The 144,179-nt window shown below is 44.8% G+C and overlaps 1 protein-coding gene across 4 annotated transcripts; it reads left to right on the forward strand.

Annotated features, from left to right (window-relative positions):
- Nucleotides 1-29,528: 29,528 nt before the first annotated feature.
- Nucleotides 29,529-88,691, forward strand: TSC22D2 (TSC22 domain family member 2). 4 transcript variants are annotated; one of them, XM_044289662.1, is made up of 4 exons: nucleotides 29,529-31,481; nucleotides 46,712-46,780; nucleotides 79,997-80,048; nucleotides 86,234-88,691. In XM_044289662.1, the coding sequence occupies exons 1-4, from the start codon at nucleotides 29,920-29,922 to the stop codon at nucleotides 86,498-86,500; spliced, it is 1,950 nt and encodes a 649-aa protein (XP_044145597.1). In that variant the 5' UTR covers nucleotides 29,529-29,919; the 3' UTR covers nucleotides 86,501-88,691. The 4 variants fall into 4 exon arrangements, 3 of the variants coding, with proteins under 3 accessions (XP_044145597.1, XP_044145598.1, XP_044145599.1); XR_006388652.1 differs by lacking the exons at nucleotides 46,712-46,780; nucleotides 86,234-88,691 and adding an exon at nucleotides 48,513-48,686 and having other exon boundaries at nucleotides 29,530-31,481; nucleotides 79,997-80,024; XM_044289663.1 differs by lacking the exon at nucleotides 46,712-46,780 and having other exon boundaries at nucleotides 29,530-31,481.
- The last annotated feature ends 55,488 nt before the right edge of the window (nucleotides 88,692-144,179 follow it).

The raw sequence follows: 144,179 nt of genomic DNA on the forward strand, positions 1-144,179 counted from the left end.
GTAGGCCTGCTGAAATGTGGCCCCAAAGTGATCGATGACAGGCCGTATCTTATACAGCCGGTCATAGGCAGGATCACCTCGGGGTGGACATGCTGCATTATCGGAATAATGCAGACATTTCCGGATGGCCTCAAACCGGGAGCGTGTCATGACCATACTGTACAGTGGGGTCTGGTACAGGACGTCCCCACTCCAGTATTGCCTGACACTGGGTTTTTGGACTAGACCCATATGCAGCACGAGGCCCCAAAATGTCCTCATTTCGGCTGCACTGACCGGCGTCCAGCCACCGGGTCTAGCCAAAACTGAGCCTGGGTTTTGAGCGACGAACTGTTGGGCGTACAGATTCGTCTGCTCCACCATCAAATTCACCAGTGGGTTACTGAAAAAAAAACTAAAATAGTCAATTTCAGTAAACCCCACTGTGGGAATCTGGATTCCAGGATTGCCAGCGAAATCCGGAATCTCAGGCTCAAAGTCCACTGGGGGACACCAGCTAAGTTCATCGGCAGGGGTCTCCGGTGAACTTATTTGGTGGGCCGGGAAACCAGTACGAACCCCAGGGCGGCTCGTACTAGGGTGGGCCACAGGATCCCTAGCATGTGCGGCCCCTGGCTCCGCCTGGCGGCGTCTCCGCCGCCTTGGTGGCTCATCGTCATCCGATGATGATGAGGAGGATGCTGATGATAAGAGGAATGTGGGGTCATCCTCATCCTCACTGGGGCTCTCGGAGTCGGAGGCAATCTGGGCATATGCCTCCTCGGCCGAGAACACCCGGCGGGCCATGGGTGTGTGTGCGTGTAGGTGTGCGTGTGTGTAAAACTTTATTATATGTGCGTGTGTGTGGGGGCAACGGGTGTTCGCGTACTAAAAAAAGGAAAAAAGGGCAAGTGTTAGGAAAAAAAAAAAGTTGCTGATTAGCGGTACAACGCTGATCAGCGGTGGGGCAGGCGATGCGCTAACAGTGGACGGACGCTAAAAAGTGCCGACCAGTCAGCGAACGCAGAAAAAAAAGTGGTGGTGAGGGGGCTAGTGGTGGTGGTGGGGGGATGGGGGGGGTTGGGGGGAGTGGTGGGGGGGTGGGTGGGGGGGCTGGTGGTGGTGGGGGGCTGGTAGGGGGGGGCAAGTGGCAGGGGGGGGTCTGGGGTCTGATGGATCAAAAAAAGATTTGTGTAAAAGTTAAAAGTTTTTTTTTTTTTTTTTTTCCTAACTAACTTTTCCCTTCTTTCCCTGCCTAACGATGCCTCTCCCTCACTGACCCTAACCTACCTGGGTGGCGATGGGTGCAGGAGGGTGATGGATGGCGATTAGGGGGACACAGGAGCTGGTGCTGGACGATGCTGCCGGGTGCTCGTGCAGAACAGGAAGAGGAGGGGAGAGAGGAGCGCAGGAAGTTTGAATCTCGCGCCTCTCTCCCCTGCACCAATCAGCACCCTGGACAGCAGTGTTCAGCACCAGGGCCAGCACCGCCTCCTCAAATCCTCGGACTGCGATTGGTGGTGTATAATTACGCCACCGATCGCAGTCTTTTTCCGGTTCATCGGGTCACCGGACACCCGAATGGACCGGAAACGCAGAAAACCGCAGGTCTGAATTGACCTGCGGTTTTCTGCGATCGCCGATACGGGGGGGTCAAATGACCCCCCCCTGCGTTGTTACGGGATGCCGGCTGAATGATTTCAGCCGAAATCCCGTTCCGATTAACCCCCGCGGCGCCGGAATGCCGATTTTAAGTCAGGACGTACCGGTACGCCCTTGGTCCTTAAGGACTCGGGAAATAGGGCGTACCGGTACGCCCTGTGTCCTTAAGGGGTTAAAGGTTTTTATTAAAAAAATTTTTTACAAGAAATAAAAAGTTATAGAAACTATGTAAATTTGGCTTTATCGTAGTTAAACAGACCCAGGGAATGGTGGGTCAGTGAACACTGTAAGCACAAAACCCCCTAAAAAATTGCTGAATTTTCTATTTCACCCCACAAAGCCAATTCTGCACCTGGGCTTAACTTTACATCCAGGTGCGGTCTTTTGTAGCTTTAAACAGCAGACACCTGGAGGCAATGTCCGCAACTGACGATAACGCCAATTGTAACATCCCAGAGTTATGTTACTAAACTCTTTCACCCCACTACAACCTGTTAAGTGTATCTGCATTGTCATCCTGTGTAATTTAACATCACATCCTCACTAATGTGCATTGAAACCCTTGTTAAATGTATTTGCTGTAAGTTTCATGTTCACCAGCAGGTGGCAGCAATTTTTAGCAGGGCCTTGGTAACAGTTTAGCATATCTAGACTGGAATAGTACATTCCAGTTTTGCCCCCCCCCCCCTCTTTGAGGAGGTGTGGAATGTTCCCACATCCTGCCTCATGGGTGGGGAAGGAAGTTAGAGTTAGTGTGCCAGCCACCCCTGCTAGGGAAAGGCTGTGCTGGTAGGAGCTCCCAGTTCTAGGGATCCCAGGATCTCGTCTCGGCTGAGACCAAAGATCATCATTCCCAGTCTGAGCCTTTCAGCCTCAGCTGGTGACAAGCAAGCAGACACCTCCAGAACTCAAGGAAGAACCATACCCTGTGAGCTGATTGTGAGTACCGTCCAGAGACCAGGAGAAGCCATACACAGCAGAAGATAGACAGAGCAGAAGATATAGATTCCTGCCACATTACAGAGCCACAAGCAGACGACTTATCCTGCGAGAGCTCCAGGCACATGATAGAAGCAGAAGAGACAGATTCCTGCCATACATTGCCAATACCTGCTGGGACCCAAGACTATTGCTGTATCTCAGATGGATTACTGATGCATCAAGTAATGACTAGTGATGAGCGGCAGGTGCCATATTCGATTTCGACTAAATTCGCGAATATTCGATAGAATATTCGTTTTATATTCGTCGAAATCGAATATTCGTCATTATGCTAGTTATCGCGAATAATATGCGATTTAAAAAAATCGCATATGCGATTTTTTTAATTTTTTTTTTTTTTTTTTTTTTTTTTTTTTTTTTAAACTTAAAGGCTACTCTCCTATTGAAATCGCAAATGCGATTAATATAACACGAAATAATCGCATTTGCGATTTCAACGTAATTCTCAAATCCGACAGTACATTCTAGTATATGGAGACGTTACCATGGTGATGGGGACGCTCCATGAGCATGGCATATAGCAGGGATCAGCAACCTTCGGCACTCCAGCTGTGGTGCAACTACAACTCCCAGCATGCACACCTCCATGGCTGTTCTCAGGACTCCCAAAGAAGTGAATGGAGCATGCTGGGAGTCGTAGTTTGACAACAGCTGGAGTGCCGGAGGTTGCTGATCCCTGGAATATAGCATTACTAAGTAAAAATCGCAAATGCGATTATTTCGTGTTATATTAATCGCATTTGCGATTTTTTTTTTTTTTTTTTTTTACTATGGTTGGCTTCAATGGTAGAATTAGCGAATATGACGAATATATTCGTTATATTCCACAAAACGAATATACGAATGTATTCGTCATATTCCACAAAACGAAGATAACGAAGTATTCTGCATCTCAGTTATATCTACCTATTCATCAACTTCGCTAATTCTAGCAATCATATAGGACAGTTTACTATAGAGACAGCTAAGTATAATTCGCTATGCGATTATATGACTGCTTTTTTTTTATATAAATAGAATAATTATAATACCTGATAATTATTATAATCTATTTATATAAAAAAGCAAAGTAATATAATCGCATAGCGAATTATACTTAGCTGTCTCTATAGTAAACTGTCCTATATGATTGCTAGAATTAGCGAAGTTGATGAATAGGTAGATATAACTGAGATGCAGAATACTTCGTTATCTTTGTTTTGTGGAATATAACGAATATATTCGTATATTCGTTTTGTGGAATATAACGAATATATTCGTCATATTCGCTAATTCTACCATTGAAGCCAACCATAGTAAAAAAATAAAAATAAAAAAAAATCGCAAATGCGATTAATATAACACGAAATAATCGCATTTGCGATTTTAACTTAGTAATGCTATATTCCATGCTCATGGGAACGTCTCCATATACTAGAATGTACTGTCGGATTTGAGAATTACGTTGAAATCGCAAATGCGATTATTTCGTGTTATATTAATCGCAATTGCGATTTCAACGTAATTCTCAAATCCGACAGTACATTCTAGTATATGGAGACGTTCCCATGGAGATGGGGACGCTCCATGAGCACGGAAGGCGGCAGAAGCGGCAACGGGCACTGACTGGAGCAGCCAGGAAGCCAGGAATCCAAAGGACAGGTAAGAACAACTTTAGGGAAGTGGGAAAGGAAAAAATATAACAATAAAAAAAAAAAAAAAAAAAAAAAACATTCGAAATTGCGAATTTATAGCACTATATTCGAAATATTCGCGAATTAGCGAAGTGCCGATATTCGCGAAAAAAATTCGCGATTTGAATATTCGCGCTCAACACTAGTAATGACCAGTTTGAATTATATTCCAAGTCTGGATCTCATTCATTGCTACCAAGTTCCTCAATTACTCCTACTAGCAACACTCATTTTATTGCAAGTGAGCCAGGATCTAGGTGTCCAGCCGTACCACGGTAGGAGACACTGTTGACACTATACCCACTACTATACAGAGACATTACACCATTCCTAACCTGGTACAAGAGTCGCAACATCTTAAAGGGCCCTGAGAACAAAAACTATTAACTATGATTTATACCTGGCCCAGTCATTGCATATTATAGCGTCAGTGTGCATTATTCCAATCCGGCTTACTGCATTACTGTAACAGGCGGATTACTGGAACAGGATAGAGCTGTGTGCCAACAGAACCGGATCCAGTTGTGTGCTTAACTGGATCAAATTGCATGTTTCACAGTACTGCAAGACCTACAGATTGTGCAAAAACCCTGAAAATTTACTTTATTGCCTTGTTGATGTGCCAGAAAGCGATAAAACGTGCGCTCCAGCACTCCAAGGGTTAATTCACCATATTCACAAAATGGCGCTGCTTCTTCATGCCCAGAAGCGGGAAAACTCAGGAACACCTTCTCAAGAGTGCGAAGATGCCGAATACGCCCCTCTAGAAGCGGGAAAACTTAAGCCTGCCCACCAAGAACTTTGCAATGTGAGCCAAGGGAGTGCAGACTCCTCCCTCTGGGCTCCACCCTCACATCCTGAAAGCACCCCAACAGTGGAGCCAAGGAAGATGGTGCTCCCTCCTCCAAAATGGGATCAGATGGCGATCCAGGGAGAGCTTGTCTATGAGACCATCATACCTGAGATCCGGGTCTCTCAGCTTGTCAAGAGAGCTGGCCCCTGCACGCTTAGAGCGCCCCCAGCGCCGGCACATGCCACCACCAGAGAAGAAGACGTGACTCCAATCAAGTCCTCGGAGGCAGTGGATCCCTCCGCTACTTCTGCTGACAGCGTCGAAGGTGAGATGTCCCCCAAGATGGCTGCCGATGCTAAGCCTGCTCCCACGGAGAACGCCGCTGACGTAGCTGCCCAGGCTTCGGACCAGCCTGCACAGCAGACGGAGATTGGACCCCGGGATGACCACCAGGAGGCACCGGAACCGGCCATCAGGTAGGAGCAGACGCGCTCCCTGAGGCCCAGGCCCGGTCCGTAGCTGCCCCTGCACTGCTTCCTGCGGGTCCCGATACCTCTAACAGGCCTAGGCCTGCTCCACCAAAGACACTTACTGGTGCGGCGGAGGCGGCCGGAGCTTCCACTCCGCCGCCCAGTACGACTACTGCTAAACCGGGATGTCTTAACCCTGAAGTCCCTTCGGAGATCACCGCATATGTCCAGACCCCATGGGATTACAAGCCCAATATAGAAGAGTGGGTCAAACAGGTTTTAGACGACCCCCAGCCTGGCGACCCGAAACTCACCAGATGGACAGGGACAGTCCTCTGGTTTTCTGTTCAGCGCGGAGTGGGATTCCTGCAGGACAATTATTCAGGAACAGAAATGTTTGTGGGGCGCCGCTTTGTGAAGCGCCCCTATTTGCCGCAGGCCCGCCCCAGTTTGTATGTGGGCGACCAGGTGGAGTACACCCCTATGCGCTCCGTCCAAGGCCCCTTTGCTGCCGGTGTGACTCTGCTGGACAAACAGTTAACCCCTGCAGTCACCCCAGAGACCTGGCGGAAGACCCAGGCTCTGCAGGGAAGGTCAGATCCTTACAAGAGACCCCAGACGGCAGGTTGCATTTCAGAGAGCAACCCCAGCCAGAACCTGCACCACTTATCCCTGACCCGGCTGCACCACCAACACTGCGGGTGGGCCAGATAAATAATTCTGTTTTAACGTTTAACCCCAGGGTGCAACCTTATGTCCTTCCTTGGAAGCTGCCCCAAGCACCTGCAAGTAGCCTTCCAGAACCCCTTCAGCCGGAGGTTTTGAACACCTCTGCACCGGCTAGGGATCCCGGCTTGCAGCAGGTCACAGCTGCATTCTCCAGGCTGTCTGCACAGCCAACTCCAAAAGCCGCCACTAGAGGGCAGTGGCGCACTACCACTGCTGCAACCATGAGCTACCAGAGGCAAGAGCGCCCCCTGATGCGCTTTAGTAGTTCCAGCAGCGAGGAGGACATGGATGTCCTTCTCTAAATGCATCCTTCAACAAAATAAGGAACTATATGGGAGCCACGTCGTAGACTATTCCTGACGGGTGAGGACCCGTTGGCATTGTGTTTTAACGTTTTTTATTTTCAGGTTGCCCTATTTTGTCCTCACCCTGATGGTCATGAGCTGTAAGGACTCCCCCAATCAGCATTTAACCCCTCATGTCCAAGTTCATTGTTTTATCCCCTTTTTCAGGTTACTTGATAACCTTGTGGAACTATGGTTCTTAAGCTGCTATTTTATACCTCCTTTGAATTACAATTAACTTTTATCCCTGTGGATTACAATTTACTTTTTACCTGTTTCCAGAGGATTCAACGTCAAGCACTTCAAGTCAAAGGACTCAAGTTATTTTTGAGCCTACTCTTGCATTAATAAAATTGCACTGTTTTATTGCAACGTAAAAAGCTTGCACTTAAAGAAAAGACTCAAACGATTACCTGAGCTCTTTGTGATTTCATACTGTAATATTTTTGCACTAATTTTACCAGTTTACCTGTTATGCAACGTTTAAAATAACATGCCCATTGTGTGTATTCTCTCCTAGGTGCCGCAATGTGATTCCTGCACTATTTGTGATGATTGCACTTAATTTTTTTTTAGCAACTTACTCTAGTATGCCTTATTTTACAGCTCATGTTCTCTCCTCTCTTTATACGGACAGCCTTTATGCGGATGCTTAATACTAATGGCCTTCATCTGGAGTTATATATCCTAAGTACCCAGGTAGGACCAAGTGGTAAGTCCCGGCAGGTCTAGTAACTACACGGGTAACCCCACTGCTTCGGGAATGGTTAGTAGTCATAGACCCTTCCTTCCCGTTTGTTATATGTTCAGGATTGCTCCCATCCTGGGGTGTTTTACTTCCAGGAGTGCATGGAGACATTGCCAGAAGTGCATGGAGTCTCTAAATACCTCCCCTTCTGAGCCTTTGCCTAAGGTATGGTGCCTCAAACCTTAGAGCCACACAACTTAGCTACCCCTTAGTCACCATAGTGATCGTGCTATAAGCCAAATTTCTCAGGCTTTGGTGCAGGAAAGGGAATACAGGATAAAGCCACCCTTTCATTTGCGGGCATTCCATTACATAATGGTGGGATTACGGAGTAAAGACACCCCCATGCTTTCTTTGGTGTTTTAGGGCCAGAACACTTCAAAGTCAGTCAGTAATGTTTGCTTAGTGCAGTATTTGGTTCACTGGTTATACCGAGAGAGGAAAACTGTGTGTTGGACACCCTACTTATGCGGGCAGGAACCTGGGGATAGCTGTTTTATGTTTGTCTTTGTATGTCATATGTGTAAAACATGCAGCACTTTGTATTTATTGGGTACCCCAGAGCTGGTTCTTTCTCTCCCTCCTAAGCATAAGCCGAGGGCGGCTTAACTCGAAGTAAGGGGGAATGTAACATCCCAGAGTTATGTTACTAAACTCTTTCACCCTGCTACAACCTGTTAAGTGTATCTGCATTGTCATCCTGTGTAATTTAACATCACATCCTCACTAATGTGCATTGAAACCCTTGTTAAATGTATTTTCTGTCATTTTCATGTTCACCAGCAGGTGGCAGCAATGTTTAGCAGGGCCTTAGTAACAGTTTAGCATCTCTAGACTGGAATAGTACATTCCAATTTAGCTCGCCCCTCTTTGAGGAGGTGTGGAGTGTATATAAATGTAGTATATCTGTAATCACTGTAACCTGCAAAATATAGGTAACATGTTAGTCTTATCGCTCCTCTACAGGAGCATCAAATACAACAGAGCAGCACTGTTTTCTTGTAGTGGCAATTTTTTCAAAAGTGATAGGAAGTCCACCCATACTGGTTGTCAATTTTGAATTAGCTTCTTAGAACAGATTACCCCCTTTTTATTGAGTGCCTATTTTGCTATAGTGACATTTTGTTATCAGACTGTGACAACCAATATGGCCACACTGCCTGCCCTTTACTAAGTAGAAACATGCCAGTATCTCTGCAACATCTGATTTACTAATACAGTGGGGAATATAAGTATTTGATACACTGGCGACTTTGCATGTTTTTCCACCTACAAAGAATGGAGAGGTCTGTAATTTTTATCGTACGCACACTTTAACTTTGAGAGACAGAATCTAAAAAAAATCCTGAAAATCACACTGTATAATTTTTAAATAATTATTTTGCACTTTATTGCATGAAATAAGTATTTGATCACCTACCAACCAGCAGGAATTCTGGCTCTCACAGACTTGTTAGTTTATCTTTAGAAAGCCCTCCTACTCTGCACTCATTACCTGTATTAATTGCACCTGTTTGAACTCGTCACCTGTATAAAAGACACTTGTCCGCACAATCAATCACACCCCAACCTCTCCACCATTGCCAAGACCAAAGAGCTGTCTAAGGGCACCAGTGACAAAATTGTAGACCTGCACAAGTCTGAGATGGGCTACAGAACAATAGGCAAGCAGCTTGGTGAGAAGGCAATAACTGTTGGCACAATTATTGGAAAATGGAAGAAACACAAAATGACTGTCAATCTTCCTCGGTCTGGGGCTCCATGCAAGATCTTGCCTAGTGGGGTAAGGATAATTCTGACAAAGGTCAGGATTCAGCCCAGAACTACACGGGAAGACCTGGTCAATGAACACAGTCTCAAAGATAACCATTAGTAACACACTACACCGTCATGGAATAAAATCCTGCAGGGCACACAAGGTCCCCCTGCTGACGCCAGCACATGTCTAGGCCTGTTTGAAGTTAGCCAATGACCATCAGGATGATCCAGAGGAGGCATGGGAGAAGGAGGAACAAGAAGGATGAGTACAACCCCAAGAACACGACCCAAACATGAAGCATGGGGGTGGAAACATCATACTATGGGAGTGCTTTTCTGCAAAGGGGACAGGATGACCGCACCAATTTGAAGGGAGGATGGATGGGGTCATGTATCTCAAGATTTTGACCAACAACCTCCTTCCCTCAGTAAGAGCATTGAAGATGGGTCGTGGCTGGGTCTTCGAGTATGACAATGACCTACATATGACAATGACCTATACCTACATGATATATGCCATTTGCTGAAGCAAGATAACCCCTTTAAGCCCTTATCTACAGTAAGGGGCCAAGCTATGGTCTTCTAAATAAGTGGAAACAATACGGCAAAATACCATAGCTCTCTCCCTCAAACCATGTTTGGGCCAGATAAGCATCCTGGTAAGACCCTGAGGAATCACAGTGAAAGCTCCAGATAAGTATGTGAACACGGCCTTAAAGGAGTTGTCCCATTAAGATAAGTTAGCCCTTATTCACAGGAAAAGGCATAAGTGTCTGATTGGCGGGGTCTGACCACTGGGGCCCCGCCAGTCATGAGAATGGGGGAACATGCTTCCTGTTATACGGAGTAGCGGCAGATACACATGCAGGCTGCCCCAGCAGTTGGACTCTGCCAATCAGACACTTATGCCCTATCCTGTTAATAGAGAATAAGTTGTTTTAATGGGACCACCCAATTAAACAAATTTGATTTAAATAATAATAAAAAAGTTATATGAATGAGCTAAAACCTACATTTATCACAAGAGTCCTTACATGTAGAAAGCTGTGTATATTTGTAGTTTGAGAATACTTCAGTTATATAAAAAATGTAAAAATGAGTTTGGAAATGTTCCAGTCACTAGTTTAGGGAAGGAAAATGTAAAAAAATAAAAATACAAAAAGGGACATGAGCTGTTCACAGGCGCTTACAATCAGTTCCTAAAATTATGTGTCACTTAAATCTTTAGAAAAAAAAACTAAACATGTCACTCAACTTTTGGATATTACTGTGAATAAAAATTGGCTCCGCCTGTATGAATGGGCTTTTATAAAGTCCTGTGGAATTACAGAACCGCCCACCCCATTTCATGCAACACCAGCGACAGAATGATCCATGAACTGGGACTGTAACAAATGGTCACAATCATATTTTCCTCTTGTAAAAAGACTTTTGTGTGCATTTGAATTACTGTATCCAGACCGTTACGATTACTCCATCTTCTGATTATATAACACTGTAGTGAAAACAAAATGGTTAAATAGTTTACATAACTGGTTGTGGCGTGAGAATGGTTTGATGGTTAAAGGGGTTTCCCAGGGATGAAATATTGAAGACCTCTTCTCAGGATAGGTCATCAATATCAGATTGGTGGTGGTCCAACTTTTGGATCCCCTGCCAATCAGTTGTTTGAAGTGGGCCATGAATGCCGCAGCCTTTTCACAGTCTACCAAGCACAGCACCACGTGTTGGATAGTGCAGCCCACACACATTCACTAGGCCGCGACTGATAAACAGGACAGTGGCGGCAGCGCTCACCGAACGCCTAATGTAACAACACTGCACAACCCTTTCATTCTTATCACTGCACAGGAAGGACATATCAATAAACCAAGTGACTGACAGCAGAGAATGGACCCTTTTATATTGGTCGATTCACAGGCAAGTATCGGGAAACAAGTGAAAATTCCCGATAAATGCCTGAACATTGATCCATAGGGAAAGCTGCGTTTACATTCAGCCATCATCCCCGCTAATAAAAATCAGAAAAAGCCAACTCCCTCTTGTTAGGGGTGCATGTGCCGATCGCAATCGTTACTGTTTGACCAGCGCTCCAAGATAAAATCCAACTCCTCCTGCTCTACAACATGATTTCTGCGGATTGGACTGCATTATTGTGACAGGTTCTCTTTAATAACTGTATTGTACTATACTGTGCCCTGTAAATGATCCTTGGGAAACACAGTCCTCACCCCTGACCACCAGGCCCAGCTTGTGCGCTCAGTACATGGCGGCCTCCCCTCTCCGCCCCGCTGTGTACTGCTGCTTTTTCTGGCACTAAGGCTGGGTTCACATCACATTTTTGCCATCCGTTAAATATATACAAAAAAACTAAACATATATTAACCCCTTAGTGACCAAGCCTGTTTGGGCCTTAATGACCAAGCCAGATTTTGGAAATCTGACATGTGTCACTTTAGCAGAAAATAACTTCGTAAAGGATTTGCACATCAAAGTTACTCCGACATTGTTTTCTCGTCACATATTGTACTTTACTTAGGTGGTAAAATTTTACCGATAAAATATGTGTATCTTTATTAAAAACTTAAAAGTCTATGAAAATGTGTCAAAATTGGCACATTTTCCTATTTTCAACTGCAATATTTCACATACTGTACATACATAAATACTATTCAATATTTTTATCAGGAATATATTTCCACATCTTTACTTTATTTTGGATGCACTTACAAAAAACTTTTACTTTTTTATTTTTATTTAGGAGACTTTTTAACATAAAAAAGTACATATTTTTTCCTGCAACAAGCCAAGTTTGCAGAGGCTTATAAGTGTCAGAATAATAGAACCCCCCAAAAGTGATCCCATTTTGAAAACTAGACCCCTTAACATATTCATCTATGGGTGTAATGAGTTTTTTTGCTAAGAAGGTGTAAATAAATTAAATTTTTTAAACAAAAGTGTAAATTTAAATACAAAGCACAAGAAAATGAAGAAGTACACCCCAAAATGTATCACCCCATTTCTCCTGTCTTCAGAAATACCCCCATTGTGGCCCTAATCTTGTGTCTTGACACACGGCAGGGCCCAAACATAAAGGAGCACCCAGCAGCTTTCAGAACACAAAATTTGCTTGAAAATATTTTAGGCCCCATTGCACACTTGTAATGGCGTTGAGCTGCCAAAATTATAGAAACCCCCATAAATGACCCCATTTTGAAAATGAGACCCTCTAAGGTATTCATCACCATATTGAGAGGCAGAGGAGTGAGACAGGGGCCCGGGGCCCTGGATGGGATGGGTGGACACAGCAAGTAGGTGGAAGGGGCTCTGAGCGGGATTCATACAAGAAGTAGTGGCAGGTCTGTGCAGGGCAGCAATAGGAGATAGGAGGGTGGAACAGGAGCTCTGGATACATGAGGGAGGAAAGGAGACAGCAGGGGCTCCATGAGGATGAGATAGGACAGGATATGGGGGGCAGGTGTCATGGAGGCAAACTGCTTAATGAGGCAGTAAAACAACTAAATAGCAAGAAGCTGCTGGTCTACAGCATCCAGCAGCAGCTTGAAGAGTTCCCTGACCCCCCACCCCTCCTGTCCCACAGAGAAGAGACAGTCACAGGGCAGCAGACTCCCTTCTACATTTTCCCTGCACAGTAGGCTCCTGGCCACATGGCCCTGCTCACTGGGGCCACACTGAAGTCCCTTGCACAAGGTCCTGTGGTCAACTGGATACGTGATACAAATCAAAGGCTATAAGAACATAGGATACTACAGGTGAAAACGGCTTTTTTCCTTCAGTATTAACTATTAGAAAATACATAGGGGTAAGTACACCTGATAGGTTTGAAGGGGTATTCCAGTTGTAGTTAGTTATCTCCTATGTACAGGATAGGGAAACACTATAGCCTCCTGCACCTGAAATGAATGGAGGGGGCATGTCAAGCATGCACACTGCAGCTCCATTCATCTCTATGTTTCAGGAATAGCTGAGTACAGTGGTCCATTCATTTGAAGGGGGGCCCCACAGGGTATGTGGTCCCCAGCGATAGTAAGGCTGCTGCGTTCATTTAGAGGCCCTGCGGGGCACAAGGTCCCAGTGACCCCCGGCAATCTAATAGTTATCCCCTATCCTGTGGACAGGGGGTAACTTTCTATAACCTGAATACTTTTTTTAAATTTTTTTGTTCTTTATTAGTATCATAGACATATCATGCTCCTAACCATATAATACATATATATATATATATATATATATATGATATACTGTATCGTAACAATATTATCGAGTACTCCCTCCGCCAAACAAAAATAAAAGATACTAAAATAATTTCCTCAAACAGAAAGGTGCTGTGCGATTTGCTGAAAAATATGTGAACGCATTAGAATGGTACCATGTATAATAATTCTAAAGGATTTCAGACAAAACACACTGACTGAAGTCACTTCACTGTGCCAATTCAGCGGTGGGTTCTTTACTACACGGTTGTCAACTAATTGAATGCGATGTTGTAATTATGCAATGATATATTATTCATTCAAATACTTTTGATGTAATTAAATGTTTTATGGGAATTGGCACCCAACGGATGTCTGCAGAATAAGTTGATATAAAAATGATCCATCTTTCAGTAAGAACATGTCTAAGTTGGAACAACCAGAATATAAACCTTGGATTTTTAAGCTGATATTAGCATACCCATGTATCAATAAACAGCAATATAACCGTAAGTAGACCTGGACGATAAGTAAAAAAAAAATAAAAAAAATACTAAACTGAAATGCAGCTAATCTGGCCCATGTCAATTATTTGAATTATTCTGGTTACAGCTGGCGCTGCTCTACTTTAATGCTCTCCCCTCCCCTATTCTCTAGAGGTTTGTGTCAGGCTCCGCCTCTTACTCCCACCAGTCCAACTGTTGATGCTACAAGGGCAAAAAAATAATAATAGTCATTAATCAGATTTGAGGTAAAATGTTCAATTAATCACGATTGTGATCATAATCGATCACCCCTAACCCTAAGGGCGGTTTCACACGAGCGAGTCCATTACGGGAAACAGGCTCCGTGTGCGAGCGTGATCCTCCGTTCTGGACTTGCAGGAGCGCACAGAATTATCATGATTTATACTGCTGTGCGTCTCTACATGACCTTACTTCTACAGAATCATACTGACATAAAGCTGTCAGTATGATTCTGTAGAAATAAGGTCAAGCAGAGGCACATAGCATTATAAATCATGATAATACTGTGGGCTCCTGCAAGTCCAGAACGGAGGATCACACTCACACACAGAGCGTGATTCCCGCAAATGACTTGCTTGTGTGAAACAGCCCTAAATAATCATAGAACTAAAACTTCAATCTTATTGTATTAACTAGTGTTGATCGAATCAAAGCATTTAAAGCAGAATTCGGTCCGAAGTTTAGGAAAACTTAGATTCTAAACAAATCCAAATTTTCTCACGCTTCATGGTAACAAATTAGGTTTTCTAAAAATGGCAGCTGCACATGTTACAAAGCGAAATTAAGTGCAGACAAGGCCAGGAACATGACATCACCCATAATGCCGTGCAGGGAGCCAATCAGCAGATAGACAACCCCTGTCATGTGACAGCCCTATAAAACCGATGCCAGCATGCCAACCCATACCACCCACTCTGCACCCCTCCGGGGGGCCAGTTCTCAATGACGACCATCCTCTTTTTTGCTGGCTTTACTTTTTCCAAATCATCCTTCTTGGTCCCATGTCCTAGAAAAGTCAGCAAGATACAGAGGGAGGAGGAGCTGGATGTTCCTGATGACATATTCTCATTCATATTAGATGATGTGGAAAAGGAGGAAAAGCAGATGACAGAAGAAGCGCTCCCACCTGTCAGAGCTGATTAATATTCCGTGTTTACTGTCAAATAACCTGCAGGAGATTGCAGGCCAGAACAGCAATAATATGCATATTGTGCCCCCACCTAATCAGCCAAACCCCATACCAGCAACAGGCCCTGTTCAAAGGTGTTCCATGGCCATTACGAATGAAGAGCTGCGGTCTTCATTATTAAATGAAAGGCAGCTGTGGGCAAGTTGGCCATGCGGCTCTTCACCACAGCATGGCTGCAACCCACCGACAGCACAAGCGCTCCGTGTGGCCATACCCTAAGGCAGAGTGGTGTGGGTAGACCTGATTTATAGCAATCCATAACAAATTAATTCGGAACAAACTGAATTACTTGGCGCACTACAGTCAAAGTTGCCGAATCAAATTTTTTAAAACTTTGCTCATCTCTAGTATTAACACCACTGACAAGCCGCAATGTAATAATATATTGTAGGCTGCAGTCTGTACAGGACCTATGACAATTATCTGATCAAGTGGGCACTGTGAACAGGAGTGTGGCTGTAAAAACAGGTGTAGGTAGGCACCTCAGGGTCCTATGAAGGACCCTCAAGCTGTCTAATCTTACAATATTATCTAAAATCATAAACAAAAATCTTATTATGGGATTACATTTTTTTTAATAAAAGTTAATAAAAATGTATGTGAATAAAGGGAAAAAAATATATACAAATTATATATATATATATATATATATATATATATATATACTACCTGAAGGACCAGGCTTTGCTCGGGTATATTTAATCTATTTAATTTAATGTTTGTGTGTGTTGTTAAAAGATATCAACACTATCCACTATAACAGTGACATCTACAGCCCCCGGCCCCCAAAACAGTGACCTCCACAGCCCCCCACTCCTTAACACTGACCCTCCCCACAGTGCCCCGTCCCTTAAAATTGAACCTCCACAGTAGCCCACCCCCTTAACTTTGACCTTTACAGCAGACTTCCCCTTTAACAATGATTTTTACTGCATACCATCCCATTGACAGTGACCTCTACAGGGGCCCGCTCCCTTAACAGTGGCCTTTACTGGATTGGGGGGGGGGGGTCCTTTTGAACAGCTCACTCTAAGACAGCAGCACTGTGCTGTCTGAGTATGAGCTGCAGGGAGAAAGTCACCCTCCCCCACCTCTGCAGTTGACAGAAGTAGATTGTTACCTTAATTTTTTAAATCCCTGTCTGCTCAGGAGTGGGAGTGTCCTAACCAGATATGGGCGTGGCTTATTGGGACCTAGAATTTGATTTTTAACTTCATTTTTTCAATCTCAGTCGGCTGAGGAGTGGGAGGGGGCATGGCCTAATCAGATCAGGGGAGTGTCTTTTTTGAACAGCTCACTAAGGCAGCAGCACTGTGCTGTCTGAGTGTAAGCAGCAGGGAGAAAGTCACCCTCCCCCCACCTCTGCAGCTGACAGAAGTTGATTTTTACCTTCATTTTTTTTTATCCCTGTCGGCTCAGGAGTGGGAGTGGTCTAACCAGATAAGGGGTGTGGCTTAGCTGGACCTGGGGGTGGGGTTTTAAGTCTTTTGAGGGTAGACACATTGTGGCAGGGGGCGTGTATGTGCCCCTCTGGGCACCTTACTGGCTCATTTGAATACCAAAAACTGGATTTTCAGAGGATAAAAACATCTATTTCAGTCTGTAAAACTACTGAATACAGACACTTAGCACAATGGCAGACATTTAATAATGTGGAAGCTCCTGAATTCTAATGTAATTTGAACCAAAATTTGAAGCATTTTTGGCACAATTTGGGGTATCTCATTTTAATCATATTTATGTAGATTGTAGGCCATTAAGAATAATCCAATGCGCTTAAGAATAGCCATTTTGGCACAAAATTCTGTTGCAATGTAATCAACCAATAGGTGGTATAAAGTTCGATAAAACCCGTGCACCAAATTTATCATTCGGTTGGAGCCACTGTGATATAGACTCTTAAGGAGGATTTTATCAAACCCTGCAGTCCAGGAATCTAGCATCAAAAAGTTGCAAATACGGGCTTTTGGGAGTCATTTGCTCATAAAATTTTGTGACTTTTTGAGTACTGGCCCTTTCAACACCATCAACAGTTGTGATTTGGTCAGGATTTCAGAGAAGATTACTTTTGTGTCACATTTATAAAGTGCAACTCCACAGTAGGCATCCCCCAGATGTACTTTCACTGAAATATGCGCAACTACATTGCACTTGCTCCAGATCTATTATCACCGTGCACAATTTCCAGAAATCTGGTGAAAGTGAGCATAGCAACTTCAATCTAAAAACTATCCTCAAATACACCTGGGATGATAAATCCCCCGCTTAGTATTCGACATCTATATTTTAGACATGGTTATTAAATCTGTCCTGATATTTTTACATAAAATACATTTATTATATAACAGCGACAAAGCAAGAAATAACCACCATAACCGTAACAACCTGTTCTTTCCTTATCCTCAGCAGCATAAATACATATGGGGTTGGTGCTGCCTCTGACTTTACCAGCAAAGAAGATAGCACAGTATAAAGAGGACCTGTCACCTCTCCTGACATGCCTGTTTTACTAACTACGGTATATACATTCCCCATGTAATAACTATTCTGGGGCATCTATTCCTATAACTCTGTGTTGTGCCATTCCTGTATTATTCCTGCTAGAAGTGTAAACATTAAATTGCCAGCAGTCTACAGTAAAGGTACTGCTGGGTGTTACCAGTAGTGGGTGTGTCTGACCCTGTCCTATCAGTGCTGCTGTTGTCACACTGTGCAGGGACACCCCCAACTGGTAACACCTATCTGTACCTTTACTGCATAACTTCTCATAGAAATAATACAGGAACGGCACATAATACAGTCATAAGAATAGTTATTACATGGGGAATGCAAGCAGTTACTACAACAGACATGTCCGTTCAAGCCATTTCTAGTGTGTTGAGCCTGAGAAGAGGAAGTGGAGAGGAGCGAGGACCACTGCAGAGGCCGAACACCAGCAACGGGGGATCGCAGTCTGTTATTAGTCTAGGACCCCATTTTTAAAGAAGGCACCAGAATACCCCTCTGCACTCTGGTGGGGGTGGGGTATAAAACTGGGTGATGATTGAGAAATGGGCAAGCCTTTTATGTGCTCGCTTATCATTATCGTTACCCTCTGAGCACCACAAAATCAGTGCATAACCGGCATCAGTCCTCCATGTCACAGCTGTCGCTACCTGTCTACACTGACAGGTAGTAGATATGTGAGGACTGCAGGCAGTGTGGGTGACCCCTCTCTGGTTTAGCTGCAGTTTACTTTTGGCAAGCAAAAAGGTCAAATCTTCAATAAACTGGAAAATGATCAATCAAGGCATTACAAAGGAAGGGGATTTGTCATAGAAGGATTTATTAAATGAGGTCTTCGATGAATTAGATGAGGCTGCTATTCCACCCAGTGTACATCTCCCTGAACTCCTATACTTATCAGCATTTTCCGCCTGGCCGATAAGCTTAGAGGGATGACACTGCCTGCCCCACGACTTGTGATCCCTTATTATTAGTTAGGACACCATTCTTAGGGCGACTGTATATGGTGCGGTCTGGCTGTCGGATTCACATGCAGATTGACACTAATTACTAGGCCATACCAGTACTTGCCATTTGAAACAATGGATCCCAGGTGCTCTTACCAAACCCCCTTCTCTCGACCGAGCTGTTAGACAACTTGCCTGACAGATTTCATGCTACACGGAACTGAGCAGCCTGCAATGTATGAGAATACATGCAGGCTGGCAGAGGATAAGCGGAGCAAAATTGTTATAAAAAAAAACTACTACTACAAACATGCTTGATTCTATAATGTAGCCAAAGCAATTAAAAATATAAAGTAGCAGCAACTGCTGCGATAAAGCTGCAGCAGAAAGGACGCGCCCCCTGAGCTGCCAGCCTCTAGATCAATGTGAGGTACAGGGCTGGTTCTAATTTTATAATAAAAGTTGTTTTTTTAACAAGCAGTTTGAGGGGAATTATATTTGGACTACTGAATGTAGTCAGTTAGGGGATGGGATAATACAGTAAAAGATTCTTCCCTTCTTGGGTGTAAAACCTAGAGCACCAATGAATATTTAACTTTAATGTGATGTAGTGCATACAGAAAGTTGGCAAAGTGAGTATACAGTGAGGTATAGTGAGGGGGTAGAAGGGTCATTTTAATGTCTCAATCCAGTTGGAAAACACTGTTAAATAGTAACACTTCCACCTCCTCTATTTGTCCACAGATTGATACAACATAACAAAGCGTATTTCCTACACCATAAGGCATTTTGTGGAATAGAATTGCGGACCTATTCATTTCTATGGGGCCGCACTATGTGCTGCCCGGATCCGGAATTACGGACCCGCACTTCCGGGTCCGCAATTCCGTTCCCGAAAAAAATAGAACATGTCCTATTCTTGTCCGCAATTGCGGACAAGATTAGGCATTTTCTATTACGTGCCGGCGATGTGCAGTCCACAAAATGCAGAACGCACATTGCTAGTCTCCGTGTTTTGCGGATCCATGGATCCGCAAAACACTTACGGACGTGTGAATGGACCCTAAGATGCATTTAGGGTTTCAGAAGAGCAATATAACAAAAATATTTTTTATTAGACCACAGATCAGACTGCCAAAACAGACCCCCTAGCTTCATCACACCCCTAATTTTCATCAGACCAGGGGCATCGCTAGGCATGTAGATTCAGGGCTTGGACCCCAGACTACAAGCACATTACCCCAAATCTCTGGCTGTATTTTTCACTGCACTGGCAGCTTCTTTTCATGGTTATATTGAGCCACCAGTGAGGGTCTGCAGTGGGGCCCCAAATGGCATCAGCCAGGCGCACATTAAACCTGTAAGGAGTGGCTCCATTGTGCGCCCGGCTGAAGTGCAGTGAGATGGCCAGCAGCCCCTAACTGGTGTCTCAGGTAGGCTTCATTCACACGTCCGCAAGTGTGGTCCGCATCTGTTCCCGAACTTCTGGTCCACAGCTCCACAACTTCTCTATTTAGTGCCGGCCATGTGCGGCCCGGAGTATTGCGGATCCACAATACACCACGGACGTGTGAATGGATATCAGAGCAGTAGCAGGGCTTGTGTTTAGTCAGCCCTCACTCAGGCCTGGCAGGAGAGGACCAGACCCAGTCCTGCAGGAGATTCAGACAGGACAAGCAGATTCCAGAGCTACTGCTGTCTGTCCTGCTCCAGCTGTCCAGGTCACCACTGCTGGAAAGGTCTTATGAAAAATGGCCTCACCCAGCCCAGCAGCAACCACTACCAACCTGTCAATATGGAACAGCAGAGAGGTATGTTACCACTACAGGACAGCTTCATGTAAGTTAACCACCATGCATGTATAGGACAGTGTGCTTATGGGACCTGTATCTTTGTTAAATAGTATGTATAAAAAAAAAACTATACTTATGCTGCTAGGGGAGCCTATGTATATACTGCTAGGAGAGGCTGTGTATATACTGCTAGGGGAGCCAATGTATATACTGCTAGGAGAGGCTGTGTATATACTGTGAGCGGAGGAGATTCTGTGTATATACTGTGAGCGGAGTTGATGCTGTGTATATATTGTGAGAGGAGGAGATGCTGTGTATATAATGTGAGTGGAGGAGATGCTGTGTATATACTGTGAGCGGAGGAGATGCTGTGTATATACTGTGAGTGGAGGAGATGCTGTGTATATATTGTGAGCGGAGGAGATACTGTGTATATATTGTAAGCGGAGGAGATGCTGAGTATATACTGTGAGCGGAGAAGATGCTGTGTATATACTGTGAGCGGAGGAGATGCTGTGTATATACTGTGAGCGGAGGAGATGCTGTGTATATACTGTGAGTGGAGGAGATGCTGTGTATATACTGTGAGCGGAGGAGATGCTGTGTATATACTGTGAGCGGAGGAGATGCTGTGTATATACTGTGAGCGGAGGAGATGCTGTGTATATACTGGGAGCGGAGGAGATGCTGTGTATATACTGTGAGCGGAGGAGCTGTGCATGCAATATATACTGCGAGCAGAGGAGATGCTGTGTATATACTGTGAGCGGAGGAGATGCTGTGTATATACTGTGAGCGGAGGAGATGCTGTGTATAAACTGTGAGTGGAGGATCTGTGTATATACTGTGAGCGGCGGAGCTGTTCATGCAGTATATACTGTGAATGAAGGAGCTGTGTATGTTCTGTGTGTATTATAGGGGGAACTGTAATGTGGCTGTAGTGGTTTAATTTATGCTGCATTCTGTCATTTGGTAGTGGTGGTGTTAGTATTATGTGCTATAGGGAGGTCTTGGTGCTTGAAGGAAAAAAAAAAATTATATATACATATATATATATATATATATATATATACACAGTATATTACAATTGTTTTCCTTGGGTAGGCATGTGCCTTGGGGCTTGTGCCCCTGATCTTTTAAGACCCTAGCAACGCCCCTGCATCAGACCTCAGATGAGACCCCCAATCATCATCAGACCCCCAATCTTCACCAGACTTCAGATCAGATAGCCAAAACAGACTCCCAATCTTCATCACACCCCCAATCTTCATCAGACCTCAGATAAGTCAAACCCTCAATCTTCATTACACCCCCCAATATTCATCAGACCTAAAATCAGACCCTTGGTCATCATAACCTCAATTGTCATCAGACCTCAGATCAGACCCCCAATCATCAGAACCTCAATCTTCATCAGACCTCAGAACCTCAATCTTCATCAGACCTCCGATCAGACCCCCCAATCTTTATCAGACAAAAAAATAATAAAATAACTTACCCCTCCTGCTCCAGACAGCGGCACCACTCGGGAGATCCAGCGTGCCCTTCCTGCAGTGCTGCACTATGACCTGACCCCGCACAATGTCAGGTCATAGTGTGTGCTTACACGCATAACATCCTAATGCTATACGCTGTCAGGACACAGCTACAGCACCCAACTGGAGAAGAAGACCAGGGAGGGGTGAGTAAAGCAAATCTCCACAGTATTCACTGCTCCCTAGTCCTACTGTACTAATAAGTGCTTCGATAATGGATGAGCTCATTAGTATTTGCATTATAAGACGCACCGCCATTCCCCCCTTTACCACTTTTGGGGGAAAAGTGTATCTTATAGTGCAGAAAAAATGGCATATGATTAAAATGTCTAAAAGTTCCTTTTTTTTTTTAAATGAGTAAGTATGCAACAGTTAAAGGGAAGCTGTCAGGTTGCACATGCAAGTCCTAAAAACTGAGCAGATTTACATACATTTGTCGGAAAAGATTTAGAAAAATGGTATGAGTTCCAGGAGTTTTATATATATATATATCGTGCAACACTAAGAAGTTCAAGAACCCCAATCTCACTTGCCTTGAGATTGAGGCTATTGAACAGTTGAGAAATGACCCCCTCCTTACTGTGAAACCCGCAGATAAGGGGGGAGGGATTGTAGTTCTTGATACCGCCAAATACATGGCGGAGATCAGACACCAGCTGGGCGATACTGAAGTGCATCTAGCACTTCAGACTGATCCAAAATTTGAGATTGCTAGAGCTATCCAAAAATGTCTAAACAATGCAGTTATAGCTGGCATCATTGACAGTGATCTCGCGGAGTTCTGTACTGTTAATAATCCTGTTACACCAGTACTTTATGTACTTCCTAAGGTGCATAAATCATTGGTCGACCCTCCAGGTCGTCTAATAGTATCGGGTTCAGACTCTATTTTTAGCAACATCTCAATTTTTTTTGACAAACTCCTACATAACTATGCCAGTGGGGCGGAGTCCTATATTCAGGACACTACTGATTTCTTGTGTAAATTAAGGGATGTTGAATGTGGTGTTACAGGGAACATCATTCTGGCGTCATTTAATGTGACATCCTTATATACATCAATCGATCATGATCTTGGTATCGGGTCGGTTAGGCGTATGTTGGATTTATCATCCCTTACTGCTGATACATGTGATTTTGTGATTGACCTTTTGAATATTATCCTTAGACAGAATTATTTCCTGTTCCAGGATATATCCTACAAACAAATCAGGGGTGTGGCGATGGGGTCCCATGTGGCCCCCACGTACGCCAATATTTTTATGAGGTGTTTTGAGGAAGATGTCGTCCATGTGTCCCACCACAGCAAAAATATTTTGAGGTGGTGGAGATACATCGACGACATCTTCCTCATATGGACTGGTGACTGCTCTGAGTTATTAGAGTTCCAAAGCTATTTGAATGGCATTAATGAAGAGTTACAATTCACTCTTATATACTCCAATACTGAAATCCAATTCCTGGATACTACTGTCATGTATCATGAAGGTCGGTTACAAACTAGGCTATTTACTAAACCTACTGACAAAAACACCCTTTTGCACTTTTAGAGTAGCCATCCGCGGAACATGGTAAAGCACCTCCCCTTTTCCCAGTTCCTCAGGGCCAAAAGGATTATCTCTTACCCTGGTGTATTGGAAAAATCACTGGAAACTATGGTGAAAAAATTCAGACATAGAGGCTAGCCTCCCGAGTTGCTATCATCCCAAGTGGACCGTGTCCAAAATTTGGATAGAGATGACACACTAAAAAGAAGGGAAAGACAGGGTCCCCACAATAGGATCCCCTTCATTACGAAATACACGGAACATAGTGGTATGATTAATTGTATCATTATTAAACATTGGGGTATCGATCGGGCTCTTATCGCACGCCCACTGTAGGGATACCATGACCCCTTGACAGGGTTGCGTGGATCCCTCGTTTTGCCTTCAGTTAGCCACATAGTATATGTATTAATTAATGATGGGCAATCTGTCCAGTATCAAATATGGCGTGTCTGCGGTCACAGTATTGTGAGCATGCGCATTGGAAAGTAATGGAGACTCTGTACTCCGTGGAGCAGGTAGTGACGTGGGACGCCGCAATTAGGCGTAGTATGACGCGAACCTGCCGGGACGGACCTCGGCGCCTGCGCTTTCTATCAGGTTAGACGCCAACTGTGGCCATTGTGGACATGTGGATACACGCTGACCCTGTGGTAGGTCACCATCGATCCTTCTTACTCCTCCTTGTTTTTATTTAATGGGATTAAAGATATTTGAAGCAGCTTATATATATTGGTGCCACTTATATTTATATTTTGTATTAAATTAGTTTACATTATCTTGTTGCAGATTGCGAATATAACAATGTATCACTGGATCTGTCTTTACATATTGTCACTTTTGTAATTATTATGTATGCATCTATTCATTGATTTATACACTAATAGTGATTTTTACAATTATGTACACCTATTTATAATGTGCACTTCCACTTGTGTTTTGTAAGCAGTGAATTCCCTGGACATAGCACCCGCTTATATGGTGTGAATTGGTGCTGCCAAACGTTTCTTTATATAAATATATATATATATATATATATATATATATACATGCTAGCAAAAGGACCAGGTATATTTCATCTATTTCATTTAATGTTTGTGTGTGTCGTTAAAAGATATCAACAGTACCCCCCTTAACAGTGACCTCCACAGCCTCCCACCCCTTAACACTGACCCCCCACAGTGCCCCGCCTCCTTAAAATGGGACCTTCACAGCAACCCACCGCCTTAACTTTGACCTCCACAGGGGCTCGCCCCCTTAACAGTAACCTCTATAACACTGACCATAGGTTACAGTCCCCTTAACTGTGATCTCCACCAGTGATGACCAGTTCGCATTGTTTGCCCGCGAACATATGCGGGCTGACATCTTTTTTCACAAGTCCGGCGAGGCACAGGTAAGTCCTTACCTGTGCTTGGGCCGCGAGCCGGACTGAAAACAAATGCGGTCACCGGGAACAGTTCTCGGAACTGCCTGCTCCCGCTGACCGCACTTGTTTTCAGACCGGCTTGCGCACAGGCACAGGTAAGGGCTTACCCGTGCCTCGCCGGACTTGTGAAAAAAGATGGCAGCCCGCATATTTTCGCGGGCGAACAATGCGAACTGGCCATCACTGATCTCCACCATTCCCGGCCCTCTTAACAGAGACCTCCACAGTGACTGCCCCTTTAACAGTGACTGCCACATTACTCCGCTCCCTTAACAGTGTCTCCTTAACAGTGATTTCCATAATAACCCAACCCCTTAACAGTGACCTCCACAGCAACTTCCCCTTCAATAGTGACCTCCACAGTCCTCTGTCCCCTTAACAGTAACCTCCACAGCGCCTTCCCCTTTAACAGTGACCTCCAAAGAGGCCGGCCCTTTATTTGTGACCTCCAAAGTACCCTGTCTCGTTAACAGTGATTTCCACAATAACCCGCCCCCTTAACAGTGACCTCCACAGAGTTCCGTTCCCTTATAATGTGACCTCCACAACACCTCGCCCCCTTAACAGTGACCTCTTCAGCGCGCCGCCCCTTAACATTGACCTCCATAGCGGACAGTCCCCTTAACTGTGACCTCCACCTTTGCCTGCCCCTTTAACAGAGACCTTTCCAGCGCCTGCCCCTTTAACAGTGACCTCCACAGCATCCCGCCCCCTTAACAGTGACTAACACAGCGGCCTGCCCATTTAACAGTGACCTCCACAGCGGCCGCCCCTTTATTAGTGACCTCCACAGTACCTGATCTCCTTAACAGTGATTTCCACAACACCCCACCCCCTTAACAGTGGCCTCTACAGCAATCTGCCCCTTAACACTGACCTCCATAGCAGACCATCCCCTTAAAGGGATTGTGCGGGTTCAGAGCTGAACCTGGACATACCCATAATTTCACCCAGGAAGCCCCCGCCCTTGACATGAGCATTGGAGCAGTTCATCCTCCGATGCTCTCCCTTGCCCTGCGCAGGATCGCGCAGGGCAAGGGCTCTTTTATTTACTATAACACACTGCCGGGCAGAGGCTTCCGCCCAGCAGTGTGTTCGGTGACATCACCAGCTCTGATGGGCAGGCTTTAAGGCTGCCCTAGCCGTTTTACAGGCTAGGGCAGCCCTAAAGCCCACCCATCAGTGCCAGTGACGCCACCGGGCTCACTGCTAGGCAGAAGCCTGGCAGCCCGAAGGAGAGCCCGGTTCGTCACCGGAACGCCACAAAATGCCCTTGCCCTGTGCGATTCAGCGCAGGGCAAAGGAGAGCATTGGAGCATGAACTGCTCCAATGCTCTTGTCAGGGGGGCTGCCTGGGTGAAATTATGGGTATGTCCAGGTTCAGGAAAAAAGTAGTTGTGATGGCACACTCTCATCTGGTATAAACTGAAATAGGTTGTTATGTTTAATAACGTATTTATTTATACTTTTGGTATAAAAACAATTTGATAGACTGTACGTGTCACTCCACAGTACTCTGCTCCCTGAACAGTGTCATCCACAGCACCCTGTCCCTTTAAAGCTGACCTACAGCAGTGAAGAAAAATGGCTTGGTTGTTATGGAAACCTGGAGTAAAACTGTGTGTATGTGGAGACTAAGGGCCTGCGAGCTTCTATTGGCTGATAAGGGTCACGTGACCATGTGTATGGCAGTTGAGGTATGAGTGAAAGACCTGTAGGCTTCTATTGGCTAATGTAGGTCATGTGATGGTGTCATATTTGCATTTTTGGGGAAATATCTCAGGAACAGTACGTGCTAGAGAGCTGAGACCCTGTCTAAAACCTTCCCGGATACCTGATGTACCTGTGTGCCAAATAGGGATGAAACGATTAGGCTACTTTCACACTAGCGTTCGGGCGGATCCGTTCTGAACGGATCCGCCCATAATAATGCAGACGGAGGCTCCGTTCAGAACGGATCCGTCTGCATTATATTAGCTAAAAAAAGCTAAGTGTGAAAATAGCCTGGGACGGATCCGTCCAGACTTTCAATGTAAAGTCAATGGGGGACGGATCCGCTTGAAGATTGAGCCACATTGTGGCATCTTCAAACGGATCCGTCCCCATTGACTTACATTGTAAGTCTGGACGGATCCGCACGCCTCCGCACGGCCAGGCGGACACCCGAACGCTGCAAGCAGCGTTCAGCTGTCCGCCTGTCCGTGCGGAGGCGAGCGGAGCGGAGGCTGAACGCCGCCAGACTGATGCAGTCTGAGCGGATCCGCCTCCATTCAGACTGCATCAGGGCTGGACGGCTGCGTTCGGGTCCGCTCGTGAGCCCCTTCAAACGGAGCTCACGAGCGGAAACCCGAACGCTAGTGTGAAAGCAGCCTTACTCGATTGAATCGACCACGGAGCGGGAGTGAAGCGCTTGTTAAACTCACCGCTCCGTGGTCACCTGCCGGTCCATACCTTGCTGCATTCCGCTGAGGGAAACTTTGTGCACATCCAGCTGCCATGCCGGTCGGCAGTCTGCTGCCTTTCAGTGTGAGGTGTTCTTCCAGCAGCCTCCTCCGCAGCACAACCCCTTTGGTCCTGGGCTGTAGGATGAAGAGGATGGGGGTCGCCTCGCCCCCCCCCCCCCCCCCCCCGTCCAGATCCGGGAGGAACAGGAGCCAAGGGAGTGGGGCTGGTGTAACAGAGGATGCCAGCCACTGCTGGTACCATGTGCTGGCACTGGAGGATGACATGACTGGTGCAGAGGAGGGGGCGAGACTTACAGCCTAGGTGGCACTTTATGTCCTGGATTCCTGTTATACATGTGGGATCAGGACACAGTGCCAGTTTACAGCGGTATGCGGGTTGTGCAGCTTATTGTGGTAGCTGGCATCTACCAGGCATGATGCTGCTCCACATCTTATGCCTTGATGGCTCTGGGGGCAAGCTGGTGGCACTGGGGGGCAAGCTGGTGGCACTGGGGGATAGTGAAGCTGATGGCACTGGGGGATAGTGAAGCTGATGGCACTAGGGCTGAACGCACAGGAGGAACGAAGGGTTTTGGGGACTGATGGCAGGGGGCCTGATGAATTTTTATAAAGGAAAACAGTCTATTAATTTATTTTTTCTTATTAGAGTACTCGATTAATTGTAAAACATAATCTGTAGGATACTTGATTACTAATATAATCGTTTACTGCAGCCCTAGTGCCAAATTTTGTGATTGTAAATGTGATGGGTGGATTCCTTTAGCAGACATACTGGCACACACATATATATAATATATATACACTCATCTTTATATATTAGATATATATAGATGATCTATGCTCAGTACAGGAACTCAATATGAGTTTGACTCCCAGAACCTACACCGATGAGGCCTCTGCACGCTGCGCTGTGGCTTCTTCCTCAGCCTCTGATGTCACATGGCCTATGTGCAGCTTAGTCCTATTCAAGTGAATGCGAGTGAGCTGCAGTACCAAGCATGGCCACTATACAATACACGGCACTGTGCTTGATATAGTAGGAAGAGACAACAGCGCTAATCAGTGTGGGTCCCAGAAGTTGGATTCCATGGACCTAATATTGATGGGCTATCCTGAGGATATATCCAGAAAACCCCTTTAATTCATGCTCATGCAATACTTATTAGTTCAGTCAGGGGTGCACCACCAATGAGGCCAGGTGAGATGATCGCCTCAGGCAGCACCAGGTAGGGGCGAGAGGTGGGCAGGGGGGTGGCGCGGTTTCAGTTTTCGCCGCAGGCAGCAGAAAGGCTAGGTGCACCCAAGTCCAGTGGGTGGTTACCTATAGCTATATCTATAGGGAAGGCTGTCATTCACTTAATGGGACCGCCCACTGGACTCCTAAGCCAAATTAAATGAATAAATTACTAGTGGTGCAAGCGTGTGCTTTTAGGGCCAGGCATCTGAACAGTGGAGGTGTCAATCCGACCATGAGGGGTAGGTGAAGCGGTGCTCAGAGGGGCTAGGCCTGCCCCTCATTTACATGAAGATATAAGTAATGATCAGGGTGATCCATGCCAGCTTTAGTAGGGCTGATGACAGTTGGCACACTCCACCCCCTGCCAGTAGTGGGATCCTTCAGGATAACAATGTGCGTCACATTTACAGAATGCCACCCTTTGTAATCTGGGTCATCGTCAGTCATGTGATACGTGTCACTCCTCCGCTAAGTTTCAACTCATGCGCCACTTTCTAGAAGAGCTGAGACATTTTTGCATAGCTCAGTCCACATGAGTAACAGTTTCATGTGTGACTCACATCCCTGGCACATGCCCACAACCAGTCATCACCAGTCCCTGAAAGAGTTAAAAATACCAGCTCACTAAACTAACTGAACACAAGCCGCTCACAGTGCAAGCAGCAGCAGAGAGCTGGGACATACCATTCGCACCACCACCCCTCCTCCGCCCCCCCACAGCAATGCCCAAGGGAATGGTTTCTCCTGCCTTTCATTCCCCCCTCCTCCTCCACCTCTCCTGGCTTCCCGCCCCTTCTCATGACGCAGCAGGGGCAGCCAATGGCACGGATTTATGAATGACTGCAGCCCCGCCCTGCTTTTTGTACAGTGCCCCTGGCGGCCATCTTGTGTACGGTGATGACAGCGGTTTAAATTTGAGAGTGTGAGGCAGCAGAGGGAGATGGGGGCGGGTCGGGGGCGTGGCTCGGAGCCTCCGTCACTAACAGACATTTATCCCTTGTACTTTGCAGCCTCCTCAGCAGCTCTCACTTCCTCTCAGTGATTCGGGCACAGGACAGCGCCACATCCTAATCGTGACATGTCTGTCGCACTGGAGTGCAGGTAGGGGGGAGCCGCGGCCTGCCCCCCTCTCCTCCCGCTTCAGGCTTCCCACCTAGGCTGAAGCCGGTAGCGCCATCTGGAAGAGCGAGCGGCCTGTGTGGTGACAGAGGAGGCCGGGCCTGCGGAGGGCCTTCATCGTTACCGGCGGGGCCGCAGAGATGTGTACGCTGCGCTAGACGTTGACAGCGGTGATTCTTCCCCTCCCCCTGACCCGGAGCGGGACCGCCGCTTCCTGCCTCCCCGGGGGACGTGTCTCGGCTCTGCCCCTCATCATGTCCAAGATGCCGGCTAAGAAGAAGAGCTGCTTCCAGATCACCAGCGTGACCACGGCGCAGGCGGCCAGCAGCATCACGGAGGACACCGAGAGCCTGGACGACCCCGACGAGTCCCGCACCGAGGACGTCTCCTCCGAGATCTTTGACGTGTCCCGGGCCACGGACTACGGGCCGGAGGATGTGGTGGAGAGGAGCTCGTCCGAGGAGACGCTGAGCAATGTGGTGGAGGCCGAGACCCCCGGCACCACGTCCCCCAATGTGCCGCAGGAGGCTACACCCACCAGCGTGGCCCCGGCCGCCTCCCCCTCTCCCGCTGCCAGCACGGCCGCCTGCAGCTCACGTTTCCGAGTGATCAAGCTGGACCACGGCTCCGGAGAGCCGTACAGGCGGGGCCGCTGGACGTGCACGGAGTTCTATGACCGGGACTCTGACGGCACTGTCATCACCAGGACTGCGGACTCCCTCCGGCACTACGAGCACGCCACCGAGCGGGACAGCGGCCTGGGGGCCACGGGGGGCTCCGTGCACGCGGCCCACGGGCCGGACTCCATCGCTGACACTTCCCTTACTGCTGTGTCACAGCTGCTGCACCCGGACAAGATGACCCAGTGCTCCCGGCAGCAGCCTGTAGGGGGAGCAGTGCCCCAAGGTACCGCTCAGCCCCAGTATCCTGGTGCCCCAGGCCAGTCCTACATCCATGCACAGAGTGGGCTCAATGGCATGGGCCCGGCACCTCAGAATGTAGCTGCAGCCCAGACCAATGCTCCTGGAAGCCAACAGTTCACCTACTCCCAGCAGGCCCAGATGCAGCCTGGGCATATGATGGGCACCCAGGTCTCTAGCCAGGCTGACTATGTGCAACATCTATCCAGTCAACTAGCGGCAGGTTCCGGGGCCCCGTCCAGTCTTCCGGGCCAGCATTTGCAAGCAGGTGGAGCTCAAGTTATGGGCCTTCAGTCGAAGCCTGGTGACTCGGTGAGCCCGGGGTCAGGACTTGTGCACAGTGCATCAGCTCCCCAGAGCCATCCAGTTCATATGCAACAAGCGGGAGGTGTGACGTCTGTTGGGGGGGCGCAACAGAAGCCTATGACAGGAAGTAGTCAGATCTCAAACATTCCTGGTGGACACCATGCCGCGACCCCTGGCTTGCACAGCGCGCCCACTTCTGGGGTTTCTGGAATAGCAAGTAGTGTGCCTAGTGTCTCGGCTACCCCTGTTACTATGCCAATCGCTCCTTCGACTTTTGTACAGTCTCCATTGAGTAGCCATACTTCTGTCAGTAGGAGTAACAGCTTGATCCCAACAGTTGGGCTTCCATTTCTGCAAGGTACAAGCAATGTACATACCAGTATGCCACAGTCCACCGTTAGTCAATTTCAGAGCCAGCCCATGGCTGGTCAAATCGATGACCGAAGAAAGTCGGAACCCCTACCTCATCCGTCAATCCCTTTGATTTCTGAGAAGTCTTTTGTGAAAGTTCCCATCATGGACCCTCTAACAAACCCTCTTCACTTACCCGTATTTGGTTTATCTCTCCCTGTTGATGGTGAGGATGACAGGTATGGAGCATTTCACATTTGTCTTACTGCTATACATGCCTTTCTTTCCAGGAACTTGCATACATCGCCGTCTGATTTGACACTAAATGACGCACTTGACCAACAGGTTCCTAAAGTGATAGGACTGGCTTTACCCTTTCAGCACAAGTGCAAACTTTGTGATTGAATAAGTGACTTGTGTCCATTGTAGCTGCTCTTAGAGGGTAGCATCAATGTCTGGTACTTTGTGTGCAGATAATCCATATAATCTTCTCGTAGTACATGGCCCAGGAGGTGTAGCACCATGTCTGTGGGTGGCACCTGGCACTGAGCTCTAGATGATGCAGGTAGTGAGACTGCTACTGTTGCATCTCTTGTTAATGTCTATGGCTAGCTATAGAGAACAATCTGCCTTCTCGTAGGTGACCCCAACCTGGTGACATTTCTGAGTACACCAGATTGTTATTTTTTTGCCAACCTGCAGCGTAAGTGAGGTCATATAAAGTATTGGCTGATGAGGGCTTGAGATCTGGTGATGGCCATCAAGGAATGGCTGAAAGAAAGTCTGGTCCATTCATCATCTAGAAGTTTTTCTTGGTCATATCTGGAGTAAGGTTTCCATAAGGTTTTAGTCTTGACAACTGGCTGAGGAGTGCTTATTATATATGTACTGTATCTTCAGCTCTCTTCAAAACGCATCTTGTGTATGCGTTGTACAAGGACTTGTACACCTCCATGCAGAAGTTACATATTTAGCCAACGATGGGGGCTAAATATGACTGTCTGTGAGAACCTGGTACATAATTCAGAGAACAGTCTGGGAATCAGTGTTGGTGAGGTCTCGAGCACTTCCGTCAGTATTGTATAAAAGTTTCCTATGTTTTGGAACATCTAATCCTCTGGGCTCCTCTGTGATGGTGGCACTGTTGGTACAGCTCGCTGTTTTGCAGGCTGTTGGTGTGTGAGGCTTTTGTCCAGCTGGACTATAGCATCTTATGTAGGTCTAATGGTAACTGGTCAGCTGGCACAGTCTGCGATCATGGATGATAGTAGAATGGTGCACATAGTCCACCTCTGGCTTCTACTCTCTGGAAACAAAACCCAGTTTCTATGTCTTCTTTGGCTTTCATATTTTCTGATGTGTCCCTTTTGACATGTTGGGAACTAATAGAGGTGAGAGGCCTGGTTGCTAGAAACCGTACAGGATCCAATTGGCGCATTTTGACCCCTTACTAGGCCACTTCCATGGTTCAGGAAGGTTGAGACTATTGCTGTCATGGTCTCTGAACTTGGAACTGTTTTGTGGGTTTATTTAAGTTTTCTCTCTTCAGTATATTTAATAGGACTTTTGTGTGACGACCCAAAGGATCGATAAGGGATCCAGTTGCTGACCATGAATGGACAATGGTGCTGGCCGGTCCGCTAAGCTGTCCGTGTGTGTGTGATGTGCTGAAGAGTCAGACACTTCAGAGTGTCAGACTACATTTGGTTTTGTTCCCGTGTTAAGTACCATAGCTGTAATTCACTGTGGGCAAAAGATGCTTTCCGTGACTTTTTTTATTTTCTTTGGTTTGTCTTTAGTTTTGTTCTTTTTCCTACTTTCTCGTGATTTTCAGGCTTCCCAGGCACACAAACTTCTTTCCATGTTGTAGTCTAACCCTCTGGTGCTTTTGTGTCTTTAACTTAAAAGAAATGTATAGAAAATGTGCCAATATGGTTTTCCATGGAGGTCTTGGGAGCAGTTCCTGCAACAGCTTTGGTGGAAGACATTGCTAGTCTTAGCAGGTCCACGCTGCCCTGTTATCTTGATGTTCCAGATCCTGCCTTCTCTACATACGTGACCCCACAATATCCCCTGATGGCAGTATATGTTTTTACTCTTACCGAGTGACCCAGTTGCTAAGGCACATGTTGTCTGGCTTCCATGACTTTTAGAGTGGGGGTCTTTCTGTAATAATGGGACACTAGATTGTAAGCTCCTCTGGGGCAGGGAGTGACGTGAATGAACATAGTGATATGCTGCTTCTATGTGAATAAAGGATAAAAATAAAATAAATTTAACCTATGTTTTAATATTGCTGTCACAGTATAGTCCTGTGTGAACATATAACAGTCTGAGGTGCCTTTTGAAATGTATTTTATTACCTGAGGTGAAAATTTCCTTCCCGCTATCAGTTTTGGCTGGAAATCTAGAGCTGCACACAGGTTTTGCTTGGCTCCCCCCTTGAAGATCAGAAGTGGCAGGTATGTACTGGTATGTGCAATTTCCAGTATGAGGTAAAAGTTCTGGGCTGTATATGTGCAGTAGACCCCCTGCCTTCTCAAGCATAATTTACATTGTCAGCAGGCAAGATTTGGGGGCTGCGGTCTCCCCTATACAGCCATTTACAAAATGAAGAGCTTATAGCTTTTTAGTGATCTCTCAGGTGTGTTACACACTCAGCCTAAATAAAATAGGTGCCTATTTTGCCCAGAACCTCTACATAGCTCTCAGATTAGGCCTCATGCACACGACTGTAGTTGTGGTCCGCAGTTTTTGCAGCTTGGATGCGGACCCATTCACTTCAATGGGGCCGCAAAAGATGTGGCCAGCACTCCGTGTACTGTCCGCATCCGTGTCTCCGCTCCATGGTCCGCCCAAAAAATATAACCTGTCTTATTCTTGTCCGTTTTGCAGACGAGAATATTCCCTTTCACCAAGTGAAACCTGTGCACAGCTCTGTTCCCAGCCATGACCTGTGATGGCTAACCTCCGCACTCCAGCTGTGGTAAAACTACAACCCCCCCCCCCCCCCCCCCCCCCAAGATGCACACTTGCTTGGCTGTTCCCAGAACTCCACAGAAATGAAAGGAGCATGCTGAGAGTTGTAGTTTCACCACAGCTGGAGTGCTGGAGGTTAGCTGACTGTGCACACTGGCGCCATGGCTGCTTGCTGTCCTATTTCTGTTACCTCTGTGAGGTGTAGTCTGATGTACTATAATACCTGAATAAGAAAATATTAGAGGTATTCCAAGACTTTACAGTTTATAATTTTACCTCAGGATAGGCCATCACGGTCTGATTGGCGGGAGTCTGTTACCCCACACCCCTGCTGACTGTACAGCTCCGTCTGTTGTGTAGTGGCCATAGCTGGTTACTGCAGCCCTGCTGCCATGAACTTGACTGGGAACAATGCTGCAGTAACCAGCACAGTGGACAGAGCTTAGTAGTTCCAGTGCCAAAGCTATTTCAGAAGAGTTGATTGGGGGGGGGGGGGGTGCATTGTGTCAGACCCAGACCTGCCTATTATAAGGATAGGTGGTCAATCCTGGAATACTCCATTAAATCTGACAGCACCATGAGTCAAGCAGTTATTTAAAAACTGAAGCTGTGCTGCCAGTGTGAAAGGGGCCTTATTTTGACTCGCGTGATGGTTTCTTAGCTCTGGGGGGAGGAGAAGCACTTGATATTGATAAAGCAGTCATTTCTGGGGGAAAAAAAGGTAGCCTACATCAATTTCCGATAAGATGGACTTGTATGACACATTGATGCATGTCCAGTCAGGTGCTGCAGAGTCTGGAGAAGGGCCACTGGCATCTTACATCAGAGTGACATGGCAGGTAGGCTCTGTTCACACTAACATGGTTCACCATGACCCTGTGATGTCTCCTCTGTACCACAGGTCTAAATGGTGACCTCCCAGTGGGTGGACTTATGGGGATTGTGAGGGTCCCATCAATATTTGCCAAGTGCTGCTTGCTGTGGCTCCTCAGCGCTAATGTGATAGAAGTCTTGGTAGAGCGAACTTCGGCTTGTGGCGGAGCGTTAGGCAGGCTCCTGTTTTTGTTTTCACAGGCCATAGTCGGCCACCTCGGTAAGGCTAGGGTTACATGGCAATGCCTGTCTCAGCCAACATTACTAGGTAACGGTCATCCCAAAGAAATGAATGATACATTTTTTTTTTTTTCACTGAATTTCAAAACTTCCCTCTCTTGAAGTCTACTCTGTTGTAGACATTTTTAAAGGGGTTGACCACATGATGGTAAAATTTGTAATGGGTCAGAAACGTTTTTTTGTTTTACGCAATCTTAATATTGTAGCGCTTACCCCAACTCTTTATGTCAAGGCCTCCTGATGCCCATATAAACGTTGAATGCATCACTCTTCGTGACCATAGTAAAAAGATGGTTGTGGTCATATGAATTTCCCATGTGGCCACTTACCTGTGTACCTACCAGCTCCTTCCACTGAAAATGTTTAGTACATACAGCTACAGGCAGCCAAACTTCCTGAGGAGGGGGCAGATGGGGACGCATTTAATGTTTTCACGGATAGCAAGGGGGCTTGAAATACAGAGCTTTAGGCCCCTTTCACACGGGTGAGTATTCCACGCAGATGCGATGCGTGAGTTGAACGCATTGCACCCGCACTGAATCCCGACCCATTCATTTCTATGGGGCTGTTCACATGAGCAGTGATTTTCACGCATCACTTGTGCGTTGAGTGAAAATCGCAGCATGCTCTATATTGTGCGTTTTTCACGTAACGCAAGCCCCATAGAAATGAATGAGGTTGCGTGAAAATCGCAAGCAAGTGCGATTTTCATGCACGGTTGCTAGGAGACAATCGGGATGGAGACCCGATCATTATTATTTTCCCTTATATCATGGTTATAAGGGAAAATAATAGCATTCGGAATACAGAATGCATAGTTAAAATAGCGCTGGAGGGGTTAAAAAAAAAATATTAAAAATAATTTAACTCTCCTTAATCCACTTGATCGCGCAGCCGGCATCTCCTTCTGTCTTCATCTTAGCTGTGTGCAGTAACAGGACCTGTGGTGACGTCACTCCGGTCATCACATGGTCCATCACACGATCCATCACCATGGTAACAGATCACGTGATGACCGGAGTGACGTCACCACAGGTCCTGTTACTGCACACAGCTAAGATGAAGACAGAAGGAGATGCCGGCTGCGCGATCAAGTGGATTAAGGTGAGTTAAATTATTTTATTTTATTTTTTTAACCCCTCCAGCGCTATTTTACTATGCATTCTGTATTCAGAATGTATTATTTTCCCTTATAACATGGTTATAAGGGAAAATAATAGCAATCTACAGAACACCGATCCCAAGCCCAAACTTCTGTGAAGAAGTTCGGGTACCAAACATGTGCGATTTTTCTCACGCGAGTGCAAAACGCATTGCAATGTCTTGGACTCGCTCTGAAAAATCGCGCGTGTTCCCGCAACGCACCCGCACACTTTTCCGCAACGCCCATGTGAAACCAGCCTTAGGATAAGGCCACTTTTACATGGTCAGCGTTTGATCAGTGATTCTGGGCCAAAACCTGGAGTGGAGATAAGGTGTAATGGAAAGATTCGTACCTATTCTGTGGCTTTCACCCGCACCAGCTTTTTGGCTCAGTCACTGATATAAATCATTGATCAAACACTGATGTGTGAAAGGAGACTAAGGGTAGCATTGACTTTCCTAGCGTCAAGCACATTTGTATATGGAATGTTACAGGTTTCACTAGAGAAAAGGTTTATAAAACACATTTTCAGATATCCTGGTATTGTCCCTCAGAATCCTCCGATATCTTGTGCGGAGAGCGGTTACATAGCATTTCTTGCTCTGGAGGCCTCTGCACATCCGGGCATTTCAGGGCACCATGTAATGTCTAATTTCCCCTGTGCTGGTGCTGTAGTAATACTGAACGTTTAGGGTCCATTCACATGTCTGCAAAATGGGTCCGCATCCATTCCGCAATTTTGCTGAACAGGTACGGACCCATTCATTTTCAATGGGACCGAAAATAGAACATGTCCTATTCTTGTCCGCAATTGCGGACAAGAAAAGGCATTTTCTATGAGAGTGTCGGCGGTGTGCAGTCGCAAAATGTGGAACGCACATTGCCGGTGTCTGTTTTGTGGATTCCCAAAACACATATAGACGTGTTTACTCTGAGGTTACCCTCCAAATTATTGATGAGTGCTGAGCGTGTGATCAGCTTATTGTCACAGGGGCTACCTGAAAGCAAAAATTGGGTTGTCTAGAGCAGACCTCCTCTATGATGAAGCTTTCTATTTCGTCCAGGCATGTTTGTATACATTTCAAGCGGCAATAATTTTTAAGGGGTTGTCTCAATTCAGTGGCATGTATCGTGTAGAGAAAGTTATTACCAGGCACTTACTAATGTACTTTGTATGAACATATTGCCTCCTTTGCTGGCTTAATTTAATTTTCTATCGCATTGTACACCGCTTGTTTCCATGGTTACGACCACCCGGCAATCCAGCTTTCATACTATGCTACACACGTGTAGCATCTCCCGTCTAGGCCACCATTGTCTGTGCTGTAGCGGTGGCCGTTATCCCTGGAAAAAGGCAGTGTATAATGTGATGGAAAAGTGATAACAGCCAGTAAAGGAGACAATATGGACAATCGCAATACATTGGTAAGTGCCTTTTATTAACTTTCTCTACATGATATCACTTAACCCCCCCCCCCCCCCCCATTTAAACTTTTTTAATTTTATAGTAAACGCCTAATTTGTCAAGACTTGCTGTTCTTTGGCATTTAGATGTTCTTCACAGGTGGTGCATGGTCCATATACACAGTGGATAGAGCTGACATTCTATGAGACCTGTGCAAAGTCAATATACAAGGATAGAGGGATCAGATAAGCTGTGATATCACCTATTTTGAATGGTGGATTTTGATCTATATAAAACTGTTTTATTGTAATCCTGTCTGATGATAATGAGATGACTGCTAAAAAGTTATCTCCACAGATCAGGAAAAATAGTGACATGGAAAACATAAAAATAACCAATAAAATTCTTAAAAGAATTTAAGCATTACATGGTCTCCAATTAAATAAATGGGCTGCCCATGTAATTAATGGATGTCCTGAGTGAGCTATGTTTGCCAATTCTGGCTGATGGATGAGGTTCCTAAACGGTTCCTAAACTGTTCTATTATCTCAGAAGTCCCTACTAAGTTTAGTCGCTCTCCCTTGTACTTTTTTCCAGCTCCAGGGCATCCTTTCCATGAACTGGTGCCCAGATCAGAGCTGCATATTCCAGATGAGGCTACACCAAAGTGGTAATATTACATCCCTGTCCAGTGACATGACACTATCCTGCTAGCCTTAGAAGCAGCTGATTGACATTGTATGCTGGTATTTAGTCTATGAGCTACAACTACACCCAGATCATCTTATCTCTTTGTAGCCTTCACTCCTGGTTTTGGCTCATGATCCCTGATGGAAATCGCTGATCAAAAACGGACAGTGAGAAAGTAGCCTTAGAGAAGATGTCCACAGTATCCGTGTTTTCCGTATTTACTTTTTAGTCTCTTCTGCCCTGCACCCGTCGCTCTTCTGTGGGACACAGTGGTGTGCCTTGCTGTATACTGCTACCATGGGAGCAAAACCTAAAGGTGGTCATGCACACAAAGCTCTGCTCACATCTCAGTTGGTCATTTCCATGGTTCTGCTCCATACTAGAAGCAGCTGAAATAAAAAAAAAAGTGAGAGTTGGGACGCTGACATGATGGCTGCCAACGTGGTGCTTTACTGGAAAAAAATGGCATTGGGGCAGTAATTTTAGTCTAAAGATCTACCTAGTTTATCACAGGCGGATGATGAACTTGATGCATGGTTAGCTTGTTTATCTATGCCGTTTATTGAGATGCTTACTTTGTGAGTTTTGTGCCAAAGTTTTCATACAAATTTGTTGCACCTTAGACTGTGCCACATTTTGCAAGTTTTTGGTGCATTCATATTGGTAAATGTGGCCCACTTTATTCTTATCTGGATCTTTCTTTTCACTCGGCTTACAGACAGGAGTCTTAGAGACAGTTCTCCAGATATGTGGTGGCCCTGTCCTCTGCTGTAGATATCGCATTACTATTTAAATAGAAAAAGGGAAAAAAAAGGGGTTGTCTCCCTTCATCCAATGACCTTTCTCATATAGAGAAAGTTAATACAAGGCACTTACTAATGTACTGTGATTGTCCATATTGCTTCCTTTACTGCTTGATTCATTTTTCCATCACATTATACACTGCTCGTTTCCAGGGGTTATGACCACCTTGCAATCCATCAGTGGTGGTCGTGCTTGTATACTATAGGAAAAAGTGCCAGGCCAGCCTATACACACACTCCCAAGATCGCAGCCACCAGAGAAGCCACTGCTGGATTATAGCGTGGTCGTAACCCCTGGAAAAAATGATTCAAGGAAGAAATATGGATAATCACAATACATTAGTAACTGCCTTGTATTAACTTACTTTCTCTATGTAATGCATGCCAATTGCTGAAGTGAGACAACCCATTTAAGCTAATCCCTTTAAAACGAATGTCAGCTGCAAATTACCTCTTTAAAGGGAACCTGTCACCGGGATTTTGTGTATAGAGCTGAGGACATGGGTTGCTAGATGGCCGCTAGCACGTCCGCAATACCCAGTCCCCTTAGCTCTGTGTGCTTTTATTGTGTCAAAAAATCGATTTGATACGTATGCAAATTAACCTGAGATGAGTCTTGTCCCTGACTCATCTCACATACAGGACTCATTTCAGGGTAATTTGCATATGTATCAAATCGATTTTTTTATTTTTTTTTACACAATAAAAGCACACAGAGATATGGGGACTGGGTATTGCGGATGTGCTAGGGGTGATCTTGCAACCCATGTCCTCAGCTCTATACACAAAATCCCGGTGACAGGTTCCCTTTAAATCACATTTTCACGTTTAAATTATTTTATTTTTTTTAAAGAATTTGTTTTATCTTTCCATGTCGCTGTCTACATAATAAAAAAAACTAAACTAAAATCATGCAGTTTTGCACTGGCCAGTAGGCCTAATATGTTGACTTTCTTTTCTGTATAGGTAACTTTAGGCAGCCGTCACATGTTTATCACAGGCAGGATTACAATGACAGCTGACACCTTTAGTATAGATAACACGGGATCCACCTTCACATAGGTGATATCCCAGCTTACCTACTCCCTCCTGACCTCTGCACAGGTCCCATGCCAAGAAAACTCCCACAGAAGTCAATGAGGTCCCCTCCAGTCTATTGTGCTTGTGGGCCCATGCGGCCCATCTCAAAGAACAGGAAGTTTTGCCATGTTTTAGGCCTAGTGTGAAAACTGCAGGATTTTAGAATAAAAATAAAAAACTGGTCGTTTTCTGATGACACATCCCCTTTAAGCGCTTGTAGCAAGCAGCTATGTGGCTCCTAGGCCCACAAGTATGAGCTTTTCTACTGGTGGCAGTGTGGGAAGCAGGACCACGGCCTAGAATACACAGTGGCTGTTAGGTGTTTGGCATGACTAGTGGTCTATTATTCAGGGTCAGTGTCTTGATTTGTACTGGGTTGTCGCCACAACCAGCTGGACCACGCTGTGATATACATAGATGTTCTACTTCGGGTTTTGGTTTCTATGTTCCCATATGAACTAAGGAGATGTTTTTGTGATGCTGCATCTGGGCATAGTGGTTGCACAGAAATGAGAACATTCCTTGAAAAGTCCTCCACGTTTGGAACACAAGTAAAATATGACGGTCTTGGAATAAGAACAGAGTACAGATCATTTTCCATAGATAGCTGACTAGTATGAACTGCTTCGGCTGTATTCCAGGAACGCTAATGAATGGACGGGATTGTGGACTGTCAGCTCCAACAGCTAGGTAGCTAAAAACCTGTTTGTGAGCCTCTCGGTTTTTTGGGTGAATTTTTTTTATTTTCTTTTTTTGCCTCATTTTCTCAAATGCTTACTCGTACCATTATTGTATGTGACCTCTAAAATACTTGTTTCATGCAAAGAAGCAGTGTGACTTTAAGAAGTACCTTGGTGTCTATGTGAAAGGGGTTGCCCAAGCATAAAAAAAAATATTTTTTATATAGCCTACAACTGCCATTTAATCTTTGAATCATTTTGCGACGCCTCATGACCTTTTATGGTTCTATTATGGAATCGCCTGGTGTTCCAAAGTGTACAGTATAGCCATGTGTGCATCAGCCTAGTGCTGGCGGTCATGCATGGCTACTCCCTCTCCTCACAGCCAGGTCTATTCACTGCAGAGCAGCCAATAGAAATGGCTTTCTGGTCAGGAGGCGAACAGAGCCTCTGCAGTAGCATGGCAGAACAGCATGAAGATTAATTCTACAGGGGAAATAATATGGGACTATGTTATCAGCTGCCAGATGGGGAAGGAGAGTGATTCTTTCCCGCGACATCCCCCGCAGCACAGATATTGCATAGAAGCAATGATGAAAAGGTTATTAAAAGCGGTTTTATAGTAGTCTGTGGCAATTCTACTGTGATTGATAACCTTTTCAAGACTTTGTTTAAAAACTCATGGGATAACTACTTTAAAGGGATTCTGCAGAGGAGCAGCGAGATCCTGTTTTATCATCCTCCTGAGATGCCAGCTGTCTGTAAACGCTTACCGTTTAGTTACACGTGTATGGACTTCCATTCATTTCTTTCACTGGGCAGTTGAAAAAGGGTAAACCCAATTAACAGCACTTGTCTTAAAGGGAACCTGTGCTGCCCATACTAACGGCAGAATAAAGTAGACAGGTGAGTTGATTTCAGCGGTTGGTCATTTATAAGTTAAAAGTAATTGGTTGCTGAGAACCAACATCAGTCATTCAGACTGGGCCTGGAAGAGAGTCACGGCTACCTGAGAAGAGTCCTGGTTATTCCTAATCTCCTGCTCTTCCCTCCCGCCCACCTGCTGATGACTGACAGGCTTCTACCTAGTTTTCTCCCTTTCTCTCTAGGAGAGAACTGCCAATCATCAGCAGGTGGGCAGGAGATTAGGAATAACCATGCCTCTTCTCAGGTAGATGTGACTCTTTTCAAGGTCTGGGCTGCAATGATTATGATGCTGGTTCTCAGCAACCACTTACTTTTAGCGCACGAGTGACACACCGCTGACATCAGCATTTCTGTCAGCATTTTATGCTGCTCTCAGTGAGGTCAGCATAACGTTGATGACAGGTTCCCTTTAAATACCCACCACCCAGCAGAGTCGTCAACTAAGACATATTACCTGTTCCCTGATGCTTAATTCTGGCGCTCTGGGTTCCAGCCTGTCTTTGCGGTGCTTTGGTCCTCACGTGTAAACATCCAGCATGGACGTGGCTCAGCAGGGACGTGGCTCTTGAGGACACGTCATTGCGGCCAGTCATCAGCTGCGGCAGCACAGGTGACCCCATCCATACCAGTAGTTTACATGTGGCGAGAAAAGAGCAATGAAGAGAGCGGTGCACTAATTGGGGAGCAGGTAGTGGTGAGGTATTCAAAAACTATATGAAGTTGGACAGCTTATTAACGCATCCAATTTTAATTGTTTAACCCTTGACCCTCATGATTGTTTTCATCGTCATTATTATTTTTTACCATTTAGGGAATTTTTCTCTAAGATAGATGGTCTATATTAAAGGAAGCTTGTCACCGTAAAATGCAGTGTAATCTGCAGGCAGCAGCTTATAGAGCAGGAGGAGCTGAGCAGATTGGTATATAGTTTTATGGGGAAGGTGTCTGTATAACTTTTCATTTATTCATTAAAATCTCTGCTCTTTCTGTGCTTAGAAGTCATTTGGATGGTTCTAATCGGTGATTCAATGGAAACTCTGCATGACCAAGCATACACAGATGGCGTTCAGTAAGTAGGACCTCCCACATGACTACTAAGCATAGAGCAGACATTTTTTATGACTATAAAATAAAGTTTTAATCATTTTCCATAAAAACCATATTAATCTACTCAGCTCCTCCTGCTCTGTAGCCTGCAGATTGCACAGCTTTTTTATGGTAACAGGTTCCCTTTAAAATGCTGCAATGAATAATCCCTCTGGTCTGACCTCCTAAATGTCCCTTTACAGGAACAGATTCTTCAGGTAGTTATTGGGAACAGATGACATTCCCAATAATTGCCTGTTCTTCAGCGGAGAAGAGATCATTTACATGCAGCCATCGCCTCCACTGTATGGGGACAAGTGATCACTAGTCTCCATAGAAAATCTTTGTTCCCGGGCAGCAAATCCCATTTTTGTACAGCATGACCTGCCGCGGAGGGAAAGATGACTTCAGATGGTGGCACAACATCAGGATCACCGTATGAACTAGTGTTTCTACAAACTCATTCCTAATAATTGCTCTGATTATCGATTCATGTGAAATGACCTTAAAGGGGTTGTCATCTCATACATTGGGGGCATATGCTGGCATGCGCAGTCCCCTCGCCTTCTCTTCGAGAGCTCCGTTTTAGAGATGGGTGTGGGACATTGAGGGTGCATCCTAGCGATATGTCCTCAATGTATGAGATGACACAACCCCGTTAAGTCCTGAAGTGCACAGGGCAGCACATCTAATGGGCCGGGTCCTGGTCCTGCTGTATTGACCGCTTTGGAGTTATTAGGGCTTCTAATCGTTTAATGTCATTGTCCTAATTTTCCATTTTGGAATGATTTTATACAATAAGAGGGCTGTAAATGTCAGTACACTAAGAAGATTTTACCAGATGCTGTCTCATAATGTCCTTCAGAACCAAACCTGCAGACTATAGGCTGCTGCCTATTTGTTTCACCACCTGCTGGGGACTTCATGTGGCGTGCACGTGTCTGTTCTGTGGCCTGAGGCCCAGGGGAGGGAAGCCATAGAGAGAGGCACTGAGAGGTCTGAAAAACTTGCAAAAAAAACAAGCACAGGTCTTGGCAGCGGGAAGTAGTTTTTTTCCTATTTTCCTCTGCTGGGCTTTAATCCCTGTTTGGCACGAAGTATATGGAGCGGAAAACAGACTATATATAAATATGTATTAAAAGAAGCCCTGTACTTCTGTGCATATCTCTTTTTATAGTCAATGGCCGGCGTACAGGTCGGTATTGAACTGGTTCTGACTGGTGGGACCCTTGCTGACCCAGTGATCCGCAGGTGAAATGCTGGAGGACATCAGTCTCTTGCTTAGGGCGTTTAGCAGTGAGCTCAGAGGTCCGACCCCTACAGAGTGTCACATTACAGGATGAGAATAACCCTTTGTGAACTTCCCTAATCTTATAAATGGGTGTCAGCAGAATGTGTGATGGAGGTTGGTAGGGCCTAAGAGTTCCTATGTGGTAGTCCTGCACATCATTCACTGGAATCTGGTGGAAGGGGCTTGGGCTACATCTTGGAACCAATGATGAGCAATTGACATGTATGATCTTCTGAGGAAACCTTGACAAGCAGGTGGTGAAGTGACTGTACAGAATACAAAAGAGGAAGAGGAACCAGCGCTGAGCAAAGCTGTGATCGCTTACAGGAAAAGTGGTGCTGCAGCTTCCTCGCTGGCACAAGTTTAGCACTTAGGTTACTATTTTAAGTCTGGGTTTCAGTTACAGTCATTGAGACGTTTGTGTCTTTGGGCTATATGTATTAAAGATGGGGTGTTATTGCTGGCAAGCCTTACCTTCAGGTGGATTAGGATGGAGAAACGTCCTCCTGATATATACCTCTAACATGCACTGATTTTCTGCCATCTGGCACTATATCGGCATACATCACCCATAGGCTAACTGTTGCCTTTACCACATGAAGTCGGTGGACCTGGATGGACATGGCACTGAGTAGAATGCAGAAGGCGTTTGATCCGGCTTATCAGTATGGGTCTCCGTACTGTGGTCCCAACAGAACCTGTGTTTTTAAATTTTTTATTACTTGGCGGTGTACTGGTGAAATAGTTTTTAAAAAGCAACTCGTATAGAAAGTCACTTATGCCTCAGCAGTTCAGGAGCCAATGAAACCCACTCAAAGGCTATGGATACTCTTTTTGTAGCATTTTTTTTAATTACAGTATTTACAAGTACTTGTGTTTTTAGTAATTGGGTTATGTCATAAGTATTGACATCTGGAGCCTATATGTATTCTCACACATTGCAGGCTACACCGTCCCTGTCAGTGTGAAATCGGTCAGACGAGCTGTCTAAAGGTGCCATTACCCTGCCTGATGTAGGGCAGTGCGAGCACGATGGACGAGAACCTATCCATCGGCGCCTGATCACACAGGCCGCTGAATGCAGGGGGATGATTGCTCCCACACTCGTTCCTCCCTCATTCTTTTCTGTTCGTTGCAGGCTGCACTGTCCCAGTTAGTGTGCAGGTTCGGTTCCATTTTAGAGCTACCGCAGTCACTCTCTTCTGTTCGCTATCGCCAGCACATCCCTGATTACACAAGGAGATTTGCTGCCAATAATCGGCAATCATTCATCCTGCTGAAAGTTGCCCACCTGCCAATGAACGAGTGTCTGCTCATTCATCGACTACTGGATCATACGAGCCAACTATTACAAATGAGCGTCCCTATGAACACTCGCTGCCGATAATAGACCCTTAATGGTTCAGTCTTTATCTCTGCTCTCCTGAACACACCTCTAAGCCGACTGATCTCTGTTTATTTTATTTGGTGGTAAAGAATAAGTTCACTTTCTAAAAACCTTGTGATGTGTTATAGTGACATCAGTGGGGGTTAGGCTACTTTCACACTGGCGTTTTGGATTTCAATTTGTGATCCGTTCAGGGCTCTCACAAGCGGTCCAAAACGGATCAGTTTTGCCCTAATGCATTCTGAATGGAAAAGACACCGCTGCCTGCAGTGTTTGGCTGTCCGCCTGACGAAACTGAACCAAACGGATCCGTCCTGGCACAATGTAAGTCAATGGGGACGGATCCGTTTTCTCTGACACAATCTGGCACAATAGAAAACGAATCCGTCCCCCATTGACTTTCAATAGCGTTCATGACTGATTCGTCTTGGCTTTGTTACAGATAATACAAGCAGATGCGTTCATGACGGATGCATGCGGTTGTATTATTGTAATGGATCCGTTTTTGCAGATCCATGACTGATCAGCAAAAAACACTAGTGTGAAAGTAGCCTTAGGGAGCGGAGACCCCCCCCCCCCCCCACAATTGCTAAACCAAGGAGAAAGTGCAAAACTGAGCGCTTCTTTTTTTCCTTGCTCCTAAGGGCTTTCGCAATACAAGGTCTGATTGTCAATACAATGTTTTGCCAAAAATACTTGTATTTCAGTAAAAAATGCCCTCAAAGGTGTCTAGCAATTAAAGCTTGAGAGTAAGTAGTCTTTAGAAGTAGAGTTTTAGCTTTCTCATCAGCTGATGTTGGCTCCTTCTCTTGTCTGTTTTTTCCCTTTCTTCATCACACAAATGTTTTCAACTTTTTTTTTCATTTGATTCTTGGGTCTCGCAGGAATCCTTCCTCCGCTTTCTATGAGGCGTTTCAAGTGAAGTTCCGTGGGTCAAAGAGACTGGGTGATAGGTATGACCACTGTTTGGGCATGTGCAGGAGTCTGCATGAACAGCTTGCCATAAAGCTTGAGTATTGAATTAACCAGTGGGAACGGTGCTATGAAATTGAAGGAGCTTTTGCAGGCTGGTGGAGCGATCTGGTGTCTGCACGTTGTGATTCCAATGAGTGTGGTTGTGAAATAACCATTGTTTTCTTCAGGTTTTACCTGCTCTCTTCAATGCTCAAATCCAGTTCTTGTCTTCCGGTTATTATTTATTCCCCTCCCATCCTCTCTTATTTTATTTTTTTATTTTTATTTTTTTTTCTTTTGAAATTTTAAGTTGTTTTTAAACCATGTTGTGCAACATTGGTGCTCTTCCCTCCTTTTATTTTTTATTTTTACTGTGATCGAAAACCTGTCCCAGATTTCCATTCCTGTCTATGGCCTCATGCACACGACCATTGTTCTAGACCTCATCCGAGCCACAGTATTTGCGGCTTGGATACGGACCCATTCACTTCAGTGGGGCTGCAAAAGATGCGGACAGCGCTCCGTGTGCTTTCCACATCTGTTGCTCCATTCCGCGGTCCGCAAAATAAACATAGCCTGTCCTATTCTTGTCCGCTTTGCGGACAAGAATAGGCAGATATATTAATGGCTGGCTGTGCCGTTCCACAAATTGCAGAACGCACACGGACGCCATGTGTGTTTTGCAGATCCACAATTTGCGGACCGCAAAACACATGATGGTCGTGTGCATGAGGCCTAAGCCACATTTTAACAGACCTCTTTTCAATGCCCTCAGTATGAGGAGTGAGCTCCTTGTTTTTGAGATCTTTGAGGACATGCAGCTTCGAGAAGATACCGCTGTAGGTCAGTGATTTAGTGGAGGGGTTTTTGTTCCTTTCATCCCACCACATCAACATGACTGGTTATCCCATCCATTAGGGCTATAAGTTTTGTAGTAAAGGTCAGAAAGTGTTGAAAGATGATGGCAAACCTTTCATATGCCTTCCTATATTATATATTGATCTGAATTTTAATTCCCCCGGCAGGGTTATTTTTACCATAATTCTATAGACTCTACTTTTAAAAGGATCTGGTGGTCAAATCCTAATGTTTCTTCAATAAAAACACCATGACAATCATTGGTCCCTTTGTGTATCTCACATGATGGTAGTACCTATACGATCAGTAAGTACCATACGTAGACGGCCTAATTGTATTACTGCAAGCTAATATTGAGGCTTGAAGTTACAATAACCCTGCATAGGTCCTCTAATAACCAACAACATGATAATTTATGGAGTAAGTGCAGTAGTTGAGGTCATTGAGCCACCCGGAAGCAGATGGTGCACCGTTACAAAGGACTTCATTCTCAATCATGCCTAGTAGATGTTGGTAGCACTTCTAGGAGCCTCTTGTGAGGTCCATCACTGGTATTTTTTTCATATGTTCCTACTGTACCGTATAGCATGTGAATCCACAGCACATACTTCATATGTAGAACACGACAATATATTCTATGCTGGACATCACACACAGACTTGACAATGTCTTATGATGACATCATTTGTGATGTACTTCTTACATTCATGACCACCTATCTCCTGGAGGGTTGACCTCTGGTATGGCACCCTAGCAAACCATTGACAATTCCATCTTTTTGCTCCAGAAACTTCAGTTCCCAAGTCCTGTGATCCTTGGTACATGTGGAGGGAGATATATAATCTAATTGTGTACAACTTTTTTTCCCTTTAGTCTTTTTAGATCCACAGTATTTCTATTTTGCTTTGGAGGACCTTGGAACTGGATTAGAGCAGTCAAGGGAGCAGGGAATACCGTAAAAGAAAAATAAGTGGGATTAACAGTATGAACACCGACTGATTTAGCAACTTTTTCTAAGTCTCAAACAGAAAACCAGAAATGGAAAAGGTAAGTTTAATTTCCCATATTGAAAGGGGTGCACAGAGTCCATTAGTAAATACAGGATTTAAATTTTGGGGTACTGGAGTATTGGGTGATCTGAGAGACGTCTGCAGCATACCTGTACTAGGGCATGAAGTTCCTATGTGTGGTATTGAGTGATCTGGGAATGTATTTAATTCTGTGAAATTTGCACTCTACTAATCTGTGGTGGGCTTGTAACCCTTAAGCAATGGCGCTTCTATAAGACGTTCGCTTGTGTCCTGCATTGTGTGATCTGTTTGTGCTCGTAATCACAACGCCGCTCTGACTTGTTGCATTTGCAATCATTATATATTTTTTCGTAGTGTCATTTTATGTTGTATGGGTGCATCTACAAGACAGTGTATCACGAGTGGTCTACAGGTGTGATGACCTAGCCCAGAGTGCGACACCGGCTGAATGCTTCCCGCTACATACACTGGCTATTCTCCGTCGCTGCTTTCCTCTGGGAAGTGGTATTTTGAGCCTCGCCGTTAAGGTTGCTATGTGACTTGTCCCTGGAGTTCAGAGAGAGAGAGAAAAACCAGTTCATCAACAGGAATTAACCATTCGGGCCTTATTTATTTAGTGGGTGTATTACAGACCTGACAATGTGAGAAAACGCAATTGTATCTCTGCAGAGGCGCGCCAGATAAACATGACACCTGATCGCGCTACAGTCCGTAAATGTCATGTTCACAGCAGTGCATTCGCCTCATGTACTGCACATGGTTATTTTAGGTAAGACTCCTGCCCTGCATGCTGATGGTCTTCAGTCCTCAGATGGGTAATGTACTTTGTGCACTCTAGTTCAGTATACTGTCCGCTATAAAAAGTGCCATCTAAAAGTATAGTTTTACCGAGCACAGTATGCCCACTATATTTTTTGTGAAGCTGGGTCCCCGTTCTCATGATTGGTTGACCCCCTTCAGACGCTTACTCCCACAGGATAGCTGATGGGACAGCCCCTTTTAAAGCTTTCCGGACACGGACTATTTTTCGTTTTAGTTTTTCCCTGCCTTCCAAAAGCCATAATTCAGTTGTGTTTTAGTTTTCTGCTCACATAGCTGTATGAGCGGTTTTTTTTGTAGGGCAAGTTGTATTTGTTTATGAGAATGTTTAATTTGCTGTAGCTCATTGGTAAACAAGAAAAAACATTCTTTGTACGGTAACACTGGGGAGAAAAAATGTCAATTTCAAGTTTTACAATCTAATGAAGCTGCACCCAAGTGTCAGATATCCAGCTGTGAGCACCACGCTTTTGGGAAGCTCCACCCACTCTACATGAAAAATTATATATGATGTAACAGCTGGGCACTCACTGACATTTGGGCCAATAGTAAAAGCAATTTATTGAATAAATGGATAAAAGAATGAACAAATGGAAATGCAAGCTGTGCAAAAAAAAATGATGCCTGAGATGGACAAACAATTGTAGCGATCCCATAATGTATATAGCCCCCCAACAATGAATGAAAGCGGTCCTCAAATAATAACAAAAGCGCACAGTCTTTCACTTTATATGTGGTCGTACATAAAAGGGTAATTCATGCCAGACCCATACAGTCGCTTAAAACAATAGTTGTGGTAAAAACTGTTCCGTAGCAAGTGAGCAATTCTCTTCCACTTTTTATTGTAATTTTTAGCCCCTTTAAGGGACTTAAATTGTTGCGGCCATGTTTTCATTAAAATTTTTTATTTTTTTTAGCAAATGTTACTGTTCCTGCATCATTATGCATAAAGCTATCTTTGGTTTCTTCACATACCACAGTTTTCCTTGAGTTTTTCCTCTTGGTTACGGCTGTTTTCACCTCTAAAATATAAGGATCTTCTGAGGATGGCTCCTCTGCCAGCTCTCTGAGGCCAAAACTGCCTTCCATCACTTCATACACACTTGCTGTAGCCAGCATCTCCCTGCCAGCCAATCCTCACTCTGTCTTCTTTTTAGGCCGAATGCACACGGCCGTGTTCCGCGGCCGAGTGCGGGCCGTGAAAACCCTGCCAGAATTCCTGCTGACTGCTGGAGCGCACGGCGTCATGGGTTGCTATGACTCTGTGCGCTTCATGCAGCCACTGCTGGACAGTAATACACTAGTATAGTGTATTACTGTACAGGAGCGGCTGCATGAAGCGCACGGCATCATAGCAACCCATGACGCCGTGCGCTCCAGCAGTCAGCAGGAATCCCGGCAGGGTTTTCTCGGCCGCAAACACGGCCGTGTGCATTCGGCCTTATACTAAAAGGAAGACTTACAATCCATAGCAACGATTTTTATTTTACCTTTTTAGGGTCCCATGGAAAGGGACAGGGGACAATTAAAGCTGTTATTAGAAGGTATTTACAGATCTTTTGTACCATTGCCAGACTAACTCGGGTATACATGCCTAGCTCTAATAAATTGGCAAATAAAAAAAAGACACTTTAATGTGTTATGTTCTCATTGCTTGTACCACAGCCTGCAATAGTATACATTTGCAGTTTACATGGTTTTAACAGACTGCCTGTCAGGCCATGCCTCTGGTTTTGCAGGGAGCTTTCACAAGGGTGTTATAGAAAGCAGTGGAAGCCAGGCAATTTTACCGCAGGGGGTTCTATCAGAGGACAGAGGGAGCACCCTTCCTCTGTCTAACCCCTCAGACTCCATGGTTGCTATTGGCATCTGTGGGGTTTAAATTCCCCTGGCCATGGCGCCGGGATGCCGGCTGTATGACACATGTATGTAGTGGGATCAAGATGTGAGCCCACTCCATACAGTGAGTGCACCAATGCCATACAGAGTCAGTCCTGTGCTCTTTTCGTTATTTACGAATGAGAACTTTAATCTATTGCTTCCAGCAGCCATTTCCCTAATATATTCTGGGAGAATAACGTCTTTAAAATATTGAGGGTGCATTTACACGGGCCAATACTTGAGGCACTGATCTGGAAACCAACCAACCAACCAATCTTTCCCAATCATTACCCACTGTTTGAAAGGGTTATGCACCTTTTGGGTTGGTTTTTGGCAGACCTGTGAATGGAAGCCTACTTACGGTACCTCATTCCCAGAACTGGCTCCCCACTCCTTCTCTCTTCGGCCTTGGCAGCTCCACATAGCTCCCAGATGTCAACTTCCATTTTTGACGCCGCCACAGATGCAACCACCTCCCCTTTTGCGTCATGTGACCATTTGACCTAATGCAAGGGGAACAGGTCACTGCTGCCGCCAGCGATTGGCTGCAGCAGCGTAAAAACGGAAGTTGACATCCTGGGAGTGCAGCCAAAAACCTGCCCAAAATGCACAACCGCCTTTTTTTTTTTTTTTTTTTTTTTAAAGCTGCTTCTACATGCAGCAATGATTTCATCCGTATGGGTGGGATGAATGATCACTATACTGTGATTGTTCATCCCCATCCATTCACTCTTTGCTGACTGCACATATCTACTTGCTCAGGAGAACGTGTTATCCACAGTGATTTTTATGTGCCACATAAACGTCGGGTCACACAGCAAATGAGTGTTTTCGTCTTTTCATTGATCAACAGGCCAGTTACCGGGAATGGGCATGCTAAAGTTCGCTTCTGATGATTGGCCTGGTAATCTACCTGGGCCCTTAGGGAACAGATGGAAATGTTTTCATTTTTCTCAGTTTGGCCAGCTTTGTGCTTAGTTTCTCTGCTGTTTGTGTATAGCTATGGATACAACCTGAGGTGCTATCACAGGTTATTCTTCTCTGCTGCCCATAAGCCTTGGTGTTAGAGGGATCTGCCAAGAATCTTGGACTTGCAGCATTGAGGATTCTATTTTTGGCTGGTCATGCCATCTAGTGGACAGAAGGCAGCATTGCGTCTCCTTTTCAAAGACTAGGTGCAAACATGCGTTGTTTAGATGGAATGCAAATAAGGTTGGGTATTATGCATGTATTAATATTAAGTAGTCCTTAAGCAATCGCCAGCGTTTGACAGCATTCAACACTGGTGTCCACTTTATTTGAGCAAAATTATTACTTCACTTGTGCCATGTTTTTACTGGCCAAAGGAATGCATTTATGAGTGGAATAAGGTTTTCCTTTTATTACAGTACATTTTGTTACTAAAGTAAGACAACACTCATTGATATCCTTATGTTATAACAGCATACAGTTTAACTTTTCCAACACCACTTGTGCAAACATGTTTGCGCAGATGGTTTTTCTTTGCAACTTTCCGAAAAGAGGACGTGGGGAGGGAGGGGGTGAGGCCAGGGACCCCGCTACATTTCTCTTTTCTAGAGTAGAAGACGACTGAAATCTACTCCAGCCAGGCGCTGGTGTGGATTTCCATTCAGGTACATGGACTTCATGTACAAAAATCACCAAAAAGTTATGAATAAAACTACACATCACCCTGCAAAAAAATGTTCCTTGACATGGCAACATAGACATGAATATACAAAAGTTATGGGAGTCAGAATAAGGTAACGCAAAGGGGAAAAAAAGTAAGATTTGATTTGTGTGCTATCACTGTAATCATACTGACCCATAGAATAGAGGTAACAGCATGGGGAATACCGTAAAAATGAAAAGCATAATGGTGGAGGAATTGCTTTTGTTTTCTATTCCTCCCCCCCCCCCCCCCCCTTGATTTCATCACATCATCACATTTGGAATTTATTTCCAGCATCCCACTACATTGTATTAAAGCTGTCTTTGGTGAGGCAGTGAGTAAAAATAAGAAATTAAAGGGGTGGTCCAATCCTTTGGTGGCATATCCTCAGTAAGCAAGTCAAGGGATAGCTCTGTGCCATTCTGGAGCTACTACATAACTGCTGGGTGTCGCACCTAGGCTATCAGCTCTTTGGGTTGTGACCGGTCCTTGCAGAGCTTCTGGTCCCAGAATGTATACTTCCTGGATCACATGCTGAGGGCATTGGCTGCAGTGGTACACGTGACCCTGTCTGGGCAGGAAGTTCATAGATGAGGACTGGCGGTCCTCTGAAGACAGGTTGGGACCCACAAACCTGGAAAATTGGATAACGCATAACTGTAGGCCCTTGCAGGAGACGCCATTTATTTATTTGTTTTACGTGTTTGGGAAATTATCTGAAATTGAACATTTTCAGTTTGTGGGGTGATTATTGCTAGATGCAAAAACTTACAAATCTAAACACAACCTAAATCATTACACCAACCTATACAAGCCGCATGACTCTACAGCTGCACCCTGTTACATTATACTGGGTATTAATATTCCTTTGTCAGCAGTCCATTTATCAGGAGTACAGTACTGTGTGGGGTTCATCTTCAGGTCTATGTAGCTTTGGTATGTATGTGCCTGTAAAATTGGTGAAGCTACTTTCACACTTGTAGTGGTTTTCCATTTCCGTTTTTAGTCCTCATGCATTCTGAATGGAAAGAGATCCATTCAGGATGTCTTCCATTCCGGTAGGATTCCGTTTTGTGACTGGACGCAAAACCGCTACAAGTTGCGGCTTTGTGTCCTGTCAAAAAAACTGATCCAGCACTGAAAACAATGCAAGTCAATTGTGACGGATCTCAATACTGTACTGTGTGTGTGTGTGTGTGTGTGTGTGTATATACATTTTTCACATAACCGAACAGATTTCATTAGTACTGTAGCCTAGGATTGTATTCTGCACTGTTATCTAGTCCCTTGGATTGTTTTTAATAAAACTGGTGACTCGTTTTTTGCTGATTTTGAGATGAAGCAACAGAAATATGTGAAGGCAAAAACTGATCTGTCAAGAGACTGAAGGTTAGCACAGGATTGTGTACCACCCTGCATGTATATTCTATGTATACTGCTATTTGCACTGCTGATTATAGCAGTATACGAGGTATATACATTGCACATTGACAGTATTAATACCCTCTGCAGAAAGAAAGGTTGACTTCTTTCTCCCATCTTACAGAAACCTACTGATGGAAACTTGCTTCTCTCATTATGATTACTTTCTGGTGTTTTGGAATTATTTCTTTATTTTTAACTTTGGGTCGTAGCTCGCAGCTGTAGTTTTATATTGGTAAAAAACAACTACCAATATGGGTGCCTATGGTTTCATTAGCCTAATGAGATGTGTTGGCCGGTCCTCAGTGCCTCATCAGTTGTGATCGGCTGTGCGCACAGAGCAGTGCTCAGCGGAGCGGTTCTGCGCCTGCTTTCAGCAGTGTCTGGGCTCCAACACACAGACCCCACTATAAGTATGTCAGAAGTACTGGGATTTATCTGGGACAGGTGAGACCTTTAGTGAGTGATATTCTAGCAGTGCTTTAAAAATAACAAAAACTGTGTTGCTCAAAGCCACCAAAGGTCTTTCATTTTGGTGTAGATTAGGGAATAAAGGGTGGTTAAAAAAAAACTTTATGAAAAATTGCTGCACTTTTTAACATGAAGCGCCGTCTCAGCAGCATCAGTAATGTGTCTGAGACTAGGCAAAGCCGTAGTGCCACAGCTCCTTGACGTGTGCAGGTGGCCATGAAGAGCCTTCACACCGCACGGGGGAAGAATGATTGGTACAAGATTGTTCATCCCATATGCAGTTTGTCAGCAGCGCATGGCTGCCAAGCAGTCAACAAACAGTTTGCTTTTTGTTGGCTAAATGCTGCTAACCGATTGGGAAACCGCGTTCTTAAAGAGGACCTGTCGCCTCTCCTGGCATGCCTATTTTAATAGCTTAATGTATTCCCCATGTACTCACAATTCTGGGGCATCTATTCTTATGGCTCTATGTTGTGCCATTCCTGTATTATTCCTACTAGAAGTTATGAATGAATTGCTATTAGCCTTTAGTAAGGGCACAGAGGGGAGGTAACCAGTTGGGGGTGTACCTGCAGTCTGAAAAAATGGCAGCACTGATTGGATAGTCAGTCTGTGCAGGTACACCCCCAACTGGTTACCTCCCCTCTGTACCCTTACTGAAGGCTAATAGCAATTCATTCATAACTTCTAGTAGAAATGATAAAGGAATGGCACATAGAGCTACACGAGTAGATGCCCCAGAATTGTGAGCACATGGGGAATACATTAAGCTATTAAAATAGGCATGGCAGGAGCGGTGACAGGTCCTCTTTAACAACATGTATCTACTCCATCATTGGCCCATGTTAAGTGGTCTTCAGTCTGTTAAGTCTAGCCCTAAATGAGAAATTGGCTTGTAGTCTTATACTACTTTCACACTGGCGTTTTGGCTTTCCGTTTGATCCGTTCAGGGCTCTCACAAGTGGTCCAAAACGGATCAGTTTTGCCCTAATGCATTCTAAAAAGGATCTCAGAATGCTTCAGTTTGCCTCCGTTCCGTCTTAATTCCGCTATGGAGGCGGACACGTTTTGGTGTCCGCCTGACGATGCGGAGGCAAACTGATCCGTCCTGGCACACAATGTAAGTCAATGGGGACGAATCTGTTTTCACTGACACAATCTGGCACAATAGAAAACTGATCCGTCCCCCATTGACTTTCAAAGGTGTTCATGACGGATCTGTTTTGACTACGTTACAGATAATACAAATGGAGCCATTCAGAACGGATGCAGACGGTTGTATTATCTGAACTGAAGCGTTTGTGCAGATCCATGACGGATCCACACCAAACGCGAGTGTGAAAGTGGCCTTAGTTATAACGTAGATAAGGTTTCTCAGTAATATGGGTCCTTTTATTCCCAGTTCGGAGAACGTCTTAGCGAAGTCCTTTCCAGATAAGATTTTTTTTTTTTTTTTTTTTTTTTTTATGTACAAACGTAATCAGGAGGTTAACCAGCTAAAAAATACCTAATTGGCCCTTGAAATACAAAGAGAGCTTACATTTACCATTCCATTAACTATTTGTGACAAGGTTGTAGATGTATCTGTAGGTGCTTCCTTCTCACAGCACATTTTGAACCCACATTTGATGTATATGCCCAGAAAAGCTCCCAGCCATATGTATCCATAGAACTTCATAATCTCCATTCACTCCCTTTGGTCTCCATCAGCCATACAACTGCATACAGTACAAAAAATGCATAATATAATACAGTTTTTGTTTCTAATTTGAAGGCATTAGCCATGTATCCTCCTGTAGTGCAATCCGTTGTCTTCTGTCTGAAGATGAGCCTGGAAAAAAATGAATACTGGCAACGTCTTATCTGGACTGGCTTGTCTGCAAAATAAAAAAATGATTATGGTTAAAATGTCAGGTCTTTAATTTTATTAAAGGTATCATATCCCTAATATTTCAACAGAATTGCTTCATTAAGAAGGTTGAGCAAGAAGGGGGGAAAAAAAAGGCTACCCAATTCTCCCAGTAACCACACCGCTCCTGTCCATGTCTGGTATAGCCGGTCAACCTTTTATTTACTTGAAGGGGTTCTCTGGGTATGATTTTTAAAATGGCGGCTGCCACCAACCTGTCCTAGAAGGTGAGCAGGACTGGGCCTTACTACACATTACTCTCTGGCACTTGCGTATACTACATATTAGTGTGTGTTCCTGTAAGGCTACTCAGCCATGATGGCACATCATTACCATCTATTGTAGACCTATGTAGTGAGGCCCTGCCCCATCACCCTTCTAGGCAGCTCTGCAAGTAGTGGCGACCAATCCTGCTTCTATTCTAGTACAAGATGCTGGCGGACGATTTAAACCATTCCCAGAGAACCCCTTAAAAGAAGGCCTGAGCTGTAATGGTGTACACAGCCCCATGCCCACCCGCAGCAGCTAATGACCTTGTCATTTTGTGTTAAAATAAGAGTTCTGGCGTCTAAAGGGTACATCCACACACAGGCAGATTTTTACGCAGCAAGTGGATGAATCTTCTCCATATCGCTGGTACTGTACAATGCCACGGATTTGCCACACCAATATCTGCAACAGGAAATCCTTAACATTTCCCTCACTTGTGGACATAACCTAGATTGTCTCATTTGTTAGTAGATCACAAGCTCCTGTTTCTCGGACTGTAGTCTATGGATGGACTCCGTGCCTGGCTGTACAAGAGTTTGTCATCTCTCCTGCAGCCATGAGGGCTCGCTTGGCTTAGTTCAGCAATTCTTACTTTTGGGCTGTAAAATATCGGCTTCTATCCAGTCTTCATGTAAGGCATGCACACATCTGCTTTAAAGGACATTTTCAGTCCTTGCTGATCACGTTTTCAACAAAGACCAGACAACTCGCTTGATTAGGTCATTTATCTTCCTTAGGGCTCATGCGCACAAATGTATTTTCTTTCTGTGTCCATTCAATTTTTTTTTTTATTTTTTTTGCGGACCGTATATGGAACCATTCCATTCAATGGGTCCGCAAAAAAAAAAATGAAGTTACTGTGTGTTCATTCCATTTCCATATGTCCATATTTCCGTTCCGCAAAAAACGGAAATATCGGAATTACAGACAAGATCAGGACTGTTCTATGAAGGGCCAGTTGTTCCGTTACGCAAAATACGGAATGCACACAGATGTCATCCGTATTTTTTGCGGACTGCAAAATACATAGTCATGTGCATGAGCCCTTAAACTATAAGTAAACTCCAGGATGGCGTTGTGATTGGATGAGTCAATAGAAATGTACAAATCTGGGTTGGAGGAGTCAGGCTTTCTAGGTCAGGACCATTGTTGAGTGACTCATGCAATTGTTCAGAAGTCTTGTGACACACTCCTGTAAATATTACCTCAGCCTTAGATTAGGATAGCAACCTTAAGAAAAGGTTATTTACATTTCATGTCACTTAACCCATTGAGGAACCTGACACGTTTCACCTTCTTGACCCTGGCTTTTTTTTGCAAATCTGACATGTCACCTTATTTAGTAATAACTATGGAATTCTGGTACTTATTCAAGTGATTCTGAGATTTTCTCGTGACACGATGTACTTCATGTCAGTGGCAAATTTAGGTCGATATATTTCTAATTGGCATTTTTCTAGATTTAAATTTCTCTGCTTTTAAGACAGTGATGCTTTATGAAATGGTTATTAAAATTCACCATATGTCTACTTTATGCTGGCAACCTTTTGTAAATGTAATTTTTCTAAAAACCAACTTTTTTTATTTATTTTTTTCTCATTAAGACCAATTCAGTTCTGAAGTGATTTTGAGGGGCTTATTTTAAAATATGTGGTTGTAAACTGCTGTATGGGTGCAACACAGGACTCAGCTGGGAAGGGGCGCCATATAGCTTTTGGAGGGCAGATTTTGCTGGAATGATTTTCGGGCACTATGTTGCATTTGAAGAGACCCTGAGGTACCTTTGCAGTGGAAATCCCCCAAAAGTGACCCCATTTTGGAACTACACTTGTCAAAGAATTTATTGAAGGGTGTAGTTTGACATTTGACTTCACAGGCTTTTCAAAGAATTTAGAAACCCTTGACAGTGAAAAAAAATAATTGCCGTACATTTTTTACAATAAAACATTGCTTTAGGCCCAGATTTTTTATTTTTAAAGGGGATATCCAAGGTCAGAGCTGAACCTGGACATATCCCCCATGTTAACCCCTCCAGCCCCCTGACATGAGCATCTGAGTTTTTAATGCTCCAATGCTCTTCCTTGCCCTGCGCTGGATTGCGCGTGGGAAAGTTTATTTATAAATTTTTTTTTTGTTTGTTTGTTTGCTAGGCGGAGACTTCCTCGTGAGATTGCCGGTTCTGGTGGGCTGGCTTTAGTGCTGCCCTAGCAGTTTTACAGGCTAGGGCAGCGCTAAAGCCCATCCATTAGTGTCTGTGATGTCACCGGGCTCACTGCTAGGCAGAACCCTCCGCCTAGCTTTCCTGATGGAGAGCCTGGTACGTCACCGGATCTCCAGAAAATGCCTTGAAATGCTCTGATGCTCATATCAGGGAGGCTGAGTAGGGGAAGAAGGGGATATGTCCAGGTTCCGTTCTGAACCTGGACAACCCTTTTAACTTGAGAGAAAGCTGCCCACAATTTGATACCCATTTTCTCCTGAATATGGTAACAGCTGATGTGTGGTCATAAACTGCTGTATGAGCACACTGCAGGGTTCAGAAGAGAGAACACCATATGTATTTGAAGCCTAGTTTGGTGATTTATACAGCACTGGTCGGGGGCCCTGAGGTTAAATTAAAATTTATTTAAAAAATAAAACGGTGTGTGAAAAGCAAGCCCTCTTATTATGCCGTGCTGCGTGGTTTTATACACCCTGTGACCCTAATCTTTTGCCTCAGGAGTAAAGAGCACCATGCGCTTTTGATACCCGATGTGGTGATTTTACACCACTTGTTCTGACAACTGTAGTGTCTCTGAGGGTGTTTTGCAAAAATTTGTGTACGGCATTAGCTGCACAGTGCTCCAGACTAAGAAAAAATACCTAGGAGCCATTGGCTCCTAAAGTGAAACATTTAAGAGCAAAATTTGCAATGCGTATAATTACTTGGAGGAGGTGAGGCAGCTCTACTTGCAGCATACTGCCAGCCAGCACTAGGAAACATATAGGAGAATACAGCAGCACACATCTTGCATGCAGTTATATCTCCTGTCATGTAGACTCTCTTCTCCATTTGACCCAGACTGCCATGGCCAATTATTTCAGCTACATCCTGGCTGACAACCATGACAACGTTCCCATCCTGGTGTCTCAACAATGTCATCCTGCTGTCACTCCCAATCCTGTGCTCCCTAATGCCCCCAAATACTATTCTGCTGAACAATTGGTGACCACATTAGAAAGTGTCCCTATGGTGCCTCCAGCAACTAGAGTGCCTATCCAGTAATAAAACCCTATATTGGGCTCCCAGTAATAAGGGTGCCTTTTTGGGTTGTGTAATTGTGGCATACGCCGTGCAGGAATAATGTTATCTTTTTTGTGAGTGATTATTTTTGTAGAGCTGGTCCTTCTGGTACCTAATGATAGTGCTACCTAATGATAAAGTGATAAGTGATGTAATTTCCACAGAAGTGAAAGGAGGATTCTGGGAGTTATAGTTTCAGACAAGCTAGTGTGCTCAAGGTTGCTGATCCCTGTGATGGACCAAACGCAGAGTAGCAAGTATGTGTGAAGTGTAAATAAATACCCTAACATATGCCTTCAGAAGTCACCTAATTAGTAAATAGAGTCCACCTGTGTGTAATTTATTCTTAGTATAACTACAGCTCTTCTGTGAAGGCCTCAGAGGTTATGGAAGAATGGCAAAAAGAAAGCCATAAGTCCTGTTGGCAGTTTACCACAAGCCATGTATGGGGCACAGCAAACATGTGGAAGAAAGTGGTCTGGTCAGATGAGACCACAGTTGAACTTTTTGCCCAAAATGCTATGTGTGGTGGAAACTAACACTGCACATCACTATGAGCACACCGTTCCCACCGTGAAACATGGTGCTGTCAGCCTCATGTTGTTGGGGTGCTTTTCTTCAGCAGGGACAGGGAAAAGTTTGTGAAGATGGATGGAGATACAGGGCAATCCTGGAGGAAAACCTGGTAGAGGCTGCGAAAGACTTGAGACTGAGGAGGAGGTTCACTCTACAGCAGGACAATGACCCTACAGTAAACATACAGCCAGAGCTACAATGGAATGGTTTAGATCAAAGCATGTGTTACAATGACAGTCAAAGTCCAGACCAAAATCCTATTGAGAATCTGTCAAGTCTTGAAAATTGCTGTTCAGACGCTTTCCATCCAATCTGACGGAGCTTCAGCCTCTTTACAAAGAATGGATAAAAATGTCACCCTCTAGATGTGCAAAGCTGATCCCTCTTCCATTTTTACATTGGAACTGTTTCATATTGATATTTTGCCCTCGAGACCCAGCCTGGGGGCTAGGCCTCATAGGCTTCTGTAGCTAGCCTTTGTAAGGCTTCAGGCTGCCATAGCAGGTCGCTTTGCAAGGAACCAATGGGGTCAGAGAGGGAGCTTCCCTCTGTATAAGGCAGGTTGTTTTTCTGTATATAACACAGACAAGAAATGTTGCTAGGTGTCATTTACAGGGGTTATGCCTTGATTGATGTATAAAATTAAAATCGGACATCATATAGTCCATAACACCCTCTTTCAAACAAAGCTAGAACCAGCCCTGCACCTCACCTGGCTCCAGAGATCTTCAAAGTGACTGCTCCAATTGCTCCTCTTGATATCTTCAGCCTGGCAGCTCAGGGGGCATGCCCTTGCTGCTGCAGCTCTCTGCCTGTAACTGCCACAGCTTCTAACAGAACATGTGGCAGTTGAAGATTTAAACTGAGCGCGTTCGACCGGCTTAGCTTGATGGACAAAAAATAAGGAAAAGAACAAACTGCAGGTGGCGCTATACAGATACATTTTATTGACTAACTGGCTCTACAGAATTTTTTGTCTTGCATACAATTACAGAAGTATTCAGATCCAGGTGCTGGTTTGAAAACTGTAGAATGATTCATGAGACAAACCCTTTAGCATTTATTAGAACACATTTCATGCCTTGATAGCTGCAACGTGTTACTGGGGTTTTCTGTGTTACCAAACATAATCCCCTCTTTCTGCAAATGTGTTTAGCGTATTTTATTTTTAAAGGGGTTATCCAACTTTTCAAACAACTCCCCCATGTGCTGGGTCACACACAGGGAATATACTTACCCTGCTCCTAGTGTCCCCCATGTACAGGGAGAAGCGGCGGTGCGGTGACCATTAGATAGGGTTAGTATATTACCTGTGGGGGGGAAGGGGGTTGTTCAAGTTGGATAACCCCTTTTAAGTATGCTTTTTCACGTCTCCACAGTTTTCATGGTTCCCTGTCAGTTCTGTTACCGTTACTCTACCCATGCCGTTCTGCCCGCTCAGTACAGTAATAGACATGTCTGTCTATACACCGCTGACACTGTCTCACTAGCGCCTGCATTAAACAGCAGAGGTATCTAATGAGGGGGATCCAGAGGGTAGACTGGAGAGCGGGGACCAGGCCTGTGCAGTCGCTGTAGAGAGGATGCTCACACCCTGTCCCCATTTGGAATATCTAGTGACGTATACTGTACTATGCCTAGCCCATGAAATTGGTAGTGATGTCCACACTTATGAAAGAGCTACACCCGCCCCATCCACATCATCATGGTGACATTCCATATACTAAGCTGGGAAGAACTGGGACCAGCCAGTGAGATTGGTGTATGGAATTTTACTAGACGCTGAGGTCATGTGGCTTGGCAGGGAGTGAGGGAAACCAAGCAAAATGATTCATGTAAGCCAATTGCAAGTGCTTTCAATCAGGCTCACAACGGCCCACAGGGAACAGGGGAGTACTCCGCCAATTCTGGAAGTGGCACAGTGGGTTGACTGCATGACATACAGATGGGCAGCATCCAGCACGTCACCCAGCTCATGCGTCCATATGAAAAGCTGGGTAGATTACTCAACAAAGTACCTAGGGGTACATTTATGAAGACCGGCTATTTAGATGCCGATCTTCATCCCTCCTGCCCGGCGGTTCATGTAAAGGTGCCGGCCTCCAACGTACCCTTTAGGTGGTTTTTACACTTGATTTAAATCAACGCCAGTCCCCTTGCCTTTTCTCTGGCCATTTCACAACCACTTTTTTAGACTTGTCGTGACTCGTAAGTGATGGAAAAGGGGGGAATAATCTCAGATTCCGACGCAAATAAACTTTGCACCGTAATCTGTGACAGAAGTAAGTTACCCAGGTCATATACCCGGCATCGGGTGGCAGAGATGACCCCAACATACAGAGGCACACCAGCCAGCATCCTCTTTGATCAGGGACCACCTTCTTGAAGTAACTGCAGGGACCCCCATCAATCATCTGGTAGCGTTCTGCTGCCACTGTGTGAGCAGGTAATATTTGCATGTAGCTGTACAGTGGGCCCCCAGAATGAATGTTACTACTAGGCTCCCGATGAATTAAACATAAGATTAATAATTAAAGGGGTTTGTCACCTCAGCATGTGGCATTTATCATGTAGATAAAGTTGCTACAAGCCACTTACTAATGTATTGTTATTCATATTGCTTCCTTTTTTAGCGTGTTTTCGTTTTTCCATCGCATTATACACTGCTCGTTTCCATGGTTACGAGCACCAGGCAATCCATCAGTGGTGCCTGTTCTTGAACACTATAGGGAAAAAATGACAGCCTCTCTAGTGGCTAGGACCGTGGGAGCGCACATGGGCCTGTGCTTTTTCCAGCAGAGTGCAAGCACGGTCACCGCTGATGGATTGCAGGGTGGTCGTATCCATGGAAATGAGCCGTGTATAATGTGATGGAAAAATGAATCCAGCCAGCAAAGGAAGCAATATGGATAATAAGAATACATTAGTGCCTGCTATTAACTTTCTCTACCTGATAAATGCTATTTGCTGAAGTGACAACCCCTTTAAATAAGAATGATCCAGGACAACCCCTCTATAATAAAGGTCCTTCTGCATAGGCCTCTTGCACACGACCGTATGGCTTTTTTTTTTTTTTTTTTTTGTATTTTGCAGAACTGAACAGCTGGCCCTGATAGAACAGTCCTATCCTTGTCTGTTATGCGGAAAATAATGGGACATGTTCTATGTTTGAACGGAATGGAAATACGGAAATGAAAGGCATACAGAGTTGTTTATAATTTTTTTTTTTTTTTTTTTTTTTTTTTTTTTTGCGGATCCATTGAACTGAATGGGTCTATATACAGAACGCAAAAAAAACTGAACGTAAACGGGAAAAGAAAAAAAAAAGTTAGTGTGCCAAGAGGCCATAGACTGATGATCAGGCAGATTACCGGGCATGCATATTTACATAAATACTAATTTCCGAAAATTGACCTGGATAAAATACTCGTTCATCAGGTGACCACGTGGTTCTGTCAGAACCACAAATCGTTCCTGCGCAACAGATTGTGCTGTCTAAACTAGGGATCGACCGATTATCGGATTTGCCGATATTCAGGATTTTGAACGCTATCGGTATCTGCATTTATTTTGCCGATATTCCGACAGCGTATGGGGAACACAGATCGCGCTGCTGACAGCGCTCTCCATGTTCCCTCAGCAGCAGCACAGGGGAGAAGGAGCAGTGTCTCCTCCCCCTGTGCTGCTGCCGCCAATGAAAGGACAGGGGACAAGAGGAGGGGAGGAGCTATGGCCACTGCGCCACCAATGAGGCTTAATCTCTCATTTATTCATATACAGGAGGCGGGAGCTGGCTGCAGGATCACATAGCCGGCTCCCGACCTCTATCAGCTGTAGCTGCGATCTGCGGCACCTGAGGAGTTAACTACCGCAGATCGCAGCTACAGCTGATAGAGGTCGGGAGCCGGCTATGTGATCCTGCAGCCAGCTCCCGCCTCCTGTATATGAATAAATGAGAGATTAAGCTTCATTGGTGGCGCAGTGCGCCCCCCCACAGGATCCCCTCTCCCCTGCTCCTCCGATCGGAGCCCCAGCAGTGTAATGCTGGGGCTCCGATCGGTTACCATGGCAGCCAGGACGCTATTGAAGCCCTGGCTGCCATGATAAGCTCCATGCTGCTGTGTGCACAAAGCACACAGCAGCAGGGACAGTGTGAGCTCCTATTCACCCTGATAGAGCTCTATCCGGGTGAATAGGACAAGGGTTCTAGTCCCTAAGGGGGGCTAAAAGTTAGTTAAAAAAAAATAAAAATTACAAAAATAAAAATAACAAAATATTAAATATAAATGGAAAAAGAAAGATTTACAAAAAAACTAAAAAATAATACACATTAACAATAAACATTAATTTTCAGCAGATTTGTGGGAATTTTATTTTTTTTTCTCGAAAATGAAAATTCCCAGAATATCGGTATAAATTATCGGCTATCGGCCTGAAAGTTCACAAATTATCGGTATCGGCCCTAAAAAATCAATATCGGTCGATCCCTAGTCTAAACAGAAACCATGATTTTCTATGGGGACAGGCAATCGCTGCTCGGTCCCATACAGCTCTCCTCTCCGCGATGCCGATAATTGCCTAACACATTGCTCCATGTGAAAGGACCTCTTGCTGCCAGTTGTGGTGATGGCATCAGTGCTATCGTTGGAGCGGTCTGCGTAATAACCTGGGCATCACATTTCTTTCATGCTTTGTTGCATTTTCAGTAGCTAAACTCGTGTCTGGTACATTACATCTGATCATCTTAACCTAATGAAATTAGGATGATCAGAGGATCAGGATGTGCTGCCGCTGGAGGCTGTCCCCCACCCCCTTGTGTATATGGATCATTTATCAGGAGGAATGGCAGGTAGCTCCACACCCAGTGCTGATAAAGCTTTGCTCCTCAGTCCTGGTGACACACGTCTTGCACAAGTCCACACAACTCTGTACGTGCAGAGGGAAAGGTTGGAAGGCATTGCATTGCTCTGGTTATTTCCTTTATGAAGTATTATAACGAGCTAAATGCAGAAGACAAAATGGCATGTAGACGCTCCTACATGGGCTCCTCGTTTCCACACTCTCCGTCACGGGTGCGCTCCTATTGGTGAGTTTTTTAATCTCCTTTCATTTCTGCTTTTGACAGCTGTCTACCAAACAAGCTATGGGTTTTCCATTTACTGTAATAAGTGGATTTATATGCATGTACTAATTAGAGTTGAATACTGTACATTAGATATATTCTATTTTGCGCTCTTGAATTAGGACATTGTATAATGTTAACAAGGATCATCCAGTTTTCTGCATATTACGGTAGATGAAGGAAGCGCTCTGTATGCTGCTACCTTGTGCTATACTTTGGAGAGAAGATAACATTAGGATGGTGTATGAAGCGTCCTCGGATCTCATTCAAAACGTCTCGGTAAAAAAAAAAATCCCCATTCACAAAACTGTATTTTTGTTACACATCCAGTCTGCATTTTTATACAGATCGAATGCGGACCCGTTCATTTCAATGAGGCCGCAAAAGATCCAGACCGCACACAGTGAGGGACCTGTGGAAGGTGGGAATACAGGATGCACACGGCCGGTAGGAGCTGGCGTTTCATCTAACCAGAATCCTGTTAGTGTAACTGCTGCACCAATATTGGGATAAAAACGTCAAAAATATCTCAAACCATGGATTTTCTATTCAGATTTTAAAAGTGAAAATTGCAAATAAATGTTGTGGGAACGTTGTTAGTTCCGCTCTCTGTACAAGCACTTTGTCTAGTGGCTCTTGAGTTGTAGTGGTCGCCATCAGCATGGCACATCAAAGTGCCCATAGTTATTGTGGTGTCGATCTGGCACGCCGCCTTGATTCTTACTAGGACAGGATAAGGAGGAAGGCATACCAATGTGGTGGACTATTCTATGTCATCCAGCTACTCAAATCTAGCGTATGGTCTTTCTCCAGGGCCCTGGTGTGCCTTTGTAATTACAGGTTTCAACATATTTCTGTATAATTAGAAGAGGCTAGAATCTTTTTGAGACTTCTAGTGTCCTGTTGGCTGGTGTATTTTTATATACCCTGTTCAACTGTACACGATGGTTCTATATCATATGCCCGTACCTACACTCTTAGCATATGTTGGAGGCATCATTTGGGGGGGGGGTGTGTATCAACAGAAAGTACAGTGTGAATAGTTGTTAATATCATTTGTTCCAGTTCCTTGCCTCTAAGGGTACTTTTCACACTAGCGTTATTCTTTTCTGATATTGAGTTTCGTCCTAGGGGCTCAATTCCGGGGGGGGGGGGGGGAATGATCAGTTTTATCCTAATACATACTGAACGGATTACTCTACTCTCCATTCAGGATGTCTTTAGTTCAGTCACTGTCGGGGTGGATTTGATTGAAATCACAATTTAGTCAGTAAGGCTTGATTTAAATCATGGTTTTCTACATAAAGACTAATTCTTGCTGGTATAATATGCAAGTAGATGAAGATTTTTAGAATAACAACTTTTCATATTACCGTATTTTTCGCCGTATAAGACGCACTTTTTCTTCCCCCAAAATGGGGGGAAAATGCCCCTGCGTCTTATACGGCGAATGCAGTCAGTTTTACATCGCTGGCAGCGATGTAAAACTGACTGGCAGCGATGTAAAGCGAGCGGGGACTCGGGGAGGGACTGGGAGGAGGAGCTGGGGCCGGCAATAGCGGCGGGGCGGTGCAGTCACTGTACTAAAGGCCCGCCCCGCCGCTCCGGTGTACTAATAAAATATGTCATATTCAATTAATGGTTATTAAATATGCCGCTTTATGCCTAATAGTACCTTAAATCCTAAGCGCATCCGTACAATGCAGGCCGGGCGGGCGGCAGCGTAACTCCCTGATGTCACGTGCCTGCGCCGCCTACTTTATGAATGAAGCAGGCGGCGCAGGCAAGTGACGTCAGTGAGTGACGCGCCGCGCCGGCTGCCCGGCCTGCCGGCATTGTACTAAAGCGCTTAGGATTTAAGGTACTATTAGGAATAAAGAGGCATATTTAATAACTATTAATTGAATAAGACATATTATATTAGTATACTGGAGCGGCGGGGGATCTGTGGATGGCACAGTTATGGGCTGGGAGGGTCTGTGGATGACACATGTATAACAGTGCCATCCACAGATCCCCCCCCCCCCCCTGTAACAGTGCAAGCCACAGATCCCCCCATAACAGTGTCTGTCATCCACAGATCCCCCCATAACAGTGTCTGTCATCCACAGATCCCCCCATAACAGTGTCCGTCATCCACAGATCCCCCCCATAACAGTGTCCGTCATCCACAGATCCCCCCCATAACAGTGTCCGTCATCCACAGATCCCCCCCATAACAGTGTCCGTCATCCACAGATCCCCCCCATAACAGTGTCCGTCATCCACAGATCCCCCCATAACAGTGTCCGTCATCCACAGATCCCCCCATAACAGTGTCCGTCATCCACAGATCCCCCCATAACAGTGTCCGTCATCCACAGATCCCCCCATAACAGTGTCCGTCATCCACAGATCCCCCCATAACAGTGTCCGTCATCCACAGATCCCCCCATAACAGTGTCCGTCATCCACAGATCCCCCCATAACAGTGTCCGTCATCCACAGATCCCCCCATAACAGTGTCCGTCATCCACAGATCCCCCCATAACAGTGTCCGTCATCCACAGATCCCCCCATAACAGTGTCCGTCATCCACAGATCCCCCCATAACAGTGTCCGTCATCTACAGATCCCCCCATAACAGTGTCCGTCATCTACAGATCCCCAGTAATAGTGCCATCCACAGACCACCTAGTTCCAAACCCACCAAACGCACAGCACACCTTTTGGTTAAAAATATTTTTTTTCTTATTTTCCTCCCCAAAAACCTAGGTGCGTCTTATACGCCGGTGCGTCTTATACGGCGAAAAATACGGTAGTTTGATTCTGCTCATAGGTTTGTAGAAGTTAGGATTAAGGTCTTTTTCTCAACTCTGCTCATGTTATAAAATTTTTGCTGTGAAGAAGAGGCATGTGATCTCTGCTGAGTCAAATTCAGGTTTGAGAACTGCAAAAGTAAACCAAGCATCTGTGATAATATCTTGTAGGCAGAGAAACTGCCCAATCTTCCAGAGGTTTTTGTAAGAGCATGACATTGTGAACAGTGATGGATAGTTCGCATTGTTTGCCCGCGAACACATGCGGGCTGCCATCTTTTTTTCACAAGTCTGGCGATGCACAGGTAAGGGCTTACCTGTGCGTGAGCCGGTCTGAAATGAAATGCGGTCACCGAGAGCAGGCAGTTCTGAGAACAGCCCGATGAAGGCCCCCGGCGGCTGTTCTCGGAACTGCCTGCTCTCGGTGACCGCATTTGATTTCAGACCGGCTCACGCACAGGCACAGGTAAGGGCTTACCTGTGCATCGCCAGACTTTAAAAAAAAGATGGCAGCCATCACTGGTAAAAAAAAATCCATTAATCCATTCACAAAGTGTTCCAACAAAACTGATCTGGTTTTCCAGTCTGCGCACGCGCAGACCTTTTTAAGAAATGCAAAAAAAAAAATATATATATACCCTAAGCCATTGACCACAAACCAAGACTAAAAACCCACAGTAATTCAGTTTGTGTACAAACCAAAGAAGGTTTGTTTTGTACACAAACATAGAAGAGGATTCTTTACGGTAAGAGCAGTGAGAATATGGAACTCTCTGCCTGAGGAGGTGGTGATGGTGAGTACAATAAAGGAATTCAAGAGGGGCCTGGACGTATTTCTGGAGCGTAATAATATTACAGGCTATAGCTACTAGAGAGGGGTCTTCCTCTGGATCAACTTGCGGGATAACAGGCCGAACTGGATGGACAAATGTCTTTTTTCGGCCTTATGTACTATGTTACTATGTTAGTTCACTTCAATTGAAGTGGTCCTCAGAACTACTCAGTATGGACTCTCAACGCTGGCTGTGAACGTTAGGTGGAAGTAGGTTGACGTTGAACAAACCTTGAATGAATAATTCTGGTGGACACTCCTGTCACAGATGCAGCAATATACTTGAATCAGGGACAGGACTCATCTCAGGTTAATTTGCATATGCATCAAATCTTTTTTTTTTTTATCTTGCCACTTTAGAAAAAAGAAAAGTGGTGAGAAAAGGGGGCATGGCTTAGCGGGAGAGGCTTCCTGCAGCCCATAGCTGCTTTATATCGGAGTTCCTTTACAAGCTAAAAACTAACACGTAAAGGGAAATTCCATACCATTGTGGTTGTCCGGTGTATGTCCTTCCAGGGCCTGCTCTGGTCTCTGGAACAGTCCAATTATTGCACTGCTGGGAATGGAGACATGGCCGCTCTCTCATTTCACTTCTTTGGGACTTCCAAAAATAGCTGGCTGCGCATATTCTGCTATTTTCAGATGGAACAACTTTTTTAATGTACGTTTTTGGAAATTCTTGGTTTCTTTTTAGCAGCCAGAAAATACCACAATAAAGAAGGTTCAGTGGTTCTGTAAATGGTATGGTTAATGAGTAACCAGGCCCTATGTATCTGCTTCACATTACCTTTGTGCAGCTGTTCTATACATACAAGTTGTAAAGATGTATGGAAGTGGAATTTTCCATGATGGCCAAACTGTTAATATTCAAGGTTCTTGAGTGTTCGGCTAGTTTCAGGTGAGCGTCTGGGAAATGAAACACTCCATGTGTGAATGTTTTTCCCAGCCTGAACAGTGCTCTTGTGACACGGACTCATTATTATAATCACTCCAGCGGGCATAAAAAAAAAAAAAAAACAGGCGTAACATCTCTAGACATATACGTTAGGTCTTTAAACATGTTGCCCACTCAGCAGCTGAGCAGTTGCCACACCAATCATGTTTCTGCTGTTTTAGGCTACTTTCACATTAGCGGTTTTTGCAGATCTATCATGGATCGGCAAAAAACACTTCCGTTACCTTAATACAACTGCATGCATCCGTCATGAAAGGATCCGGTTGTATTAGGTCTTCTATAGCCATGACGGATCCGTTATGAACACCACTGAAAGTCTATGGGGGAAGGATCCGTTTTCTATTGTGGCAGAGAAAACAGATCCGTCCCTATTGACTTACATTGTGTGTCAATCCGTTTGGCACCGCTTCACATAGTGGACAGAAAAAACGCTACAGGCAGAGTTTTGGCGTCCGTCTCCAGAGCAGAATGGAGACTGATCGGAGACAAACTGAGAGGATCCTTTTCTATTCAGAATGCCTTAGGGCAAAACTGATCCGTTTGGACTGCTTGTGAGAGTCCTGAACGGATCACAAACAGAAAGCCAAAACGCTAGTGTGAAAGTAGCCTTAAACAGACACCCAGAGATAATGTCTGGTTACGTGTCTGTGACTGATGTTATCACCAATCATATGCTGCGGTCAGTTGTTGACCTCTGCATCTGTGAGCCTTTTCCCAGGAGCTCTGCGATCGAGGTTGGAGACGTTCATCCATTGTCTGCCTCGAATCGGCTCATGGCAGATAATGAAACTCTTCTAGGCTGCAATTGGAGTTCATTGCAGTCTATAGGACAAGCCATCTAACAATGGCTTGTTCAAGTCCTCTATAGGAACCCAAGTATAAAAATTAAGGTCACCTGCTTTTCTCATAATAAAAATAAAAAAATAATTTCCACTGCCGCATCACAAAACCACTACATACTATTAAAATGTAAACCTAATTATCCCACGGTGAATATTGTAATGGCTGATTAACTCTTTCATTGTTTCAACTCTGCAAAAAATTGAAAAAAGTGGTGAAAAAGTCTACAGATCGCCCCACTCTGTAAAGGTAACTTATTTTTTTTATTTCGGTATTAAAACCCAAGAAAAACTATATAAATATGGTATCCCTGGAATTGGTCTCACCCAAGGAATTAAGGCAACAGGTCAGTTTTACCGTATAGGGAATGCTGAAACTGAAACCCATAAAACTGCGCCATTAAAAGTACAACTTTGTCCTGCAAAAAATAAGCCCTCAAACGGCTATGTGAATATTTAAAATAAAGTTATGGCTCTGGGAAGGCAGGGAGTAAAAACCAAAAACGTCTTGAGGGGTTGTCTGACATTTTGATAGTAATGGCCCCTCCTCTAAGTCACATGAGCACTGCAGCTTCCTCACAGCTTACAAAGCACAGTGCCATACATAGGTTAGTGGCTGTGCTTAGTATTGCAGCTTAATCCCATTCATGTCACTGGCCTAGGAAGAGGCTGCATTGCCTACTGGAGCACTGTGACCTTTTTAACCACTTCAGCCCCGCTAGGTGAAACCCCCTTCATGACCAGAGCACTTTTTACACTTCGGCACTACACTCCTTTCATCGTTTATCGCTCGGTCATGCAACTTACCACCCAAATGAATTTTACCTCCTTTTCTTCTCACTAATGGAGCTTTCATTTGGTGGTATTTTATTGCTGCTGACATTTTAACTTTTTTTGTTATTAATCAAAATGTAACTTTTTTTGCAAAAAAATGACTTTTCACTTTCAGCTCTAAAATTTTGCAAAAAAAACGACATCCATATATAAATTTTTCGCCAAATTTATTGTTCTACATGTCTTTGATAAAAAAAAAAAATGTTTGGGCAAAAAAAAAATGGTTTGGGTAAAAGTTATAGCGTTTACAAACTATGGTACAAAAATGTGAATTTCCGCTTTTTGAAACAGCTCTGATTTTCTGAGCACCTGTCATGATTCCTGAGGTTCTGCAATGCCCAAACAGTAGAAAAACCCCACAAATGACCCCATTTTGGAAAGTAGACACCCTAAGGTATTCGCTGATGGGCATAGTGAGTTCATAGAGCTTTTTATTTTTTGTCACAAGTTAGCGGAAAATGATGATTTTTTTTTTTTTTTCTCTTTTTTCCTTACAAAGTCTCATATTCCACTAACTTGCGACAAAAAATAAAAAATTCTAGGAACTCGCCATGCCCCTCACGGAATACCTTGGGGTGTCTTCTTTCCAAAATGGGGTCACTTGTGGCGTAGTTATACTGCCCTGGCAATTTAGGGGCCCATATGTGTGAGAAGTACTTTGCAATAAAAATGTGTAAAAAAAATGGCCTGCAAAATCCGAAAGGTGCACTTTGGAATATGTGCCCCTTTGCCCACCTTGGCATCAAAAAAGTGTCACACATCTGATATCACCGTACTCAGGAGAAGTTGGGGAATGTGTTTTGGGGTGCCATTTTACATATACCCATGCTGGGTGAGAGAAATATCTTGGCAAAAGACAACTTTTCCCATTTTTTTTATACAAAGTTGGCATTTGACCAAGATATTTATCTCACCCAGCATGGGTATATGTAAAATGACACCCCGAAACACATTCCCCAACTTCTCCTGAGTACGACGATACCAGATGTGTCACACTTTTTTGCAGCCTAGATGCGCAAAGGTGCCCAAATTCCTTTTAGGAGGGCATTTTTAGACATTTGGATTCCAGACTTCTTCTCACGCTTTAGGGCCCCTAAAAAGCCAGGGCAGTATAAATACCCCACATGTGACCCCACTTTGGAAAGAAGACACCCCAAGGTATCCAATGAGGGGCCTGGCAAGTTCATAGAAATTTATTTTTTTTCGCAAAAGTTAGCGGAAATTGATTTTTTTTTTTTTTTTTTTTCTCACAAAGTCTCACTTTCCGCTAAATTAGGACAAAAATTTCAATCTTTCATGGACTCAATATGCCCCTCAGCAAATACCTTGGGGTGTCTTCTTTCCAAAATGGGGTCAGTTGTGGGGTAGTTATACTGCCCTGGCATTTGAGGGTCTCCGCAATCATTACATGTATGGCCAGCATTAGGAGTTTCTGCTATTCTCCTTATATTGAGCATACAGGTAATGAGATTTTTTTTTCCGTTCAGCCTCTGGGCTGAAAGAAAAAAATGAACGGCACAGATTTCTTCATTCGCATCGATCAATGTGGATGAAAAAATCTCTGCCCAAAAAAAAAAATGGAGGGGAAAGGCGTCTGCCAGGACATAGGAGCTCCGCCCTACATCCATACCCACTTAGCTCGTATGCCCTGGCAAACCAGATTTCTCCATTCGCATCAATCGATGTGGATGAATAAATCATTGCCGGGATTTTTTATTTTTTATATATATATATATATATATATATATATATATATATATATATATATATATATATATATATATATATATATATATATATATAAAATTATACAAAGTGTTTGCCAAAGCATAGGAACGCCGCCTCCTCCTCAGCTCGTATGCCTTGGCAAACGTATCTGTCACTGCAGAGGAGAAAATCCCGTCTTGCAGCGCCGCATACACCGACTTGCGTGTAATCTGACAGCAGCGCAGTGCTTCTGTCAGAATGCACATCGGTGCTGCAGCTAGTAGATCGGTTGGTCCACCTGGAAGGTAAAAAGACAAAAAAAAAAAGAAAAAACCAGGCCACAACGCAATAATTTTATTAACTTTGGAACAGAACATGTAACTTTAACTTTTTGAACTAAACATTTTTTATTTATTTTTTTTTTTTTTACCTTTTATAGAACAAACCTCTCCTTCCCCATGGGTCAATGTGCAAAGCGCAAATCGCCCAAAGATGTGGCGAAGTGCGTTATGCACTTTGTCCCATGTGAAAGGAGACGTTTGCAGCAGCTGTGAGTGAATGGGCCCTAATAGCCCTGTGTGCCTATCCTGGTGAGATGATCCCTATGCTAGGTGTACCTGTGTGTGGTACTTTCGGAAACACTCCCCTAAGCATAGGGCAGGGTGGTCAGGACAGTCAGGACAGAAATAGCGGGTGTCACGCCTTATTCCACTCCTGCTACAGACACGACATCTTTTTCGGGGTGACGGGTGGGTTGAGGTACCGGCAACGACATTGGGGAAATGTCGCTCGTGTAGACGGCTAACTACACTGGTGGATGGGGCCACGGAACCTCCTGGATACAGGAGGTTCTCGATGATCTCTTCCTGAAATTTGAGGAAGGATCCAGTTCTCCCAGCCTTACTGTAGAGAACAAAACTATTGTACAGAGCCAATTGAATTAAATATACAGACACCTTCTTATACCAGCGTCTGGTTCTGCGGGAAACTAAATACAGAGACAACATCTGGTCATTGAAGTCCACCCCTCCCATGTGGAGGTTATAGTCGTGGACTGAGAGGGGCTTTTCAATGACACGGGTTGCTCGCTCAATTTGTATTGTCGTGTCTGCGTGAATGGAGGAGAGCATGTAAACGTCACGCTTGTCTCTCCATTTCACCGCGAGCAGTTCTTCGTTACACAGTGCGGCCCTCTGCCCCCTTGCAAGACGGGTGCTAAGCGTGGGAAGCCGCGACTAGCTCGCGCGGTACCACAGGCGCCAATCCGTTCTAGAAACAAATGCCTAAAGAGGGCCACACTTGTGTAAAAATTGTCCACATAAAGATGGTACCCCTTGCCGAATAAGGGTGACACCAAGTCCCAGACTATCTTCCCACTGCTCCCCAGGTAGTCAGGGCAACCGACCGGCTCCAGGGTCTGATCTTTTCCCTCATAGACACGAAATTTGTGTGTATAGCCTGTGGCCCTTTCACAGAGCTTATACAATTTGACCCCATACCGGGCGCGCTTGCTTGGGATGTATTGTTTGAAGCCAAGGCGCCCGGTAAAATGTATAAGGGCCTCGTCTACGCAGATGTTTTGCTCAGGGGTATACAAATCTGCAAATTTCTGGTTGAAATGGTCTGAGGGGCCGAATTTTGTGGAGCCGGTCAAAAGCAGGGTGGCCTCTGGGACGGGAGGCGGTGTTGTCACTAAAGTGCAGGAAACGCAGGATGGTCTCAAAACGTGTCCTGGACATAGCAGCAGAGAACATGGGCATGTGATGAATCGGGTTCGTGGACCAATATGACCGCAATTCATGCTTTTTTGTCAGGCCCATGTTGAGGAGGAGGCCCAGAAAAGTTTTAATTTCGGAAACTTGGACTGGTTTCCACCTGAAAGGCTGGGCATAAAAGCTTCCCGGGTTAGCGGTTATAAATTGTGTGGCATACCGGTTTGTCCATGCCACAACTAAGTCTAAAAGCTCCGCAGTCAAGAACAGCTCAAAAAATCCCAGGGCCGAACCGATCTGAGCTGTCTCAACCCGAACTCCAGACTGGGCGGTGAAAGGGGGAACTACAGGTGCGGCTGAAGTTGGGGACTGCCAATCAGGGTTTGCCAGCACCTCTGGGATTCTAGGGGCTCTACGGGCACGTCTTTGCGGTGGCTGCGACGGGGTCACTACTGCACGTGCCACCGTACCAGCTTCAACTGCCCTTCTGGTGCTCGCTACTTCACCATGTTCTACGGCAGTGCTGGTACTAGGTCCAGGGAGGGCTGGGCTGCTGGTGTATGCCTCACCACGTAATCCGACAGCACCAGCCCCACTCTGCTGCTCTTGAAGCGGATCCTGCGCAACCTGCGGTCTAGCGACACGGGGCCGGGTACGCCTGGTGCTATCAGGGACCTCAGCCTCCTCGTCCGAACTCTGGGTCAGAGAGCCACTGCTTTCTACAGGTTCGTATTCTGACCCGCTGGATTCATCAGATGAGGGTTCCCACTCCTCATCCGACTGGGTCAGAAGCCTGTAGGCCTCTTCAGAAGAATACCCCCTGTTAGACATGTGGGCAACTAAATTTTGGGGTATTCCCTGAGACTACCCAAGAAAAAAAAAGCAAGCCTGTCTTACAAATGGGAGGCTAGCGAAGTACCGGAGGCTGCTGCGGTTGATAAAAAATATCAAAACTGATTTTTTTATCGCCGCAGTGCGTGTAAAGTGAATGTGCAGCGATCAAAAAAAAATTTTTTTTTGTCACTGCGGTGGCGTGGGCGAACGCACGTGTGGGCGACCGATCAGGCCTGATCGGGCAAACACTGCGTTTTGGGTGGAGGGAGAACTAAAGTGACACTAGTACAATTATAGATCTGACCGTGATCAGTTTTGATCACTTCCAGATACTATAAAAGTACAAATGCTGATTAGCGATACGCTAATCAGCGAATAACGGACTGCGGTGCGGTGGGCTGGGCGCTAACCGATCCCTAAGCTACCTAACCAAGGGGCCTAAACTATACTGAAACCTAACGGTCAATACCAGTGAAAAAAAAAAGTGACAGTTTGCACTGATCACTTTTTTCCTTTCACTAGTGATTGACAGGGGCGATCAAAGGGGTGATCAAAGGGTTAATTGGGGTGATCTGGGGCTAGTATGTGGTGTAGTGGGTACTCAGTTATGTGTGCTCCTCTGCTGGAACCAACCGACCAAAAGAAGGAGCAGAGGAGCACAGCAGCCATATAACCCCATCATATTTACTAATATGTGGGGTTAAATGGCTGCTGATTGGTTTTTTTGAAAATCAGCAACCTGCCAGCCAATGATCGTGGCCGGCAGGCTGCTGACGAAATACTCTGCAGTGAAATGCCGGCCCGCGATGCGCATGCGCGGGCCGGCTGTGACGTAGTCTCGCGAGAGGACGCACGGATGCGTCCAGGAGGAATAAATCGACCACCTCCCGGACGCATCCGTGCGTTATGCGGTCGGGAGGTGGTTAAATGGCTGATCGATGGAGTGCTGACCCCAACCGATTTTAGATATTGATGACCTGTCTTCAGGATAGGCTATCAGTATGTTTCACAACCTCCTATTCAAATAATGAGAACACAGACTCAGAATTCCAGTTGTGATATGGTGGAATATTTCAGTTCTGTCATAATTTGACCCTTAAAGATGCACTGATGATGGAGACTGATCTTCAGTTTCCAGTGATGATTATGCAAAAACACACCTGAGCTCTCCCTTTTTTCCATGTTTAACAAGGACATGACCATTCTTACTTAAGTCATGCGTTCGTCAGTTTTTTTGAGGGGGTTATTTTTTCTAGTCCTGTAGATGATATGATTGTGATACTGTCACTGGATCTTGCTCTTGTGAGCTGTGGCTGCTACATAACCGCTCACAAAACATCATGTGTCTTCTGATGAGCGTATCTCCATAATTATATTTTGTACTTAAATGCATTAAAAAGTTATCATAACAGACCACATTCACATGACTTTACTTTAAAAAAAATAGTACCAAGCAGAAAAAAATCTAAAAAGAAATCTAAAGCCTGAATTAAGACATGTCAAATACTACACTTTTATCTCAATGCTTAGGTTTTGTGTAGATGTTGGCAACCATATTGTATGCAGTAGCTTGTTGGGGCATAGGACAACCCCATCGTAACATACAGAGTATTCAGACTACGTAAAAGGGTTGAGATCAGAGAAATCCCCATTCTGGGCTACCCTCAATTAGCCAGAGTGGAGAACTACTTAAAAAGGTTGACTCTTGCTCTGGCAGACCTGGCATGTACTAGTTACTTCAGTTATATTGGCATTATGGCCAGCTATGTCATATTTTGGGAAAGTCTTTTCTGATCTCCAAAGTCATGGTCCAGTCTTACCCTTGCTACTAAATATGCAACTTTTACACAAGGAATGATTCCTTATTTCTTAATCCTTAAGTGTCCATACATCTTAAATAGAAGTCTGCAGAATGCTCATGCAACCATCCCACCAGCACATCCAACTGCACGCCTACCTGATCATGTGTGGGAGGGGGGGAGAATATAAGCTGCTTCCAGATCCCTCTGTCGCTGGCTTATCTTTCTTGAGAATAAAGGCTGTGCCTGGATGGAATATTGGGGCCCCGCCATACACATTATATGGTCCACTGGTTGCACCTAAATCTATGGGGTTTGGTAAGCGTTCCTCTGATGTAGGACAGCAGGTTGGAAAAGTCAATTGACTATTTGTTGCCAACCAGAAGAATTGTGATTACAGCCCTGGAGTATAATGCTTTGTTACATACACACACCTTCAACAGCTGTTGACTTGTTAAGCTGTCCCTCTTGACACCACCATACACATGCATGGTTAGCTTGTCCAAGCATGTTGGTGTTTTCAATGGGGAAGAGGGGAGAAAGCTGCTGCAAGACACTTGGAGGTGTCTTAACTTCCTGGAGAGCAAAGGGATCAATTCAACATGTCCAGTTTGTCAGATAAGTAACGCAGTATAGTAAGACTTGCTCAAGTTATGTCACATACCCATGTAAACCATAGCATGGTGTTGGGAGGTGAACATTTATTAATCACAAACATCCATGCCTACCAACGATGAAAACCTGTGTAAATTTGTCCTAAACTGGGGAAAGTCCTAATTCGTCCGAAAGCGTGCAAGTCCTTGTAATGGAAATTTTTGCGGTGGTGTTGAAGATGACCCATTTGTTGAACATCTAATTAAATGGGCATGTGCTTCTAGTCAGCATGAAGCTGGTTATTACTGCAGGACCTGAGAATATAAATCTTGTATTCACTGCCAGCACTAATGTAAATAATATATGTAACCTGTAAATCCACCCTCACAAGGGTTGGCCGATATGCTTGATGGCCATGCCAGTGGTTTACACCTGTCTGTCCCTGTGTTGTGTGGATTTAGCTGCTTGCACAGAAGGGGGTTGGGTAGGGGTATCGGGCATTATGTTTTTACAAGCCCGTCACAAGGGACAAGGGTTCAGGTGATGTAATTCGCTCACTGAACTGCAGTTGTATTAGCACTTTTACGGTATTGTGGTTTTCTTAAGATGTCATTCAGTCTTCATGTGAAGGCAGATCTGTAAGCTTTGTGTACATTTTGTCGGCCTTTTACTGCAAAATGTGATAAAACTGATTAACACAGAACTGTTTTTACTTTAGTGTCTTACCAAAAAAAGTTTGATTTGCTCACTCTTGGTGGCATGGCCACACCCTTGCAGTTCTTTGCTTAGCTATGATGTTTAATGCTCTACTGTCTCTTTTGAAAACCTACATTTCTTAACAGATTTTTTTTATTTTTTTTCTCTGAACTTTTTTTTTCCCCCAGATTTTTCTCCAGTGAACTTTTTTGTTTCAGGTTGTCACATTAAGTCCTCAAAGTATTGGTTTGCATCCCAGCAATGCGACAAATTGTAATTAAATTTTTTCTTTTCTCCTCAGCTCAACGAGTGCGAATGTTGTAGCCATCGACAACAAGATAGAGCAGGCTATGGTAAGTACATTCATGATGGGGGTTTCTAAACTAGTTCTTCAAATCGGCCATTGATCAGAGCATCATTAAGCTGACCTTATTACATGAAAGTCGCCAAAACCCAAGTTCAGCTGGCAATTTACTATGTATGAGGGTGGTACAATGTGCCCCCAATAAGAGAAGACCAGCCATGTTTGGGGTTGAACATGCTTGACTCGACCAAGCATAAATCCTGACTGTTTCCCTGGGGAACACAGAATTAAGCATGTTGACTTTCTGTGGTCAGTGTTTCAAATTTGTTCAGCAAACAGATTTAGGCTTATTTGACATCCGCTTGCGTCCTTGCATCACCTGTCGGGAGGTGGGAGTTCTGGCAGAATTAAAAATTTACAAATAATAATGGCTTTCAGAGGCGGTTGTTAAATAATGGCTTACCTTTGGTACTGCTGGACGTTTGCCACACCAAAAGCCCTGGTTCTGCACTAAAATGTTAGCATTACAACTGAAGTCATTCCCATTCCCAATTCAACAGGTTTGGACAATGTTAATGGATATGGCCAGCTTAAGATTTTGAAGGTTGGTTGTTGATTTAATAGTGTGTTTGTTCTCTGCCTGTAGTGATTAAAGGGTTTCTCTAGAAATTAACAAAATGAAAATGCTTGAATAATACTTTATTATAAACATATTACCAAATATCTTTAATTAGTTATAAGGGCTTGTTTTGTCTGGGGAGCAATCGTTAGAGGAAAAAAAGAAATGGCTGCCGTCCTATTAGTACACACAGAGCCTGTCCTAATCGCACACCAGGATAAAGAGCTGCCTCATTTCCCCTCTGCTTTGCTTGTCAGGGATTATGATCCTGAATACAGCTGATCTTTAGCTAAATTTATGTAGGAATGGAGTTCATGAGGAGACATGAAGTACAGAGAGGAGGGTGGAGGTGTGGATAATTAGCAGCAGCATTTGTAAACAGTCTTCTCCATTACCACAGACACACATTACCACAGTCTGTCCTGTCCGTCTTCTCTATACTTCAGAGATTCATTTTATCCGCTGTATTCAGGATCATAATCCCTGACACGCAGAGAGGGGGATGAGGCAACTCCTTACTTCGGAGTTGTAACCTGTGTGACAAGGACAGGTTTTATGCGCATTAATAAGGCAGCCATTTTATTTCTCCTAATGATTGCTATATTGACAAAACGAGCCATTATAAATAATGAAAAGTATTTGGGAATATATTTTATAATAAAGTAATATTTTAAGTATTTTCATTTTCTTAATTCCTGGAGAACCCCTTTTGAGAGGGGGATTGTGTTAAAATCCAGACCTTTTAGAATGCAGTCAGAATAGGTAAGGGTTTTGTCTGCCGTGTTCCTCTAGAGCAGGGGTGCACAACCTTTTCTTGTTGGGGGGCCATGTTGTCAGCCTAAACAATTCCAAGGGCCGAAAATAAAATACATTATTCTCATGGGAGAATACATGAAAAATACTTTTGATCTGTCATAGTGACATGGAAGGTTTTGATTGATGGGGATCGGAGTACTGAGACCCCCACCGATGGATAGAATGAAGAGAGAAGCACTCAGTGCTGTCTCTCGTCACTGCATGCAATGGAAGCGACACAGACTCCAGTTTAAAGTCCACGGGCCTGCCTTGTTTCTGTCTCTTGCAGTGAGAAGGACAGCACTTCTCTCTCCTCATGTTAGTGATTGTGGGGGTCTCAGCACTCGCACCTCCACCAATGAAAACATTTTTGTGTTGTGTATTTGGATTCTGTTCCTTTAAGAGAGAATTACTTGAATACAGTTAGACTGTTCAATAGCAGAGAATTTGGCAACATGGAAACAAAAAAAAAAAGCACCAAACATTCTAGGCTACTTTCACACACGCGTTTTGTACGGATCCGTTTGTATTATCTTTATACATAGCCAAGACGGATCCGTCTTGAACACCATTGAAAGTCAATAGAGGACAGATCAGTTTTTTTATTGTGCCAGATTATCAGTGAAAACGGATCTGTCCCCATTGACTTACATTGTGTGCCAGGACGGATCCGTTTGGCTCGGTTTCATCAGACGGACACCAAAACGTTTTGGTGTCCGCCTCCAGAGCGGAATGGAGACTGAACTGATGCAAACTGAGCGGATCCTTTTCTATTCAGAATGCATTAGAATGCAAACTGATCCGTTTAGGACCGCTAGTGAGGGCCCTAAATGGATCTTGCAAACGGAAAGCCAAAACGCCAGTGTGAAAGTAGACTTAATATTTTAGCGTAAAACTTTGATTTAAATAATGGGTCCCTTTCTGATGACACATTCCCTCTAACGAGCTCTAGTCTGTTTTCATGCTTGTATCTTATAAAGGGGCTTGTCTTAGAGAATGAAAAATAGACCAAAGGCTAGGAATGTGTTAAAATAAAGATACTATACTCTCTGGTTCATTCTTGCTTTAGTTCTTGTCCTCCCACCCCCCAGGCTTTGTTTATGTGGCTATAGAGGTGACATTCTGTTATACCCCATATGACTGCTGCAGTCAATCACTTGTCTCATTGGTATGCAGCACAAGTTACTGGCCTGGTCACTTTGGGACACAGGTACCTTATTGCTGAAGCCATGTAAACAAAGCTTGCTGGGAAGGACTGCAGTGGAGGCACTCAAGCAGAGGGGGATTGCACATGTGAGTAATGGAGATTTTGTTATTTTTAACATTTTTTTGCTTTGGCCCGCTTTTGATCTTGAGAACCCCTTTAAAACCAATTAAATCAAACAGAGAAATTCTTTCACAAGCGGAAGATCACAACCAAACCTGTCAGCCATGGTTGTCTATAGTATTTCCGAGTGGGTTTCATTTACTTGAGTAGAACAGAGCTGGACAAGAGTTTTGCTTTCTGGAAAAAAAGTATACAACCCATTTAAAGAGGACCTGTCGCCACAAATGCAGTGCAATCTGCAGGCAGCATGTTTTAGAGCAGGAGGAGCTGAGTAGATTTATACATAGTTTTGTGAGGAAAGATTCAATTAAACTTGTAATTTATACATTTACATCTCTGCTTTTTCTGACTTTAGCTGTACATTTGATTGATAGCATTCTCTATGTAAGTGTGTATACATAGATAGCTGTACACAGGGGAGGTGTTATCAGTGATTTTATATATAGTTTTGTGGGAAAAGATTCAGTAAAACTTCCAATTTTTATATTTAGATCTCTCTGCTATTTCTGACTTTCAGTCATACACAGGGGAGGTGTTATCATTGATAGCATTCTGTGTGTATACATAGCAGCCAGTCACTGACGGTTGTGCATGGGGAGCAGACATAAATTCAGAAAAATATGTTTACATTTATTACAGTTAAAGGGGGTATTCCCATCACATACAATGGGGGCATATCACTAGGATATGCCCTCATTGTCTGATAGGTGCGGGTCCCACCTCTAGGAACCGCACTTACAAGGAGAACGGAGTGGGGAGAGCTGTGGCTGGAGGACCCTGGGTTTCCCGGGGTCCATCCATCACCAAGCGCTGCTCACATACAAGTGAATGGTAGCGCACCGTGCACACGCGGCCCCATTGAAATGAACCGAGGGCGCATGCGCAGTGCGCCCTCCATTCATTTCCCTGTCTGTTTTCGTTGTGGGAAACCCCCTTTTAAGTTTTACAGAATCTTTTCGCATAAAACTATACAGTCTTGGCTGTAAATGTTGGCACCCCTGACATTTATCAAGAAAATGAAGTATTTCTCACAGAAAAGTTATTGCAGTAACACCTGTTTTTGCTATACACGTTTTCTTATCCCTTTTGTATGTATTGGAACAAAACTAAAAAAGGGAGGGGAAAAAAGCAAATTGGACATAATGTCACACCAAACTCCAAAAATGGGCTGGACAAAATTGTCGCCCTTTCAAAATTGTGGATAAATAAGACTGTTTCAAGCATGTGATGCTACTTTAAACTCACCTGGGGCAAGTAACAGGTGTGGGCAATATAAAAATCACACATGAAAGCAGATAAAAAGGAGAGAAGTTCACTTAGGCCTAGTTAACACGAACGTATGGCTTGTATAGTTTTTTGCGGTCCGTTTTTCCCGGATCCGTTCTGTTTTTTGTTTCCGTTTCTGTTCTGTTTTTCCGTATGCTATATACAGTACATACATTCCATATGTGTTCATTTTTTTTTTTTTTTTGAGGACCCATTGACTTGAATGGAGCCACGGAACGTGATTTGCAGGCAATAATAGGACATGTTCTATCTTTGCACGGGAATACGGAAACGGAATGCATATGGAGTACATTCCGTTCTTTTTTTTTTGTTTTTTTTTGCGGAACCATTGAAATGAATGGTTCCGTATACGGAACACAAAATAACAGCCCGTACGCTCGCAAAAAAAACTATTGTGTGAACTAGGCCTTAGTCTTTGCATTGTGTCTGTGTGCGCCACACTAAGCATAGACAACAGAAAGAGGCGACGAGAACTGTCTGAGGACTTGTAACCTTGAGATTGTTGATATTTTCCCACAATTTTGGTTCTCAAGTCCATCTCCAGAGATCTAGATGTGCCTTTGTCCACAGTGCACAACATGATCAAGAAGTTTGCAACCCATGGCACTGTGGCTAATCTCCTTGGGCATGGACGGAAGAGAAAAATTGATGAAGGGTGTCAACGCAGGATAGTCCGGATGGTGGATAAGCAGACCCAAAAAAGTTCCAGATATTCAAGCTGTCCTGCAGGCTCGGGAAGCATCAGTGTCTGTGCAAACTATCAGTTAACATTTAAATGAAACGAAACTCTATGGCAGGAGACCCAGGAGGACCCCACTGCTGACAGACATAAAAAAGCAAGACTACATTTTGCAAAATTGAACTTGAGTAAGCCAAAATCCTTCTGGGAAAACGTCTTGTGGACAGATGAGACCAAGATAGAGCTATTTGGTAAAGCACATCATTCTACTGTTTATCGAAAAAGGAATGAGGTTTACAAATAAAAGAACACCGTACCTACAGTAAAATATGGTGGAGGTTCATTGATGTTTTGGGGTTGTCTTGCTGCCTCTTGCACTGGGTGCCTTGAATGTGTGCAAGACCTCATGAAATCTGAGGATTACCAACGGATTTTGGGTCGCATTGTAGAGCCCAGGTCAGAAAGCTGGGTTTGCGTCCAAGATCTTGGGTCTTCCAGCAGGACAATGACCCCAAACATATGTCAAAAAGCACCCAAAAATGGATGGCAACAAAGCACTGGAGAGTTCTGAAGTGGCCAGCAATGAGTCCAGATCTAAATCCCATTGAACACCTGTGAAGAGATCTTAAAATTGCTGTTGGGGTAAGGCGTCCTTCCAATAAGAGAACTGAAGCAGTTTGCTAAGCAAGAGTGGTCCAAAATTCTGGGTGAGAGGTGTCCGAAGCTTATTTGATGCTTATAGGAAGCGACTGATTTCAGTTATTTTTTTTCCAAAGGGTATGTAACCAAATATTAAGTTAAGGGTGCCAATAATTTTGTCCAGCCCATTTTTGGAGTTTGGTGTGACATTATGTAAAATTGCAAATTATTTTTTTTTCCTCCCCTTTTTGGTTTTGTTCCAATACATACAAAGGGAAAAAAACACGTGTATAGCAAAACATGTGTTACTGCAATACTTTTCTGTGAGAAATACTTCCTTTTCTTGAAAAATTTGAGGTGTGCCAACGTTTACGGCCATGACTGTATATTAATCTGCTTAGCTCCTCCTGCTCTATTACATTCTGCCTGCAGATTATACCACATTTTGTGGTGACAGGTCCTCTTCAAGACTATAAGACTATTCCCACTGCTGATCTGGATTGACTAGCTTGACATTCCTAGTAATTAAAAAAAAAAAACTGCTGACAAACTGATAATTCAGTTGAAGAATCTGTTCCAACCCTTCCCATTCACTTCCGACTGAAAGCCATGACGCCAGTGTGACTGTCATTCCAAAAGGAAACATTCATACTAGATAAAAACTTAGTTTATACTAGACATGCCCATACTGGAGCACAAAAATTCTCTTTACACCCATCTGAGCATTTACATCCTGTTTGAGCCTTCTGGGCTTCTGTCGGTCTCGCTATCGCGGGCAACAATACTTGGTTTCTGTCCATGGTCAGCGCTGACCAAAGAGATCCAGTTTTATATCAGTGTATGTGTGTGTATAGTCAATTTAATATTTTTATTTTTATTTTTTCCTAGGACCTGGTTAAAAGCCATTTGATGTACGCAGTAAGAGAAGAGGTGGAAGTCCTAAAGGAACAAATAAAGGAATTAATAGAGAAAAACTCTACACTTGAACGTGAAAATGCACTGTTAAAATCCCTTTCTAACAGCGATCAGCTGTCTCAACTTTCGACCCAAGTGGGTCTTGGCACCTGTCAACAGCCTCCTCCAGTGACTACAGCTCCTCACACCGCTCCACAGACCGCACACCCCCCGCAGCAACCGAATGTTTCTTCGGCATAAAAGTGTACAAAAACTGCTTTCTTGCCTAGTTCAGAAATCTGAAAGCAATCTGTCCTTGTGTGCCACTGCTGTTCTTTCCACTTTTAAAAACGAGAAAAAAAGAGCAAGTAGCCATGCTTCATTTGTGTGTGTTGGCCTTTTCAGTATTAGACAATCGTACTCCCCGATCTCTCGCGCCGAGAGAGGTGATACCTATTGCTTTGCATATCAGGCTTTTAACACAATCGAACTGTAAAACCTATAGCTCTCTAGTTAGTGGCATCTACATATGCACATACAGAACACATGCATTCTCTGAATACTGACAATGAATGTGTGCAAGGGGTCAAGAGCAGCACTTTATGTTCTAGAAAGCATGGGAAAAATGCATGACTTGTTATAAATGCCGCCACGTTGTTACTAAAGCCCTTTGTCGTTATTAACGCTGATGAAATGCATGAATAATGATGCCCCCAGTATCCGTAACTTGACGTTGAGATCCTACTATCATGGAAAATTAGTGGTGGACGTCCCCGCTTCTATTATTATTATTATCCAGGACAGCCTATTATTTAAGGAGTGTAAAGCAAGTCGTCTAGACAATCTTAGGAGCCCATTTTGTAATAGTGAACATCTCGGTTGTTTTCTTTTTTTTTTGTGTATTGGGCCTCGCTTCATCTGCCTCCTGCAGCATTTCTTTAATATGAGAGAACATAACTGTAACCTAGATTGCTCAGCATATTTAATGTCCTACATTGACGCGCTTGTTGGCTTAAAGAAGCGGCATGCCATTTTCTGCTTCTACGTTAGGCAAAGTCTATATAAGCCAATCTATTGTTTATGGACTAGGTTGCAACGCCCTATATGGATGATTGAAGAAGGTTTTCTGTAACATAAACTGCTGCTTGAGTTGATGGTTAGGGTCTGATATCCAGCAATGGGTCTCACTGGAGTTTCGGTGGCTCTCTCCGAGGACGTGTTTATTTTTTTTTGTTTGTTTTTTTTCTTTTAAGAATATACCCTGAGCCATGTTTTGTCAATTCTACGTAAGCGAAACTAATCATTGTATTCCTAGCGAGAGCCACCGTTCTTTAACTTTTTTTTATTTGCTTCTGTTTCATTTAAATGTTTGTTTTATTTATTACAGGGCTGCTATTTTCTTAATATGTATGAACAATGTCACAGACACTCTTTTATTTTATTTTCCTTTTATATAGAGAATAAATGTAAATCATAAATAGTACAGAAACAGGATTGCATCCAGTAGGGCAATAACAGAGCATACGTATCCCGGCCTATATATGTATATCTAACACTAACAGCAATCTTACTTTTTTTGGTATTTATTTTACAATATAGAAAAGATCCAGTTTGAATGTAAATTTTGTAAAGAGTAAGTATGAAAACCTATTGCACCTGTACAGGAGCGCGACAGTTGTGATACTAAAATAAATGATAGATTAGCTATTTTGATGAAGAAACTTTGTTCATTTCTCTTCTTTCCAAATATGGGAGGAATAAATAAAATAAAAATGCCATGATTCCTATGCTTTTTAGAAAATTTATGTGAATTTATAATTTTTTTTTTTTTTTAGGGTGGGATAAAAATAAAACTGTGAAATTGTTCAACCTACTTTGTAACCAAAGAAGCAAAGCTGTGTAATTTTTTTTTTTTTATTATTATTATTATTTTATGCACATCCTCTATATTTTTATTCAGTGTTCTGTCATTCACATTATTTTCCTTTTTTGCTGTTTAGCATGATCTGCATGACTTATTATCTCTGAACCACTTTTGTACCTCATGTTTTTGTCCAGCACTCTTATTGTATATGTAATCTGTGAACTGCGTCCAATAAACAGAGCAAACAGCTGGTGTCGGTGGAGATGAGCTAGTGTAAAATGTGCACTAGTCAAATGAGAAAGGAAAAAAAAAAAACTTAGTGAGCCATCTTTTGTCATTGAAAATGGTGTTATGAATTTCGTATGCGGAAAACGAAGTTTTGTTACATTGCAGATTTTAATGTATTTAATAAATTCTACATGCAGATTGAGTGCAGTGTATAAGGCGTATTTAAATTGAATACAAATGTACATTTCATAAATCTGCAAGCACATGTTTGTTTCTAGTCATACACATCTGTCCAATTATTGTAAAGATATCTATTTTAACACCCTTTTATGAAATTATTAAATTGCAGTTTTGTTCAAATATGTGACTCTAGAATATGTTCCACACTTTCTAGTTTTTTTTTTTTTTTTTTTAATACACATCTTTATATTTACTACAGCCATTCTTGTCTGTATCAAAGGGTTGTTTCACTTTCGCAAATGGCATTTATTATGTAGAGAAAGTTACTACAAGGCACTTACTACTAATGTATTATCCATATAGCTTCCTTTGCTGGCTGGATTATTATTTTTTCATCCCATCATACAGTTCTCGAGCTAGCCTATCTGACTGTCCCCACCACCAAAGAGGCCAGGGCTTTTTCCTATATTGTGCAAGCACAACCACCACTAATGGATTCCAGATTGGTCATAACCATAAAAAAAATGTTCTGGCCTCTCTGTCCGGGACCGTGGGAGTGTGCATAGGCCTGTGCTTTTTTTCTGTAGTGTACAAGCACAGCCACTGGTGAATTGCATGGTGGTCATAACCATGGAAATGATCTGTGTATAATGTGATGAAAAAATTAAAACCAGCCAGCAAAGGAGGCAATATGGACAATCATTATATAGTAGTGTCTTGTCTTGTATTAACTTTCTCTACATAATAAATGCTATTTGCTGAAGGGAGACAACCCGTTTAAGGTTGCATTCACATATGCAGCATTGATTTTGTTTTGCCATGTTTTTGACTTTTTGTAGGATTTGTACAAAAAAAAATGAAATTGCTTAAAAATGCATGTGGCTTAAGGCAATATAAAGGCATTCTTTGCCATGGTGCACTATATGGCACAATATCAGTGTTATTCTACCCCTTTAATGCCAGCCATCCACATTAAATAAACCTTTCAGCCAGCTGATCTCTCTCCTGACTGCTCCATAGACATGCATGTTTGAGTTGGCTGAGCTTGCATGTGTCCTGAGAGAGAGAGGGGTATAGGCCACAGCCACACATCCCTGGCAGCGTCTTCTCTATCTGAATTCCAAAAGGACGGGGCAGTTGAAATTCAATGCCTAATCCTCATCTCCCCAGACACTCCAATTCACATTACATAGTCGGCTAACACTTGGCTTATGCTTATAACTATCTTGCATACCTAACTGTTTTGCCGGAGTCCAGTTTGGTCAGTGGGAAAAGTGGCTTACTGTTCTGCCCCAGCTGGGCTCAGGCAGAAAGTAGGGGGGGGGGGGGGGGCTGCTTTAGATGCTGATATCTCCTGAATGGTAGCGGCTAGAAACATGCTGACATTCAAGACCAAAATGACACTGGAGAAATCACTGTTAGAAATGGAGTCAGGAATAATCACAGGTAAAACCTGCTTTTCATTTTAGTTGCATTCACAGCATCCCGATTTCTATCAGTGATATCTTTCCTTGTACTGAACATATTGTCATTCTGGTATTATTTGAAAGCTTGGAATGGCAGCTTTCAAACAATACAAATCTCTAGCTGATGCCAAACCAGAGATGTATGCTGTTAAAGGGGTTGTCCGAGTTTTTTATTTTTTTGTTCTTTGTATGTTTCTAACTAGGCAAATGAAAGGACTTTACAATTCACATACTTTATCTTCAGTTGCTGGTTTCTCAGATTTCACTGAGGGTCACATGAACTGTGATGTCGGCCTCTCTCCCTGCTCTGATGATGATTTGTGCACAAGCCTGAAAGCGCAGATGTGTGTCTGTACAGGAGAGGTCACTGGGCTGGCCACGCCGCCCCTCCCCCCTGCACTGCCGGCAGCTGCTTATTGCTCTCTCCCTGGCTTCTTAACCCCTTTAGCTGCACAGACTCAAGGCTTTACTGAGTAGCTGCAGGCAGTGAGGAGACAAATCCTGGGCACAGGAGCTCACAGACTAGAGTAGTTCTGCACAAGAAAAGGTAGGGGGGAGATCCTGTGTGTATCAGCAGTGTCATTGTACAGCTGGGACTTACAAAGTCTTACAGGTAGTCCTACAAATACAACATGCTGCTGAGTATCCCAGCAGGCAGACATGTCACTCAGGGCAGCACTTGTATTCACTCCCTTTGCAGAGTAGGGGGAGGAGCAGAGATTGTTATTGCAGGTACACAAATGGTCAGAAGAGAACTAGGGAAATGAGCAAATGTAGATTATATATATATATATATATATATATATATATATATATATATACATTTTTTTCTACCTAAAACTTGCTGAGCTGTTTATTGCTGCCCATCAGATTTACAGTGAGAGAGAGAGAGAGAGATATATATATATATATATATATATATAATTTTTTTTTTTTTTTCATAACTCAGACAACCCCTTTATAGCAGCCCTCCCCTTCAGTCTGCAGGAGAATGAGGGAGCAGCTGCAGAGCTGACAAGCTGCAGGAGGAGAGGAACAACTGTAAAAATGTATAGAAATCTGATATTATCATTGTACGGACCCAGATACTAAAATTATAGATTTTTTTACCACACGGTAAACGCCATAAAAATGTTTGACAAAATAATGTAAAAACTGCAGGTGGTTTTTTTTTTTTTTTTTCCCTAAAAACAAAATAAGTTATTTAATACATTATATATACCCCAAAATGGTTCCTAAAAAACAAACCACTAATCCCCCCCCCCCCCCCCCCCAAAAAAAATTTTGCAGGGGGAAAATATTGATCCTTAAGGACACAGGACGTACCTTACCTGTACGTCCTAACTTAAAATCGGGATTCCAGCGCCGCGGGGGTTAATCACAACGGGATGCCGGCTGAAATCATTCAGCCGGCATCCCGTAACAACGCGCGCGGGGGGGGGGGGGGGGGTCATTTGAGCCCCCCCCCCCCCGTATCAGCGATCGCAGAAAACCGCAGGTCAATTCAGACCTGTGGTTTTCTGCGTTTCCGGTCCATTCGGGTGTCCTGTGAGCGATGAACCGGAAAAAGACTGCGATCGGTGGCGTGATTACACACCACCAATCGCAGTACGAAGATTTGAAGAGGCGGTGCTGGCCCTGGTGCTGAACGCCGCTGTCCAGGGTGCTGATTGGTTCAGGGGAGAGAGGCGCAAGATTCAAACTTCCTGCGCTCCTCTCTCCCCTCCTCTTCCTGTTCTGCACGAGCACCCGGCAGCATCGTCCAGCACCAGCTCCTGCGTCCCCCTAATCTGCATCCATCACCCTCCTGCACCCATCGCCACCCAGGTAGGTTAGGGTCAGTGAGGGAGAGGCACCGTTAGGCAGGGAAAGAAGGGAAAAGTTAGATAGGAAAAAAAAGAAGTAGTACTTTTATTCAAAACTTTCTTTGATCCATCTATCAGACCCCAGACCCCCCCCCCCCAGCCACTTGCCGGTCATCAATCACTTTGGGGCCAAATTCATGGAGGCCTACGTACCTGGAAGGGAAGTCGTGGTTGATGAGTCTCTCGTTGCGTTCAAGGGGAGACTCAGTTTCCGCCAATATATTCCTACAAAGTGGGCGAGGTATGGCGTGAAGCTATACAAAATTTGTGAGAGTACCTCAGGGTACACTTACAAATTTCGTGTGTACGAGGGGCGAGATTCCCGTATTCAACCCCCAGAATGTCCCCCCACTCTGGGTGTTAGCGGGAAACTCGTGTGGGACCTTATGTACCCACTGCTGGATAACGGTTACCACTTGTACGTGGATAACTTTTATACCAGTATCCCCTTGTTCAGGTCCCTTGCCGCCAGATCCACGTTCGCTTGTGGGACCGTGCGGAAAAATCAACGCGGCATCCCTGCCTACCCCCTCCAGGTACCTATCCCCAGGGGTGAGATCCGTGCACTTACCAGTGGAAACCTGTTGCTGGTCAGGACAAGAGGGATGTCCTTATGCTGTCCACAATCCACGGTAACAGACCACCCCAGTCTCTGTGCGAGGTACCACGGCAACGGTCCTCAAGCCCGGATGCATCGTCGACTACAATCGGTATATGGGAGGAGTTGATCTCTCTGATCAAGTCCTCAAGCCATATAATGCCATGCGCAAAACCCGGGCATGGTACAAAAAAGTTGCGGTCTACTTGGTACAAGTTGCCATGTACAACTCTTTTGTACTATCCCGAAGCGCTGGCAGCACAGGGACATTCCTCCAGTTCTATGAGGCAGTCCTCAAGGACCTGATCTTTTCGGACCGGGAAAGAGCAGGCCGGAGTACCTCAGGAACTGGAGGCACCCGGATCGTCCCTGGCCAACACTTTCCAGGCTGTTCACCCTGTCGGATCCGTCCTTCCGCTGGACCAGCGCTCCGTCCCCATTGACTATAATGGGGGCGGAGCTCCGGCGCAGCACGGCAGTGCATGGTGAAAGGCCACCGGACTAAAAGTATTGCATGTCCAACTTTTTAGTCCAGCGGCCTCTCACCGCGAACTGCTGTGCTGCTCCGGAGCTCCACCCCCCGTCCCCATTATAGTCAATAGGGTCCGGGGACGGAGCGGCGGTATATGTAACATGGTATACAGCATTATTAGGGGGGATCTATGGAAAAGTGGGGGGGAGCACTATGGGGGAACCTACTAGGGGCTTTATGACGCAGCTCCGCCTGGCTCCTAGATTCCAAGGAAATTTGTCAAGCCCTGACATAGAGCCATAAGAATAGATGCTACAGAATTGTTAGTACGTGGGGAATGCTATTAAAATAGGCAGGTCAGAAGTGGTGAGAGGTCTTAAATGAAGAGAATACAAGTGCTGCCGAATCTTTCCCCACCTACTTTCCCGTAAACCCGCCACTTTTCGATTATGTCTGAAAACTGTACAAACCCTAGATGAACCACATTGCACCAAGATGTGCCATTTTGCACCCCTCTTTTAGACAAATTTATTGTGCAGATACATTAGTAAATATGAAACAATTTGTGGCTTTTTATTTTTCAATACCTGAGTTTTACAAAGGTGATACATTGGTCCTAGGCTAGGACTACACACTGACTTCACCTGTCCTGTTTCCAGAGATGTGTTACATGATGGGACTTTTGTACAATTTTATTCACAAAACTTTAATGGGTTGCCAAAGTTATTTTTTAAAAGGCAATTAATGTATTAAAATAATAAAAAGATTAAAATACACAAATCGCCAGGACCAGATGGCATACACCCCCGTATCCTCAGAGAATTAAGTAATGTCATAGTCAGACCCTCATTTCTGATATTTAAGGACTTTATACTGACAGGGAATGTCCCACAGGATTGGTGCATAGCAAATGTGGTGCCAATATTCAAAAAGGGTCTAAAAACAGAGCCCAGAAACTATAGACCGGTAAGTTTAACATCTGTCGTGGGTAAACTGTTTGAAGGTTTTCTGAGAGATGCAATCTTGGAGTACCTCAATAAAAATAGGCAAATCACACCATATCAGCTTGGCTTCGTGAGGGATCGGTCATGTCAAACTAATTTAATCAGTTTCTATGAGGAGATAAGTTCTAGACTTGACAGCGGCAAATCAATGGATGTCGTATATCTGGACTTCTCCAAAGCATTTGACACTGTACCGCATGAAAAGTTAGTATATAAAATGAGAATGCTCGGACTGGGAGAAAACGTCTGTATGTGGGTAAGTAACTGGCTGAGGGATAGAAAACAGAGGGTGGTTATTAATGGTACATACTCAGATTGGGTCACTGTCACTAGTGGAGTTCCTCAGGGGTCCATACTGGGCCCTATTCTCTTCAATATATTAATGATCTCGAGAAGGCTTGCACAGTAAAATATAATTTTTTGCAGATGACACTAAACTGTGTAAAGTAATTAATGCGGAAGAGGACAGTATACTACTACAGAGGGATCTGGATAGATTGTAGAATGTGGCAGATGAGGTTTAACACTGACAAATGTAAGGTTATGCACATAGAAAGGAATAATGCAAGTCACCCATACATACTAAATGGTAAAACACTGGGTAACACTGACATGGAAAAGGACATAGGAGTTTTAGTGAACAGCAAACTAAGCTGTAGAAACCTGTGTCAGGCAGCTGCTGCCAAGGCCAATAAGATAATGGGTTGCATCAAAATGGGCAAATAACCCCGTGATGAGAACATAGTCCTACCCCTTTACAAATCACTGGTCAGACCACACATGGAGTACTGTGTACAGTTCTGGGCTCCTGTGAACAAGGCAGACATAGCAGACCTGGAGAGGGCTCAAAGGAGGGCAACTAAAGTAATAACTGGAATGGTGGGGACTACAGTACCCTGAAAGATTATCAAAGATAATTCTTTACGGTAAGAGCAGTGAGACTATAGAACGCTCTGCCTGAGGAGGTGGTGATAGTGAGTTAACTAAAAGAGTTCAAGAGGGGCCTGGATGTATTTCTGGAGTATAATAATATTACAGGCTATAGCTACTAGAGAGGGGTCGTTGATCCAGGGCGTTATTCTGATTGGAGTCGGGAAGGAATTTTGTTTCCCCTTAAGTTGGGAAAATTGGCTTCTACCTCACAGTTTGTTTGTTTTTTGCCTTCCTCTGGATCAACTTGCAGGATAACAGGCCGAACTGGATGGACAGATGTCTTTTTTCGGCCTTATAAACAATGTTACTATGTATATACTATGCCCCAAATGCCCTCCATTCCAGCACTGCTGCTCCATTCTCCCCATGAGGATTTTTTTATTAAAGGAGTTGCCCCATCTTTCCATTTTTATGGAGAAATGGGATTAAGCACCGGCCCCAGATGGCTTGTAGTGAATGGGAGTGATGCAAACAGTGTAGCTTACTGTGCTACACTGTTTGCGCAGCCCAAAATATGATATCATGGTTACAGGGGCAGTGAGTATTGGTGCAGGGGCACTGGAATGGAGGGAGTTTAGAACAGTGAGCATAACTTTATTTTAATTAGAGATGAGCGAATCGAAGTTAACGAAGTGGAATTCGATCCGAATTTCAGGAAAAATTTGATTTGTCCCGAACTCTAATTTCCTCGTATTTCGTGGTAATGATTCACATTTTTTCTAAAATGGCTGCTGCACATGTTACAAAGTGAAAGTAAGAAGCTGGGGAACGAGGGAGTACCCATAATGCCATGCAAACAGCCAATCAGCAAATAGCCAGCCCCTGTGATGTCACAGCTCTATAAAAATTCTCAGCCTGCTCGGTCTCCGCCATTTTACAGTGGAATTAGTGCAGGCAGAGACGCTGCAGGCACTAGGGACAGTGTTTAGAAAAGATTTTATAAAAAAAATAATAATAACGATTGAGCTGTTCAGGGAAAGATTATTCATAGTGTAGGGAAAGGATAGGGAGACATAATCCACACTATAGGGAGAGAGCAGGGATTAATAAGAGAGTGTACAGCCTGGGTAATAGGGGCTATTCTATTACACCTTGTTGCACTAATTGGGGTTACTAAAAGTGATCTAATACTGCTGATTTTAGGTTGTTTTAAAGAGTAATTGCATTCATCCCAACATCTGTTATTGGGTTCAAAGTGCGGTCTGATACAACCAGTTTTGGGTGTGTGTTTATTTTATATATAAAAGTATATAGAGTGTAATAGAACAGGTTCTGTAGACATCGATGTGGAATCAGCTGACGACGGTGTAAAGGGAGTGCGCTTCTTCTTAACGCTTTGACCTGTAAAGTCTGAGTTCACACCTGAGTTATTTGGTCAGTTTTGGCCCCGTGACTGCCCAAATAAGTGAAGTGTGCAGTGATTCTAAGAGCGATGCCTGTCAGCTGCATGTCATACTGACTCACAGTATTGTTTTGCTACCACAGCAGACTCCCTATGAGTGTCACTGCAAGGCACAGTGTTCTGCACCCCTATACAGGCTCTCTGCAGCCAGGAAATAGCAATTTTTTAACGTGATTCATCACAAATAAATTTGTATAAAATAGAATCTTTTGGGGAAATTTGGCGAACCGTACGAATCAAATTTTAGAGAAATCCGCTCTTCTCTAATTTTAATACCTTCACTACCTTTTAAAATTTTTTACTAAAAATCCTCTCCAATAGGAATAATTTACATAACATTACTGTGGCTGGTCTGAATCGAAGAAACACTGCAGTTAACTACAATAAGTTGGTTGTAATTGTATGTCTATGGTACTAAAAGTGATACCAAAGTTCTGACCAATAAAATTCTACTTCACCAATATTACAGTTCCAGTGTTTACTGTAATACAATGAAAATACACATGAGAGTGCAGCTAGAGACCCTGTAGGGACAGCATGTCACAAGGCTGTGGTAGTTGTGTCCTGCCTGTTGATGTCAACTCTGCAGGCTGCAGTTGGCCATCATGAACAGGTGATATGTCAGCAGTATGATCAACGCATCGACACCGAGCCAAAAATCACAGAATGACCAACAGTTTTGCATAAGCAAATAAGCAACAAACCCCCCAAAAACCACCTGTAATGAAAAGATGACATGTCGATATGTCACGGGACACAAAATAGTTACTTTCTGGAGCAAAATAAATAAACCTGTATGTGTTTACTGGCCCACATGGCCATAGCTGAAGGTGCTTGACTTTTGTTACATAGGCCTGGTTTGTACATTAATTACAGGTTTGTAATTAATGGGCACATGTACATCTGTTTGTCATCTAAGGTGGGAGAGAATTACAGGAAAATGTAGTATTTATGGTCCTCCTCTCCCCTCCTTTATTACCTACTGTTAAGTGATAACCTACACTTTTGCCTAAGGATCAGCCAAGAATGAGTCTGTTCAGTTATCCTCCTACTCCCAAGGTAGCTAAAGAGACGAAAACTTGTAAGTTTTAGGTCTTCTGTTATTTCTCTCTTTTTTTTTTTTTTATAACCATGTTTTTTGTTGTCTTTTTATTTTGTTTCTCCTTTTTTTTTTTTTACTTACATAAGCTCTGTCTCTTTAATAAGTTTAGTCCTTGTATGTACTATAAGAATCCATAGCCTTTCTAAGATTGTTTATTTGACTCAGTGGCATAACATAAGTCCTTTGGGACACAGAGAAAACTGTAGACTGGGCTCACACACAAACACTACATTATACCCAAAAGTATTATGCCCCCGTTTACACCTTCCCTATCCCTTTACAGTCCGGCTGTGCAAGACAGCAGTCACATATTATCAATAGTGACTCCTGTATCACCTATAGGCTGATCACTTGCTTAACTCCAGAAAGGAAAACATCATTGCAAGGACAAGGGCCATGATCCTACAACACATAAGAATGGAGACCTTAATCTATATAACAGCGTCACACAAATCTGAAGTTCTGCCTTGCCACTATGTACCTCAAGACAATTTCTCTAATTTCCAACAGGCCATCACTCTATCCCCAATACACCTTCGATTTGCCCCAAAATACCACCGCTCTTCCTTCAATATGCCTTCACTTTTCCCCCAATGTGCTGCCACTCTGCCCCCCCCCCCCCCCCATTTGCAACCACTCTGACCCTCTAAATCCCACCACTCTGACTCCCAATGTGCCACCACTCACCACTGAATTGCTTGCCTCATTACACTCAGCCAGTCACAGAGCGGGATATCATTCTATTGACTGAGAGTGAGAGCTATGGAGGCAGCACAATCTCAGACAGCATAACGAGCAATAGAAAAGGAGGACTTACAGGCATTAGATGGAGGACTGGAAGCCGGACATGCCAGCATAAAGCAAGTTGTCTGGCCACACAAGTCACCTACCTCCAGCTTTGTAATAGAGGTTTTACTGTACTTCTCATTGTAATTCTGCCCTTTGATGATGATGAGATGACTGCTGTCCCTGCTTCTAGTGACCACAGCACACAATGTAAAGTGATCTTTACAAAACAGGAATCGACTTTGCATAAAACATCTCCACATACCATTATATTTTACACTGAAATTCATTAACACTGTTCAGAATCCACAATTAGGCCCCTTTCACACGGGCGAGATTTCCGTGCGGGTGCGATGCGTGAGTTGAACGCACTACACCCGCACTGAATCCTGACCCATTCATTTCTATGGGGCTGTTCACATGAGCGGTGATTTTCACGCATCACTTATGCGTTGCGTGAAAATCGCAGCATGTTCTATATTCTGCGTTTTTCACGTAACGCAGGCCCCATAGAAATGAATGGGGTTGCGTGAAAATCGCAAGCATCCGCAAGCAAGTGCGGATGCGGTGCGATTTTCACGCATGGGTTCTAGGTGACAGTCTATTCACTGTATTATTTTCCCTTATAACATGGTTATAAGGGAAAATAATAGCATTCCGACTACAGAATGCTTAGTATAATGGTGCTGGGAGGGTTAAAAAAAATAAAAAAGTTAACTCACCTTATCCCCATGATCGCCTAGTTCCCGGTCGGTCTCTTCTTTAGCTGTGGCTAAAGGACCTTTGGTGATGTCAGATCACATGCTCCATCACCATGGTGATGGACCATGTGATTGGAGCATGTGATCTGACATCACCAAAGGTCATTCAGCCCAAGCCCACAGCTAGAGAAGAGACCGACCGGGAACTACACGATCTTGGGGATAAGGTGAGTTAACGTTTTTATTTTTTTTTAACCCTTCCAGCACTATTATACTAAGCATTCTGTATTCAGAATGCTATTATTTTCCCTTATAACCATGTTATAAGGGAAAATAATAGAATCTTCAGAACATCAATCCCAAGCCCGAACTGCTGTGAAGAAGTTCGGGTTTGGGTACCAAACATGCGCGATTTTTCTCACGCGAGTGCAAAACGCATGACAATGTTTTGCACTCGCGCGGAAAAATCGCGGGTGTTTCCGCAACGCACCCGCACATTTTTCCGCAACGCCCGTGTGAAACCAGCCTTACACATAATACAAGTCCAAAATATGTTACAGAAATCACATTTACTGTAACGTGCTCATGTGCTGTTAAACGTCCTCTTTAAGAATTTCCGCTCTCATTTCATGTTTGCATAAATATTGCAAAAATGTTATATGACAAGGCAGATATTATCTGTACAGTAATGACTTGTTTCACATTCTTCCCATTCCTAGGCCAAGATGTGTGTTCTTTTGATTATCAGAGATACTAAAGTATCGGTGGACATACAAATGTGACCTTTCATTAAAATAGTCCAAGACAGGAAACTAAGGATCCATTTACATGTCTGCATAATGGGTCCCATTCATTTTCAATGGGGCCGCAAAAGATGCGGACAGCACACTGTGTGCTGTCCGCATCTGCACTTCCGTTCTGCGGCCCCGCAAAACAATAGAACATGTCCTATTCTTGTCCGCAGCAACGGACAAGAAAAGGCATTTCTATTATAGTGCCGGCCATCTGCGGTCCGCAAAATGCGGAACGCACATGGCCAGTGTCCGTGTTTTGCGGATCCGCAATTTGCAGACCGCAAAACACTTGTGGACATGTGAATGGACCCTAATTCTAATACTGCTTACATACAGTGGTATGCAAAAGTTTGGGTACCCCTGATCAAAATAACGGTTAATGTAAACAGTTAAATGGGTTTTCCCATCTCAGACAATGTAGGCATATGGACTAGGATATGCCCCCATTGTCTCATAGGTGCAGATCCCAGGGGTGGGACCAGCAATGGGTGCAAATCCTAGCTTGTAAACCCAGCCCGCAAAGTGAAGGAGGGCGCACCACACATGCATTGCTGCCCCCCATTCATTTCTATGAGGCCGGCAAAAATAAAAAATATTTCCGTTGGTTCTATAGAAGTAAATGGAAGAGGTGGCTGCGCAAGCACAGTGAGCTGCCATATATTTCTATCGGGTATCCGAAAATAGCCGAGCGTGCTGCTCGGCTATTTTCAGCAGGCCAATAGGAACAATTTGTGGCTTCGCTTTAGGCTTCCTTTTAGAGACAGTGGCGTCGCCAGGGGGGGGGGCCAGAGGGGGCCACGGCCCCCCCTACATCATGCTGGGCCCCCCCATGTGCCCCCCCAACTAAAATGCTCCCCCCCCAAGTGAGCCGCCGCCAGGCACAGGGAGATGAGCGCTTCCATTGCGCTCATCTCCTTACTACTGCCTGTGCCAGCGGCATTCACTTGACTGATCCGATCCGTTTGAAACGGCTCAGCTCAGTCACAGAGAGTCTCTCACCTCACGCTGCTGGCAGCAGGGACTCAGGGAGCCGGAGCCTGAGGGAGGGACGGGGAGGAGCGTAATATGATCTCATAGTGGAAGCTGGCTTCTGCCAGCCCCACCCCTCAGCACCCACCAACCAATCACCTGCCAGAGCTGAGGGGGCAGGGCAAGCACACTAGCAGCTCTGAGTCACACAAGTGCAGGGAGTCTAAGAATAGAAAGGAATCGAATGAGTCACAAGTTAAAAGAATCTAAAGATCCGACTTAGTTTGTGACTCATTCGAATAACTGAGTTAAAAGAGCCGTGAGTGAGAGTGTAGAACAGGTTACATTACACTGAGGCTGAGGCTGCTTTTGTTGCAACAGATAGGAGAAGTGACAGATGACACAAGAGTTTAGATTACAGGTTGAATTAAATTAACCCTTTAGAATCAAGTTGGCTTCTCAGGAGATATATATGTTAAAGGCATCTCATTCAGTAGCTATATAACTAAGGGCCCTTTCACGCAAGTGTACTGAAAGCATTTGAAGACGGATCCGTCTTCAAAATGCGTTCAGTGTTACTATAGCAGCCAGGACGCTATTAAAGTCCTGGTTGCCATAGTAGTAGTGGGGAGCAGGGGAGCGGTATACTTACAGTCCGTGCGGCTCCCGGGGCGCTCCAGAATGACGTCAGAGCGCCCCAGGCGCATGGATGACGTGTACATGCGATCACGTCATCCATGCGCCTGGGGCGCCCTGACGTCACTCTGGAGCGCCCCGGGAGCCGCACGGACAGTAAGTATGCTGCTCCCCCGCTCCCCGCTACACTTTACCATGGCTGCCAGGACTTTAGCGTAACCATTGAGAAAAAGCTAAACGTCGTATCCGGCAATGCGCCGAAACGACGTTTAGCTTAAGGCCGGATCCGGATCAATGCCTTTCAATGGGCATTAATTCCGGATCCGGCCTTGCGGCAAGTGTTCAGGATTTTTGGCCGGAGCAAAAAGTACAGCATGCTGCGGTATTTTCTCCGGCCAAAAAACGTTCCGGTCCGGAACTGAAGACATCCTGATGCATCCTGAACGGATTTCTCTCCATTCAGAATGCATGGGGATAATCCTGATCAGGATTCTTCCGGCATAGAGCCCCGACGACGGAACTCTATGCCGGATCCGGACAACACAAGTGTGAAAGGGGCCTAAGGGTGGGTTCACATCACCTTTATGGATTGTACTGTCAGTGTCAGACTGTTGTCACTGTGGGTAACAATGCACAACAGACAACAATTCACATTGCACACCACAGTGACAGCTTCTGACTCCTGTCTGACTCCTGAGTCCTCCTGTCCGGCGTCAGCCTCAGCTTCCCTTTACTATAATAAATCACTCAATACTAGTAATCAGAGTTCAGAGAGAGCTGAAGAAGACGAGCCGACTGCACTGAGTCAGCAGCGCACAAGTAGTGAGTGAATCGAATGTATCAAGCATCTGCGCATGCGCACCGGCACCTAGAGTCTTCGGTTCACTTGCGAGTCAGCTCAGCAGTCTGACTCACCAAGTGAACCGAAGATCCGATTCATGAATCGGTTCATTTGAATGAGCTGATTCAAATGAACCGATTCACCTAAAAGATCCGAACTTCCCATCACTAAGCGGCGGTGCAGGGGAGGGAGAGGCGTGTCCCTTCCCCTTGCTCTGATAGGCTGCCGGCCTAGTGCCTGCAGCCTATCAGAGGCCGGCGCAGGCGGCGCAATGACGTCATCGCGCCGCCTGAGCCATACAGCGTGGGACACAGGCCAGAAGAGGCCTGCATCGCATCGCTGACACTGAGGTAAGTATGTGTGTTTTTTTTTTTTTTTTTTTTCAATAGTGATACTTGGGGGGGGGGGGGACTTACTTAATAATGGCACATGATGGGGGGGGCTTACTTAATAATGGCACATTGGGGGGGACTTACTTAATAATGGCACATGATAGGGGGGTACTTACTTAATAATGGCACATGATGGGGGGGCTTAATACTGGCACATGATGGGGGGCCTTAATACTGGCTCATGATGGGGGGCTTAATACTGGCACATGATGGGGGGACCTAATACTGGCACATGATGGGGGGGACCTAATACTGGCACATGATGGGGGTCTTATTACTGGAACGTAATGGGGTCTTATTACTGGCACGTAATGGGGGTCTTATTACTGGCACGTAATGGGGGTCTTATTACTGGCACGTAATGGGGGGCTTATTACTGGCACGTAATGGGGGGCTTATTACTGGCACGTAATGGGGGGCTTATTACTGGCACGTGGAGTCATCTACGGGGGCACTAAGAAGGGGTAATTTATACTTGCAAAATTATGGGGGACATTGAGGGCATCTACTGGGGCATTTTATACTGGTACATTATGGGGGCACTAGGAGGAAGGGGGAGAGGAGCACTATGGGGCATTTACTGGGGGCACTATATAGGGGTATTTTATACTGGCACATTATGGGGGACATTAGCTCAACTGGGGGCATAAGGGGGTATTTTTTGCATTGTCACATTATAAGGAGAATTATTACTACTGGGGGGCATTATGGTGGGCTTTATTACTCCCACATGGTATGACCCCCTAGTAGCAGCACCAGCCTCTCCCTGCTCTGCTATCCCTCTGCCCCTTCTCCAAATCCTTATTATGAAATCTTTCTCATTAGGATAAAACACAACATCAGCTCCGCCGAGCCCCCGGCCAAAGTGTGGAAGTGGCGACCGAGACCCCCAAGGGCCAAGCCAAGTAACTGTAAGTGTTCATGTGAAATATGTTTGTTATACACATATAGCCTACACTGTGCCCCACAATATACAGTATACCGCTACACTGTGCCCCACAATATATAGTATGCCTCTACACTGTGTAATCTGTTCTATAAGCACCCTTGTTCTGTGGCGGCGGACAGAAAATAATCTGGAAGTGCCCCTCCCGAGACCAGGCTCTGATCCGCCACTGGACCGCTCACAGGAGTGTACATTTCTTCTAAACTGTAATCCGTATCCTCTGACCTGCAGAAATCAGCACTCGCTCGATAACTAACAGGCAGGACCTGTAGGCTGTAGCCTGGCCCTGTTACCGAAGCTAGCCGAGTGGTGTAAGGTTAAGGTACTAGTAGAGATGAGCGGCCGCTTAATCCTGATTTAAAGTTAAAGTTACTGCAGGATATGGATTACGGTTTAGAAATGTCAAATGTACACTCCTGTGAGTGGCGGGGAGAGGGATCTGTGGATGACACTGTTATAGGGAGGGGCATCTGTGGATGACACTGTTATAGGGAGGGGCATCTGTAGATGACACTGTTATAGGGAGGGGCATCTGTGGATGACACTGTTATAGGGAGGGGGAAATGGGGATGACACTGTCATGGGGTGGATCTGTGGATGACACATATAGCATAAGATGCTATACATTACACGGTATGTGGCATCCACAGATCCCCCCCATAGCAGTGTCATCCACAGATCCCCCTCTCTATAAAAGTGTCATCCACAGACAGCTGGACTTTTCTTCCCTGTTGCGGTTTTAGGTATTGGGTAAAGTATCGCAGTATTTCTAAGCGTACTTGTGTAAATGTATCGTTGTTATAGCTGCCCCCCCTACTTTTGTCCTGGCCCCCAGTGTGCCCCCCCCCCCAAAATTTGAAAGCTAGAGACGCCACTGTTTAGAGATAGGTGTGGGTCCCAGAGGTGGGACTTGCAGCTATCAGACAATGCAATATGCCCCCATTGGCTAAGTTGGGAACACCCCTTTAAGCAAGTTGAAGATGAAATGATCTCCAAAAGGTATAAAGTTAAAGCTGACACAGACTTTAAAAGCAATATCAGTGCATTATTTTGGTTTTGTACAATGTTAGAGTGAAAAAAGAAAGGAATACCTTGCAAAATTATGGGAACCCAAGTAGATTTGAGCACTCAGATAATGTTGACTGAGGTCTCAGACATTAATAGCCTGTTAGAGTTAACGCTTGTTCACAATCATCGTTAGGAAAGGCCATGTGATGCAAATTTCGCAGCTTTATAAATACCCACACTCTTCTAACTTTGTCCAAAAACAGCAGCCATGGATTCTTCTAAGCAGCTGCCTAACACTCTGAAAATGAAAATGGTTGAGGCCCATAAAGCAGAAGAAGGCTATAAGAAGATAGTAAAGCATTTTCAGATGGCCACTTCCTTGGTGCATGCTTGCCGCAAAAGAACATCTAAGGCTACTTTCACACTAGCGTTCGGGCGGATCCGTTCTGAACGGATCCGCTCATAATAATGCAGACGGAGTCTCCGTTCAGAACGGATCCGTCTGCATTATTTTTAGCATAGAACAGCTAAGTGTGAAAATAGCCTAGTACGGATCCGTCCAGACTTTCAATGTAAAGTCAATGGGGGACGGATCCGCTTGAAGATTGAGCCACATTGTGGCATCTTCAAACGGATCCGTCCCCATTGACTTACATTGAAAGTCTGGACGGATCCGCACGCCTCCGCACGGCCAGGCGGACACCCGAACGCTGCAAGCAGCGTTCAGCTGTCCGCCTGTCCGTGCGGAGGCGAGCGGAGCGGAGGCTGAACGCCGCCAGACTGATGCAGTCTGAGCGGATCCGCATCCATTCAGACTGCATCAGGGCTGGACGGCTGCGTTCGGGTCCGCTCGTGAGCTCCTTCAAACGGAGCTCACGAGCGGACCAGCGAACGCTAGTGTGAAAGCAGCCTAAATAAGCCTAATGAATTTTGGAAACAAGTACTACAGACCGATGAGGTGAAAATATAATTATTTGGGCACAATAAGCAAAGGTATGTTTGGAAAATAAAAGGGCACAGAATTTCTGGAAAAGAACACCTCCTCATCCATTAAGCATGGAGGTGGATCACTCATGCTTTTGGATTCTGTTGCAGCCACGGGGAATATGGGAAGAATGGATTCAATGAAATTCCAGCAAATTCTGGAAGCAAACATAACACCAACTGTAAAAAAGATGACATTGAAAACAGGATGGCTTCTACAAATGGATAATGATCCTAAACACCTCAAAATCCACAATAGACTACCTCAAAAGGCGCAAGATGAAGGTTTTACCATGGCCATCACAGTCCCCATCATTGAAAATCTGTGGATAGACCTCAACAGAGCAGTGCAGTAATCTCACACAACTGGAAGACTTTTGCAAGGAAGAATTGATGGAAATCCCTAAAAAAAAACATTGAAAGACTCTTGGCTGGCAACAAAAGATGATTTACAAGCTTTAATACTTGCCAAAGGAGGTGCCACTAGGAACTAACCATGCAGGGTACCCAAAGTTTAGCAAATTTTGAAAAAAAAAAAAAAAAAATGTTTTGTTCAAAATTAGTGTAGAGCAAATTGTGTTTCAGATCATAGATCCGAAGTCGATTCATTCAAACACTTTGTTTTAATGCTGTATGGAGATTTGTCTCCGTGCAGCATTAAAATCTAATTCGTTTTGCGAGACTTCAGTGAATAAATTCGCCATTCATTTCTACACCTTTAAAAACATTTAAAATTAGCAGACCGAAGTCGGATTTGGTACCGATGTACCAGCCGGTACCAAACCCGACTTCAGATTCCGAATTTTAAATGTTTTTAAAGATGTACAAATGAATACCGAATTCATTAACTAAAGTCTTTTCGTTGAAGCCTACTTAAAATACAAAGGGAATGTGTCATCTTTAACTTTATGCCTTTTGGAGATCATTTCATCTTCAACTTGCTTAAAGAGGACCTTTCATGGGTCCAGACATTATAAACTAAGTATCAAGATACGTAGGGCATAGTGCAGGGATCTAACTGCACTTACTATCAGAACAATAAGGAGGAGACTGAGTCTTTCTCCGTGGGCGTCTCCTTCTCCCTGACTGTAGTGCTGTCCACTTGCAGCAGAGAACGTCACAGCTATGGATAAAAAAAAAACTCACCTTCTCCCTGGCTGTGACGATCTGCGCTGCGATCGGACAGCACTACAGCCAGGGAGAAGGAGACACCCACGGAGAAAGACTCAGTCTCCTCCTCATTGTTCTGATGCTAAAATTAGCATACCAGGCGGGGGAATACAACGGGGGCCACAGCGGGAGAACAGAGCGGCGCCCAGGAAAAATAGTAAGTGCAGTTAGATCCCTGCACTATGCCCTACATATCCTGATACTAAGTTTATAATGTCTGGACCCATGAAAGGTCCTCTTTAAATGGGTTTTCCAGGATTTTTATACTGATAACCTATCCTCTGGATAGGTCATCATTATCTGATCGGTGGGAGTCAGATACCCGGGACCCCCGCTGTTTGAGAAGGCACTAGTGCTCCTATGAGCGCTGCTGCCTTCTCCGTGCTTACCAAGCACAGCACCGTACATAGTATACCGGCTGTGCTTGGTATTGCACTCAGCCCCGTTGACTTGAATGGGGCTGAGCTGCCCCTAGGTCGTGTGTCACATTAACATGTCGTCACTCGGCCTAGGAAAAGCTGAGAAAAGGCTGCAACACTCACAGGACAGCTGATCAGTGGGGGTCCTAGGTGTCGGACCCCTACCCATCAGATGCTGATGGAAAACCCCTTTAACTGTTCACAGTAACAGTAATTTTGACCAGGGGTGCCCAAACTTTTGCATGCCACTGTATACAGAGGTTATTGTCAGTGTATACATAAATGAAAACCAGTTCAACAAATAGACAGGCAGATAGATAGATAGATAGATAGATAGATAGATAGATAGATAGATAGGCAGACAGTTAGATAGATAGATAGATAGATAGATAGATAGATAGATAGATAGATAGATAGATAATGTGATTCCTTTTTTACTAAAAGGAAGGAAAGAGGTTGCAGCTTTGCCCTATTCACTTGAATGGCCTAAGTTACCAGCACATTTTTGCCATAAAAACAAAAGTAGTATTTTCCCTTTGATCACAAGTTGAATTAAAATCATTATAATGTTAAAAGACTTGTGGAGGTGGATTTAGACGGGCAGATTATTGGGAAGATTATCAGCAACGAACGCTCCTGTGAACACTCCCTCCTGACAATCTGCCTATGTAAAGGTGCTGCCGATCACCTGATGAACGAGAGAGACGCTGGTTCATCGGGTGATCCTGTTGTTAGTGCAGGCACCTAAATGATCATTTCTGGGCAGTGGATCGTTCTGTCTAAACAATGATCTGCCCAGATACAATGCAGCTGTATGAGGACGAGCGATCACTATAGTGATACCTCATCCTTATACTGTGGAGGAGATCGCCCCCACTGAAGAAGCAGCCGACTGATTGGGAAAGAGCGCTTCCTTCCTGACAGTCTGCTGCTCAGCATGTGTATATGCGCCTTTATAGGCCATACAATGCTCCTCTGGGAAAGCCAGTATCCAACATTTTAAAACCGGCCTTGAAGCATAATTTTGAATTATAGTAATATCTGGCTTGGCTGTAATCCTAAATTATGTTTCAAAGCCTGTTTGAAGAGGTCGGGCTTTGACTTACAGAATAGCTGCTTTCTGACAGGAAACCCTACAGGCACATTTCTTTGTTAGGCGTGTGACCCCGCTGATCAGATATTGATGGACTGAGATAAGCCATCACTAATACTTGTCAATTCTTGGAAGACAAGTTTTGCACAGTATAGTATTGACGGTGTTTTATCTTTCTTCTTTTTGTTGGTTGCCATATTCATTAGATAAACATACGTCTGTATTGTAAATCCTTGCGAGCAGGGCCCTCAATCCTAGCATGTGAATTGTGTATTAATGTGTAAATCTGAAATTACTAATTTAAAAGTGCTGTGGAATATAGGGGTGCTGTATACATAAATGATTATCATCATCATTATTATTATTATTATTATTATAGCCCAAACTCAATGAGTTCGGTAGGACCAGCTGACCACCTAACATGTAAGCAGGAAGATGTCGGGGGAAAGAAGTGTTGGGCATGTTGCCAACATGGTCCCAATTTTTAAAAAGGCAATTTTTTTTTTTTTACACTGCTCTACACCTCTAACTCTAGCCCAATACCTATCTATACATGCCCAATTCTGCTAAGTCCCCTTAGTGCCCCCACACAGTAGTCATGCCCCTTACAGTAGTACTGCTCCCTTAATGTCCCCCACACAGTAGTTATCTCCTCTTAGTGCCCCCACAAAGTAGTTGTGCCCTATTACAGTAGTGCTTAGTGCCTCCCACAATGCCCCTTTGTAAGTCCCCATAGAAGTTATGCCTCCTTAGTGCCCCCACAAAGTAGTCATGCTCTTTTTGTGCCCCCACACAGCATTTATGCCCACTAAGTTTGCAGTAGAATTCCCCCATAGAACAATGCTGTTATGCTGTCCCCTTAGTGTCCCCCTTACAAATGTGCTGTCCCCTTAGTGTCCACCTAAAAAGGTAATGCAATCCTAAAGTAACACCCATCTGGCCCTGTCCCCCGATGAATGGAGCTCACCGTGCTCTCCTCAGCAGCAGGTGCGACGAAATGACCTCATTGTGCCATCTGAGGGGAGCACTAGAGCACACATTACAGGGGATGACCATCATTTCCTGGCCTGTGCGTTCTCTTGCTCCATCCAGAAGGTATGATGACATCTCTTTATGGTTCGTGCCTGCTGGGGAGAGTATCTGCCGGGTGAATGGTGGAGCAGGAAGCTGACACACAGTTGAAAGCAGGACATACCTCAGCCTTCCTGGGACTGCGAGACAGTCACTGAAATCCAGTACTGTCTCACCAGATCCATGACGGTTTGGCGGTATGATATTGGATTTCAACATCCCAAATCCTTCGTTCTCAAGGAGGATAAGCTGCCCCAGAGGTGTCTGGCAGAAGCTACTACCCTCTACCTACTGAGAGCAAATGGGTCCTCATCTTTGCTGAGTGTGCATGTGTATGGGGGAGGGAGGAGGACTATCTGGTGTACGGCCATATCTAGTCTCTTGTAAAGCAGTTTTATGTGCTGCGGATGTTGTATGTGCAGGTAAGCGCTGAAACAGTTCTGTTTCCATAACTTCTTCTGGATTTAAGGTTAACGTTTCACAGCAGAAATAATGGACGTTGTACTTCATAAATAGTGGTAATCTCTTGAGTTTCGAGAGTTAAACAGGTCTGTCAACATGCAGGACTGTCTACGTGCAGAGTGAGCTTAATGGGGGAGGTAGCAAGTGTTTACAGGACACTTTACAGAGCGCTGTTTACTCAGAGTAAATGAATAGGTAGAAGAGGGGATTGTGGCCATTGTCTCCAATAGCCGGCCTTTATTGCGGTTCAGAGTTTCTCTGGGATTATCAGAGCAAGCGCTTGTCCTTTAAATTCCCGACAGTGTAATACTGGAGAGGGGGTGAGGATTACATATGACAAAGGCGAGGTTTCCACTTGTGCTGTCTTGCATGTTGCCGTTTCTGATTGATGTATTTCTTGGTAAGAAAGAAATTGGGAACCAAAGGAGTTTGCGGAAGGGAACAAAAGAGCACTTTTTCTTTATTCTACTATATAAAGCTGTCGTTCTTCTTCCCTGTGTTAGGGCTCATGCACACGACCGATCCGCGTTTTGTGGTCCGCAAATTGCAGATCCGCAAAACACAGAGGTCGCCCGTGTGCGTTCTGCAATTTGCGGAATGGAATGAGTCGCCCATAATAGAAATACTTATTCATGTCTGCAAAACGGACAAGAATAGGACATGTTCTAAAAAAATTTTTTGCGGCTCCGTGTGCTGTCCGCATCTTTTGCTTTTGCGACCCCATTAAAGAGTATGGGTCAGCATCCGAGCCACATAAAATGTGGCTCAGATGCGGAACCGCACAACATTCATGTGCTTGAGCCCTTAACAAGCTGTTTGTGATTGTGAGGAAAAACCAGGAACGGATTAAGGTCCCTTTACATGGGACAAGAGAGCAGCAGACTGTCGGGAAGGAAGCGTTCCTTCCCGACAATCGCCTTCTTGTCAGCAGGGGAGAGTGCTGTATTTACATTCAATGATCTCCTCCACAGTATGAGGAGAAGTGATCACTCATGCCATCGCTCTTCCCTATACTGACTAGTTGCTTGCTGGCAGCAGATCGTCATTAGACAGCACAATCTACTGCCAGTAAACCATAGTTTTTGTATTCGCACAAATCACTGAATTATCCGATGAACGATATCTGATATTGCGCGGTCATGAAGTAATTGGCAGTATATTTACACCGCCAGATAATTGCTAATGAGTGTTCCTATGAACGCTCATTAGCGATTATCTTTGGGATTCTTGGCCGTGTAAAGGGCCTTTTTAAGACACAGAAGAGGAGCAAATCTTTCCATTATGCCCTTACCTATGTAGGATCTACTCCTGATTTTGGCTTACAGTCACTGATGGAAATCACTGATCAAACACTGAAGTGTGAACGAGGCCTGACACTTGAGAAAGTAGAAGTGAGAAAATAGCCTGAAGCTGACCATAGACACTAGATAGCTATCTGCCGACAGGGAAGGTCTGTAAGTGGCTGACACTGACACATATGCACATTGATATTATCAATTATTCCTAAAAAAAAACTGCCATGATATGTAGACAAGTATAAAAGACAAGTGTATTAAAGGGGTTATCCCATGACTAATGTAAAAGGGGAAAATCAGACATCATATAGGACATGACAATCTCATTCTAACAAAGCTAGACCCAGCCCTGTACCTCACATGAATCCAGAGATCTCCCCATTCATTGTTCTGATAGATTTATATCACGCTGACGGCTCAAGGGGAGTGTCTTTTCTGCTGCAGCTAAGGGGGCGTGTCCATGCTCTCCCTATCACAGCTCAGGGGCGTGTCTCAGCTCTCCCTATCACAGCTCAGGAGGCAGTTGAACGATGAAACTGAGCATGTGCGGCCATCTCAGTGAGCAGGACTAAGAAATAAAGAAAACAAACAGCAGGTGGCGCTATACAGATACATGTTATGGAATAACTCAGTGGCTATACTAAATTTTTAATTACATGAAATTAGAAAGTATTCAGAGGCAAGTGCTGGTTTGAAAACTGTAGAATATTTTTCGTGGGACAACCCCTTTAAGGCTGGAAGTAATAAATTATTTATCTTCTGCTACCTAAACCAGACAGGAAAAAATACTTTAAAAAAGCGTAATCTGGGATGTGGGGGGTTAATTCAAACCTGCACGCTGCTGGAAATGTTGCAGTTTTTTATTAATTGACTTGAATGGAAAGAACACACAACTATACAATTTGCTTCCCATTTTCAGTGTGTTCCCAGAATAAGGTTCTTATGAGCAGTACTTTATTGGTGATGTCTTCTGCTAGTCATCATATAGGACCACTCTGGTCCCTCATAAGATCTCCTGATTGCTTTCAGCCCAGTGCAAAGTCATTTAATGTCTCATTGGGACAGATAAAACAGAGACAGCTAAGTGGACTTGGAAGGTGCTGGGAAGATGCCCAGGATACATTTGTCTTTACTGCAGAAATCTGCCCCATTATCAGTGGATTCACGGGACATTAGATAGTATTAGTAAAAAGTATACATTTTTTGTGCACCAGATAGAAATGTGTGAAATTATTTATTAGATCAATTATTCCTATTCTGAATGGTCCCCGATTATAAGTGATGTTCCCCAAGTTTCAGTGCTGGGTCCTCTATTATTTAACTTATTTATTAATGATATGGATGATGGGATTAATAGCACGGCTTCTATTTTTGCAGATGACACACTTTCTAGTAACGTGCAGTCTATGCAAGATGTCCACAAACTACAATCTGATGTACTCAACTCCCAGAACAAGTCTCTTGCAGCAGTGCAAGTCAGTGGCCACTAGGGGGAGCTTGGTCAATACTCATACAGTATATGTCTATGGCAAAGCAGTAAAGAGGGAGTTTTGAACGCTTTATAACAAAAAAGGTAAAGTATGAGAGTATGCTGGCACTTGTTATTATGTTATCAGGGGACACTATTGACATTGTTTATAAAGGGCATATTCTATCACTATTGTTTATACAATGCACTCTGCTGGTACTTTTTATGGGGGTACTCTTATGGGCAATGGTTGTGGAACCACTGTGCCAACCAACCAGTTTGATGTTGAGTTAGAACTAAGGGCATTATACTGGTGGTCCCCTGGTTTTCACCCTTTAACCTCTATACAGGGATCTGGACTTCATTGCAGGGGAGACAAAAGGCCGCTACCTTTTGGAATTGTCCCTGTGTGGTTGGCTGCTGAATCACAAGGATTAGAGACATTGATGCGAGGCACCAAGGGAACAGGCAATACACATAGTCAGGAAACAGGCTGAGGTCCGGGCTGGCAGAGTTTGTGTGAATCTGTGAAACAGTCCAAAGGTCAGGGCAGGCGACATAGAAACAGTAAGGTCAACAGGCACAGGTCAGGAGCCAGGCATACAAACAGATAATAGCTATATTACAGGGTTTACCTAGAGAGAGACCTAGATAGATCATTGCACAGTCAAGGACTGAAGGGAACAGCCAGGTGTGTGTGTGTGTGTGTATATATATATATATATATATATATATATATAAACAGCTGATTAGCAATTGGACTCAGCCATGCATCAGCAGCTCACATAGGGAAGATTAACTCTAGAAGTTCTTAAGACAGACAACCTACATAGAAAATGCCAGACCGCTAATACTAAATTAAATCCTTTACTACAAAAATCACAATTTATTACAAACACGATTAAAAGAAAGTGGTGCAGGAGATAAAAACGACATCACTGGAGGAAACACACAGCGGATACAGGTCCTTATTTGTCCAACATGATCATTCATTAAAGTGCATGTGCAAAAATTCATGGATAGAAAAAAGGAACATCGGACAATTACCCATACTGTGTCTCCTCCAGGATGGCGCCAACCGGTCGTGTATTATGCGAAATGTTCTTACCCAAAAATGTATGTGGGTTTAACCACAAGAGAATTGAAAGTGAGAGTACGGGAACACGTTAGAGACATAATGGCAGCAACTAATGAAGAAGATCCGTGTAATTTAAAACCGGTTGCGAGGCATTTCAAAGAGATCCATTCAGGATGCATCACAATGTCTTCTGTTCCGTCGGAATTCCGTTTCCATTTTGTGACTGAACACAAAACCGCTCCAAGCTGTGGTTTTGTGTCCGGTCATAGAAACGGAAAAAAATGGGTCTGTCACTGAAAACAATGTAAATCAACAGTGACAGATCCGTTTTTTAGGAGCCTAAAAAAATGGATGCATCACCGATTGACTTTCAATGTATTTAATGACGGATCCATTTTTTCCTTTTTTGATTTCACACAACCGCATTCTAACGGAACGGATGCATCCTGATATGTAAAATCAAAACAGATCAGTTTAATTCCGGTATTGAGATGCTCTGCCGGATGTCAATATAGGAATTAACAAGTGTGAAAGTAGCCTTAGAGGTTTTTTTATATAGTTTTTTTTTTTGTGTTCAATGATACTATACCATTGTACTGTGGATCAACCCTCTGAACCAGTCCCTTAGTCCACCACTTCTGACAGCTCATAACAGAGGTTTACGTATGCAAAACAATCATTTAACATTACAAGGCATGATAGGCCACATGATAACCGAACATACACTTCAATATAATAAACAGAAGTAAAAGATGCTCCACATTGCCACCAAGTGGTTGCTACAGGTAGTGTTTGAGATTATTTAAATAGTTTGTTCCCTTGGCCATCCACACAGTGGCACTGTTATTCTACTTTTTCCACGGTATGTAGTAAAATCAGAAAACAGTTACCTGTGGCTTACGAGTAACATGTTACACAGAGGAGTTTCCTATGATAACTACTGCGTGATGAAGAGTGAGATTTACAGAAAGTCATGTCAAGTTATTTGACAAATTTTCATCTGCAGGACTGAAAAGTTCCCTAATGAATAAGTAGACTAAGATGTTTTGCTTGTTACTGGATTATTCAAGAGGTTTGAATAAAGTAAAAAACCAAACAAAAAACCTTATAGTGTCCAATATCTTAACTCAATTTATGGGAGGGAAAGTAAGTCTCAGCTCATGGTAGGACCTACACCAGTTTTCCCCAAATAGTGACTCTGTGGCCTACATGGGCTAATCGGTGCTGCAGCAGGCAGGGATGTGCCCTAGCAGAACGAGCAGAACATTATTCTGTGTTGGGCATTGAATAAGGGAGGTTGGGTCTTGTTACGGACATTCCCGCGACAGGTGGCAGGAGATCGGTGAGACTGGCAACATGTGGTTTGATCTGACATGTTTTCCGTTTGGATCAAATGACGTTTGTTTGTGCTTGCCACCCCTTCTTTCTCCAGGTGTGGCTATTATGGTCATTTAACCTTCCCTTATTGTTTATAGTTTCTCCCACTATGTTATGTGGTTTATAGCTTCTGTTGGAGTTGTGGATAGCTGGTGTGTGGATCTCGGCTGAGTTCCTGGTGCTGCCATAGCCACTTGATTTGTGTGTTGCATTTACCTGTCATTTGTATTAAGGCCTGAGGGAGACTTCTGTTCATCCTTACATTTGGAGGAACAGGTTGTCTCAGTCCTGACATTAGTACCAGGGTCCTATAGGGTCAGTTAGGGCACTAGGTACTCCAGTGTATGAACTCACCTACCTCTGAGGTCTGTTCATACTGGTAGTTAGTCAGGACTTTCATTAGGGTTTTACTAGGAGGTGTCCATCTTTTTTCCCTACTTTCCAGGCCTTATTCCCCTCACCCCTTTCCCTCCTATGCAGGGCTCCAGATGGCGACCAAAATGGTCGCCAATGCGACTTAGAATTGCAAAATGGCGACAAGACTTTGTAGTCTTGTCGCCATTTGCGTCTAGACCCTCCGCTGCTCTGCCGCTTTAGGAAGAAAGGTCTTGTATCCAGCAGACACAGCAATCCAATAACAGAGCTCCATACAGTGCAGAGCTCTGTTATTAGTGAGGAGGCTGCTGATTGGTCAGTATCAGCGTGCTGCCGTACCATTGGCTGCTCCTCTCACACCCCCCTTCTCCCGCGCTGAACACAGCAGCTTGTTTTTCAGTTATGAAAACGGGGAGTGCGCTCACTGCCGACTGCTCCATAGACAAGGGGCAGCTAAAGTAGATGAGTTTTTCATGACGAGGGTATTGGTTACTTCCCGTTCGCCACCTCTTATTCATTATAAAAACCCACCACCAACTACCCTTTTACCACCATTACACTTCCCACCATTGAGCCCCATAACCAATAAAACACAGACCACCGACTGGAATGTAATGGCCACAGCAGCCGTTTATTAAATAACAAAATACAACATAACATATATAATACTGTAAAACCCCAATGGGGGGAGGTCCTTGAAGCCCCAAAACATCGAGCTGCCGAACCAGGGTGAGCCATTCTTGCCTCCAGCCGTAACGCCCAGCTCGAAGGCACCACCAAATGACCCCCCCTCGATTCACCACAACCACTCGGTCCACCTGGGAGTCCAGCCCCAACCGTGGGGCCCCCCCAATTGTCCTCAGCTTCTACCATGACCAACCCCAAGGACCCCCCCCCCCACCGCCACCAACGCACGGACTTGACCACCTCACCTCCGGGCGTTCCTCCACAACCCCAGGGCCACCTCAATGCCTTCCTGCAGCGCCAAACTCCACATGTCCAAGCCCACAGCATTCAAATGCACACCATCCGACCTCCAATAGGCCCCCACTCCAGCCTCCAACTCCCTGTGCCTAACCACCACGGCCCCGTTCCTAGCCATGAAACGCCCTACCGCCCTATTGACCTTCACCCTCACCCTATTCACCGCTTCCACGGACCGCGCCTCCCTCCACACCTGCCGAGGCACAATGTCCGACCAAACCATCACCATACCCAGGAACAACGACCATAACCGCAAACAATCCCATTTAACCTCCTTGATCAGCTCCCGAATCGGCTTTGCTGCTAAATCATTGCCCCCCGCATGGACCACCAACACATCCGGCGCCCTATCCATCCGCACAAACCTATGAACCTCAGGCAACACCCCCTTCCACACCATACCCCGCCTCCCAATCCACCTTACCACCGCAGACTCTCTATCAAAGCCGAGCTGCTGGCCGTCCGGCCGAACCGCTGCCCAGACGGCCCCCCAGAAGACGTATGAATGCCCCAGAATCCACACCAGAGCGGGCGCCGCACCTGCAACAAAAGAAAACAAAAGAACAATACCACAACCTTACACTGACATACCAACTCATCACACCCGGCTATAATCGATCCAAACGAACATAGGACTTAAACCTTGCCGACTCCCAACGCCCAATCCGCTTAATGACCTCCTCGCCCAAGCCCCACCTAGCAGCCTCCGTCGCCGCACCAATCCTAAAGGAGTGGCTAGAGTAACCCTCCTTCTCCACCCCCTCCCGGATCAAACATTTAGAAAAAACCGCCGAGAACTGAAACCGAGACAAAAAGGAACCATCCGCATGCACCAACAAGGGCCACCCCCCCAGCCCCCAACCCATACTCCCGTAAACAGCGAACCGGGCACATATCGCAACCGTCAATCTGGAAAAGTACCACCTTCCGACCCCGCCCCATCGTATCCGTTTTTGACCGCCGGATGACAAACTCCACTCTGTCCGCAAACAACTCCACATCCCCTCTGAACAAGCCCCCCGCTCGACTCACCGAAGGACAGACTAACTCCCCCACCCGCATAGCCCCAAAGAACGCCAACGAGAAAGCCAACCGGAACAACCGCGCTTCCCCTTCTGACCGGCAAACACCCCTCAACTGACCCCCCAACCGAATCAACAACCCAAACGAAACCGGCCTTCTCCCATCCACCCCCGCACCCATTCTCCGCCACCCTTTCAGCGCCTGCACCACGAGAAACGCTTTCGTGACATCCTCCAACTTCCGTGCCTTAAAACCGAAAGCCAACCCCGCCATGTAACCATTGACTTTGCTGACCGACCAACCCTGCTCCCTACCATGACCCAAAAACATTAACAACGCCAATTCCGGCTCCTCAGCTCCCCCTCCCAACACCGAACACCAATCCTCCCAGGCCCTCCACGCCCTCATATACAAGTCCCACGTACCCGGAGCTAAGGACGCCCGAACAAGCCCCATTAACGTTCCTCCAACAGCTCCCACAGGCAATCCGGACACTCCAGACCAACCACGTCCGCTTCCGGGACCAACTGCCGAAAACGAGTCCACTGCGAACGAGAAAGGGCGTCAGCGATACAATTCTCCACCCCAGGCACATGCACCGCCACAACCCAGGCATTAAGCGACAAGCACTCCAACACCAACCGCTGCAGCAGCCGCACCACCAACGGCGACGATGCCGACAGGCCATTAATTGCCTGAACCACCCCCATGTTGTCACAGTGAAAACGCACCTTCCGGTCCCGGAAACGCTCCCCCCACAACAAAACCGCCAACACAATGGGAAACAATTCCAACAGAGCCAAATTCCGCACCCAACCCCGCTCAACCCAAGCCTCCGGCCAAACCCCCGCACACCACTGACCGCCACAGAAAGCCCCAAAACCTGCCCCCCCCGCCGCATCAGTGAATAACTCAAAATCAAAAGCCTCCACCACTCCCCCCATAAACAGCGAGCGACCGTTGTACTGGTCCAGAAAAGAATTCCAAACCCGTAAGTCCGCCTGCTGCTCCCTCCCTAACTGAATAAAATGATGCGGAACTACCACCCCCGCAGTCGCCTGCGCCAACCGCCTACAGAACACGCGACCCATGGGCATTATCCGACACGCGAAATTAAGCTTCCCTAAAAGCGATTGAATCTCCCTCAACTGCAACTTCTTCACCCGAATCGCCCTCGCCACCAACATCTTCAGATCCTCCAGCTTATCCCCCGGCAACCGACACTCCATCCTCACTGAATCAATCACTATGCCCAGGAAACTCAATTCCGTCACCGGCCCCACCGTTTTACCTTCAGCCAACGGAACCCCAAACCTCCTAAAAACAGAGCCCAACGTTTCCAACAACAAAGCGCAAACCCGCGAACCAGGGGGGCCAATACACAAAAAATCGTCCAGATAATGAATCAGCGAATCACAACCCGACGAGTCCACAACCGCCCACTCCAGAAACGAGCTGAACGTTTCGAAGTAAGCGCACGACAGCGAACACCCCATGGGTAAACAACGATCCACAAAAAAAAAACCATCCCAAAAACACCCCAACAAATGCTGACAGTCCGGATGAACCGGTAACAACCGAAACGCCGCCTCAATGTCAGTCTTCTCCATCAATGCCCCCGCCCCAAAACGCCTCACCCAACCCACTGCCGCATCAAACGACGTATAAACTACTGAACAAACTGCCGGGTCAATCCCATCATTAACCGAGGAGCCCTTCGGAAACGACAGATGATGTATAAGGCGAAATTTATTCGCCTCCTTCTTGGGCACGACCCCCAACGGCGACACCCTCAAATTGTCAACAGGCGGTGCCAAAAATGGACCCGCCATCCGCCCAAGCAGCACCTCCTTCCCCAACTTTTCCCCCACCACCTCACGATGCTCCCTAGCCGACCGCAAATTCTTTGTAACCAAAACCGCCCCCCCGGCACAAACGGAATTCTAAAACCTTCCGCCAAACCCAAACTCAACAAGCTCGCGGCCTCTCTATTGGGGTACCTATCTAAGTACGGCTGCATCTTTCCCAGCCGCACCGGCGTCACCCCCTTTTCCAGCACTATCACCCCCTCTCCCACCGGCTCCAGCCTGCCTGCCCCCCCTAAAACACTGCGCAGCCCCATGAGCCCCCCCACAGCCGGAACATTCGTGCTTAAATTTACATTTAGCACCGAACCTACAGTTTCCTTCATTGAAGGCAAAACACAGTCCCCTCGCCGAGGCAATTGCCGTACCGCCTGTTCCCCCACTACTTCCGTCCCCCCGAAAGGACTGCACCGCACGCACCGGAGCCGTAACCTCCAACCACAAGGCGATGTCCTTATGGTCCCACCGCATCTCAGGGCGCACCGCTTTCCGCTGCCGGAATTGCTCGTCATAACGCAACCAGGCAACCCCCCCGTACACCCTATACGCCTCACCGATCGCGTCCAAATAGCAAAACAACCCGGAACACGCCTCCGGCGCCTTTTCCCCAATCACACTTGCCAATATCGCAAACGCCTGCAGCCAATTTGCAAACGTCCTCGGTATCAGCCTATAACGACGCTTTTCTTCCTCCTCCCTCTTACCATTCCTCCTTCCGCACCCTATCCAAATTAAACCGCTCCAACGGGAGCAGGGAGAAAATCTCCACATACTCCCCCTTCCAAATCCTTTCCCTCACCTCAGACTTCAAATGCGCCCCCAACGGGCCCTCAAAACAAACATAAACCTCCCCTTTCGCTTTGTCATCCACCCGAACAGCCTCTTCCTCCCCCTCAGTCCCCGCCTGCGTTTGCACCGACACCCCGACGCCCGGCAACCCCCGCTGCTGCTGCTCCCCCGACGACCCCGCGCCTGCAGCCCCACCTTGCACCCCCCAGGCCTGCAACGGGGTCCCCGCACTCAAACCCCAACTCGCCACCAGTCCCGCCAAACCCCCCAACAACTGACCCAAACCCCTACTCAAATCTAACTGGGAGCCACCCCCCACCCCGGCCCCCACACCCTGCACTACCTGCGCAAGCGGTCCCCATGAAATCTCACCTGGCTGCCTGGGTGCTGTGTCCCCACCAGCCGCAAGTCCGGACTCCAGACGATCACTCCTCCGCGACGAACCGTCACCATCACGCTGTCCCCTGATCCCGCTAGGACCCGGGACGTCCACCTCCGGATAGTCCAAGATGCCGAACCTGCTCCTCTTCACCCTGCCTCCCGGCAGGGCAGGAATGCACCCCGCAGCAGGACCCCTCAGAACAGCTCCTGGGACTGGCTGTCACCTGTCCCCTGGCCCCACACGGACCAGGGACGCCGGGGTTAACCTCAGGGTTCGGTGTACTCCTGGAGGCAGGGCTTCCTTCATTGCCGGCATCCTGAGGCCTGCTGCCACCAACGGACCTTCCTGCAGCAGCCCCGCGCTGACCAACGGACCACCCACGTTGAGGGGCCGCCTCCGTGCCTGGAGTTACAGAGGCGCCCGCAGTGCCAGGTCCCGCTCCCCCGCCGACCTCAAACGATGGCGAAGATGGCCGCGACCGGCCACCCGCAAGGCTCCGCCTACCGGGAGGATTCCTCCCACGTCGGGGCCTGGAAGAAGCTGGTGACATAGGCGCCCGACGTGGAGGGTCCCGCGAGGGGCTCCTAATGCGGCGCTGAGCCCGAGGGGGGGAAGCCGATGGCGACAGGCGCGCCGGCGGCCTGGCCCGCCGCTGGCCGTAACGCCCGATGTGGAGGCAGAACAGGCGCCTCCACCGACCCCCTCAGCAACGTCCGGATCCGTTCCTGGGCCCACGCAGGGCCCCTCACCTCCGCTGCCGCCCGCAACTCCTCCAGCATGGCTTCCAGCTGCTCCATTCCCGCGGTAAGCTAGCTTCCAGCTTCTTCTCCAACCTAAAATGGCGCCCTGACCTCCTCCTATCACCCTATTTAACCCCTTAACTCCAACCCCCCAGCTCAAACTACCTATCCTAACCTCCATCCCTACCTATAACCCTCCCATTCACCTATTCTGACCCCACCCTCCCCTCCCGCTCACTAAACCAAACCCTAGTCATGTAGGCCTCCCCTAAAGGGGGCTCCGCCCCCCCTCAGTCCGGCCATTGCTGTCCTGCAGCGCGCGGAGGTGAGCGTTCTGCGTACACTGCGCCATGTGCTGAGGGTGCCCTGTGCCCCTCATGTAAGGGGTAAGTGGTGGAGAAGAGAGGGCAATGATGGTGGACAGCTGCAGTGCGCTCAGCCACACACAGAATGCCGAGTAACGCATGGGCTTTATGTCTCCTCACACTAGCAGATGAAACTGATTCCATAGCTGGTTTACGCAATTCGGTCACAGGGCCTGGCACACTTTATGTCTGTGTGCTAAATAAAACGAAAGGAATGCACTGTTGCCAGCACGACCAATCATCGTAGTGTAGTGCAGGGTTTTAAATCGTGACAGTGAAAGGGGTCGCATTGCAACCCTACAGTTGTGAGAATTATTGGGTCTGTCATGACAATGAGCAGGTCGCAAAATGACCCCTCTCACTAGTGGCAATGATGCATTGCTACACTGTGATCTATGTCCGTTTGATGTTTGTCACAGCCAAAGGCCCCTTGCAGACTAGCGTTCCTCTCGCAGCGAGTCCGCAACGCAGCTCCCGGCCTGACGTCCCAGCGCTGCCGGGGGTCACATAGCATTATATTGATTTATGATGCTATGTAACCCTTACAGTTCTGGAATGTATTGGATAACACTGGCATAATGCTGTCAGTGTTATCTAATACATTCCAGAACTGTAAGGGTTACATAGCATCATAAATCAATATAATGCTATGTGATTCCCGCCAGTGCTGGGAGGTCAGGCCGGGTGCTGTGGGCCAAAGTCACCATGTAGCCCCAGGCTTATCTTTTTTTTTTGCACTTAGTCCATCCTTTTTGTATGCACAGTACGGCTGATGTGCAGGAGAGGTCCAACAGCGCTCCTCATTAAAATATGGCTGTTACCTGCCAGGCTTCAGGTGGAGTCTCGACAGAACAGCAGGGTTAGGGCATGCAGCATCGCAGACATGGTGAGCCTTAGAGGTCGCAATTAGGGAACGAAGTTTTATGCGAATCGACTTCGGATGTTTCATCCGAAGTCGATTCGCTCATTCCTAGTCGCAATAACGACTGTAAAAGCGTCATGGACGCCTGTACAGGCAGTTTTTCTCCCTAAAAAATGTCCAATGCGTATGAATACGCACGATAATTGAACTTATGGAGCAGGGGAGCACGCACCACTGCCGACTGCTCATGAAGTGCCAGGGACAGCATGGCGGGAACGGAACCTCTGCTGAGCAAAGACCATATATACCAGCATATACGCGATTACTACACCAATGCACAAAAATTATCTGAAGCGAACCTGAATCAAACGAAATCTTGGGCGGTTCGCTCAACTCTAGTATAAGCAATTCTTTCATCTCACACCTTGTATTTCACAGCATAAGGACACTATTAACGATGATCTGTCTTCACTCCGGACATGCTTGTTTTAGTAAATATCTGTATTCCCCATGAAATAGAAATTCTGGGGCATATTTTCTAAGGAGGGCAGTGCTCATTAGTACAGGAGGCTCCAGGAATGATGAGCATGGTGCTCCTAGCACTAGTAGTACTCACCACTGGTCCTTTTCTCCATTGCTGCACTGTTACCTGGCACAGCTCTCAGGGGCCTGATTTGGGGGTCTGTATAAATATGTGGACTGATGTGTTTAAATTTGGAGGCTGATCTGGGGTCTGTATGAATTTGGGGCTGACTTGGGGTCTGTATAAATTTAGGCGCTGATCGGCGCTGATCTGGGATCTGGAATAATTTTGAGACCTGGTCTAAAGGTCTGTATTAATTTTGGGGTGTGGAGGCCTGTATTAATTTTGAGGTCTGTTTGGACTATTAATTTAGAGGTCTGTTCTAGGTGTGTGTATTAATTTTGACGTCTATCTGGAGTCTGTATTATTTTGGGGGTTTGTCTGCCTTAATTTTGTGGTTTCTCTGGAGGATTGTATTAGTTCTGGAGTCTGGTCTGGAGGTCTTTTTTAATTTGGGGGTCTGGCGTAGAACTGATTAGAATGTAATAAAAAATATATAAAAGCAGTGTTATCTTCCTGATAACCCGTCGCGCTCCTTCCACTACTTTCTGTGTCCTCACTGGTCTCTGTACTTCTAAGTCCCCCTCCACTTGGACATGTTACTTTTATTATTTTATAACATTCTAAGCAGTTTAAAAGTAAACTAACAGGGGAACATGGAGCAGCAGCAAGCACAGTATCAGTGGATCATTTTGACAAAAGTGATGTTATGTATACTAGCAGAAGACAAGTTTGTCCATTTGAGAAAGACAATGCCACCTGCCACGCTAAAAACCCTCACCGAGACGATACCAGACACTGGACAAGACAGTATGGAAAAAGAAAACTGATCCAGTGGCGGTCACTGTTCCATTCTGCCTACCCAAGTCCATAGGGTCAGGGAACATGGTATGTGCCAGATAAAGGCCACAGTCCAGGTAGGACTGAACCTGGTTGTTCAGACAGTACGTCTCCATTTGCTGATTTGAGCCAGCCTGCCGAGGTACATTAAAAAAACTGCTCCATCATATTCATGAGACTTTAAACGATGGGTGACTTGGTGAGAGGTGAAGAGGGGCCTCTTGGTCAGACATGCAGGCTGCAGGTGTCTGCTTGCCAAAAGCTGTGGAAAGCTGCATACAGTACATAGTGTATCCTGGTAATAAACAAATTTGGTCTTCCTTTCCTCAACAAGAAAACATTCACGCATTTTGCTTTGAAAGTCTAAAAGCTTGTCTATCCAGTTACCATCAGACTGCTTGATGGTAACAATTTAACCTACAAAAACCTCTCTGTCTAGACAGCAAAACATTCCACCTGTGCGGCATCCAATCTACTACCATCTTGTGTGCGGTGGGTCGTTAGTGCCTCGGCCGACCCCATGGGCGGCCTTTTGCTGCCGGTGGGGCCGCCCCTGACACTCTCACCCCACATTTTGATATTTAATATTTTGTATGGGGGTGACATGTGCCCAGTGGTTTTTAGTGTGGACATATCATCACAACTATTACAACCACTCCCTTGTGATGTATTAGTCTTATTATCACTATTTTGGATCAGTAAGATGCACTTATTAATTAATTGTGATCAATGATTTTATACAGTATTATTCCAAATACCATATGTACAATCACACTGATTACTCACTTGGTGTTACATTAGGGTAATCATGAATTCATGATTCATCATGAATTGCACAATAATCATGATATTGATCACTTATGAATTATTATAGCACCGCTTCCAGTGTCTTTTATGGTGCTTCTTATATTTTTATTGTCATTGTTATTTATTTTCTACTAATATTTCTTTCTATTTTATGGGGGCACTTATTTATGGTGGTCTGGTGGTCTGAGTCTACCTGATATGCTGCTGGACCTTTTGTTCTGTCTATGGGTATCTTGGTGTATGTGGATGATTGCGGGCCTAATATGGATGTTCCTCATGTACACATAATTCATCCCCTTTTTTCGATCAGCATTATCTATATGTATAATATGATTTGTAGTCTTCCCCAATAGGATTTAATTGCTGGTGTTTGCAGGTCACCTGCGTTCCACTGGGTCGCGGATCACACATGCGCTGCACGGCATCATCTAAACGTGCTTCGTGACGTCTGTATGCGCCGCACATGCGTGGTATGCAGGAGGGGACGCGCTGAGAGATGGCTCCGTGGATCATGATGTTCCCGTGCCCGCTCCACTGGATCACAGGTGTTCTCAACCCAGGTAAGTTTTTCCCATCTCCACTTAGACAATATATACCCTGTCATTCCGTTACTTAGTACCTCCTGACGAAGCCACTGAGGTGAAACGCGCGTCGAGGTCTTGCGCTCAGGGCTAGTATCCTCCTGTGTTCACTATGTCTTCAGGTATGTCCTACGTATAGTACTGCTTTACATCTATATATGGTTTTTTATCACATCCATATCAGGCCCTGGATATATTTTGTTGGGTCATCGCTATACCTCGGGACTTAGTGACAGACTTGACTTGAGATATTTTGTACTACACTTTTCAGTCTTGGTTGCCTATGTTCCCTGGACGTGTGGTGTTATTCATGGACATCCAGCTATTATTTGGTTCTGCCATATAGTATATTGCCCAAATTGGGGGTCAGTACTACTATTTGTTATGCAGATTCGGTTGTCCTTGGATTACAGCCACCTTTACCTGTCGGCCATCTATGCTTATTGCTGCGTGGATATATATGGAAACGCAGTTATGTATACTGCCCTTTGCTTCTCTGTACACTGTCTACCATCCTGTCTTTTCCCCATATTTTATATTTGATAATAAATTGATATTTTGGTATATTATCTCCACTTGCTTTTTTGCTACTGCTTGATGGTAACAATACACATGTCAGTACAAAAGCAAGCATGCCTGTAATAGCATCCTCTGTGCGACGCTGTCCCCCTGCCTACCGCCGCGGTTCCGGGCACCGTGCTCATCTGTGATCATGATCTGTGCTTCCCTGTCTCTGCTGCAGCTTTGGGTTCTGCCTGTGTGGTTAGTATTACCTTTGAAGATTCCGCTTCCACAACTTCCATTCAGCCTGAACACTGCTTGAACTCGGCTTCGGTTGTGGCAGTACGCATCACTCCCTGGGCGGGGCTGAGTTGTGTCAGGTGATCTCATTAACCTATCCTGGCTCTCCTGCAGGTACTTTAGTAACTCAGCCCTCAAAAAAATTCTCAAATAAATTAAATAAAAACGGTGCCAAAACAGCAATTTTTTGGCAAATTTTCCATTTTAATCTGTTTTTTTACAGTAACAAAGCAAGGGTTAACAGCCAAACAAAACATAATATTTATTACCCTGATTCTGCAGTTTACAGAAACACCACATATGTGGTTGTAAACTGCTGCATGACCAAACGGCAGGGCGCAGAAGGAAAGGAACGCCGTATGGTTTCTGGAAGGCAGATTTTGATGGCCTTTTTTTTTGGCACCATGTCCCATTTGAAGCCCCCTTAATACACCCCTAGAGTAGAAACTTCATAAAAGTGACCCCATCTAAGAAACGACCCCCCTCAAGGTATTCAAAACTGATTTTAAAAACTGTATTAACCCTTTAGGTGTTCCTCAACAGTTTATGGCAAATGGAGCTGGAATTTCAGAATTTCTATTTTTGGTAACCTTGCCTCACAAAAATATAATATAGATAAACCAAAAATCATATGTACCCTAAAATAATCCCAACAAAACTGCCACCTTATCCTGTAGTTTCCAAAAAAGGGTAACTTTTATGGACTTTCTACTCTAGGAGTGCATCAGGGGGGCTTCAAATGGGACATGGTGTAAATAAACCAGTCCAGCAAAATCTGCCTTCTAAAAACCACACGGCGCACCTTTCCCTCTACGCCCTGCCGTGTGCCCGTACAGTAGTTTACGGCCACATATGGGGTGTTTCTGCAAACCACAGAATCGGGGCAATAAATATAGCATTTTGTTTGGCTGTTAACCCTTGCTTTGTTACTGGAAAAAAATGATTATAATGAAATTTGAGAATTTAAATGTTTTGTAAAAATTTCCATCTCCATTTGCCAATAAGTTTTGTGCAACACCTAAAGGGTTAACAAAGTTTGTAAAATCAGTTTTGAATACCTTGAGGGGTGTAGTTTCTTAGATAGGGTAACTTTTATGGAGTTTCTACTCTAGGAGTGCATCAGGGGGCTTCAAATGGGACATGGTGTAAATAAACCAGTCCAGCAAAATCTGCCTTCCAAAAACCATACTGCGCACCTTTCCCTCTATGCCCTACTGTGTGCCCGTACAGTAGTTTACGGCCACATATGGGGTGTTTCTGCAAACTACAGAGTCGGGGCAATAAATATAGCATTTTGTTTGGCTGTTAACCCTTGCTTTGTTACTGGAAAAAATGGATTAAAATGAAAAATATGCCAAAAAATTTAAATTCTCAAATTTCATCTCCATTTGCCAATAACTCTTGTGCAACACCTAAAGGGTTAACAAAGTTTGTAAAATCAGTTTTGAATACCTTGACTGTGTAGTTTCTTAGATGGGGTCACTTTTCTGGAGTTTCTACTCTAGGGGTGCATCAGGGGGGCTTCAAATGGGACATGGTGTAAATAAACCAGTCCAGCAAAATCTGCCTTCCAAAAATCACTCGGCGCACCTTTCCCTCTACGCCCTGCCGTGTGCCCGTACAGTAGTTTACGGCCACATATGGGGTGTTTCTGCAAACTACAGTATCCAGGCAATAAATATAGCATTTTGCTTGGCTGTTTACCCTTGCTTTGTTACTGGAAAAAATGGATAAAAATGGAAAATTTGCCCAAAAATCTAAATTCTGAAATTTTATCTCCATTTGCCATTAACTCTTGTGGAACACCTAAAGGGCTAACGACATTTGTAAAATCAGTTTTAAATACCTTGAGGGGTGTAGTTTCTAGAATGGGGTCATTTTTGGGTGGTTTCTATTATGTCAGCCTCACAAAGTGACTTCAGACCTGAACTGGTCCCTAAAAATGGTTTTTTTGAAAATGTCAGAAAAATTTCAAGATTTGCGTCTAAACTTCTAAGCCTTGTAACGTCCCCAAAAACTAAATTTCATTCCCAAAATTGTCCAGACATGAAGTAGACATATGGGGAATGTAAAGTAATAACTATTTTTGTAGGTATTACTATGTATTATAGAAGTAGAGAAATTGAAACTTAGAAATTTGCTAATTTTTCCAACATTTTAGTAAATTTGGTATTTTTTTTATAAATAAAAATGAATTTTTTTGACTTTATTTTACCAGTGTAATGAAGTACAATATGTGACAAAAAAACAATCTCAGAATGGCCTGGATAAGTCAAAGCGTTTTAAAGTTATCACCACATAAAGTGACACTGGTGAGATTTGCAAAAAATGGCCTGGTCCTTAAGGTGAAAATGATTCCGGTCCCTTAAGGGGTTAAGGACTGATTCAGTTATGAAGTTACTATGTGGGGGCTTATATAGTAAAAACTACCCATAAATGACCCCTTTTAGAAACTACCATTCAAAATCGATTTTAGAAACTTTGTTAACCTCTTTACACGTTTCTCAAAAATTAAAGGAAAATGAAGGTGAAATTTCAAAATTTCCCTTTTTTTTTGCAGATTTTTAATTTTAACCTATTTTTCCCTGTAAGGCAGCAAGTTTTACAGAAACACTCTATATGTGGTTGTAAACTGCTGTATGGGCACACGAAAGGTCTCAGAATGGAAGAAGTGCCATTTGGAAGGCAGATTTTGCTGGAATGGTTTTCTCGTGGCATATCACATTCAGAGAGTCCCTGAAGTACCCATAGAGTGTAAACCCCCAAAAAGTGACCCCATTTTGGAATCTGCAACACTACAACACGCAAGGAATTTGAAGGATGTACTATCAACTTTGACCCCACAGGTATTTCATAGCTGTTAAAATGAAAAATTAAAGTTTTCCAATGAAATGTTGATTTGCCCGCAGCTTTTTCATTTTCACGAGGGGTAACAGTAGAAAAAGGACCCTAAAATTTGTTATGCAATTTCTACTGAATACAGCAGAATCCCATGTGTGGTCATAAACTGCTGTATGGGTTCGCCACAGGACTCAGAAGGGAAATAGCACCATATGCTTTGGAGGGCAGGATTTGCTGGAATGGTTTCCAGGCACTGTGTTACATTTGAAGAAATACAAACCCCTAAAAAGTTACCCAATATTGGAAACTACACCCTAAATAAATTTTTCATGGGGTGTACTGAGCACTTTGACCTAATAGGCGTTTCATAAGATGTAAAACCACTTGGCTATGAAAATGAAATATTCACTTTTTTACAAGAAAATGTTGCATTAGGGCCAGATTTTAATTTTTTAAGGGGTTACCCATTTTATTCTGAATACGGCAATACCCCATATGTGGTCATAAAGTGCTGTATGGGCACACCGCAGGACTAGTTTGGTGATAGATACAGCACTGGCCGACAACTGCAGAGGCTCAGAGGTGAAATTAAAAAAGGAAACCCCTGAGAAGTGGCCCCTTTTTGGAAACCACACCCCTCACAGAATTTACCAAGGGGTGTAGTGAACATTTTGACCCAACAGATGTTCTACAAAAATTTATTCACAGCAGATGGTGCAAAGTGAGAAATTTTTTCCTTTTCCAAGGATATGCCTGTCACCACTAGACATCTGAGAAGCTCTGTCAGACGTTCTTCAGAACCTCCTGCTTGAGGTTCCTTTTGTTTTGCTCTCGTTTTCTCATCTCGTTAGCCTCTCTCAGCTGTCATGTAGTTGCACTGATTGCATCCCTTTAAATCACTTCCCATACTGCATCACTTTGCGGTTTATACAACTTCCTGGAGTGTGTGCATGCTGGATGCTACTACTGAGTCTTCTACAGATAAGTTTTGTTCATTCATTTGTGTTTTCCTGTTTGCTGGATCCCAGGTGACCCTGACTCCCTCCGTATCAAGTGTAGGGAGCCGGTGGTCGTGTCCCCTCACTATTATAGGGTGTTCAGGTGTTATACAGTCGAGGAACGAGGATATGCGATCATCTACCATTGAGATTTTTGCATAGGCTGAGCAGTTAGGGAGAGAGCCAGGTCTGTTGCAGGGCTTTCCCTTTGGTTCCTTAGTTTTGGATCCAGTCAGTCGGATCTTCATTTTGTGTGTTCTAGTTTTCTGTAACACCTTCCGTGACAATGCCATCTCAGTGCCCAATGTGTTGAGCACAGCGTATGCCAGTGATGCACACCCTCTTATTATTACGCCATTTTTCGTGGTTTTATAAACACCTTACACGTGGCTCTAATCTTCTGCCTCTACATACCATAGGACTCAGGAGTGGAAGAGCACCATGTGCATTTGAGGCACATTGTGGGGATTTACACCACTTGTGCTGACAACTGTAGAGGCTCTGGGGTGAAATAATATCTGTAACCCCCAAGAAGTGACCCTATATTGGAAACTACACCCATCAAGGTATTTATTGAGGAGTGAAGTGCACATTTTGATGCCACAGATATTTTGCAGAAAGTAATGCACTGCGGACAATGCCATGTGAAAAATACAAGTTTTCCACAAATATGGCAGTTCACTACCCAATATGTTGTGCCCAGCATGTACCGACTGAGACACACCATGCCCTTCAAAATGTTAGGCAGGTTCTACTGGTTACCAAAATGCCATAAACATGGACGTAAAGTGCTGTTTAGGTACACTGCAGGGTTCAGAAGGGAAGGACCATCTTTTGGCTTTTCCAGAACAGATTTTAATGAATGCGTTTTCGAGCACGGTGTTGCTATTGAACAGACCCTGGGTACCAGTACAGCCATTTTCTGGGAACCATATACGTTTTTTAAATTTTCTGTGTGAGGGCTTATTTTTTGGGGGATGAGTTGCCATTATCATTCATTCTATTTTGGGGTACCTACAACTTTTTGATCACTTTTTAGTTAGCTTTTTGGGAAGCAGGATAAACAAAAGGCAGCAATTCTGTCATGGTTTTTTATTGGTTGTTATTGCAGCGAACACCATATGCGTGAAAAATGACACATTATCTTTATTCTGCTGGTCAGTATGATTACCGAGATATCAATTTTATATAATTTTTTAATACGTTATCACTTTTAGGGCTCATGCACACAAAAGTGTTTTTTTCACACGTCCGCACTGTTTATTTGCGTCCTGTATGCGGTGTCATTCACTTCAATGAGGCTGCACAATAAAATGGAAATGACTCAGTCTACATTCTGTGTCCGTATGATCACATGGCCGTTTTGCAAGAAAATAGAACATGTCCTATTATTGTCTGCATTGTGGACAAGGATAGGACTGTTCTATACACGTGGCCGGTATCCGTGTTTTGCGAACCTCAAAACATTCAGTGGTCGTGTGCATGAGCCCTTACCCAGCATTTTTGGAAAAAAAATCCAGTTTTTGTGTCACCATTTTCTGAGAGCCATATTATTTTTTGGTCAGTCGTCTTGTGTGGGGGCTTGTTTTTTGTAGGATGAATTGATGTTTTCATTGGTACTATTTTGGGCTACATAGTACTTTTTGATCATTCGCTATTACGCTTATTGTAAGGCAAGGTGACAAAAATTACACTGTTTTTATTTACCTTTTTTTAACAACATTCACCTGACAGAGTAGATCATGTAATATTTTGACATATTTTGGCATATTTTTTATTTTACTGCTGATCTTGTTTGAGGGCTTGTTTTTTTGCAGGATGAGTTAAGGTTTTCATTGGTACCATTTTGAGGTACATAGTACTTTTTGATTACTCGTTATTATTACACTTTTTATAAGGCAATGTGACCAAAACATGGCTATGTTGGCACAGATTATTTTTTTTTACACTGTTCACCTGACAGGGTAGGTAATGTCATATTTTTATAGAGCTGGTTGTTATGGACACAGCGACTCCTAATATGTATAGTTTTATATTTTTTATTGTATATAGCTTGATTATTGGAAAGGGTGCTTTTTTAACTTGAAACTTACATTTTTTTATAAAAAAAAAACGTTTTCACTTTTTTATTCTTTTCACAGTATGGGACTTTTCAGGGTCTGATCCCTGTTTCAGTGCAGTGCAATAGATGCTGTATTGTACTGCATTGACTGTTAGTGTATTACACTGACAGTTGGCCTATGAGACCCTCCATTGCTGCCGGATCCCAAGGCCTTTGCAAGGCTTTGGACTGCCATGGCAACCATTGGGACCTGACCATCGCAGCACAGGGACCCAATAGGGTGAGAGACGGAGCACCCTCCCTCTGTGAACCTCCTGTATGCCGCAGTCAGCGTTGATCGCAGCATATAGGGGTTTAACCTGCCGACATCAGTATCTTCACTGATACTGGCAGATACAGCACGGGCCTGGCTGTTAGTAACAGCCAGGCCTCTGCCGCTGATCCACGGCACGTGTAGGGAAGGGCCAATTAACTGCAGGACGAGAATACTTGTCCTAATGCGGGAAGGACCTGCTGTTTAGGACAAGTATTCTCGACCAGCGTTGTTAAGGAGTTAAAGGACAGTGATAATCCCAAGGAATGGCCAACATTCGCTGCCACGTGACAATACAAGGCAGGAATGGCTTTTTCTGAGAAATAATGGGAGGTATCTTTCAGCAGGGCTGAGCACACATCATCAGTTCCCTAAAGGCAGCAGAATCCACAAAGTGGTACGGTAGCAACTGCATCACCAGCAACTTGGCCAGGTGGGAATTAGGCTTGCACACCTGTAGATTCCCTTATCGATGGAGCAGAGCAAGAAGAGAAGGAGTGGAAGTCTGAGTAGAAGAAGCATTAACTTATGATGACGATGACAAGGACTAAACGATGAAAAGAAAGTTCCAGCACTTGTAAATCGTTTTGTTGCTTCGTCTTTATTTTCGGTAACAAATTACAGCATGTGGACACCACCTTAGACCACTGCACAATTGACGTGTTTCGAACTGTACCTCCAGGTTCAAATAGATCTGCTCCCCCAACCAACATCAGGAGGTGAGGGGAACCACCTCCCAGAGGCAAGGCACTCCAAAACGCTGTCATATGCTACGCCTGTGATCTGCATTTAACAGCATAAAAAATACATATGTGTATATAAATCCCACAAGAAACAAAGTATAAAATACATGATACAAAATACAACAGCACATTTCCAGGGCATAATCTACTTCTATTACAGCACTTATTCTAAATCAGGACTCTAGATAAAAAAAAAAAATTACCCAGAAAAACTGCATAGTGAGAATGGGATAAAAAGTACATACATGAAAAATAGGTATAAAAATAAGAATACATCTAAATTATTAGGACATCTTCATGTAACTATTGGTGAAACAAAATAATAGTGTCACGGATGGTGTTGCAGAAAACAAGAAGTAACAAATTAAGATCCGACTAACTTGATCCCAAACTAAGGAACAAAAGGGTGAGCCCTATTAAAGCTTTATAGCTCTCCCTGACTGCTCAGCCCATGCAAAGATCTCTGTGATAGAAAATTGCATGTCCATGTACCTAGACTGAGTGACACCTGAAAACCCTATAATAGTGAGGGGACACGACCACCGGCTCCCTGCACTTATACGGAGGGAGTCAGGGTCACCTAGAATCAAGCCAACAGGAAAACACAAATAAAGGGATAGACTAACTTAGAAACCAGCAATCGCAAACTTCTAGCAGTGAGCACAATCCAGGAAGTACAAACCGGATTCCAAAAAAGTTGGGACACTAAACAAATTGTGAATAAAAACTGAATGCAATGATGTGGAGATGGCAAATGTCAATATTTTATTTGTAATAGAACGTAGATGACATATCAAACGTTTAATCCGAGTAAATGTATAATTTTAAAGGAAAAATACGTTGATTCAAATTTTCACGGTGTCAACAAATCCCAAAAAAGTTGGGACAAATAGCAATAAGAGGCTGAAAAAAGTAAATTTGAGCATAACGAAGAGCTGGAAGACCAATTAACACTAATTAGGTCAATTGGCAACATGATTGGGTATAAAAAGAGCTTCTCAGAGTGGCAGTGTCTTTCAGAAGCCAAGATGGGTAGAGGATTACCAATTCCCACAATGTTGCGCAGAAAGATAGTGGAGCAATATCAGAAAGGTGATATCAGCGAAAAATTGCAAAGACTTTGCATCTATCATCATCAACTGTGCATAACATCATCCTCCGAAGATTCAGAGAATCTGGAACAATCTCTGTGCGTAAGGGTCAAGGCCGTAAAACCATACTGGATGCCCGTGATCTCCAGGGCCCTTAAACGACACTGTACCACAAACAGGAATGCTACTGTAAAGGAAATCACAGAATGGGCTCAGGAATACTTCCAGAAACCATTGTCAGTGAACACAATCCACCGTGCCATCCGCCGTTGCCAGCTGAAACTCTACAGTGCAAAGAAGAAGCCATTTCTAAGCAAGATCCAAAAGCCCAGGCGTTTTCACTGGGCCAGGGATCATTTAAAATGGAGAGTGGCAAAATGGAAGACTGTTCTGTGGTCAGACGAGTCACGATTTGAAGTTCTTTTTGGAAATCTGGGACGCCATGTCATCCAGACCAAAGAGGACAAGGACAACCCAAGTTGTTATCAACGCTCAGTTCAGAAGCCTGCATCTCTGATGGTATGGGGTTGCATGAGTGCGTGTGGCATGGGCAGCTTGCATGTCTGGAAAGGCACCATCAATGCAGAAAAATATATTCAGGTTCTAGAACATATGCTCCCATCCAGACGTCATCTCTTTCAGGGAAGACCCTGCATTTTCCAACAAGATAATGCCAGACCACATTCTGCATCAATCACAACATCATGGCTGCGTAGGAGAAGGATCCGGGTACTGAAATGGCCAGTCTGCAGTCCAGATCTTTCACCTATAGAGAACATTTGGCGCATCATAAAGAGGAAGGTGCAACAAAGAAGGCACAAGACGATTGAACAGTTAGAGGCCTGTATTAGACAAGAATGGGAGAGCATTCCTATTTCTAAACTTGAGAAACTGGTCTCCTCGGTCCGCAAACGTCTGTTGAGTGTTGTAAGAAGAAGGGGAGATGCCACACAGTGGTGAAAATGGCCTTGTCCCAACTTTTCTGGGATTTGTTGACACCATGAAATTCTGATTCAACATAATTTTCCTTAAAATGGTACATTTTTTCAGTTTAAACTTTTGTTCCGTGATTTATGTTCTATTCTGAATAAAATATTGGAAGTTGGCACCTCCACATCATTGCATTCAGTTTTTATTCACGATTTGTATAGTGTCCCAACTTTTTTGGAATCCGGTTTGTAGTATAAACCGCAAAGTGAGGCAGTATGGGAGGGGATATAAAGGGAGGCAATCACTGCTAATAGATGACAGCTGGCAGAGGGAGAAGAGATGTCAAAGTGAAACCAAAACAAAAGAACATCATGCAGGAGGTACTGAAGAACGTCTGTCAGAACTTCTCCGATTTCTGGAGGTGACAAATGGCCATCATTCGCTTATGCATGTTGGATTGCAACAGTATTAGACCTCCTGCACACGAACGTGTGCGCCCTGTGGCCGTGCTGCGGCCCGCAAATTGCGGGCCACAATGCATGGACGTGATCGTGGGGCAGCGGCAGCAGATCACGGACCCATTCAGTTTAATGGGTCCACGACCCGCCCGTTCCGCAAGAAGATAGGACATGTTCTATCTTTTTGCGTAATAGAAGTACGGGACGAAACCCCACAGAAACACTCCGTAGTGCTTCCGTGGGTTTCCGTTCCGTGCTTCCGTTCAGCACCATTCCGCATCTCGGGATTTGCAAGCCCATTGAAGTGAATGGGTCCGCATCAGTGATGCGGAATGCCCACGGAAAGGCGCCCATGTATTACGGATCTGCAAATGCGGTCCACAATATGGACACTGGGCACACACGTTCGTGTGCAGGAGGCCTTAATGAAAATACATCAAGTTCTTTCCTCAGATTGAGACCCTGAGGATATCTGGTATTAAGTCTAAATATCCAATAGTCCTCCCGCTGCAAAACCTTCTTCCTATTACCACTTCTCAAAGGAACAACTACTTTTTCAATTGCATATGTGCAGAAGCCAGTTAAACCACGGTTACCGTATGTACTGTTATGAAATGATTCACTGCATTTGATGTACCCGTCGCTGATGTACCAGTCTTTTTTTTTTATTTCCTGCTGGAACTCCCTATATACATGAGATCACACATTGTACATTCAATGACTTAAATAATGCTCATTGTATTGCAATGAATATAGTTTTTTATCGGGAATGTTTCCGTATGTGTAGAATTGTGAAAATTCCTTGTTGGTGTAGCATATCTGCACGTTTTGCATGGGTGTCCTCCACATTTAGTAAAACCTAGATATTTTATCCAGGTATCCGATGATCTATTTGCAGTACATGTGAAAAGCAAGGGGGAGAGAACACTAGCCAATGTACTGAGACGCCTTGATACTATTCTACATCCACTTTTTAGACAATATTCATACTTTTTTTTTTTTGCAATACTGATGGATTACTGACCAAATGACGAGTGAAGGCTGATGCTCCACAGACAGAATTAGTTTTTTGGGGGGTTATTGCTCTGATGGATCAGAGGAAGGGCTAAATAATCTGTGACGTCAACACAAACTTACCGCTGACACCCTCTCTACTCTGTCTGGGGGCTCTACTTGTATAAACGTTTAATAGAACAGGTTCTGTAGACATCTATGTGGAATCGGCTGACGACGGTGTAAAAGGAGTGTGCTCATTCACGCTATAGTAGGATCTTGGGCCTCTGCACTGTTCTTTATACCTGGCGCTAACATTAACCTGCAAGGCTGGTTTCACACGGGCTTTGCGGGAAAAGATGCAGGTGCGTTGCGGGAACATGCACGATTTTTCCACGCGAGTGCAAAACATTGTAATGCGTTTTGCACGCGTGTGAGATAAATCGGCATGTTTGGTACCCAGACCCGGACTTCTTCACAGAAGTTCGGGTTTGGGTTAGATGTTGTGTAGATTGTATTATTTTCCCTTATAACATGGTTATAAGGGAAAATAATAGCATTCTTAATACAGAATGCTTAGTAAAATAGCGCTGGAGGGGTTAAAAAAATAAAAGAAATCATTTAACTCACCTTAATCCACTTGTTTGCGCAGCCTGGCTTCGCTTCTTTCTTCTGGACCTGGGTAAAGGACCTTTGATGACATCACTGCACTCATCACATGGTCCATCACATGATTTATCATCATGGTGATGGATCATGTGACGGACCATGTGATGAGAACAGTAATGTCACCACAGGTCCTTTTCCTGTGGACAGCAAAGAAGAAGACAGAAGAGAAGCCGGGCTGCGCAAACAAGTGGATTAAGGTGAGTTAAATTATTTTTAATTTTTTTTTAACCCCTCCAGCCCTATTGTACTATATATTCTGTATTAAGAATGCTATTATTTTCCCTTATAACCAAGTTATAAGGGAAAATAATAATGATCGGGTCCCCATCCCGATCGTCTCCTAGCAACCGTGCGTGAAAATTACACAGCATCCGCACTTGCTTGAGGATGCTTGCGATTTTCAAGCAACCCCATTCACTTCTCTTTTCAACGTGAAAAACGCACAATAAAGAACATGCTACTATTTTTAAGCAACGCACAAGTGATGCGTGAAAATCACCGCTGACGTACACAGCCCCATAGAAATAAATGGGTCCGGATTCAGTGCGGGTGCAATGCGTTCACCTCGCGCATTGCACCCGCTCGGAAATCTCACCCATGTGAAAGGGGCCTAAGGCTGAGTTCACACATGAGTTATTTGGTCAGTTTTGGCTCTGTAACTGCCCAAATGAGTGAAATATGAAGTGATTCTAAGGGTCCGCAAAATACATACGGTCGTCTGCATTCCATATTATGCGGAACAGCTGGCCCCTAATATAACAGTCCTATCCTTGTCCGTAATACGGACAATAATAGACCATGTTCTATTCTGAATGGAAATACAGGCATACGGAAATGGAATGCACATGGAACAACTTCAGTTTTTTTTTGCAGACCCATTGAAATGAATGGTTCCGCATACAGTCCACAAAAAAACGGAACGGACACAGAAAGAAAATACGTTTGTGTGCATGAGCCTTAAGAGTGACGCCTGTCATCTGCATGTCATACTGACTCACAGTATTATTTCACTACCACAGCAGACTCCCTATGCGTGTTACTGCAAGGCACAGTGTTCTACACCAGTGGTCCCCAACTTTTTTTGCACCAAGGACCAGTTTCATGCAAGACAATTTTCCCAGGGACCGGGTGGGATGGGGGGGTGGGGGAAGGGGCCAGGGGTTCTGGGCAGGGCTTAGGGGGTGGGCGGGGCTGACTGATTCACACACATAACAAAACACAAGGTGCATATTAAAATATATAACACTATATAACGACTATATAAACTGACTATGGTCTCTGCTGCACTGTACCGTATTTTTCGCTCTATAAGATGCACCTAGGTTTCAGAGGAGAACAATAAGAAAAAAAAAAATTTCATTACACCTCAGGTCAGACCAGCAATCAGACCCCCAATGTTAATCAGACCTCAGATCAGACCCCCAATGGATCAGATTAACCCCCAAACCTTTAGCCATCCATCAGCCCCCAATGTCAGCCATGAGCCCCCCCAATGTCAGCCATAAGCCCTCCAAGGTTAGCCATAAGCCCCCCATGTCAGCCATAAGCCCGCCATGTCAGCCATAAGCCCGCCATGTCAGCCATAAGCCCCCCCTATGTCAGCCATATGTCTGCCCCTCATGTCAGCCATATGCCTCCCCCTCATGTCAGCCATATGCCTGCCCCTCATGTCAGCCATATGCCTGCCCCTCATGTCAGCCATATGTCTGCACCTCATGTCAGCCATATGCCTGCCCCTCATGTCAGCCATATGCCTGCCCCTCATGTCAGCCATATGCCTGCCCCTCATGTCAGCCATGTCTGCCATATGTCTGCACCTCATGTCAGCCATGTCTACCCCTCATGTCAGCCATATGCCTGCCCCTCATGTCAGCCATATGTCAGCACCTCATGTCAGCCATATGCCTGCCCCTCATGTCAGCCATATGTCTGCACCTCATGTCAGCCATATGTCTGCACCTCATGTCAGCCATATGTTCCCCAGGTCAGCCATATGCCTGCCCCTCATGTCTGCCCCTCATGTCAGCCATATGTCTGCCTCTCATGTCAACCATATGTCAGCACCTCATGTCAGCCATATGCCTGCCCCTCATGTCAGCCATATGTCTGCCCCTCATGTCAGCCATATGTCTGCACCTCATGTCAGCCATATGCCTGCCCCTCATGTCAGCCATATGCCTCCCCCTCATGTCAGCCATATGCCTCCCCCTCATGTCAACCATATGCCTGCCCCTCATGTCAGCCATATGCCTGCCCCTCATGTCAGCCATGCCTGCCCCTCATGTCAGCCATATGTCTGCACCTCATGTCAGCCATGTCTGCCCCTCATGTCAGCCATATGCCTGCCCCTCATGTCAGCCATATGTCTGCACCTCATGTCAGCCATGTCTGCCCCTCATGTCAGCCATATGTCTGCACCTCATGTCAGCCATATGTCCTCCAGGTCAGCCATATGCCTGCCCCTCATGTCAGCACCTCATGTCAGCCATGTCTGCCCCTCATGTCAGCCATATGTCTACCCCTCATGTCAGCCATATGTCAGCACCTCATGTCAGCCATATGCCTGCCCCTCATGTCAGCCATATGTCTGCCCCTCATGTCAGCCCCTCATGTCAGCCATATGTCCCCCAGGTCAGCCATCAGCCCCTAGTGCAAATACAATAAAATAACCACTTACCTCTCCTGCTCCTGGTCACCATCGCGATCCTCTTCATTCTGCTGTCGGCTGGCTGTGCATAGCGGCGCACAGTGTGAGGTCACAGAGTGACCTCACGCTGTGCGCAGCCCTGCACAGCCGATAGCCGAGCCATGGACCAGGAAGTGGCGAGTACAGATCCTTTACCGCTTCCTGGTCCTTCTGTACTAATGAAGCGCTTCCATAATGGAAGTGCTTCATTAGTACAGAGTTAAAGACTGCCCTGATCGCCGCTGCCCGGCAAACCATCTTCCAGGGCCCGATCCTGGGCCGCGGCCTGGCGGTTGGGGACCGCTGTTCTACACCACTATAAAGGCTCTCTGCAGCCAGGAAATAGACGTTTTTTAAATGAGATTCATGACAAAAAAAATCATATCGAATCAAATCTTTTTGGGAAATTTGGTGAACCGTCCAAATTGAATTTGTGAAAAATTCTGTTATCTCTAATGGCAATCATTAAATCATGCCCATTGTGTTCTGTGATGGCTATTTAGCCATCATTGAACACTTCATTTTCAATATAACCATACAGTGCTGCCACCTAGTGGCCTGTATTATTATTTTTTTTTACTAATAGCTGCCAAGGCCTGCTTTTAGTATAGAGTAACAGGTTCCCCGATCTCAGCTGGGGAGTGGTCACATTTGAACATGGCATCTGAGGGATTAAATGTATGCGATCAGCCTCATGGCTGTTTGAAACAGTAGAAACCTGGTGGCTATGGCGCCCCGCTGAATGTGCTAGTGGGCGCCAGGTTTAAAGACACAACTTCCGTCGTACATATATACGGCATCGGTCACAAATGGGTTAAAGAGAATCAGTCACCACAATCTTGGAGTATTATCAGTAGTAATAAATGAGTAGCACTGCACATTAAGAGTCGTGATGTGTATTTTTTATTTTCCTACTTCTAACCATTATCCCACTGGCAGCTGTACACATGCATAGCAGCAGGGCCGTCTTTAATATTGATTGGACCCTGGGCAAAAATTTACTTGGGCCCCCTGGATCCCGCCTTCCCACACCTTAGCAGGCAATCACACCCTCCACCACAACACACACACACAAAAAATCCACACCCCTGGTAGAGTCCAGTGAATGACTGTGAATACTTCCAGTTCTGAAGACTCCAGCGGCTCAGGATCAGTGTTCTGGGCAGCTGGGCTCAGGCTGGAAGTGGGCACCGCTCTGCAGGAAGGAGACCAGGGTTCGGCTCGCCCTAGTGTTACAGTGCACCCCACAGTATTCAGTATAGCACCCTATAGTATACAGCACCCCACACTATATAGTACCCCACAGTATATAGTAGAGCAGTATAGCACCCCACAGTATACAGGCCCCCCCACACAGTATACAGGCTTCCCCCCCCCCCCACAGTATACAGCCCCCCCCCCCACAGTATACAGGCCCCCCCCACAGTATACAGGCCTCCCCCACCACTATACAGTAGTTTACTGTATATTAACATAACAGCCCCTGTCACCTTTTTCTGATGTAATCTTCACACAAAAAAGCTCCACAGTTAACTTCTGCAACACTCCTGCTAGGACCTGTGATGACCTCATAGCCATGTGACCAGTAATTGCTAGGTTACTGGTCACATGGTGATGATGTCATCTAAGGTCCTAGATCACAACTTTAACACAGACAGCTTGACACCCAGGGCAGTAGCTAGCAGGGCTCAAGAGGCAGCTGCCTTGGGCCCCCCAGGAGCAACTGGGCCCGGGGCAGCTGCCCCTTTTGCCCCTTGGTAAAGACGGCCCTGTATAGCAGTCCTGGCACACTTAAAACCATAAATAATTATATTCTCTGTGAAAGTCATTCTGAGGATTCCCCTTGCCAGCTGATGGCCACCACAACTTTGTTTCCTGCTAAGGAGTAAAGTGCTCACTACTTTCTTAGATAAACCTAGCTTTAATAAGTTGGATTCTTCAGAATCCAGGCTGTTAACTTTAGTATTTTCAGGTCTGGGTGAGTAATGGGTCCCTGACTTAGAAGGTCCGGCCTCAGAGGTAGAAGGAGAGGGGCTTCTATGCTGAGGGCTTTTAATAGAGAAAACCAACTTCTCTTGGGCCAAAAGGGGGTTATCAGGATTAGCGTACAATTCTCTTTCAAGAACTTCTGCAGTACTCTGGGGATGAGTGGAAACGGAGGAAACGCGTAAACTATATTTGTTGTCCAATTCTGAGGATGATCCCTGGGGTTGAGGGAGAAGAACTGATTTAACTGATGATTTCTCTTGGATGCAAACAGGTCTACCGTCGGTCTGCCTCATTTCTTCGTGATTAGATGGAAGGTTTCCGGGGCTAACATCCATTCTCCAGGGTCTAACATGTGCCGACCAGGGGCGTAGCGTGGGGGGGGCCAGGGGGGCCGTTGCCCCGGGCGCCAAATTGTAGGGGGCGCCAGGCAGAAGGCAGTAAAATGAGGGTGATGGAAGCCTATGGCTCCCATCCCCTCCGTTCCGCCTGGCATCAAGCTTTAAAACGCAGTAGAGCGGCGCAGGAGTCCAGGAGATCGTGATTATATGACCGTGACCTCCTGCGCCGGGTCTCGCGAGATGACGCGATGACGCGGCGCAGGAGGCCACGGTGATGTGTTCCTGACTGCCTGCGCCGGGACGCCCAAGCAAAGACTGCAAGAGGTGATGAAGAGAGGTGAGTACTTTTTTTTTTTTTTTATGTAAGTACTGGGGGCCATACTGGGGGCACTATGGAGGTGGCCAGTATATTTAAAGAATGGGTACCGTTTTATATTATACAGAGGGGCCATGATACATTATACAGAAGGCCATTATATATTATAGTTATACAGAGGGGGCCATAATAAATAATAATTATACAAAGGAGCCATTATATATTATACAGAGGGGCCATTATAATAATACAGAGGGGCCATTATATATTATAATAATACAGAGGGGCCATTATATATTAGAATTATACAAGGGGGCCATAATATATAATAATTATACAGAGGGCCCATTATTAATAGCCTCTCTGTATAACTATAATATATAATGGCCCCTCTGTAATATTAGGATATATAATGGCCCCTCTGTATTATTATAATATATAATGGCCCCTCTGTATAATATATAATGGCTCCTTTGTATAATTATTATTTATTATGGCCCCTTCTGTATAACTATAATATATAATGGCCCCTCTGTATTATTATAATATATAATGGCCCCTCTGTATAATATATAATGGCTCCTTTGTATAATTATTATTTATTATGGCCCCTTCTGTATAACTATAATATATAATGGCCTCTCTGTATATTATATATAGTGACCCCTCTGTAATATTAGGATATATAATGGCCCCCTCTGTATTAATATTATATATATATAATGCCCCTCTGTATAATTATTATATATAATGACCCCTCTGTAATATTAGGATATATAATGGACCCTCTGGATAATTATTATATATAATGGCCCCCTCTGTATTATTAGGATATATAATGGCCCATTATATATCCTAATATTACAGAGGGGTCATTATACAGAGTGGGGCATTATATATAATAATAATAACTAATATTAATAAAACTCTGCAGAGATGTGACGTGGCTGAAAGAAGGTGTCATGGCAGTCTTATCTCTGAATGAAGATGCTGAGGAAAGTCTACGTCACTGGATGAGGTATGTGGTGCTGTATTATACTGTATATTTTGTAGTGATGTATGTAATGTCCAAACACATATTTGTTATACGGTAGGGTTGGGGGGGGGGGGGGTGGATTGAGAATTTGGCGCATCCCTGCTGCATCCTGGCCCCAGACTTCAGGTCACACTGTGCGTGTTCTGAATTCTGGGGCCTTATACCCATCTACTACATCATCTGTACTTAGAGCGTTGTCACCATGTTATCTGTGGTGTTACATAGGACTGCTACATTAGCTGTAAAAGGGGCGTGTCCACAGGTTGGGAGGGGGGGGGGGGCGCAATACATGGCTCGCCCCGGGTGCTGGCAACCCACGCTACGCCACTGGTGCCGACTAAGGTAATCGGCCTGGATGTTTAAAGATCCCTTCAGATGTACCGCTGACAGAGACTGTACATTCTCTTCTGCCCAGGAGAAAATTTTGTTTGCCAGGCACTGTAGTAGACGATGCCTTGTGCCTCTCTGGTGTTAGATGAAGGCCACAGCTGTAGCGTTGTCCGAGTAGATTAGGACGTGGCGACCTGCTGACAACCGACTCGTGTGTTTCAGTGCTTCCCAAACTGCCCTTAGCTCTTTGAAATTTGAGGATTGCTATTTCACGTAACTCTTCCATGTTCCCTGGTAGGAGTTTCCCTGAACGACCGCTCCCCAACCGTGGAGGCTGGCATCTGTTGTGATTACTAGAGGGAGATCTTGTGCCCAAAATATCCCATTCTTTAGGTTGTTTTTGATGAGCCACCAATTTAGTTACTTTTTCACATTCAAATCTAAGAATAATTGTCTCTCTAGAGTCAATTGCGATCTGTTCCGCTTGCCTAAAATTAATTTTTGGAGTGGCCTTAGATGGAACTGTGCCCAGGCTACAGCTGGGAT

Source organism: Bufo gargarizans, chromosome 4 (assembly GCF_014858855.1).
Source record: "Bufo gargarizans isolate SCDJY-AF-19 chromosome 4, ASM1485885v1, whole genome shotgun sequence".
NCBI lineage: Eukaryota > Metazoa > Chordata > Amphibia > Anura > Bufonidae > Bufo > Bufo gargarizans.

Coding starts and splice junctions, on each gene's coding strand:
- TSC22D2 (XM_044289662.1), top strand. CDS start 29,920: ATGTCCAAGATGCCGGCTAAGAAGAAGAGCTGCTTCCAGATCACCAGC. Junction 46,781..79,996: donor TCAAAGAGACTGGGTGATAG/GTATGACCACTG, acceptor TTTTCTCCTCAG/CTCAACGAGTGCGAATGTTG. Junction 80,049..86,233: donor ACAAGATAGAGCAGGCTATG/GTAAGTACATTC, acceptor ATTTTTTCCTAG/GACCTGGTTAAAAGCCATTT.